The sequence below is a fragment of the Ischnura elegans genome, chromosome 8 (assembly GCF_921293095.1).
Source record: "Ischnura elegans chromosome 8, ioIscEleg1.1, whole genome shotgun sequence".
Taxonomy (NCBI): domain Eukaryota; kingdom Metazoa; phylum Arthropoda; class Insecta; order Odonata; family Coenagrionidae; genus Ischnura; species Ischnura elegans.
In genome coordinates, this window is record NC_060253.1 from 59,287,543 (window position 1) to 59,430,341 (window position 142,799).

General features: G+C 38.0%; 5 protein-coding genes across 11 annotated transcripts; 2 read left to right on the forward strand and 3 right to left on the reverse strand.

Moving 5' to 3' along the window:
* Nucleotides 1-19,839: 19,839 nt before the first annotated feature.
* Nucleotides 19,840-103,265, forward strand: LOC124164305 (multifunctional procollagen lysine hydroxylase and glycosyltransferase LH3). 4 transcript variants are annotated; one of them, XM_046541556.1, is made up of 17 exons: nt 19,840-19,957; nt 23,131-23,286; nt 42,060-42,148; nt 44,552-44,688; nt 52,150-52,316; nt 55,645-55,821; nt 56,386-56,585; nt 56,925-57,062; nt 57,162-57,283; nt 57,732-57,833; nt 58,693-58,818; nt 83,291-83,429; nt 87,135-87,317; nt 88,006-88,110; nt 92,466-92,609; nt 98,979-99,107; nt 102,130-103,265. In XM_046541556.1, the coding sequence occupies exons 1-17, from the start codon at nt 19,855-19,857 to the stop codon at nt 102,283-102,285; spliced, it is 2,373 nt and encodes a 790-aa protein (XP_046397512.1). In that variant the 5' UTR covers nt 19,840-19,854; the 3' UTR covers nt 102,286-103,265. The 4 variants fall into 4 exon arrangements, with proteins under 4 accessions (XP_046397512.1, XP_046397511.1, XP_046397513.1 ...); XM_046541555.1 differs by lacking the exon at nt 92,466-92,609 and adding an exon at nt 90,243-90,389 and having other exon boundaries at nt 19,847-19,957; XM_046541557.1 differs by lacking the exon at nt 92,466-92,609 and adding an exon at nt 90,243-90,389 and having other exon boundaries at nt 19,848-19,957; nt 44,552-44,685; nt 52,153-52,316.
* On the reverse strand, nt 61,163-66,297 carry LOC124164306 (immunoglobulin domain-containing protein oig-4-like). 2 transcript variants are annotated; one of them, XM_046541561.1, is made up of 4 exons: nt 65,876-66,297; nt 65,445-65,717; nt 64,484-64,633; nt 61,163-62,090 (listed from the first exon to the last, which is right to left on the reverse strand). In XM_046541561.1, the coding sequence occupies exons 2-4, from the start codon at nt 65,556-65,558 to the stop codon at nt 61,932-61,934; spliced, it is 423 nt and encodes a 140-aa protein (XP_046397517.1). In that variant the 5' UTR covers nt 65,559-65,717; nt 65,876-66,297; the 3' UTR covers nt 61,163-61,931. The 2 variants fall into 2 exon arrangements, with proteins under 2 accessions (XP_046397517.1, XP_046397516.1); XM_046541560.1 differs by lacking the exon at nt 65,876-66,297 and having other exon boundaries at nt 65,445-65,773.
* Nucleotides 76,018-98,804, reverse strand: LOC124164307 (immunoglobulin domain-containing protein oig-4-like). 2 transcript variants are annotated; one of them, XM_046541563.1, is made up of 4 exons: nt 98,216-98,804; nt 78,514-78,814; nt 77,330-77,479; nt 76,018-76,709 (listed from the first exon to the last, which is right to left on the reverse strand). In XM_046541563.1, exons 2-4 carry the CDS (start codon nt 78,796-78,798, stop codon nt 76,551-76,553), a joined length of 594 nt encoding a protein of 197 aa, XP_046397519.1. In that variant the 5' UTR covers nt 78,799-78,814; nt 98,216-98,804; the 3' UTR covers nt 76,018-76,550. The 2 variants fall into 2 exon arrangements, with proteins under 2 accessions (XP_046397519.1, XP_046397518.1); XM_046541562.1 differs by lacking the exon at nt 98,216-98,804 and adding an exon at nt 79,661-79,929.
* Nucleotides 103,266-108,162: 4,897 nt separating the features above from the next.
* On the forward strand, nt 108,163-118,302 carry LOC124163612 (dnaJ homolog subfamily C member 11). The gene is made up of 11 exons (XM_046540630.1): nt 108,163-108,269; nt 108,456-108,585; nt 108,675-108,807; nt 109,009-109,128; nt 109,460-109,794; nt 112,245-112,455; nt 113,099-113,215; nt 114,287-114,478; nt 114,928-115,243; nt 115,344-115,473; nt 118,031-118,302. The coding sequence occupies exons 1-11, from the start codon at nt 108,198-108,200 to the stop codon at nt 118,051-118,053; spliced, it is 1,779 nt and encodes a 592-aa protein (XP_046396586.1). The 5' UTR covers nt 108,163-108,197; the 3' UTR covers nt 118,054-118,302.
* A 1,936-nt stretch (nt 118,303-120,238) lies between these two features.
* LOC124164013 (uncharacterized protein C1orf50 homolog) lies at nt 120,239-123,825 on the reverse strand. Of its 2 annotated transcripts, none has more exons than XM_046541163.1 (4): nt 123,593-123,825; nt 123,388-123,528; nt 123,054-123,272; nt 120,239-120,830 (listed from the first exon to the last, which is right to left on the reverse strand). In XM_046541163.1, exons 1-4 carry the CDS (start codon nt 123,596-123,598, stop codon nt 120,654-120,656), a joined length of 543 nt encoding a protein of 180 aa, XP_046397119.1. In that variant the 5' UTR covers nt 123,599-123,825; the 3' UTR covers nt 120,239-120,653. The 2 variants fall into 2 exon arrangements, with proteins under 2 accessions (XP_046397119.1, XP_046397118.1); XM_046541162.1 differs by having other exon boundaries at nt 123,388-123,506; nt 123,593-123,823.
* Between the last annotated feature and the right edge of the window lie 18,974 nt (nt 123,826-142,799).

Consider the following 142,799-nt stretch of genomic DNA (forward strand, 5'->3'; position numbering starts at 1 on the left):
GTCCGAAATGCGGTGGGATCAGTGAAACAGTGTCTTCATAAACGACGCTTTTTATGTAGGATGGCGCTGCAATGCGTTCTCAAGATACCATAAGCGTCTTTTTACCATTTACTGAGTGCCCTAAGCTTTCCATTGCTCCTTTCCTTCTCTAGCAAGTCCATAAAAAGGAAGCTGGTTGTCATTATCCAATACCATTGTGAATTGGAGAAAGACTGTTTATCAATACTTAAATTCCCTTCAGGAGTAGACTGAAATATCAACACGTAGGCTGAATAGGGTTGCCACAATTTTGGAGATTAGGGTAACCAGGGAACACCCGTGGGAAAGGAACCCTCAAATAATTCAGGAAAAGCCTAGGGAAAATCTAAAAATGTTCTGTAAAATGTGATACATAAATGAGAGGTTGTCTCTGTTGCTACTTGAATGTTGAAATCTTTGAACTGAAGGTAAAGAAAGCAAAAATAGTCTGCGTTAAGACTGAGGAAAATATAGGTATTGATGGGGAGATAGCAGCATTCACAACTCGCTTGTGATTTCAATCAAGATTTAAAGATTTTACTTCTTTTATGCCCTCTTACTTTCGCTTCACTCATATAACCTGTGATTGATTTGTTTTGTTTCAGTCAAATTTTATTAGGTTGAATATATTTTTTTACTGTAAGATTCCTTTTGGAAATGCTGTCCTTTTTTGTTACTGCTTGAAATTTTTTTTTGCTTTGGAGTTGATCTATTTTTTGATAGAAATACTCCGAGTTTGTCTTTCGTTCATTTCATAACAACCAAAAATAGCGCAATTTATTTTGTGATTCCTCAGGGAAAAAAGTAAATTGTGGTCTGGAAATCGCGGAAAACTCCAGGGATTTTGGACTCAAAATTTGTGGCAACCCAGCCAATAAAATAGGCAATCCGGTTGAGGAAAAGCTCCACCTGTCCCCAAGTTTTCCGCTGTTTTTTATTTTGAAAGGTATATTGAATGATATTTTGACGTTTACATCTGCTCCAAGTTTCTCACTTTAAGAATAGGAACCAATTGACTGTCAACGGCCTTAGCCCTTCAACGAAGGATTTTTTTCCCTCCTATTTTGTTCCTCTTTTGAAAATTTGGTCCTCATAATATTTTTAACTTCAATCCCAAATATTATGCCATTACTTCAGCGGTATCGTAGAAATGACCTTTGTCCATAGGCAGTGCTGCAGTTGGGCCGATACGGCGTACCCCCTAAAATCTAAAAAACAAACAAACAAATAAGCGTACCGGCTAAAATGACACTCACACTACGGTCAGTTATTGGCAATTTTTGGTGAGTACCGCCTAATTCTTTCCCAACTACGCAGCACTGTCCATAGGACAACACTGGGCGGATACCGTAACTATAGCATTCACCGTCCGCGTAGTTTCATATCTTTGGATAGACGTAATATTTTCCTTGTCCCTCATTTAAAAGTTTCATTATAAGTAAATTGTAACATAAAAGACGTTTTCTAGAAGGTTTTGAGGTAAATATCCGTAGTATGCGAGTGCGTATATGATTGCACACGCGCGTGTGGTGAGTGAAAATCATAGTGTCTGTATTATCCGTTAAATATTATACTATTCGAGATTGTCGTCAGCTACGCTTTACAATTCCATTACCTACCACTATCGGCACGCTTTACTTCATCTCCAGGCAAGAATGGAGTGGCGTTCAATAATATTTACTTTTGGGAGAGTAGCAAGCATCAATCTTAATTTCGAGAGGGGAGGCGGGTCCTCTCGATCCACTTCTTTACTTTCATCCATGATAATTTATGTTTAAATTTCTAGAAATAATTTTATAAATGAAGAAATATCCTCAACCGATTCGGGCGTGGTATAATTGATGTTAGGCATATTAAAATGAAAGGAAGATGCACTATTCCTCAATTATTTCAACGCATCGCACGCATTAAAATAATAGTAGAAAAGTAAAACTATATTTTATTTCAGTATGAAGGACTGTCACTGCTCATCACGGCTACAACTTCGCGCGTGATTCATAAAAGACATTCGGACATATCTATTTTTTTTGTTTTCCCCATTTCTGGGTGGGGAGCCTGGTACCCCCATATATACGCCCATAGTGTAATGCTTGCGCTTACTTTGGGCTTTATGATAAAAAAAAACAAATTTATAAATTCTCATGACGGCACGGGCAATTTGGACGAGTCTTCGGGCTCTGAACATGGACTGGCAAAAGGGAGTTAGGATTGAGGATGCGGTGATGTGAGGTGGCGTGATAGGATTAGCCAGTGAGCGGTGTTTATTCAAATCATACGATATTACGCACATGACATGATCTTTGGTAATGCCAACACAAATTTTCACAGACATGAAATGAATGCGTAAGTCTGCCAAAACAATCCAATATCGTGCACATGCATATAATGAAAAATAAATATCTGCGTAATTCCACATGAATTTATTTAAGTACGACCTAGATTTCGACGAGGGCTGTCATCATCTGGGTTTTTACTTTTCATTACGCTAAATACTGGCGTGGCGAAGGAGGAGGTCCGGGAGGTCAGGGCCTACCCCAAAATATAAAAACACAATAGCTTGCGTAATAATAGAAAAAAATATTGAACAATTCTTGAACTTACAAAAGAAATCTTTAAAAAATGAAGTTTTTTTCTGATCATGAAAAGTGTTATAATTAGTTTAAAATCCTTTACTTAGTACCCTATTGTTTCAAAAATATTCCTCCCTGGATATCCCACTGACGTTGAGTCGATTCCATGAAGTAAACGCATTATATCGTACACCTGTTTTGGGATCACTATGAGTCTTGGAGAAAGAGCGCGGAGAGAGATGGACTATTGTAGTGGGTGGAACGAAAGCTGTATAGTATAGATTCCTCGGTGCATGGACGGGAAAAGTTGGGGCGAGGTCTGGCATGCAAGCAGTGAGAGGGTTAGGCAAGGTAACGGGGAGAGGGAGGACACCTAATCCAATTTCTTGCCGGCTAATACCTCTTTTGATTTGTCGCTTCAGGGTGTAGGACACGACGGCGCTCTGTGGTGTTTATTCAATTTTCTCCCTACGCGACCTCCTCCTCGTCACTCTCCCTCGTTCGAAAAACTCCGTCAAGTTTTTCAACCTGCTCCATCGTTACATTCTTCGCAAGGGGGCTGCATATAGGAGGCCCAATTCCATCCCAATGAAGGTTGATTTTTGTTGCCACTTCGGTCGTATTTTTTATCCGTTTTCAAAATGTCCGCGGAGCGCAGTGGCGCCGACTCCACGGGGCCTGAGGGGGCCCGAGTCCCCCCAAAAATTCGTTACAGATGTGAGGAAAAAATGTGTCAGGCTTGTCGATTTTCCCCGGAGTGTCCAGATATCGAGACTCGAGTGATCAGGGTTCTAATGTTGATCATATGGCTCTTCTAAAATGCTTAAAAAACTTAAAATTCACTACTTATAAAATTTACCGGGGCAAGGTCCCCGGTTTGGGCCCCCCCAATATTTTTTGTAAGTCGGCACCCCTGGCGGTGATGAGTGCAATGCGATCTACTCTTTTCCAATAATTTGCCGTAAAATGTTTGTAATTTCGAGGAACAATATTGAGTTCGATAGATCACATCATTACGTAAATAAATTAATACCCCTAATTATACCTCATTTCCCCTTAAAACTCGGATCAATTTATCCACCAGCGATGCGAGTGGCGACTTTTATAAACCTATTTAAATGCGGAGTGGGTCGACTTCAAGATCCTCTTTTGTAGTATTCGTGGCACATTTTTTCGCTCTTTATAGCGCCATTTCCCTTGAGTCTCTCCTCGTGTGCTTTTCCAGTGCTGTCAACCGTTCGGCTCGGGACGTTCGCGCGAGCCACGCTGGAAACACGTAGTAATTTTTTTCCCCTCCTCGTTCCGTCCACCTACGTGGGGCTTGGGGAAAGTTTTTGGCCGTTTCGCGTCAATAGGTCTTCTCTCTCTCCCAAACCGTCATTAATAGGTTCGCTCAGGGGAAAATTGAGAAAAAATTGTAGCATTTTCCCCAAATTTTCTTGCCTGTCATTACTCGCCTTAATCTGAACTACCTCCTAACTCTCGCTGTGCCTTGCTGTGGCTAGGTGTACGATCTAAAGGCCTGTTTACACGGTACATTAACACGTACGGGTTAATGTCTAAATGTATGAACGCGAGAATGAACGCCAAAATGCACCGTGTAACCACCCAACTTGTGTGAATGCATGCATAGAAAATAGAACCTGTTCTAATTTGGTTTATGCATTCGTACATGTTCCGTTCCGGTCCACAAAAATCATTCACGCAAACGTACATTAACTCGTACGTGTTAATGTATCGTGTAAACAGGACTTAAAGCTGTGTGAATTTTATAAAATTCCAGCTTTGATTGATGGTTCCCTACCAGTGGTGTTCCAGTGGTTTCCATCAACCTCATCGTAACTTCCTCTAATTAAATCATAAGAATTTTTCTTTTCCTCTTCTTCCTCAGCTGTTCAAGATCAACAAAAATTGAGAAAGACATCACACGTGAGGATAATGTTATTCTTGGTTTAAATAATGATGTAAAACATTCACTTATTTGCATTAGTCTGCCGTGGATTTATTAAGTATTTATATCGATCCGATTTGGCCCTGATTTGTGTTTAATTTTTCCTGGATAAAAATCCTAGAACCTTCTACGCTAGACGTTTGGTCGTAATAATTTTCTGTGTACAGTCGTCTCAGACCTTCTCATTGATTTTTACTGTCTCACTACCACGTGCGCGTCTCAAGCGATTCCATGTTAAGCTAAGCGTTCGCTAGCAGAATTCCTTTGGGAAAATACGGTGAATCTTACGTAACCCTGAACCCTGTATCGTGGGCATTTCCTTGAAACGCTGCATTTAGTATCATTAGCGACAAATTAAACGGTAGCGAACTTAAGCAAGGATTTGGGATTTATAGGTTTAAGTCTCTCTCATTCAATTTGATAAGGTTGTTAATTGATTGTTCGAGGCGTAACTTGGTGAAAGCGATTCATAATTAAATTAAAAAGAAGAACTTTGTGCTTTCACATTTATATATTTATGTGAAAGCACAAAGAAGAACTTAAAAGAAAAGAAGAAAATTTAGTATTAACAACCTTATTAAATTAATTTAATAAGGTTGTTAATACTAAAGATCGTGCCTCCATGGTTTGGTTGACCGTTTTGAAACGTAAAGCCATTTTTAATTGGCCGAAAGAACTATTTATGGGATGACCCACAGTAGTTTTATTTGGATTTGTTTAAAAATTATGAACAATAACAAAATTTTCTCTCGACAACTTGATCCATGAATGGTAGAGAGCAAAATTTGTTTTATTTCCCAACTTAATGGGTATCTATAAGGTTAAGGCCTCAACAATTCAGTGCATCAAGTATGCCAGCACCGCATTACAAGCCAAGTGGTAGTCTTTATTTCAGAAAACCATTTACCATTGTTAAAAAAGAGCCTACGGTGAGGTTACAAGCATAGTGCAAAAATGTGTGGAAATCAAAGTTTGCTATTTTTCCTAACTTAGTGGAATTCCACGAGGTTAATGCCTCAAAAATTCTGTGCATCGTTTAAACAAATAATGCATTTTATATTTAATTTACCTTTTAATTTATTTACCGATTCGTCTCCGTAATTACCCAGTAGTTGGCTGGATATAGCAAAAATGATTGATCGGAGAACGTTAAGGACATGTACTCCGGTGTCGCCCTCTATTTTTATCCCGTTTGATCCTCGTAATGGGATTAAATCGCCTTGAGCCTTCCTGGTGTTCTCCTCTCTCGCTCTCCTACGCAATTCTTATATTTTGACTAAACCAACAAACTAGCCTCTGAAGGTCTGTTTGCCAAGTGAAGGTTGATCCCATCGTGAACTAAGCCCCACGACGGGTAAAGAATGCATGCATGTATCATTATTTACTTTTTACATTGTACCGGAAATTCCATCCCATCGTGGTGTCCCTCGATCTCAGTTAATCGCTGTTGTTCATGGAACGAATGATTTTTTATTTAACGTGAAATAAACTTTTAAGTGCATTGATTTTTACTGAAAGAATGAAAATTTTTAGGAGATCGCACGTTCCTGGAAACGTGGCTAATCGACTAAACTTTTCGTATGCGAAAATTTCAAATATAATATGTTGTTGAAATAAATATTTTATAAGTTAATTGCGTCCCACCGTGTACTATGTGATCTAAACCTTTCTTATGCTAACTGCTTCGCCGCAACTTAAAATTTTAGTTTACAGTTTACACTATTGCCTTGATAACTTTATGTTATGTTCCCACTACCAAATAGACTGCTCAAACTATCGGGGATTTTGGTAATGGTACGTTAGGCTATGTAAATAAATTTTGAAGAAAATGAGAATTTGCCACTACCTCGTATTGACTTTATGTTTTTCTTGCCTTGTTTGTCGACGTTGTGCCTGCATGTCACTTCTGCATGTACAGTAGGGTGTTGCTTATTTTTTATTTTTTCTCGGATTTTTGATTTCTACCTCTTAAAATATGCTATGGGGTGCAGAATGGATATCCTAAAAATATCAGCTCAATTGTTTAACATTTAGAGGTCGCTCAAAGAGCATAAATGCAATAACATTATATTTTCCCGATTTTTTGAAGTAACATCATTATCAGGGGTAACGCACGATTTTGCGGCCCTTAAGGACCAAAATTCGCTCCATTTTAACGTCCGCTCAACAGTTTTCCAGGAATACAATACTTTTCCGCGAGCTTCAGCAGCGCGTCACACCCCTGACGGCGAGGTTGCTCGCAGGCCGCGTCACGGTCAAAGTCCTGCGCCCCTCACTGCCTTACGCCCCCCTCGCGCCTTCCCTTACGAGAGTCGGTGGAAGAAGGGAGGAGTTACCTGTATTGTTTTACATTGTTATAAATTCATGAGACTTTCGCTGAGATTAAGCAGAATAGATGGAACCATGGAGAATTATGTTTAGAGACAACTATGTGTATGTTTTCTTACCCGAGTTTGCGTGTTTCACACCCCCTTTAACCTCATCGCAGTTGGATTTTGAATGGCGTAGAGTAAATTTTCGGAGTCGAGACGCTATTGATACAAACAATGTCGTTTATTGCGCGCAAGTCTATTGAAGTATTCCTAATCGGCGTCCCAGCAGCTATAGCCGATTGTTTCGCGAAAAATAATATTTTTCGCGAAAAAAAGTATTTAGTTTTTAGGAAAAAAAGTATTTTATTCCTGGAAAACTGTTGAGCGGACGTTAAAATGGAGCGAATTTTGGCTCTTAGGGGCCGCAAAATCGTGCGTTACCCCTGAAAATGATGTTACTTCAAAAAATCGGGAAAATATAATGTTATTGCATTTATGCTCTTTGAGCGACCTCTAAATGTTAAACAATTGAGCTGAAATTTTTAGGATATCCATTCTGCACCCCATAGCATATTTTAAGAGGTAGAAATCAAAAATCCGAGAAAAAATAAAAAATAAGCAACACCCTAATGTACAGCATTCATAACACGAGTAGTTGACTCCGCTGGTTTTAATAAAAGATTGAAAATGTGGTAGAGAATATTGATAAAAACAGAATATGATCTGGCGTTAAGTCAAGATAGTAGAGGTTGAATGATTCATTAATTTCCATGGGTATAAAACTCCTTTTGACCGGGAAATGAACTATGTTCTTTCGGCTTCCCTTTTCAGATTTCCTAGGATTTCTTTCACTTAGAAAATTATGTGAATTTCACCTTTTTCACGCGGTAGATTAGGAATTAATCCGATATCGACTCAAGTTGTAGTAGACCGTCTTGCCATGTTTGCCAACGTTTTGTCTCTCTGCCACTTTTGCATATACAGCATTCATAATACGGGTAGTTGACTCCGCTAGTTTTACTGGGATTCAAGGATGAAAAGTAAATTTTATATATTATAAATATATAAGCGTGTTAATTTCACTCTCACGCTGCAATGTGAAATAGATGTCGTCCGTCGATTTTACGATCCCAAACGAAAGAACAATCAGAATGTATTGCGCTTTATTTGAAAAGAAAATCAAATAAGTAATTGATAGCCACAGTAAGTATAAATTTTGAAAAAAATATTTACGGTGGTCAGTTTAGGATTTGTATGCGTGTACTGCCAGCGCCGAACTTCATAATTTTCCGGCTTTGGCTGTAAGAGGGTAGATGGCGCTATCAATCATGGATTTTCTTTTGACAGTTTAATTTTGGTGTACTATGGTTGAAGTTGGCTAAGGATTATATGTTGCTTAAAGAATAATTGAGAAAATGCGTGACTTAACAGGTATTTAGTTTGAAAACATTTCTGGCAGCGTCAGTGCGAAACGTAGCAAGTTTATTATGGTTTTGTAACATTTTACCTCACTTTTCTTGCATCTGATTGCGGAAATGCATCTAAAAGCTAATGATGCTTGATCGTATAAACATAGATGTTTTATTTTCCAGGATTATTATTACTGTATACTTTTTTATTATATACGTTGCAGAAAGGGCGTACCAAGGATCAACACTAGGGGGGGGGGGGAGGCAAGCCATGGTTCAAGTTATAGGTAAGATGAAGCATGGAAAAGGTGAATGTAACCAATATTTTAAGGAAAGTGTAACTGCCCCTTCCTGCCCCTCGCTGGCTACCCATGCGTTGCAGAAAAATGTCAATTGAGCAGAAATCAGTCGAGCGTCTTTCGGTGATTCGCCTTTTCTTTGTGCCAACAAATTTATGACACCTATTCAGGACCGTTCAGGAAAGGATGAATGGCTCTATTTTACCATAGAAAAAAATTGGGGGATATTTGTAAAACGTATCATATAGGAGTGGGAGAAGGGAATGCGCCAACAACATTGAGAGGATACAGAAAAGTTTCTCGGGTTTTCCACCGGTTGATGTCGTCCATGTCTCCCGACGTTTCGATCCGCGACTTGCTGATCATCCTCAGGGGATCTTCTTCCGACATCAACGACATCAACCGGTGGAATACCCGAGAAACTTTTCTGCGACTGATACGCCGGGAAAACCTAAGATCATACATTGAGAGGATAGTTGCCCCTGTCCATGGTCTTCACATTCACTAAATGCATTCTAAGTAATGTTTTAAGTATTTTTTTTTTAATCTCTTTACTCCGATGAATTCTTCTCGTGTTTTCAACCAGATGAATTATGTCGTACAAACCGGCGTTTCGAGAGACGACTTGTCTCCCATCTTCAAGGCCGTGTTACTCTTTGAAAGTCCAATTTAGCACTAAACTTTCAAAGAGTAAGACGACCTTGAAGATGGGAGACAAGTTCGTCACTCGAAACGTCGGCTTATACGACAGAATTAACCTGGATGAAAACTCGAGAAGAATTCATCAATAGTATTCAACATGAGAAATTAAAATCATTTACTCTTTACTCCGATTCCAATTTTAAAACTAATTTAATTGCACTACTTTTTTGTGCCAACTTTCTGTCAGAAGTCGAAATTCAAGTGTGTGGAATTAAAATGGTCATGGATACTTGGAAAATACGTTAATGATGGGATGAATGGCTTATTATTTTGGGTGTGCTCATTGTTTGAAAAGCCGAAGTTTCTTCTTCCATTTCCGATTTTATGCATTTAGCGTGTTGAAACTTCATTTTTATGATTTGATTGTAGTGTAAATGAAACAACAAGCCATGCATTTATGCACTTGCACTCCAACGATGACTATTACCTCACCAAAATTACAAGTTTTTATTAATTTTATTTCACATCAGGATTTACAAATACACCGCCGATAAATTTTATTAGTGGCATAAATCAAACAATGCGAGGTTTGTAGCAGTGCGAAGTAACCCGAATGATTAACGTTTTGATGACGGAGATTTCAAACAGTTCAAGTCAGCGCCAGTCATTGAAACATAAGTTTCCAGTTTATTAAGGATGTTCAACCAAGAAATAGTAAATGTCATTTCTTTGAGAATCTCAGAATATGCCCTTCGTATTACAGTTCATCGGTCTTTGTAAAAGAGTAGGCTTTCCTCGGTATTTTTTTTTAAATGCCGTTAAGAAATCGAAATACAATGATCACGTACGGGCAATGCTTAAATGGACAGAAGAAAACTCGTTTACAATAGGGTGGTTTCCTATTATTTTTTTATTGCCTAAATCGAAAGATTATTACTCCTGGAGTACGTATTTCACGCTTTTAGATTTTTAAATGACGATACCTATTTTTCGCGATTAAATGAAAAGTGAAAATTTTCAAGCGCGCGAAAACGCGACACGTAAGTAGGAATGATGGGAAAAAGTCCGTGCGACGCATTTCTGGTTCCCCCTCCCGCCTTGTGAGGTGACCTTGATCGAGGCTCTGAGCGCTGATAGGACGTCGGATGCTAGCGGGTAGCTGAGTACCTTGCTGGCTGGTAGCGCTTGGCTTAAAAAAGGTTTATTAATACCTTATCAAACGAAGAAAACTTTCCGACCTTAGCCAGTGTTAATAGGTGATTATTAAGACATGTTTCCCTGAGCTCTGTGCCTCGTGCATGCAGTGGTAACCTCAGACGATGTAAAACTCCTATCTACTCGTGTAGAAACTAGGTCCCTGTGACGTCACGTGGAGTGGAATCGCATGGGCGCCAATCTGGCCTTTTTCAAATGAGGATAAAATTTGACCCTTGCCATTCGTCTAAACCGGTATTTCAAAAACCAAATAATTTGTGTTTTATGAACACACTAATGGTGGGTAACGAATCGCAATCAATGCCTTTCGTTTTCTTTGACGAAGGAAACTACCCTACTGCGATGTTAGTTTTGCGAAGTTCACGAAAACCCCATTGCTTTCTTGGCGTGCCAAATCGTCAGACTTCTCGCTCAGTTACTACTTGGAATCGCATCTTCTCAGGCTCCAAGTGTAAAATACTTGACTTGGCTCGGTCCTATGCGCGCTTTCTCGGCTCATTTATCGGCAGGAAGACATAATTCAACGGCGTAGATGGGGTGATGTTTTGCGTTGCACGCTGTTAATCAGAGCGAATCGGACACTATAGTGGACGGAAAGACGCGTGTTTTTGTGTGTCCCATTTCTCCGTTTAAGAGGGCTCTTCTCTGGCGGCAAGACTATTGAATAGGGTAGTTTCCTTCATCAAAGAAAACGAAAGGCATTGGTTGCGATTCGTTACCCAACATTAATGTAGTCATAATATAAAAATTATTTCGTTTTAGAAATCCCAGTTTAGACGAATGTTAATGGTCAATTTTAACCTCGTTTGAAAAAGGCCAAATAGGGTGGTTTCCTATTATTTTTTTATTGCTTTAATCGAAAGATTATTACTCCTGGAGTACGTATTTCACGGTTTTAGATTTTTAAACGACAACATCTATTTTTCGCGATTAAATGAAAAGTGAAAATTTTCAAGCGCGCGAAAACGCGACGCTTAAGTATGAATGTCGGGAAATATCCCCGTACGTCGTATTTCTGGTTCCCCCTCCCGCCCGGTGAGGTGACCTTGAGGCGAGGCTTAGCGCTGATACGTCGCAGGATGCTAGCGGATAGCTGAGTACCTTGCTGAAAGGTAGCGCTTGGCTTAAAAAAGGTTTATTAATACCTTATCAAACGAAGAAAACTTTCCGAACTTAGCCAGTTTTAATAGGTGATTATTAAGACACGTTTCCCTGAGCTCTGTGCCTCATGCATGCATTGGTATCCTCAGACGATGTATAACTCCTATCCTCTCGTGTAGAAACTAGGTCCCTGTGACGTCATGCGGAGTGGAATCGCATGGGCGCCAATCTGGCCTTTTTCAAATGAGGATAAAATTTGACCCTTGCCATTCGTCTAAACCGGTATTTCAAAAACCAAATAATTTGTGTATTATGAATACACTAATGGTGGGTAACGAATCGCAATCAATGCCTTTCGTTTTCTTTGATGAAGGAAACTACCCTATTGGCGCCCATGCGATGCCACTCCACGTGACGTCACAGGGACGTAGTTTCTATACGAGTAGATAGGAGTTTTACATCGTCTGAGATTACCAATGCATGCATGAGGCAAAGAGCACAGGGAAAAATGTCTTAATAATCACCTATTAAAACTGCCTAAGGTCGGAAAGTTTCCTTCGTTTGATAAGGTATTAATTATCCTTTTATAAGCCAAGCGCTATTAGCTAGCAGGATACTCAGCTACCTGCTAACATCCTGCGTCGTATCAGTGCTTAAAGCCTCGCCCCAAGGTCACCTCACTTGCGGCAGCGGGAACCAGAACGACGTCACACGGAGATTTCCCGGCATTCGTACTTAGCCGTCACGTTTTCGCGCTCTTGAAATTTTTCACATTTCATTTAATCGCGAAAAATAGATATCGTCATTTAAAAATCTAAAAGCGTGAAATACGTACTCCAGGAGTAATAATCTTTCGATTTAAGCAATAAAAAAATAATAGGAAACCACCCTATCCCGTCATACCTCGGTTCCTGCCTACAGAGTCTGTGCGTAAAAAGGTCCTGAGTCTGTGGTCTGTTTCAAAAATAGCCTACTGGCCAAAAAGCTTCCAGAATTTGAACATCCTCGATGGCTCTTACAACTACTTATTTTGTACTAATACTCTTCCGCCTTATCATTTGAATCCACTCTTCCTCTAAGTCATACCGAGTCTGTCATCTACATCTACACACTACCCCGCAAACCTCCTAAGAAGACGTGTGGCAGGGGATTTCAGGACACCAGCCGTTTACATACGAAAAGAAAATACTCAAACAAAATTACGACTAGCATTTATTAAATTCCTTTATGGCTTGGGGGAAAAACTAATTCCCATATCTATCCGTTCGGCAAAGTAAACGGAATGGGGAATCATGGGGAATATACTTTTATTCCTTCATAGCTTCTTTGCTTAGCGAGCGGACTATAGCAAGATTTATTACTCAAACGAAGAAGTGATAAATCTGAATTCCTGAAAATTTATTATGGATTTTATGTATTTAATAGGCTATTCAAGTGCTCACCAGGACTTGAACCCGGGACCTTTAGGCCTATACTCAGTTGCTAGTGTTCATCCCACCTGTATCATCCGCCGTTGTGCGAAAGTACCCATATCACGATTCACATACTCATTGCGTCGACGAATTTTACGATTGGGCCCGCCCCATAATCGGTGTTTGTTAATATTTATGTAAACAACATTTATGCTTAAATAGATAATCATTCATTTTTATTTTTGTGGTACATTGTTAAATAATAAAAATCACATTTTTGAAAATTCGATTTTTTTACCCCCAAATTCACCCAAAATGTGGAGCCTTTGGCAGCCCTGTAAAAGATCGATATTATAGTGTTACGACAGTTTTTGTTAGTGATTGATTCGATTTATTAGGGGTCAATTCTACGACTTTTTGTCGTATATCTTCTCGTTCACTCCAAACATTTGCATGGATCAGTCAGTCAGTGGTAGGAAGTGGATTTTACGCGCACAAAATACCACATGGTTCTGCCAACTCACCACTCTTGGATGTGCGAAATCGTTTGATGAGGAGGAAGGGAAACTGACCATCCCAATGTCACGCACTCTGAATTTTACACTGAACGTGCTCTCCCGAGCGTAGCGCTCTTCCCACCACACCGCTTCCTTTCTATGTTTTTCGACAGCTCTTATTCTAGGTCAGGAGGCCCATGGATAAGAGATTCGTGGGCGGCTCGCTGATAATTGTGGTTAATAGGGTTGAGAAAGCATGCTTTTGCCATTAGCAGCGTTTGAATCTCTGTATGGATCGTCCGTCCCTTCTTAAATGAGTGTCTCCCTATTCTTTCGTGCCTTCGATTATGACTATAATATTAGTCATTAACCCATTTTAACCCAATGTTGCTTCTAAATAACATCAAAAATTAAAGAATTTTCAGCTCTGTTCAGGTAAAATTTAAAGTGCGTTTTCTTTTGTGCTGTAAAGTTTAATTTTGAAATATGTAGCAGCCACAATAATTATGATTGAGTAGAAAATTTGCACTTTTTTAAAAAGAGAAGTCTTGAAATTTGGTTTCTCCCAGAAGCAGCTATGGGTTGGAAAGGGTAGAAGTATTATCCCGATTAAGGTTGGTTCTGGAGATAATGGAGCTCTTAAGAAATATTCTGGTTATCTCTCCTCCATTAATAGACTTCCCTGTTCAATTTATAATAAGGCCTACACCTTTTCATTCTATCTAAATATCTTATTCCCTTCCTTTCTTCCCTCTTTTATCCAAATTCTACCCTCTAACACGGTTTTCAGCGTTAGCGGCGCAGCCAGGATCAAAGCTAGGGGGGGGGGGAGGGGGGGGCAAGCCATGGTTGTTCAAGTTGTAGGTAGGATTTAAGCATGGAAAAGGTGAATAAAATCAACATTTTAAGGAAACTATAACAGCTCTTCATTAGTTTTTAAAATTATTTGCTTGAAAAATATTATTTTCCTTAAAGACATTGCGATTTTTGCTTTTGGGGGGAGGGGCTGCCCCCTCCTGCCCCCGCTAGGTACTCCCAAGGTTAGCGGGGTGGGTATGATTAGAAGAAATGCAAAAATAATATTTGCTTACTTTTTCTTTCATTAATTTATGCCGTAAATATTTAAAATAGCGTAGGACCGTACGATATTTTAGGAGTTTTTTTTATCAACAGGTTGAATTTCATGGAAAAATTGAAACTTGGGACGGGCAACCCGCCACACATGCGGTAACTAAGCTTGAACGTCACGCTTTACCACTGTAAATTGGAAATGTTGCAGATTAACTTGCAAAATTGTTGGAACATCTCGGCCGAGTCGCCTAAGACGGCAGCGCATAGGTTCTGGATTGGGACCTACCAAGGTCGGCGTCGCGCTCTGATTCTCCTCAGCAGAGAAATGCTGCTTTGCATAATGCTTCAAACTGACCGTAGCGATGCATGTCTGAACAGGTGACTTCCAGCCTTTGTTGTTTGTAAGATATATCAGATTATGGGCTGGAGGTCAAGGACCTCTCACGGAGAAACAAAGCATTTAAGGATTCCATGGCCGAAACAGTAGAAAGTAATGTTTCATTGATGACTATTTCTTCCGCCATCAATCATTCGGTTTTTCCATAATCCAGCTTTTGGAGTATCATTGCGAAATATTTTTGCTCTACATTGATTTTGAATGTTGACATTTATTATCTTTTACTAAAAGGTTATAGTAGAGAGAAAATTCATTTTTTTTAATATATTACTTTTTCCATTTGAAAATTTTTCATCCTCTTTAACGTCACTCTGTTACAATGAATTGAGAAATTGTTGGAAACGTGCGTATGTATGTGTAATGACTATCGTCCACGCATATCCACGACTACTTGGAATTTATTACTTTATTAAATGGCAATAATTTCCAATAATAAAAGCAAAGAAATCAGGCTCTTTAATGAAGGCCGCTGGCTATATTTTACCTCTATTACTCACCACACTCATTGTCAATATTTTTCTTGTTTGAACATCGATTTAAGTGTTTCCCCATAATTGTTTATTTAGTTCATTTTTACCTCTATTTAGAACATATAAAAATAGTATACTGCAAGCATTATTTAACCCTTTATAACACAATGTTGCTTCTAAGCAACATCAAAAAAGTTTAAACTTTCAGCTCTATTTAGGAGGTATCTAAACTAAATATTATGTTGTAGTGTAAAATTTAATGACGACATATTTAGCCGCCAGGATAATTATCATTGGGTGTAAAAATTTGATTGATTAATTGTTTTCAAAATGAAAAATCTTGAAATTTGATTTCTCCCAGAAACAGCTCTGGGTTAGAAAGGGTTAAATCCTCATTGTATCCTTACCTCAGACATATTTATTCACCGCTGAGCACATGCAAAAGGTTTTTATACCGTCAATAAAAATTGATGACTTATGTATCCTTTAACCTATGAGCAACGCGTCGGAACTAATTTTGCCATGAAACTTTGAAAATAGGAATAAATTTCAGTTTGTTTCCTTCTTTTATTGCTATTGGGTGACCCTGTCTTTGTCAGCGTCCTCGTTGTCCGAATGAGATTTGGAAATAACTTGAGGACAACGAACGAGATGAAGAATTTTGGGTTCATGAGTGAAAATAGTGTTCACTTCATAGGAGTTAGTTGACGAAGATATGTACCATATCTCTTTTAGGAAAGGTGAGACAGTAAATAATAGTAGCCATTGGCATGGGCGTACCCAGCGTAGGGCAGGAGGGGGCAGCACCCCCCCCCCCCCAGAAGCAAGAATCGCAAATGTCTTTGAGGACAATAATATTTATTCAAGCAAATAATTTTAAAAACTAATAAAGAGCTGAACGATTTAAGTTTTTCCTGGTGAATACTTCTGACAAATATTTCTCGGGTTTGCATCCAGGTTAAAGCTTTTATGCAAGCCTAAAAGTTTTAACCTGGATGCAAACCCGAGAAATATTTGTAATAAAGAGCTGTTTCATTTTCCTTAAAATGTTGATTTTTTAAATCTTATCTAGAACTTGAAAAACCATGGCTTGCCCCCCTTCCCCACCTAGTTTTGATCCTGGGTGCGCCCTTGGCCATTGGTCTTTTAAATGACATTTATTTATTTTTAGTTGCTTAAAATAGTATCTTCGCTTGCAAGAGTTAGTGACTTCTGTGCTTTTATGATTCAAATCAATTTATTATACATACAATAATTTTCAGATGGCGCTGTGACCTCATATCCAGCGGCAGGTTATGAGGGGGACACGGCAGGGGCGGATACAGAAAAAAACTCAAGGGGGGGGCGCAACATATCTTGAGTTGTCTTTACTTTTATCGTAATAAAAGGTGATCAAGTCACAGGCAAAGTATATGAAAATTTTATTTAAAGTGATTATAAACATGTAAAACACAATGCCATCTTATGATATAAAAAGTTAAAATTGTGGTTTTTCAATGTTCGGCAATACAGGCGGACCCGCAAGGGGGGGGCGCGCGCCCCCTGCGCCCCCCATCTGTATCCGCCACTGGGACACGGGAGGTACTCTCCGTAATTTCTGGAAAAAAAAATAGAAATATTGTAAGCTCTAAGATTTCCTTCAAATGAAAGTTTTTATGCCATCACTGTGACAAATGATGTTTTGTAGTTATTGATGATTTTCCGAGAGTCACTGGTGCAGCCATTACTGATCTCAGACGCATTATCGATGAGAGGTGTAGCATACCACCAAGGCGCCACGGAAAGTCACACAACCTCTTTGTTTGTAATTTATTTTATGGATTACATCGTAATAACCCAGATTAGTTTCATTTTCCTTTCATTAGCTGACGAAATTGAGTGTAAAGCATTTTAAAATGTGCGGTTGTTTGTGGTATTAAAAACTCTGAATGGAGATGGAAGATATATCCCCTCTAAACTGGGCAGTATGTTGATGGTTAATGAATCTAGATTCGCACGATATCTCATATGCTTATATGGTTTAAGGAAGTCGATATTTCTCCATCTTCAGCGTTTTTTCAGTCATTTAAAAAAAATGTCTTTTAATTACGTGCCCTCCGCAATATCATTTAATTTCCGAAAACTTTTGTCGAAACGTGAAGAAAAATCTAATAATCCTTGTGATTTTAGACCGCTGTAAGTACTAATACTGAATGGCACCATTTCATTTAAGAATAGACTGGCTGGTTTGATCGCATAACCGATCGCGGTTTTTATGTTGGCATGATTAATTTATAGAATTATTGTACATTTCGTTATTTTTCAGTCTTACCCTGAATCGCCGTAGTAATTTTTTCGGCTTGGTATTATCTATTAAAATTATTCTGTCTTTTAGGGGTCATTTCCAAATTTCCATATTTGTTTTGCATTAAGTGATCGCCCGATATGAATACTCGCCAGTTAAGTCATACGAAGCTGCGAGAAAGCCATTGTTTTCCATCGGATTCATCACGGCCCGTAACTCCCTTCCGGTTGTTGACTCGCTATATCTCGCCAATTTTTATGGCTGACTGCGTAACGCCTTATCATATATGGGTATTTGGAGGCTACTTCCCATAGTATTCTTGGAATCGCCATAACTTCCTGTTCGGGAATTCTTAAAGTATTCTTCCCCTCCCCCCCAAAATGTTTCGAGTTAAAATTCGCATAAAATTAGCTACGAACTGCAACTCTCGTAGCTATGTTTGAAGCTTTAGTTCTGTTTCTTTCTCTGCAATTAATTTCTTTTAAGTCTTCTTCGGTCTTTTTCCTGACGTGTAATCAACGCGGTATTTTACTCCATCGATTAATATCATTCCTTTTTTTAAGTAGTTACATTATGCCATTTTCGTGCGCCCCATCACATACTAATGGTGCGATCCTACTACGAAAACAACCCCCCCTTCCTCCTTGTTAGTATTCAGTACCCATTTAAAAAATACAATATTTTTCTATGGCACTACTTGCATCGTACGTTCTCTTTCTGGGCGACTTAGCGTACGCCTTTAAGCCTTTATCTTGCGGGATTTTAAATTATTTACACGTTTTAATTGCAGGAGCATAAATGTTTTCTTACGCATTGAGGTCTCTGGCGCGTGTTTAAATGTAAAATTCCTCTCAGGAAAAAGAGAATTTAGGGGAACCGTACGCATGCATTTTATATGAATATTAAAACTTTATCATTATAAGTTTCACTTTTTATTTTCCACCCCATCGTAATAATGCTCTTTATACCATTGAAAATTCATTGTTAATCACTAGATCGTTAAGTTTTGGATTGGGGGTACGCAATTTTTGTGTTAACCACCAATTGCTACCCTCGAGTTACGTCTTAAGGCCGTTTTACTCTGGGCACAACATTGTGCAATCTGACGTATGTACTGAGGCGCAATCAAAATAGCATCGCGTAAAGCGGTGAATTGCTGCAACACATGCGAAAATGCGTCGACGGGATACGGCAAAATAACCCCAGCCCTAATTCCAAGCTCGCATTCTCACAATGTCAACATATGTGCATGTTTTTAGTGCTTACCTGCTCAATGAAGTACGCCGTGTAAAAGGGCCTTTATGTTTAATCAGAGGTCAATTCCACGGCCCAGTTGAAGGCCGCTTGTTGAATGTAAAACGGCTGTGAACATGCTGAATATAGGAATGTAAACAGGCTGTTCGTAATCTTGGGCACCACTCTCAGCTGCCGATATCGCCGAAGCGAGGAGTAGTGGGGGAAGGATGCGATAGGAAATCTCTTGAATCCTGCTATTTCGACAAAGAGAAAGGATTTCCCGGGCCGGCGGCGAAGGAAAATGAAAACCTCGGGGCCGTCCGGTGCACCCGTGTGGCACCGCCTTTTTTCCTTCGATGAAATTCGCTTGTTTTCACTCAAGTGGATCTTTCGGAGGTAAAGTCGGAGAGAGAGTGAGAGTTCTACTATTTCTTTCGCTACCGGCTTGTTTCCGCAACGGCCGTCCCTGTTGGCGGTTGGCACCGTCACGCTCCTTATCAACGAACTCTTTGTGAGGACGTCGACGGTGCGTCTGGGTTTCTCTTTCGTCTTCACCTGCGGAAAATCCTCCGGTTCGCGTCCTCAAGACTCCTCTCAGTTCTTCCGCGGAGGGTTGGTTTGTTCTACCCCTCCCAGGAGACCATCCTGTGTCAGTTCGAATGGTTCTGCACGAGTCAGAAGAAAAAAACAGCATCGGGAGTTCATTTCACTCGAGGAAAGGTGGGACGTGAGGTTGCCCGCCCCTTGTCCAATAGTGCGACGGAGATATTTTTCTGAAAAGTTCGTCCCTCATGATCGTTCGAATTAGTCGGATTGAAAAGCTGTTGGTGGGAGGAAGGCGGGTCCTACCCAGGCGTTGACGTTCGTTCGTGTCTCACAATAGGGAATTCTGGCTCCTTGCACCCTTCTTTGAGGATCACCTCAACGTCCATTCAGCGGTGCGTGTTGCGTTTTAGGAGCGCTAGAAGAAATGAAATCATACATCCACATGGAAGGTATTGATGCTTGTGATGTTTTTCGCCGTTGCCTCGTGGGATTGCTTTGTTTTCTTGCAGTAGGAATTGCAACCATAGGTGAGTGGGAGTTTGATCGGCATTTCGTTCTGAACCTTAAGGTTATAATTATTTTTTACTGTTTATTATTTGAATTTTGGCCTCAGTTGCGTATTTGTGTGAATATGTGAATCTCTTGTACCTAGAGATAATTCCTGTTGTTTGAAAGTACAATTGTACATTGTAAATTATCCCTCGAAGGTCGTAAAAACAATCATGATGCTCAATTCTAATAATCGCATGCATGGAGGGTGGCCTGTACTCAGGGATTGCTTGAATGAAATCTTCTCGGGTTCAGGTACCTACTATTCCTGGTTAGGGTCTGCATGTTGTAGGCTGAAGTTTAGTTGGGAGTCTTTTCCAACATCTTCAGGGCTGATAGCAGTAGTTTTCTGGTATCTATACACCTCCTCCTTCGCCTAGGTAGTTCTTGGTTGGTTTGTATTGTTGTTGGCTATCCTGACTTTTTTATTCTTTGAATGAAAGTCAATAGTTCAATAATAAATTCTTTGAATAAAAAGGCAGGAAAGCCAACAACAATACCAATCAATCCGGGACTACCTGGGTGAAGGAGGAGGTGAATATGTACCAGAACATCACTGACTTTGGCATCATCAACCATGAAGATGTTGGGAAAGTTTCCCTATGAAGCGTTGGCCTACAATATGCAGACCCTAACCTGGTTGGAAATCGGAGAAAACTTCATTTAAGTTATTCACCGGGTAAAACTTAGATTCTTCATCAGGGCTTGCTTATTTCCTGAAATGTAAAATATGTACAACATGTGGTAGCAACATAAGAATCATGAGGTTCTGTATAAAATCAGTCCTAATGCACAAACTTTAGCGTAGAAAAAAATACTGTAGTGAATGTGATTTCGATATGTATATGATGCAGCCTTATCATCTTTGAATGTCTTGAACATTGCAAAAAGGGAAGGGAGAGAGACTCTCTCAAAGAATCCTGGTAACAATCATGTGTACATAAATTTATCAAGGAACAAGGTTCTGCTGAAGTGGGCATGTTAATCGCGCTCACTTCTTTTGTATCCTCTGGATGTGGGAACTTCAACTCAACCATGCTCCCTGTCTGGTTGGAGAAACTTGGCTGAGAGATGAGGCTAAACACAACATCATAATTTTATTCATTGATTGCCACCTACTGTGGAAAAATGTTAAGATTTGTTTAATTATCCTCGCCTCCTTTTGGTATAACCCTGAACTCCAGTTTCCCAAAGAGAGGAGTAAATTAGCTTTGATACATGTTTGAAGAAATGGCTTTACTGCTCATTGCAAAAATAAATTAAATTTGCTTATTACTTTTAACACTTTTATTTTTAAGTCGATATTAAAAATTATTTATAAGTAAATCTCAGTTTTTGAGAAGCAGAGTTTCTTCCATTATATTTTTGCTCAAAGGATCTTTCTTTTCTAATGATTGAACCTTTCAAATCTTCCATAACTTTCAATTTTTAAATCTTAATGAGTTATTATTTCTAGTGCAGATATATACTCATATCTTCTGGGTTTCATTACAATGAAATGAGGAAAGTGATCACAGTTTTGTTTGTTTTACAACCAAGTATCGTAACCAGATCAAGTGCCTGTTTGAGGTTTTTGCTCATCTATGGAGTGCATTATTAGGTGGAAGCTGTCATACAGAGTGTTTTGGTGCCTTCGATCTTTCTCAAGAAACCTCGTAAGCAAGTATGGGAAGGGTGTGGGGAGGACCGAAACCTTACCCTTATGGGTATCTCTCTCTGTTTGTGATATTTGTAATTGCAGTAAGTAACCCTCAGGCTGTAGGAGCTCACAATTTTAGAGGTCAGCCAGAGCAGAAGAGACCCCCTGTGCAGGAGGCACCCCCTGCCACAAGGGCGGGTCTAGTAGAGCTAAGCCCTTAGCGATCCTTATGGTGAGGGAAAGCACCCAAGTGCAAGATATCCAGGTAGCAATAAAATTTTGGGTTAATGTCACAGTCAGCATGCAAAATGTTTAAAAAATTTCCAGCATTCTAAGGGGAAAAAGTGCTTCTTTTACCAAAATAGGGCTGCATTTTCTCTTTTTACCAATGCTCAAATCTTTTTTAAGTCATTTTACCAGTATTTATGCTCGTATCCATGGGTGGAGTCCAGTGGCGGCTGGTGGTTATATATCCAGGGTGTGCATTAGAGAAGAAATATGGTGATGAAAAAGGGCATGAAGTTCAAATGAATGCTGCTAAATGGCAGTGACTGCGTTGATGGACTAGGATCCTAGGTGCAGGTAGTATAGGTGGCAGCTACACTGCCTGGAATTTACTCACCAAATATTTACGTGCACACTCGCATTATTTTGAGTCTGCTCCCAACACTCATATGAGCAGTGCAAGCTCCCCGCTTATCTCCTCCCGCCCGAGCAGCCTCAAGCAATTGCATGGGCGGAATATGCGGCCAGCGTAATTCCACAGGATCACACACTTGTAGAGTGGTGAATTTGCCAAGGAGATAGCAGTAGCGTTTGAAGCTTCATATCCCATCTCTGTGTGGACAGGATTTTTATCTTTCTCATTGCAAAGGAATACATATGTAGTTTTCTTTTATAATCCATTCATCTTTGGGTGTGCAGTTGCTAACATGCGTATATGCACGTCCCGCCACTGGTGGAGCCAGGACATTATATCCCCCAAGTGGAGTAGGTGTTAGGGCAGAAAACCCACCTGAAGTCATGACAAAGCCATATCCAGTACAATCAGACAAGGTAATGTACCAGCGACATACAGGGCATCCATGTCAAGGAAAGACAGCTGCTCTACCTTGATTTTTCCTATGGCCAATTATATATTCACTGGTATATTGGTTTTCCATTGGGAATTATAGGGTTATTTATCCTGAACTATGTTATATAAACATAATTTTTTTGCATTATATCCATATCAGGTTGAAGCAAGGTTTAGGGTAGAGCCACCATTTACATATTACTTACAGAGCACCTTTCTGCTTTTACTCTCTTAGTCATTCCCAGCAGCTCTGAAATGAAATGTGCCTAATTTTTATCATAGCTGCTTAGATGAATATCCCTTTCCAATTAGAATTCACCCATTCCTTAGCCATTAATAGAATTTCAATTATTTTTTTGATGAAATGCATACTAAGTAGTATTTTTTCTTCCTTCATATTTAATTAACAGTTATCATTTTATCTGTCATGAATCAAGGTGCTGATGGTGGATCTGAATCAGCTACAGAATGCATTTCAAAATCATCTGCTATAGTGTCCAGTAGCGGCATTTGCTCTGATGCTAAAGGTTCAAGAAGGGCTTATAAATATGAAATCCGCAGTGATGGTGAACATGGAACTATTACACCAATTGGTGAGTATTCTAACATTGTAATCAGCCTTTACAAGTAAAAGGATGGGGTGCCTTTGTCGATGTGAAGTTTTGCTTCAATTTTTTCTGCTATACAACTCAGGTATATATTTTCATAAGCTAAAATACGTCAATGTGCATTTGAATCAGTATTTGAAACTTTTTTAATGTCATTTGAATGGTTGGTCTTCATTATTATTATTAAGGCATAAATAATATTTTTTCAAGAAAATAATTTTAATACTAATAAATAGCTGTTACAGTTTCCTTAAAATGTTGATTTCATTCACCTTTTCCATGCTTAAATCTTACCCACAACTTGAAAAACCATGGCTTGCCCCCCCCCTTAGTTTTGATCTTGGGTGTGCCCTTGCTTAGCGTTAAATATCATATTTGATACTTGGATAATTTACTTTATTGAAAATGGAGTGAATTTAAGTGGCCTTTAAAATTATTTGTTGACACTTCATTACGCTCTCTCTGAAGACCTGTGTTTGCTATGACTTGGAAAAGACTTTTTAATGAATGAGCAAATAAGAATTTGTTAAAGATTGACATATAATCAGCTTTTACCTGATATCCATAAGGTCAGAGAAATGGAGCCTCTGATGCAGGCTATGAAGGGAAATGGCTACAGTATGTTGTTCACAATAAAAGGTGATGATGGAAGGATAAGAACATCCAAAAGGCCACTTTTTAAGGTCTCCACCCCACCAAGTCTTCGCCATTTTTGATGATGAATCAATGGATTCAGAGATGGAGCACTTGGTCACAGCTTTACATAAGAATGGTTAAAAGCAAAGAATGATCTATCAAATGATGGCTACGGTGGAGAAGACGCACTCTTGCCTATCCACAGAATGCCATTCTAATGAGGATAATGATTCGACCACATCAGCATCATGCGTGGAGATCATATTCATTGTGGAGACATTAGAAAGTATGGACAGAATTCTGAAGAAACATGGCTTGGTCACTTGATTTCAGTCACCAAGATTCACAACTTTGTGCCTGTACCGAACAGCTGCATATCACAGGAGTGCAAAAGCATTTATGGAGTTCCATGCTCCTGTGGAAAGTCTTATGTAGCAAAAACATGACAAGGAATGAACTAAAGAATTTAAAAGCATGCAAGGGTGTCAGGATAACACTTATTTTGCGCAATTGAGCAAAATAAAGTGTTATCCTGGCTGGCGTGACCCAGCTGTATTGGTCTGACACTGCCCTTAGCTTGGTGCTGAATGGATTTGGGAGCTCTTGGTCAACAACTAGTGGAGTTGAAAATTGAAAAATCCATAATTTAGTTTTCATTTCTAGTATATTTTGGAATGTATTAATTCTCTTGGGCAGAAATTTAATTTGTTTAGACATTCCTGTGATCTTTACACCACAAATTGACCATTTTGTGAGGATGGGTGGATATCAGTTGGTAACCATGACATAGCATTTGTAGCAAATGATGTATTCACATTTCCCTATTTGGATTCACCAATAATTTCTTCTATTTGAGGAATATCTAAGTTTTCAGCATTAGCATTTAAAGCAGGAAACCCAAAAAATCATGTCATCTACCATACCAATTTCCATTGAGTTAGTAAGTGGATTCACATTGCAGATTTCTGTACAGTACATATACAGGAATATGGCATATCGTGACATATGAATTTGAAAACAAAATTAGGGACTAATGTTAAATATTGATTGAGATAGATTTTAGCTTTATTTATCAAAATGAAAAACTGCTGCAAGTGCAGAAAAAGTGGGAGGAGAGGATGCAGGGTTCCTCCTTTGGTTTAGTGGATGGAAATAATACAGAATAAAGGGGATAGAGTAGTGGCATAGCTAGAGGAGAGGTCCAGGGGTCCGGACCCCCCCCAAAATGCAATTACATACTTTGCTTCAGAAAATGTAACAAAGTTTTGAAAAATCATGAATTTACAAAAGATTTATTTGATGAAAGAACTTTTTTCGATTATGAAAAGCGTTAAAATCAGTTTAAAACCCTATATGTACTTAGTACCCTGTCTTTCAAAAATGTTACCCCCTAGTTTTGGACCCTCCTGAATAAAATTCTTGGTTACCCCACATTATACGGGCACAGAGAAAGTTTTCTTGAGATATTTTTGCCTTTTTGGCTTCTAAGAAAAGTAGTTCTATGAGTGTTAGCACTAGAAATGTGGATATTTACTCTTTTCTTCAATATTCAGAAAAATCCAACCAGACACATAAGTGAAAAAGAATTGCAGCATTTTTTAAATTTCCAACCACTGCATAAGTCAATAAAACATTTTATTTAAGCCTTTTGGATACGCAACACACATTACAATCTTCATATTTTTATATTTTTTCATTATTCTATTGCTTTTTCGGAGCTCTACAAATGGCCATCGGTATTCTGATGAACTGCATTAACCTTTTGCAGAGCCAAATAAACGAAATTTTCATTTTCCTTACTTCTTCCTTTCATGTGTTGGTGTGTCTGTGGAAAAAGTAGACATTTTTTCTTAAAAATTCTGAAACAGGGGTTAAACAAGGGCCTAACATACTTCCTTGTCATATTACTTGGGACTCACATCATGTCCAAGGTCATTGCACATGGAGTGATTGGATGCGATTTGTTTAGTAAAAAGGTGATCTCCAAATCGAATATTTACTTAACCGTGACGATTGTAGGAAGAGTATAAGAAAAATCTTTTTTTTATCAGAAAAATTACCGACTCAATGCAGTGAGTTGGTAGGCACACTTCATGAACAAGGAAGAAAAATACCTAAAATTCTTTCACAAAAATTGTTAGAAAATTTTATCTTCAAAAGCACAAAATTCGAAATATGATATATTTGTTTTTTGCACTCTACTGACGATATGAAACGAAAGAATTTATTCGGGAAAATAATTGCGAAAGAATTATTGGAAACCAAAATAATATACCGGACTATAGGCAGCATGGAGAAATTCTCATTTGAGCTGGAATAACCCCATATTGTAAGTCATTTCAACAAGGATAAATAATTTGAATGTAGCTGCCATAGCTCATAGTATGTATGAGCCATCATTCTAATCTAAAATGTAATTGAGAATCACATCATATTAATTATGCTGTCTACCAGAGTCTACTCAAAATTACCAGCTTAGAATGCGTTAACTTGTGGAAGTGGAAGATGCATTTATTTTTTGTGAACTAGGCTTACATAGACTAGGAGTATACTTACGTATTTATTTTTGTGTATAATATTTTCCATTACCTTATTTTTTGTGAACTAGGCTTACATAGACTAGGAGTATACTTACGTATTTATTTTTGTGTATAATATTTTCCATTACCTTATTTTTTGTGAACTAGGCTTACATAGACTAGGAGTATACTTACGTATTTATTTTTGTGTATAATATTTTCCATTACCTTTATATTAATTTTAAATTCATTTTAGAACGCATGAGTGTCAAATATGCACTGTTTTTACGTGTTGCGGCATTGAAATTAGTATTTCAAATTTTGATTACCGCCCTTTCGTTTGCTAGGTGTTCAAACTGTTGAACACAAGGTGGCAGCAGTAGGCATCCAAATCGTCTCAAAATGAGGTTCATCCGGTTGTAGTTCTGATTTTGGCCACTAGGAGGTTTAAATATTTTACGAGAAAAATCATTTGCAAATAAGGACTGGTGCAGTGTAAATGGTTGTGTGCGTCTTGTCTTCGATGAGATGATGTGGTTGCGGGTAGCGTTAATGTTATTTCTTCTTTATTTTGCCACTTTATTCAATGGGGCATCCTTGAAGGATAGGAAAAATAAAAAAGGTAAGTGATACTCGTACGCTTCGATGCTTCACATCTACAAACATGATTAGGGATGCTGCAAGCATCACTCATATGCACTGTGGGACACTTTGCATTGTTTTTAATAATGCATGTTAAGCTGGATGATTAATTGTTCATAAATTCTGATGAAAGATCTTTTTATTATCGCTACGTATTTGAATATAGTTTACCGCGGTAAATTACTTGCGCCTAGTTCAGAGGATAAATGATAAACATGAACTATATTTGTATGTCAATAGACCCTTATTGTAATTTTTGGGTCAAAAGAGGGAGAATGGAGGGACACCAATCGCGCCTTGATCGCAACCTAAGCAGCAACATTTTAAATTTGGTATCCATATCTCGTAATTATTCTGGATTTTAGTGTAATTCAGGATGTAAACTTTATCGTGCGTAACTTGTAGGTTTTCAGTCACACTGTGGCCCTCACTTCATCCAAGCAATCGAGGAATAGTGTCGATGCACTATACTGTGACATTCTTAAATGCAGAGATGACGTCAGTTTCGTTTAGGAGGGCTTTTCTGTTATTCCATGCTCAGTTTTTTCATCCCATCGCTTGAAGAGATGTAAGAAGTCGAGCATTTGTTTTCCGCCTACGCGCAGATGTCCTCATGTTTAGCCCGTGAAAGGAGGAGTATTATTTAATATCCCGAACTGTAAGCTTTCATTCATCGTCTCTTACTTTAAATTCGAATGGTAGGCTGGAACCATTTCAAATCGGAAAAATCATTGGCGCTGGCCGAGGGATATCCGAACGACCCTGAATGCTAGAAAGAATATTGGCGACCCCCGGCGCAAGGAGGTCGCGTCAACGACCGGCTGCATGTGCGTGTAGATTAACGATTTCATTCCCGGGCCCGTACTGTCTCTTTCTTTGGGGACGGGATTGAAGATAGCCTGGTTTTTCTAGTTATGATTCTCCGTTTCTTTTTTTTTACCATTTGAAATTCGGGAATGGGAAGTGCTGAGAAGGCGTGGGAGTCGTCATCCTCTGGTCATGTGATGTAATTTTGTTTCATTTTTTCTCTCTCTGGCGAAAGATGATAACCTTCTTGCAGGCAACGCCAACATGAACCCTCAAAGGAAGAATGCGTGGAGGATTTTTCGAGAAAGTGCCGCTCGTTAGTTGATTCCTTTGTTCCTCCTTCGAATACGTAACTTCTCTCGATTCAGCGGAAGAAATCTCGATCCATTGTTGTAGCTTTTTGGCAGTACCCCTTTTAGTCGTTGAAAGTCTCTCAACAATGCGAATGAAATTTTTATCCCATTTATTCAGGAGTCTTTTACCTTTTTTAATTTTTATTTTTCCCCCATGGAGACGATTATATATATTTTTATATTATCCCTGTTTTTGTTTAAATTATTGCTAATATGTTCACTAATGAAAAAAGAGCTGTGAAAATAATTTATGGTGTAACTTTTCTCTATTTAAGCTCCTTTGGCACCATCGCACTTCTCGCTTAGAGGTAATGATATTTTATTGATTGAGTTGCTGTTTTTATAGTATTCCCCGGTAATAATAATAATATAATCTTCTAGAAATGGAGGCTCCCTTTTCTTCTCACCGTATAGGAAAGCACATGTTATGCAAGTTGAAATAATATGAGGGAAGGTTTTCTTTATCGTCGTCTCATTTTGCATTCGCTTCTTAGTTCCAGTGGCTCAAAAGCTGTATTTGAACTTCTTTGACATCTTTGAAATGATATTAATTTTCATACATCATGTTGAGCTCTGTTTCCGTAATTTTTTAGGAGCATGGTCAAGAATTGTGTGATAGTTCTCAATTCATTCGTATTAATGGAACGATCACGTTATTATCGGTTGCCTGTACTCGGGAACTTTTAACTTATTGATTGTTCCAGTAATGTTTAAATTAATTTTAACGCATTTTGTGATTCCTAGGAAAAATACAATTCGCGAGACCACTGCGATAATTGTGCGTGACATGTGTCGGGTATGCGTGCTACGGATTTCTCAGAAACGGGTAAAGAACGCTGCCGACGGATGAAGACATTCATCCGCCAACGCGTCCAGCACGTGTGAAACAGAGAGCGGCCTCGCCTTCAGAAGCATTCAGAATGGGAGTCTTTCTTTGAGAGGGGTCCATAAGATAGAGATGAACTTTTCCTCCCGAGATCATTGGATTGCTCCTCCCGCATTCGGCGCAGTCTTTTTGTATTCTTTTTTTTTTATGTCATCTATCAGTACGGATGTGGGCGTAGGAGGCAATGGACTCGTATCATGCTCTTGACCATGATACGATTCGGTATGGCACAGCGCGGCTGGAATGCCTTGAGGATCACTTTCTTCCGAGGCGTGAAGGACGCGGTATGGTCGGAGCGTCACGTAACCACGGCGACCGAAGCTGTTTACATCGCCCCGTCTCTCCCCTCCCCCTCTTTCTTCTCCTCTCTCGCTTCCTCCCGCCGGTTTTTTTCACTTCCTCTCTATCTCTCGCTCTTTCTCGCAGACGCCTTTCGCCCGCGGCTCCGATCCCAGCATCTTCACCACAGCGAGTTGAATGCAGTGTTTGCTTTTCCTCAGGCAGCTCCGTGTATTTTTTTTTTCATTTACTCTTCCGTGGGTGGTTTCTTTTCACCCACACACACAATATCCCATATCCTTTCCCGGGGCTCGTCCGGACAGTAGTTCGTGCTTTATGTGAGCGAGGAAGTGGTTATCTTGCAAAAGATGCGCCGCGCCGGCTGATGATAGCTCACACAAGTGTTCTCAAGAGAATTCTTTCGCAGATCCTCGCGCTGCGAGGTTCCTTTCTTGGTATTTCCTCGCTCGTCTTGCTTCCAAGGTTTTTCATTTTGCTCGAATGTGTCGACCTATATTTAGTGTCGTTTATAGAAAGCTATGAGTTATACATCAGTTGACGGTTCTATCCGAGACTTATTTGGTTTGAATTTTTTTCGCTTTGGTGCATGCTTCGTAAAAAAAACACGTGAGCTTCAGTAGCGTAGCCCGGAATTTCGTTCGGGGGGGGGGGGGGTCCAAAATCAGGGGGGAAAGTTTTTGAAAAACAGGGTTCTAAGAAGAGGGTTTTAAACTAATTTTAATGCTCTTCATAATCGAAAAAAAAACTTCATTAAAAATATTTTGTAAATTCATGATTTTTTCAATATTTTGTTTTCTACTACGATGAAAAATTATTGTGTTTTTATATTTCCGGGGGGGTGGGGAGGAGGGTCTGGACCCCCCCCCCCTGGCTACGCCACTCGTGAGCTTGTAAGAAAAGTTAGCGTATCTTCTGCCATAAAACGTGGTGCTTTGGTTTGAAGATCAAACATTGTTGGATGAAATTCGTTTGCGACTGGATTTGAAATTTTGGATGATTTTTTGTGTACACCGCCTTACTGTTTCGTTTTATTTATGTTATCAATTTTAATGGGAGCATATTTAAAACTTCATTTTCATTGTCTAGAGTTCTATGTAAAGCCGTCGCGTCGGTATTAATGGTAGCTACACTTGAGTATCTATCTCTTGAGTGTTTTCTTTGCCAATTTCCCCTCTGCATATTTGGCATCTTGTCTGAACCGACGAAACAACTACAATTTTTCATTTTATTCTTTAAGAGGACGCATCACACCCACTTAGCCTGTCGTATTTTATATTTTTCTTGTCGATTTTCTTGTTTAAAACTCCGTGGAAAGTGTCAGGGTATATGTAGTTGACCATTATCAAAATTTGGCTGTTTCTCATGTTGGAAAACTAAAACCTCATTATTTTCTGCGATGTAAAATTTTAATTTTAATAAATAAAATATCGTAGCACGTTTCCACAAGGATCTTGTGGAAAAGTGCTTCGACCTTTTATTTATTTAAATATGTCTAACTTCCTCCAATTGAAGCCTGAATCTGTTGAACTTAAAATTTTAATATTTGAGAATTAGGCAAATGTTGACAGAAGTCTGTTTTATTTCCACTAAAGATTCCGGTATGATGACTTAAACAAGCAATTCGTCACGGAGAGCATGCAAAATAGGAAATACTGAGCTGATGTCATGCGTACCCAAGCACGGAAAAGTTTTTGGGCAATTTTTGGTGGAGGGGGTGCATTTCAATTGCGCGGGGCAGTCATAAGGAGAGGGGGCTCTCTCAAGACCGTTCCTCTCAAAGATTTCGGGGGGTTGCAACCTTTGACCCCTATGACCCACTCAATCCGGCCTTGAATCTACTGGCATCGGTTCTCATAATTTTAAAATCATTCCGAATGTCCGTTTTATTTCTATCCCAAACAAGTCGTCAGCTTCGTACTCCTTGGCTTTAGGCTTCAGAAAATCAAGCCCGTAGTCATTATAAACCATTCATTTAGAGTTCTCAGTGAAATATCCCGGGGTGGTGAAATGAAAGCAGCTGTTCTTTATTTTTCCCATTTCATTATTCATGATATTTGGAATGGGTTCAAAATAATTCTCACGTCGCAGCCTCTCCCCCTTTTGGTGAAACAGAATTCTTAGGAATATTTGTCTGCCAAAATTTCAATTAATCCTTATTTGCATAGCACTGTTTTCAATTACTCACAATCAGTGTTTCTCATTGCATTTAACTCTCTTGGTTACTATTCCATTTGGTATCGATTTTTTTCGTCTAGGATGGTTTCTCTATTCCGGATAAGTTATTCTGACTTGTTAAATATTTGAATATGTTTGTGATTGCAGTGGCTTATCGTAAACTCTTTGCTAATTATTTAAAGATATCTATCGTCTCTTTAAATATCTACTATTCGAGAGCTTTGATTTTCATGGTTCCGTACGTTTTAATGAAGTTCTTTGTTTTACGTACACTCAAAGTCTCTCTTTGCGAAGTTTGTGGGTTGCGTCAAATTGAGACGAATATTTCGCCTTTGCATTAAATTTCGGGCCTACTTCTATCTAGTAGTTAGGTACTCCCTATGAAATATGGGAGGAAGTTCGTTTGCTTGAAATGGAGAAAGTGGATTTCCAAAGATCCCCACGAAACTACCGAAAAGGGTAGGGAAAGTAAGTTTTTACTACCACTCAAGACATTTCTTATTTTTTCAAGTCATGAAGTATTTATGTTTCTTAGAATTTCCATTTTTCTGTTCGTATTTTATTTCATCCCCACCTCTAAGATGATATCGTACTTAGAGGGTAAGGGGAAAGAATAACTGGCGGGTCTATTTAGAGAAGTATATGAGTTGAGACAATATTGATTTTAATGAAATGTGTTTTTGGTTGGCACTTTAACCCATAGTAAACAAATCGGCAAGTTTTTCGACGTTTGCTGAATATTGAAGCCTACCCATATTTTTTATCTCTGATTTTTAGGAATGATCTAAAGGTTATTTCCTAAAATTGAGGTACATAACTGTTTATATTCCCCGCTTGAGGATCAGAATTTCCATACGTTAAGTACCTACGTACGTACATTTCTTTACTTAATCCGCCCCGATATTTCCATGCACGTTGCCATGACAGAAACTTTTAGGCTAATCGACCGCGTATTTAAATGGAATTAGCCATCATGCTTTGATATTTTCCTAAATTTGATAGCTCATATCCTCGAAATCATTATATTTGCTGTGAATTTTTGTCATGGAAATGTTTCATTCTTTGTTATTCAATATAGCTAAGGCCATGTTATCTTTTGAACTCTTAATGAAAGAGCTTACTGAGCGCTTCTGCAATGCTTGTATTACTTTCCCCTAACCTCTGGTTCACGAATAGATTGAAATAGTATACTCTGTCATCGCTTCCTGTGGGAAATGTTTTCATCACCTTTCGTTTCGTAAATATTTAGCGTGGGATTTTTTGGGGCTCCGGGCGGGAAGCCATTTCTTTGGAACCTCACGATTTTTTTTGGACCATACCTCCGGGGCTTGGGCCAAATGGCGTACATAGGAGTATACAAAAGTGTAATGGATAAGGTGGATGGAAGCAGATTATTTTGGAAGTCCATTTTTGTATTATTCGTTATGTAGTCTTGGAGGTTATTTGCAACCCGTTTTTTAAGTCGAAGCAAGAGAAGATTTATTCAGGAAGCATCCGTTCTTCTGGTTTCGCCCGGTAAACAATTATGGAGAGGGATTCGCTTTTCCCCTACTTCGGACCACGGAAGGGAGATGTGCTGTTGTAGGTCCCTAAATCTTTGCTTTTTATATTTATATTGTTTCTCGTCATCATCATCAGTAGTAATCAGTCCTGGGATTTGATGACGCCGCTATCCCCTCCAGGGGCGCAGCTAGGAATTAAGGCTGGGGGGGGGGGGGGGGAGTTTAGGTGCAACTAATACCGGGGTGTGTGGGGCTATGGAATACCCACCAGGATAAGCGATAGGTGCGAGATTAATAAATTGCGGAATTTTAAGATAAATGGTTCAAAATGGCGAGTTTTACGGCTTTCTGAGGGATATTTTATTAATCCTTACACTATTCCATTAGTAATATCAATCCAATTAAGTAAAAATGATCAAATTAATAATTTCTATGAGCTCTGGGGGGGTTTTGATCCCCCAAAATCCCCCCCTCGCTGCGCCACTGTTCCCCTCAATTTTTGTATCAGCTAATCTCTCTGCACTAACTTATTATTTTGCTTCATCACATGATCATTTTATCTCATACGAGGCCTTCCTACATTTTTCTTCCGTATTACTTATCCTTCCACGACTATCTTTGTCACACCATCATGTCTCTTAATGTAACCGATTGAGTTTTCCCGCTTTCTTAAGTTTTGCGGGGTACTCAGTACACTTCCACTCTTCTCACACCATGTAACCGTTTCTAATGCGTCATCATTCTGTTCCACCTCAGTTGAGAATATTTAATTGAACAGAAATGAATTAAAACACTCGACTGCATCAGTTTTACTTCAAAATAAACGCCTAAATTAATGACTTATCGGTGAATTTTTCTCTGCCTTCCGACGGGGTTACGTCCTCCATGAATTATCCGAGAAAAAGTCTCTAACCTTATTCGCCGGAAGAGGATAATTCTTTCAAAATTAAATGAATTTCTGCGTTACGTTTTAAACTCGCGCATGAGCGAGAAAACGATAAGCTGGCTCTCCTAGTTGAATTTGTCGGGGTCCATATGTTGTCAATTAATAACATTTTTGGGTTAGCACTCGTATTGTGGCGGAAAAGTCAACGTCTCTTCCGTTAGAGAAGACATTAGTCCTGAAGAGGTCCCTGGCAGAGGGGAAGAAACGTTGACTTTTAAGCCTCAAGACGCGGATTGACCCAGAAGTTTTATTAATTGGGTCTCCCAGCAGTGGCGGATCAATGGGAGGGGGGAATCAATATCAGTGGCGGATTATTCAATCCAATTTACACTGGATAGAATGGTATTTTTTCCGACCTCCACTACTGCTGGAATGTTAACCCCCTTTTGTCCCTCCACCCTTTGTCCCTATCCTGGATCCGCCACTGTCTCCTGGTACTTGCCTATGTACCAACATGTTTCCTGCAAAGGCATTTTGTTTCTGGCATGAGGGGCAAATTCGTTTCTGAAACAACCGTTTACAGCATCAAACAAACGCATACAGATTTCCTTGAAAATTTTAACAGACATCCTGTCGTAAATTTTATCTCTTGGGTTCATTTAAGGCTTGCTCCTGGTACAAAAAACAGACCTCGGCACGATGACCCTGGGAAGCCCGACTATTAAGCATTCGTTTGTGCAAGGTTCTTGTGAATCCATTTCCCAGCAAATCCTGTTCCTGGTCACATCATGATTTCCCATGTATTCAGATGGCGAATCTCGTATCCAGCGGTTTTAATTAAAAGCTTGCATGATCGCCCGAAACTTGTTGGCAAAAAATAGTGACGGTGTGTCTTGAAGAGTATTAGTTTCATTCGCTGAAATGAGCTATGTATTTCTTATCTGTAGGGTATTTAACATTAGATTTTGCCCGTAGTGCAAATGATTTTTTAAATTTAACTCTCCAAAGAAAAAAATTATGGAAGGGAAGAAATGTTAAGGATTTTTTCTGAGCATGTTTGTCATTCTAACATAAAAATCGAGTGGCGAGTAACTCCAACCTTTCAGGGTATTTCGAAAGTTTATCTTCTTATACTCGCTCTAGTTAAAATGTATGTTCTTGTCTTCCCCCCACCACTCCGGCTCCACCCTATCGTCCTCGAAACTATGATTTTTTTCCTTTTCTATTAATGCTCTTCTCTATTCTTAACCCGACGCACTTGTGTCGTAATGAATATACATCTTTAAAAACGGCGGGTTTTCGCCGGCGGAATTGTAATCTGCATCTACTGTCGACCTCATGAGCCACCTTATATAGGACGACAGGCCATCGTATTGTGAAGACGTTAATGACGTTGTGTGTGCCTTGTTTCTACGAAGTTTTCCATATAATATTTTAAGCTTAATAAAAATAAAATTCATTCGTTGGTGTTAACCTAGCCATTAAGCCTTGAATATCCTAAAAGTTGAACTGGTAATAAAAATAAATTTACTCTCAATCACGGCCTAGCGTTAAAAATTGCCAATGTTCAACATATTTTGCGTTTGGCATGTGTAATAAATGCACTTTTTAATTGAAGTGTAACGGGACTAGTCAAGGTGAAAACTTTACTGAGTCGCCCGGGATTCGAACTCGGATCTTCCACAGTAGCTTAAAACTGCCGAAACAACCGGAAATCGGGAGATCCGGGATCGAGTCCCGATAAAGGCGAATGATTTTTTTCTGTGGAATTTTCGCGCACTTTTCAATTCCTTTTATAGGCATAATTGTACCTAGCTTTCTATTAAGTTACTTGCCCTCGAATATTTCTATTATGACTCTATCATTCGAGCTGTCGAATGACCCTTAATCTTGTTTCTCCGATAAGTTTTGAGAAAAGAGGTGGGGGAGAGAATAACGATAATTTTGGTTTAGCTTAAATTTTTTCGATAATATTACTGCTGGCGGAAAAATAATTCACGTCGGTACTGTTATCTTTTCAGCCATTTTTCGTCTATATACTCGTGCATTGGTGCTTTCGGTAGAACTAAGAAGTGTTGATTTCGTTCCGAAATAGTTGTCGATCCGACTCACTGAAGAACGTGTGCTGTTAATTGCAGTGGTATCTTAGCCAAGCGTGACGCCACTCGGGTCTCTAGTGGCTCACTCCGTCATCTCTCTAAAAGCTACGAGACTCCCTGTTGTCTCTTCCCTCGTTGTTTTTTTTCGATTCTCGCATCTTTCTTTTACATTTACTCATTCCTTTCATTAGTTGTTTCAGTGTTGGGCCCTCAAAAGGTTGTAGCGCTTCGAGGTTCGGGTCTTGTTTAGTTAAAGGTTTTTAATTCAAAATTGTGTAGTTACTATTTTTTCATTAATTCTCTTTATCGTAATTTAGATTGGAAATGTATATGCTCTCATGCAGTGGCGTAACTATGAATATGCTTAGGAGGGATGGGATGGCCTGGGGTGGCGACCTCCCCCTAGGTAATGGGGGGCCCGGAAAAAATTTGACATATTACATGCCTGGAAATACATTTTACATCATTTTGGCGCTAAAAATTTAACTATAAGGATACCGTAATTATTCGTCGAAACTAGGCAACAGTTTTTAATAATTCTTTTATTTCTCTGAGTCTTTGTGGGGATCTATCACGATCTATCCCCTCATCCCCCAGCCCATTGTTACGCCACTGCTCCCATGGATCTGCAACGACCGTAATGTACAAAGTATTTCTAATAAATTTAACGATGCAGTCTCCTCATGATCTCTCAATGAGTCCTATTTTGACTATTCCAGTGGCATAGTTAATCGTAGATAGGTCTGAGAGACATATCGATGTATCATGAATTATCGCGATGTTGAAATTGTGTGAACTTCCACTGTTAGTTAGCATTGACGTATAATGGTTTAGCCCAATGAGGGTGTAATCAATAAGGACTACTTAAGGAAAGTTTACGGTGATTCCGATTTCTTCCTCTTATTTGTCTTTTGAGTCGCTAACTCAAAAAACCAGAATAATCGAGATGCATATACATCTAACAATAAGCATTACCCCGCTAGCCACCTCAATAGGCGTGTGGCGGGGGTGTTAGGACCAAGAACCCTACATGGTACACATATCCTAACCAAGAACCCTACACTGGCCGTTTACGTAGAAAAAGAAGATTCTCTAGCGAAAATACGCCTAGCATTAATTGAAATCCTCCATCGTCCTGAGGAAAAACCAATTCCCTTAATTCGAAGGGGATAGTGATAAAGGCTATGATTAGCTGCTACGGAGTAGAAATTATGGTGGAGGCGGTCAAATTTCTCTAGTCCCAACCCGCCTCGGAGTCTTTTGTCATGGAAAGGTCGAGTGAAGGCATTATAAGAATCGGGTGAGCCGACCAGCCGACGGGGGTTACTTCCCGTAACCATCACCGACCAGAAAAACTAATCGAAGGAATCTAAAGGCAGAAAATTATTCTTACGAGAGATTATACATAATCTTCTCTGGTTACAGCACAAAATGGAAACTTCCTCGAAATTAATCTTGCGATTCAACGATCTAGTAAATTTTCCGTCGGATAAAATCGGAACCTCATAATGTGCGTATATTGTCGTATAGGAAAGATCGTTTTCATCTACAATCTTCTCACCTTGTTAGCATTATAATATATCGCAATTAGTGTTAGTTATTTAATGGAGTGTTCGTCTTATATGTAATTTTCTAAAAACCCAATCCAAAACAACTAATTATATGAACAGCGTGTGCAACGCGAGAACGGTAGCGAGTTATTCGAGACGATTTGTGCATTGAATAAGTGCTCATGTTTCCCAGATGTTGCCCCTTGCAATTTTCGAGCATTAACCTTCAGATATTTTGACCCGTCAGCGAGACCTTTTCTAGCAAATGCGTAGTTTGGTGTGAGAACGCTATGAATTGGCGCATTAAGACTAGGGGTGAGGGTGGAGCGTTGTACAATCGCTGCCGCTGACAAATGCCCTCATTGTCAGTCTAGGCCGAAGCATAGGCGGATTTGGGGGGGGGGGGGGGGGGCCGGAGGCACGTGCCACCCCCCCCCCCCCCAGGCGCTTAAAATATGGACAAGAGTTTTAATTCAGTTATCATTACGTTCGTTTTTTTGTGTATCACAGAGACTCAATCATGTAAGCGTTGAGCCCAATTCAATTAGACAGATTTGCCGGTCATTGGTACGTCGTTCGCTAGTCAGCGCTCGGAAATGAAGCATTGCCTAAGTTGGATAGAGGAAATGTTGTTATTGTATGTGTAACTTACAAGTAGTTATATTTTTAAATTCAAATAAAAGAGAATATTTCGTTCAGTAATAATTGTGTATTGTTTTTAACCTTAAATACGAGAAGACCGTTTCTCTGTCAGACCCTAATATATGTTCCCAGGAAAAAATCCTGGATCCGCCCTTGGGCCGAAGTGGTTTATTTTTTATTTTTGTCCAGAACTGTTCATAAAATTCTCTACAAATTTCATCTAGGTTTTTTCTCTGTTTGAACCAAGTAGCGTTTTTTGCCCATTTTCCCAAAGAATCAAGTTTCTCCCTTACTGCCTAATCAAACAAGCGAACGATTACTGTATATATATTTTTGATAATTGATCCCAATGACTTAATGTGATGGGACATAAATTTTGACTTTTAGATATAAGCTTTATGATTCACATTTTAAATTTATGTTAGGAAAGAAAGCTTCCGCAAACATGGCTTAGTTGATTTCAGTGGAATATGATTCATTGATTGACCCTTTTCAACGCTGAATCCAAAAATAGCCTTCATTTACTTTCATCTCTACAAATATTGTGCCTATTGCATTTTAAAAATTTTCAGAAAGTAAGAAACTGATAAATTTTGCGACTTCAAAGTTGTGTGTAAAACGTATTTTCTTTTGATAACTTCAGGTTGTATTTCATGCTTGCCTTCTTATCACTAAATAGTTGAAAAGTCTGGAGACAGTTGGGGGGGGTGGGGTGTGACTCATTGAACCTTTACTTTAAAGTAAATCACGGAAAATGAGCAGAGATTTCTACTTTATGGCACATTTCAATTTATTCATTTCTACACATCTAATTAATTGTTTTAATAAAAATTATGATTCCACTGTTAACCAATCTCATAGCTGAATATCACATGTGGCAAAAGTGGTACTGAGGATTTTGAGGAGACGAATGTTGGCGAGGGAAAATGATAATTTGGGGGTCAATCAGTTCGGTTTCAAAAGGGGAAACTCAACCTTACGTGGTAGCGGTAATGTGGACCCTGGTGGAGAGGAACCTCTGCCAATTTTCCACCAAAGTTATCTTGATATTTTGTTTCCCACCATAATCTATTATTTGTTTCTCCACACATATTCTTCTTTCTATGCCCATGTTCTTCCATTTCCTTCTCTCCTCCGTTATTCATTAAGTCCATGATTCATGGTTTCTTAATCCTTCTGCTGTCTACACATCCAATCTACTTATCTGCCACCTTCAGTATTCAAGTTTTTATCCCAGCCCACCCTTCTACTCTCTGCGTATCTCCCAGAAACTATTCTACACCAGTTTCTGGTATTGCCATCTGTTTGACCTCTTCAAACTTCTACGTTCCATTTCTTTACCTTCCTGATTTTCCTCAGTCTTCTGAATCTTACTTTGCATCTAGTAAGCACTAGGTTTTGGTCTAAAATCCACATCTCTTGCTGGACAAGTTTTTCACTCTTGAGTGAACTCTTGATAGTACCTAGTCATCGGATCTAAAAAATTGGCACGTCCTAATATTGCATTACACAGTGTTAAAAGTTTTTAATGGATCTCTAAAATATTTACTTAGTTTTTTCACTGTCATTTGTCTTTATGGAATCATTTTAAGCATTGTTGGGTGTTTTCTGTGCGAGTATCCTTTAGTAAAATGAAACATGAAATTTAAAAACCCATAATCAGGTAAAAATAATATATCAATGCAGAAGTGGTCTATTCCTTTTCAAAAATAAGATAGCACCACAGAGATGTAAAGTTTTTAGTCCAGAGTTGATGCTGAGTCCTGGTTTGAAATTTAAAATATAATCCTATTTTTGTAGCTTCTTATTTTCAAATATGCTGTGCATTTAGCTTAGGCTTTTGCTTGGGAACGACAATTTCACTTAGTGTTAGCGAAACTTCATGTTTTCCTACTTTGTAAAATCAAGAGTTAACTTTATTCTTAAACCTCTTTTTTACGATGATGCAGTCGATCTGATATCTCCCCAAACCTCCTGGACTCTTCCAAGTATACGTCTGACCTTTATGGTGACCAAACCATGTGTTTGTGATGAATAAAATTTTCCCTCTTCAAAATTTTTCTGCAATCTCCCCCAGGTCGTTTCTAATTACTAATCTGAATTCTTTTCTCTTTTATTGCATCCCTGTTTTCCCCAAGTGAAGCGTTCCAGTTCCCCATTTACTTCCTTCTCTCTATGGTTACTAGTGGGTATTAACACTTGAGCAACCACCACATTGACGAGTCTAACCTCAACTTTTACTTCCTACATTCTATTGCTTACCTGCTCTATGCCTACTATTATTTTTCCCAGCTTCCCTTTAATAACTAAGCATCCGTGCTGTCTTTCCTCCCCATCACTATAAATGATCCTGTATTATCTCCAGTAGTCCCCATTATCTTCCCATCTCACTTCGCACATTCCCAAAATCCTATTCTCCCCTTATCCATCCCTATTTTAATATTTTCTACTTTACCCACCCTCATCATTGTCCTAACATTCATTGCACCCTCCTTCTCCATCTTCTTGGTCTTCTCTTTTTCTTTCTTGGGTGCTGCTGCTGATGATCAGCCTTTGCAAGGGTTTCACGTGCTGATGACCTCAAGGACCTAGCCAACCTCAATTCTGTGTAAGAGCACCTGTCCTTTAGTGTCAGGTCCCGTTCGATGAGTTTCCAAGGCTTATTTGATTGTACTGTAATGTTTTCAGGAAAAATATAGTTGGTAGGATTTCCCATGTCCACTCCAGCAGTGGTTTTTATGTGGCACCATCACGTAAACTACCCTTCGTCTGGCTCCTGCTCGTCAATGTGTCTGGAATTGATAATTTCGAATTCCTCCCGGCATAGCAGCTTTAGGGATTATTGGAACGTGACAAAAGTTTAGCCCAAGGGAAATAAGAATCAGCCTTGATGAAATAAAATGTAATTCATGTATGCTTCTTACTTTTCAATTACCTGATCATGATATCTAATAAGAAATGTAAAGTAGATCAGAGGAAGAGAAGAAAATTTGATGTCTCAGAGAACCAAGAAAAGTTTTTTACTTGTTCAGGCAGGTAAAATTTAACCATGTGTGTTTACAAAAATTTAAATTATTTTTGTAGAGTATTGTTTCAGTTGTGATTAACAGTGTGAATGGGTTGTTCAAGTTAAATTATGTAAAATGTTGTGCATGTGGACATTTTAAATTTGTAATGCTTTCAATAGGCTTTATTGATGTAAGGCCTGGTTTTTCTCAGTGAATAATGGCAGTGAAAATTGCTCGGATTTCACACCGGGTAAGGTCCTCACAACAAAGGTGCAACTCGCCCAAGGGTGCCGACTTAGCAAAAATATTGGGGGGGCCCAAACCAGGGATCTTGCCCCCGGGAAATTTTATAAGTATGGAGTTTTAAGTTTTTTAAGCATTTTAGAAGAGTCATATGATCAACATTAGAACCCTGATAACTTTAATCTTGATATCTGGACACTCCGGGGAAAATCGACAAGCCTGACACATTTTTTTCTTACACCCATCACAAATTTTTGAGGGGGCTCGGGCCCCCTCAGGCCCCATGGAGTCGGCGCCACTAAACTCGCCCATCTACCACAGGGATTTGATTCCTGAATCCCCGAGGACAATGGGCAAGTTGCACTTAAAAAAATTGGAAGGAGATATGGAGGACCTTGACCAGTGTGAAACCAGACAAATCTTCACAGGCTATATTGATATCCCACTGTGGGTGTTTTATTATTACTCATAGATTATTATTTAGACTGATTGTTTTTTCTTAATTTTCAGATTTTCTTCTTGTAACTGTTGCATCAAATAGGACTGAAGGCTATAGAAGGTTCATCAGGTCTGCAAAGTATTACAATGTGCCAGTTAAGGTATGTTCTAAAGTCACATTTTATGTAATATCTCATTTTTTATGCTTTAATTTCACTGGGGGATCAGGTCGGTGTAGTAGCTTGAGTGTTGGCTTCCCGCCCTGTGGGCTCGGGTTCGAAACCCGGCGGTGGTAGAGAATTTTCAGAGATTGCTCGATCCCTGCTTGAATGTTGTGTGTAAGAACATTTAAAGCGCAACACTCCATCTGTTGGATGGGACGTTAAGCTGTGGTCCCTTTGGCGCCTTTCTTTAAGAGCAGGCTAATGCCGACACTGGGTTTCTCTCCAACCTTCCTTACCTACCATTCCCTTATGGAGCAAATGATCTAAGCTGTCAGTCTTGTCCTCCAAATATCGTACCATCTACTTTCACTATGGGGAATTAAAATCACGAAACTTCTTATGCACTTTTATCTTCTCAAATCATTCTGTAGAATTAGATAATTCAGCTTCCTATCAAGCATATGCAGTGAGAGGAGTTTTCAATTTCTATTTTGAATATTAGAGTATTTGTTAAGAGTAGCATTTTTAATTCATTTTCTCCAGGATGACTACTGTCGATGTTCAGTGAAATACCAATGCACAGTTTTTGCCATCCATTCATAATAAGTAAAAGGAAGTTGCCATAGAATGCCAATTGCCCTAGCCCCAGTGAGAAATGGGTGGTGGAATCCACGTGGAACCCACGTGGAGATGTAACGTGGATACCACGTGTTTTTGGTCGTGGAATCAACGTGGAACCCACGTGGAAATTTGGTGGAAAAATTAAAACAGCAGTAGGTGCTGTCCTAAAACCATTAAAACCTCAACCACTCTATATCTAAACCTTCTATATATGTAGGTGTCTACGATTTTTCATGTGCTCTCATGGCTGCCTTTCCACGAATTACATATATAAAAATAGAATGTGTGATACATTTTCACATAACTAGCGTGGTTTCAGGATGATAAATGATGCAATGTCACCAGAGAGTTAAGTTCCACAAATTAGAAATTCTGTTTAACATTTTATGCTAATCACCACAAATCCACTTGAAATCAACGTGGATTCCACGTGGGTCCAACCACTCAATATCCACCACCACCATATATCCACGAGTCAACGTGGATTCCACGTGGGTCCCACGTGGATTCCACCACCCATTTCTCACTGAGCGCCCTGTTGCGGATATAGAAAAAACTGAAGGGGGGTGTAAAAAATTTCTTTTCAAAGTTTAAGAAAGTTTTATTTAAACTGATTATACACATACACAATACAGTGCCATCTTATGATATAAAAAAGTTACAATCATGGTTCTGCAATGTGAGGCAATGCAGGCGGCCCCGCAAGGGGGGTGTTCACCCCCTCATATGTATCCACAACAGTGCCTAAGCCTATGTGTACTGGCCTGTTATAGGTATCAAAATGTAGTGCACCAAAGACCTTGATATAATGCACCCAATTCTATCTCAGTAGTTCTAAAAAGGAGCAAATTGAGGTATAATTCAGAGTCTAAACCCTATTTAGTTGTTTTGAGTCTGAACAGTTTAGCTGTGGCCTTCAGACTGAAGTGTTTGGAGAATTTTTTTAAAATTATTTTTTATTTATCTCAACTACCCAACAGCACAATGCAACCTTTACATCGGGAGTTTAAACAATCAACAACAGACGATCACACACACCCATGTCCTGGAAGGGGAAACATATCCAGGTGGGATTCGAACCCTTGACCTTCTGGTTGGTAGGCGAGGACTTATCCTTGCTGCCACCGAAGCCGACAGTCGAATTTTACCTCAATTTTTTCCTTTTTTTAACATTTCTCTCATGATTGTCCATAAACATGGAATTTCTCTCATCAAAGCGTGTCTGTCTTGGAATTTATAGGTCTTGTTAGCTTCCCCATAACAAAAATGCCTGACCCTTTAATATTGACTTGTTGTTTACCTAAGCTAAAAAAATGCTTACATATTATTGTATATTGTTCACTTTAATGATCATTCCAATAATAATAAAAATATTCCTTGTTATTATGGGAGAGAATACCGTAATGATGTAGTTTGAAGTATGTATTTACTTTTAGGGCAAGCTTAAAAACAGATAAATAGATTCTGGCAAAGACTTTGGAAAGACTGTCGGACTCTGACTCCTCTAAAATTTCTAATGTGAGATGAGAGTGCAATTCATTTTATGTGTGCAGACTCTTTGCAATTCTTTGCAGACTCAAATTTTCTTGCTCTGTGTTGATATTTATAATTCATAGAAGTTTAACCAGATGTTCTAATTCGTTTTTCTTTTGTGTGAATGTGGTCCTTGACATTTATTATGATATGAGTAAACGAATGATATGAAATGATTTTTAGAAGTATTCATCTTAGATTCTGATCAATGTCTCTAATCAAATTGTTTTCCAAACTTCGGTTCAGGTTCTTGGAATGGGAGAAAAATGGCTTGGCGGTAACATGAATTCCGTGGGAGGTGGTTACAAGGTGAACCTCTTTCTGAAAGAACTAAAAAAATACAAGGACAATAAGGAGAAGATTGTTATGTTTACAGACAGGTAGGGGTCAATTTTTCAGCTCTAAATTCCTTGTATTAGGTCATATGCTCATACTTAATTTTCACCTCTCTGTAATACATTTCAATTGTTCATTCATATTTCCAGCTTTTTATTTGCATCCAGATTCTAAATGGTGTTGTGAACAGTTTACAGGGGTCGTAGTTGTATCATGTTGAGGGACCCAGTGCGAAAAGGTTTCTTTGGGATGTATTATCCTCTGCTATCGGTTTGCATACCCTGGAAGGTGCATTAAAAAAGCATGAAATTGAAACCTGTAACTATATTTGTCCCTTAAAGGTCTGGAGTATAATGACAATCAGTCCAAAAATGCATGTTTGCTGGTGCACAATTCTGTGTTTAGTGAAGGGCAGTTAAGGAGCTTAAAGAGTTACGGACCCCAGCATTGTTCTTTGAACTCAGAAATTTGGCATCAACTCACTTGAGATAATATGGTTAACTCAACTGTCAGGGGGAGTGTTTAGGTCTAGCTGGTCTTACCTGCCCCTCTGGATAATGGCTGCAAAGGGTAGGGTGGGGTGGAGATGTAATTTTTGTGGCCCATTTCAGATAGTAAAACCTGAATAGACAGCTCAACTGTCCAAGCCATGAGCTTGGACCCTATGAACCCCTTTCATCAACATCATTAGTAAACAATTCTAAGATTGGTTTGATGCAGATCTCCATTCCTCTCTCCTATCAGCTAGCCTTAACATGTTAGTGACGTAGGTATTTCTTCTCTTTTACATCCTTTACAACATGAATGTCCTATGTAACTCATTCGAGGATGTCCCATGCCCTTCTTCCTTCCACCTGCCCTTCTACCATTGTTTTCTTCCGGCCATCATGCCTCATAATGTGGCCAACTAAGTTGTCCCGTCTTCTCCTTTAAATTTTTACAAGAGTTCTCTTTTCTTCCCAGTTCTTTCTTCTCAGCACTTCCTAATTATGAATCCCTTTACTTTCTTGGAAATATTATAGATGCTGCTATAGTAAATTTGGACTTTTTTACAAATAAATTTTAAGTCCACCAGATTTCATTGCCTTTGCATAGTTTTTTTGGGTTCAATCAGCACATTAACCCCACCCCTTTTGTTTGCCACCTGGAAATACTTTTAAATCCTGGAAATCCTCTGTCCTGGGAAAAATTTGCTTTTAAATTGTGAATGTCTTTCTGTTTTCATCCATATCTCAATTAGTGCTCTTAATTCTGGGGAATGGATTCATTTTTCCTTCCCAGGGCTTTTCTTGCTGCACGCAATTCAAATGTGTAATTTGAAAAGAAAGTGTGGAATGTTAGTTATTTGAAGTTTTAATACATAATCCGGAAAAGACTGGAAATGTTTTTGGTAGGACCTAGAAAAACAACAATTTCATTTTTATAATTAGTGGGTGGACAACATAACAATCAATTCCCATTTGGAGAACTAGGAGAGAGGGAAAGTTGAGCATTGGCAGTGTGTTTCCCAAATAATAAATGATTGGTGTTTACCTATGCATGCCCTAACTTTCATATGTAATTCCATGATTATTTTCAGTGAGTTTAGAAGGATATCTGATAATAAACATAAGGCCTCTGAGTTAATGTTTTTCATTGGTACTAATCAGTGGCGGTTCTAGAAATTTTTCTGGCTGCCCCCCTCAAAAACAACCTGAGATGTAGTAGGATAAGTACTGAACATTGGACTGAGCTCATAGGTGCCCCATTTTGCTTGGTTTCCTATGTGGCCGCGTACTTTGCTTACTGCTTAAACCGGTCCTGGTGCTAATGAGTATGGCGGAAAATTACTTCTAATGTGAATGCATGACAAACATTGTCCTAATGAATTGGACCAAGTCCAACTACATAACATAATTTGCATAGTTGACTGCTCATAGCCAACTTACCCACACAGCACAAAGTGAATAATATGCACATAATATTCAAATATTATGCGAATATTATGCCACCACAATGGTATAAAACGCGCATATTATGTACATAATATGTGCATATAAATGGTATAATGTCCTCATAAATTGCGGTATTATGCGCATAATATGCGGAATATATGCAGTGATGGAATGGCATAATATTCAAATATTATGCGAATATTATGCCACCACAATGGTATAAAACGCGCATATTATGTACATAATATGTGCATATAAATGGTATAATGTCCTCATAAATTGCGGTATTATGTGCATAATATGCGGAATATATGCAGTGATGGAATGGCATAATATTTGCATATATACGGAATATATGCACCTTTTATGTACATGCACGATTTATACCATTATGTACATAAAAGGTGCATATAAATGGTATAATGTCCTCATATATTCCGTATATATGCAAACATTATGCCATTCCATCAGTGCATATATTCCGCATATTATGCACATAATATCGCAATTTATGAGGACATTATGCCATTTATATGCACATATTATGTACATAATATGCACAAGTTATACCATTGATGTGGCTATATATATGCACATATTATACCCATATATGCCATTTATATGCACCTTTTATGTACATATTATGCACAATTTATACCATGGATGTGGCCTAAAATATATGCGCATATTATGCCCATATATATGCTCCTTTTATGTACATATTATGCACGATTTATACCATTGATGTGGCTATATATATGCACATATTATACCCATATATATATGCACCTTTTATGTACATATTATGCACAATTTATACCATGGATGTGGCCTAAAAAATATATGCGCATATTATACCATTTATATGCTCCTTTTAGGCACGATTTATACCATTGATGTGGCTAAATATACGCACATATTATACCCATATATACCATTAGTATGCACCTTTAGGTACATGTTATGCACATTTTATACCATATCTACGAACCTTTTATGCATATTTTATACCGTTGATGCGTGATAACATGCAGTTGCATAATATTCGAAAATTACATGAATAAAAATTGATTTCTGGAAACGAGGAGAAATTTAATGAATCATTCATGTAGACACAGCATAGGTACATTGCACTAAAACAAGGCACAATCCTTCATCGTTGTATCACAAATATACAAATATTCAGTTAGGAGTCCTATATCATCGCAAATTTGGTTTAAATATCATGTGAATGACATCTAATGACAAACATTCGCCCTTCCATAATCGTTACTCATGAAATTGCGATTAGAAAGTACAAAGTATGTCACACGAATTCACAATCACAACACTCGCGATGATTCCTTCCATGACATCCGCATGGTTGAACATCTACGGTCTTTTCTTAGCGAATGTATTAAAAATGGTCCAAAATGTGATTCCAAGCCACAAAGAGGTCTTCTAATCGTATAATTATCTCTGTGTTAGTCATAGAGTTGTGGCGAGCAATCACGCAAACGATGTAAGCAAGCCGTTCTTGAAAATGCACTCCGAAACAATAAAGATAATATTGTCATTAATAATCACAAACTAAAATAATTATATGCATATATGATCAAGTACGTGATATCTTCAGGGCGAAAGTGCAGCTCACAACCTGGTTCAGTACTTAAGTGCCAAAACTTCGTCTTTCCTTGGAATAGCCTCCCTTCACTTTTCAAGCTGGGACTCTGACTGAAAAAGTACCGTCATAAGATATACATTTAGGTAATTAAAAAAATTAATTAAAGTACTGGGAATAACACTCAAAATTAGGAGCTGATAATTTCAGATTTGCTTTCTACCCTATGACAAACGACAACGACTCACGTACGTGTACTTACTTTGATTTTAAATAAAGTCCTGTTCTTCATACCATGAAGCTTATTATTCCTTATCGTATATGCGTTACCAGAATAGTACTGTGACATAAATTAGTTCCGTAAACCCATCTTTTCCTCTTTAATATTAGATTTTTCAATAGACGTTCAATTCTCCCAACTACGGCAATATGGCTACGGCAACAACTAACAACAATGAACAACAACACAACGGCCATGGACAACGGCAATATGGCTACCATGAACATGCATACATGCATGTTCATGATGGCTACCAAGCTGCGTACCTCGCCAGACCGGAATATGCCGGTGTGTAAAATAAAAAAATAATAATAATTGTGGAGTATTCTGCGAACGATACGAAATTGTTAGTGATATATTAAAACATAAGTTTTCACATTTTTTGATACAGAGGATGTATGATCATCGATTTTTACGGATACAATCACAGTTTACGGCGGCATAATATTTAACCCTTTCACTGCTGTGGACGTACCTAGTACGTCCGCACGACAGACTGCGGTGGACGTACTTTTTCTTCCTCCCTGCCATTAGGTCAGCACTTCCATGAAGCACTTCGAAGGGACCCACTAATCCAGGACCCTCTCCTCGACGAACTCACCCACGCAAGACCGTCTCATCGGCCCTACCAGCGGGGGCCCTACCTCCGGAAAAGTGACCGCTCTGACTGCAATTTGAAAATCAATCAATCAATCCGATCATCACAATATGATTGTTTTCATCGCACTCCTGCCAATCAAGCAATAAAGTACGTCTTTGAACCGTGTTTCTGCGATGAAAAATAATGATTTTGTTAACTTTGATATAATGGCCAATTTCCGGTGGTCCGCAGCCACGTTTTGTTGCAAAGTTAACAAAATCGTTATTTTTTATCGCAGAGACACGGTTCAAAGACGTACTTGATTGCTTGATTGGCAGGAGTGCGATGAAAACTATCATATTTCGATGATCGGATTGATTGATTGATTTTCAAATTGCAGTCAGAGCGGTCACTTTTCCGGAGGTAGGGCCCCCGCTGGTAGGGCCGATGAGACGGTCCTGCGAGGGTGAGTTCGTCGAGGATAGGGTCGGGGATTAGTGACCCTTCGGAGGGTGTACCACACCCATCCTGGAAGTACCTGATCCATGGGCCCAGGAGACGCATTTTAACATTTTCGCCGCATGTGAGGAGAAGGTTTCCGGAGATTGAACAGCAGTGAAAGGGTTAAATATAATGTGCATATTATTCGCATATTATGTGCATAATCGACGGAATATTATTTGCATATTATGCCTATCCATTTATGCAACTTTTATACTGAATAGGATTTTTGAGTTTGCTGGGTGGCCGTTAATTAATGATTCTTATAAGAATCATAATTAATGATAAAATGTTACTAACAACGAAATAATATACATACAATGTCAATATTATTAATAGTTTACGGCGGCATAATATTTAAATATAATGTGCATATTATTCGCATATTATGTGCATAATCGACGGAATATTATTTGCATATTATGCCTATCCATTTATGCAACTTTTATACTGAATAGGATTTTTGAGTTTGCTGGGTGGCCGTTGATTTATGATTCTTATATGAATCATAATTAATGATAAAATGTTACTAACAACGAAATAATATACATACAATGTCAATATTATTAATAGTTTACGGCGGCATAATATTTAAATATAATGTGCATATTATTCGCATATTATGTGCATAATCGACGGAATATTATTTGCATATTATGCCTATCCATTTATGCAACTTTTATACTGAATAGGATTTTTGAGTTTGCTGAGTGGCTGTTGATTTATGATTCTTATATGAATCATAATTAACGATGGGATGTTACTAACAATGTAATAATATACATATTATGTCAATATTATAGTAATAGTTTACGGCGGCATAATATTTAAATATTATGTGCATATTATTCGCATAATATGTGCATAATCGACGGAATATTATTTGCATATTATACCTATCCATTTATGCAACTTTTATACGGTATAAATTTTGAGTGTGCTGTGTGGGTAGTTACGTTCTCAATCTTCCATCTTAATATTCTCTTTTTATTTGAAATATCTTTGTCTTGAATTGTCTCTTGACATTTCTATCCAAAGAGTTCTTTCCATTGTAAACTTGAAGTGAAATATATATAGCTAAATAATTTTAGTGCGATACTATATAGAGAATGTAACAGGATATGTCATGGAAAATAAGTTAGTCAAAAATAATAATCGTATCTAATTGCTATTTTAAATTTAAGAGCATCTTTTTTTTATTTTTCTGTTGATTTGGTTCAAATTTATTGTGGTATTTTACTCTTTATGCTAAAATTTGTGGTGGCAAAAAATTTAAATTAAGAAATATCTCAGAGCTAATTCTTATTATGAATACTATGTATGATATACATTACAAATTATTTAAAATATATTATACAATTCAACTTATTCTCTGTCATTTTGGTCAGTTGAAATGCTACTTTTCAACTATATTTTTACATGCTTTACGTTAATATTTAATTTGTCAGTAAAAGAGCCAACTTTTTTGTTAAGTATACCTCTAATATATCATTCTAGCATTTTACATGATGTATGCAACTGCTCGTGAAAGCCTCTGATACAAATGTATCTCAATACAGAAACCTCAATTTCAAGGCTTTCTTTATTATCCTTTGCGTAACTATTCTTATTGACTAATGCCCTTTGATGTAATCCTTTGACTGTTCACTGAGGGTACACTAACCAAAACCTCAGACCAAAAAAAATGGAAGTGGCTGTGCCATATTAATGCTACGAAATAATTCCTTCAAAATCAATGAATTGCAGAATAAACTTGACAAAATTTGTTTTATTTGTTCAGGTAACAATTAAAGGTCTTAAGTTTGAATTGCAAATTGAAAACAATCAAAATTTAAAGGAAGATAGTATGCTTGAAGGAAGATAGTATGCATAGCAAACAATAACGTGCTCCTCACTGTAATTTATACTGTGATGGTGATTTTCTGGTTGTCCAAGCCACTTATGCTGATATATTTCCACGCTAACATCCCAGTGTTTTTGGGAGAAAATAGAAGCCATATGCAGAAAAACATAAAATCATCACTATTCAATTGTTTGGTTAGGGCTCTGTCCTTGGAAATTATACTTCCCTTTCTCTCACATGTTAGTCATTTGTACTCTGTGTGTTAATTTTGTATCTTGCATAATTTATCTTTACCAATCCATACTATTTTTTTTCTTTCTTATCATGGAATTCATCAAGGTACAGGTAAGTGAATCTCCATTCATAATCATTCTGTTGCTGGGTCATTCTTTGGGGACTGTTTTCCATCCGGGGGTTTTTCATTTCCACTCTTCTGACCTAGGCCATAGCATGCAGGGATAGTTCAAGGGGTTCAAACCCTAACCCCCAAATTTCCAGAAGTTACAGCATAATGTGTACTAATGAATTGTCCCCCCAAAACTGACCCTCACTCTCCAAATGAATCCCTACCAAAAAATTTGTGGCTATGGCCGTCCTTTTGGCGTAAAAGGTGGCTTTTTCTAGGCTCTTCAGAAATTAATTCTCCTTTCTTGGTGTTATAAAATGGTGATTTGCTATCCATAACTTTCCTGCTGTTTGGCTTTAATTGTAGCTTTTGAACTTACAATCATGTTTTTATGCCATTATTTATCATTTGTTTTTTTTTCTTGCAGCTATGATGTGGTTTTGACTGCTGGACCTGATAGAATAATTGAACAATTTGAAAATTTTGGTGCTCGTGTGTTATTTTCTGCAGAGCGTAGTTGTTGGCCTGATGAATCTCTTGCTAGTCAGTATCCCACTGTTTCAAGAGGGAAACGTTTTCTCAACTCTGGAGGTAATTTTACTATTTTATATAAATTTCGTCCTTATCATCAGGTATCTATTCAGTGGATTATGGTATTTGAATTAACCAAAAGAAATATTTAAGGCTTTGATGAGAAATTTTTTCTGGAAGTAGCCTCCAATTTTATACCTGGATCATTCCTAACACATTTAACAAGAAAATTGATCTTTTAGATAACTGATTTCGACTAGATTCGGCAATTTTTTTTCAATAGATTAAAAAACAATAACCTCAAAGTCTGTTTGTAATGCATGCTACAGCTTACATGATATCATACAGTTTACATGAAACTGAAGTTTTACGAAAGTGTCTCTGCATTAGACGTCATATCTCCTAACCTTCAGTAGCCAGCTCTCCAGATCTCATCAATGTGTTTCCTTTTCTTTCTTTTCACTGGTTTTAACCATGAAATGACCCTATGATTCCCTTTGTTCATGTCTTTCGTCATTTGCTTCTCTGTGTATGGACAACTACTTAAGAATTCAGGACTGACTACTATGTACACGCATAACAGTGGGCTATGGCCCCATCAGCAGCCATGCCTGAGGAATGGGTGACACATCTCATCATTCTAGACCTCTATTGTACTTTCCTTTTCTTCACTAATCCCATTTTTCTCAAATACCCTTTTTCTTCTTCTGAGAAATGTTTTTTTTTCGGAAAAGCCCCTCTGGCCGTCATTCACCCCCTCACACATTAATTCATTTTCCCCGAATGAAAAATAAGGAAATGAAGAGACCCACTCAATGTAAAATTTGTTTCTTTTATCAAATGATTGACTATCTTCACTTAGTGTTATATGATATATGTTCAGTTATTGTCACCCTATGCCCTCTTACAAGTCATTTTCAACAGCATATGCTTCCTTACTCCAATGCATGACAAATATTTCTTCATGTGGGTATGAGCAAATGTGTATCTGCTGAATTTTCTGAAATACAAGCTTATGTTTGGCATGAGAGTAAGATTTTTCAAATCAAAATTTCTTTTTCTTCTAAAAAATATTATAAATACATTAATTTGTCAAGTAATACCATATTCAAATCACATTTGGCATCCCCACATTCATTGGTGCTGATTTTCCCTGGGGATCAAATTCCATTCAAATAGAAATTGAAAAATAATTTAGGATAAAGTATTGAGTTGTATTCATCTCGTTGGATTGTTTTTCTTGAAGTATTTGTTGTAAATAATAGGAAAGCAATTGCAATCATAAGATCTACTTAAATGGTTGGAAACGCAAGTTTTCTTGATTTTTTCCTGATGGCATATTGCTGGCTGGCATATTATGGAGAGTGCTGCATGTCTAAAATACAAATAATTAATTTATATGCGAAATTAATTCTGTCCTAGTGATTGCGAACGCAAAATTTACTCATACCCTTAATTAGCCTTGAAATACCCCTGGAGTCTCCTCCACACACACAAATCAGCACCATAAAAGTTGAAAGTAATGCCTTTGGATCATTGAGAAAGAATTTTTACACATAAGTCTCTCCTAGATTGTGGATGAATTTATATGAAATGGATGGATATCTCTTTCAGCAGATGCCTCTCAGAATCCACTCACAAGTCTCCTCTTGTCTCTGTTCACATACTAAATCGCTACATCCTCAAAGTCCAACCATTTTACATTTCATTTTATCCACTTGTACAGCTTCTCAGAAACCTGAATGTGATCAGGAAAAGGAAGCAAGTTGATGAGATCTGCAGAGCTTTTTTTGAGAGAGAGAGGTTTGGCACGAGAGCCAGGTGCCGGCACATTGTGAGGCCAGTGTCAAGAGTTCACTCTAAAGAATTTTTTCTGTTGTAAGTGAAATACACTACACTCCCGATTATCTGGGCTAATGATGGGGAGAGACGGCACGAATAATCGGAAAACACGGATAATCCAAACTTTCACTTAAACGTCTTGTAATGCTCATAATTTACGTAAAACAAACAATATATACAGTGAAACCTCAATTTTACATTCCCCCATTATACATTTTCCCTGATTTTACACAGTTTTTATCAGGTCCCAAACAATATCGCCTTTAGAAAATGATACTCTATTTTACAATATCCTCAATTTTGCACTTTTCGCATGTGGTCCATTCAAAAGTGTAAAATAGAGGTTTCACTGTATTATTATTTATGCAGCACAAAGGTTAAGAAAAAGACTTCGCTGTTCCACAAAATAAAATACATTTTTGTGACCGGTTTCGATACAGCGTATCATCATCTGGCAATTACAAGTATCAGTACATAGAATTTATACCCTTGAAGGCGTTAGAGGGGCAGTGGAGTGGAGGGGCAGTGGAATGGAGGGGCGGTGGAGTGGAGGTGGGGAAAGGGGGGGGGGAATGGGGTAAGGGAAGGGAAGGTAGGTTTGGGAAGTACGTCGCTGATGGGTCACTGCACGGGGTAGCCGAGGGTTGGTGTACCCCGTGCAGTGACCCATCAATTGCCAGATGACGATACGCTGTACCGAAACCGGCCGCAAAAATATATTTTATTTAGTGGAACAGCGAAGTCTTTTTCTTAACCTTTGTGCATCATGAAGGAGTTCCACCATGTTACGCCAACCACCATCGCATTTATTATTTATGCAGTTATTCTGTTAATGCAGAGTGCTTCCTGGGCTCATTGAGAGCTTTCTTTGCCAGTTCGCGATCTTTTAAGTGGTGATAACATTGTTGTACTCGTATTATTAATGCTCCACGTAAGGCCTGGTTTCGAAAACCACACATTCGTGGTTGTGTGATCATGGATATAGAGAAGTAGTTTGCATGAATGCTTCAAAACCACTGCTTGAGGTCGAAAACTACACTGTCAGGCAACACGCCAAGTATTCACGTCTTGCACAAGTTGCCCGTGTTGCAACTGCTGCGTGATCAAGGAACTCTGTCGCGCACTGTGAGGCTTAGAAAACAGGAACACAGTGCTCCCGTGAATGCAGCTAGCACGTGATCGCTTCTGTTTTACTAAGGGGGTTCTAAAGGAAATATTAAGCCTGGTGTATCCTAGCATTAATGTCGTAATTCCAATGATTTTGCGTCTGATTTTATTTATTTTTTTATAAAGATCAGGGAAAAATTGAGCAAGAGTGAAAATCATGCACAGATAATCCGCAACCCAGATAAACCGCAGCCGGATAATTGGGATTCTGCTGTATTAACCCTACCCAATCTTATGACAAGCATCACGACTCTTAATGTTACCATTTCTTGTGGTGCTAGGGATACTACCTACCTCTTGATATTGTTAGCTCTAAGAAGAATATCTTCAAGAAAATATTTGCTTCAGAAATTTAATCATCTTTTTTTTTCAAATTTAGGTTTGATTGGATATGCCAACGATCTGTATGCTGTTGTATCATCCTCACAACTCAAGGATTCAGATGATGATCAACTTTTTTACACCAAAGTGTATTTGAATACAGAGTTGAGGGAAAAGCATAAAATTCAGCTGGATCACAAATCTGAAATATTCCAAAATCTTAACGGTGCTATATGTGAGTATTTATTATTATGTCACTTTCTTAATTGGTTTAGGGTCTATATAGATGGCTGGTTCTGTTAGTATGAATGAAGTGAAAAATTTAATTGCCATTTTTAGAAAAATGGGTAGCAAATGCATCGCTTCCGGTTAGGTTTCATTAATCTACCGCAATGATGCCTTTTCCTTGGTGAAATGCATCTGAAATGGGCTAACTACCATCCTGTAGTCAAATTTCAGTGGGGGACTTATTACAGCGTTAGAACTATCATGAGCACTTATTATAAGCGAATGAATTCCCTATGCTTTTCTATATGAGCCAAATAAGACTGAAAAATCACTTTAGTGCTATACTCACTATAGGCTGTTATTTTTATGATGAACTTCTAGTCTATACACAGCGGTGTTCTGAGCTAGAAACTCGATTGTATATGGTCATGGTTAAAAGCTTTATTAGAATTGGTACTGATTTTTTATCCTGAGAAATACTTGATTCTTATTAAGATTCTATGCTGAAAATTAGAGAATCAGGAAATCAATTAATTAATTTGGTCCATCACCTTCTATTTATTTCATTCAGTGGAGGTTGAGCTGAGGTTTAGAGGAAAAGAGGCGTATCTCCAAAATACAGCATATGGAACAGTACCATCAGTAATCCATGGAAATGGACCAAGCAAGTTAATTTTCAACACCCTTGGAAATTATCTAGCAAATGCTTGGAACCCTCAAGATGGTTGTGTTGCATGTTTGGAAGATACTCTTCATTTATCTGACTCAAATGTAAGTTTTAATGAGATATGGTTTTTTTATGGCCTCATCAATCTTTATCATTTCAGTAATTTTCATAATGAAGACAACCTTGAGCATGGTCTGTACAATACATACCTTAGAGCCATGCTAAACTAGCAATGTAAGGCTTCTATTATTAGAGTAATTTTCTATAATGGGCATGTATAATATATAAGAATGTTGTCATTTATTTTAATTTCCTATCTGTTATTTTTATGGATTGTTTATGATCTTTAAATTACTTTTTAAATTTCAAAGATATAGGGGTAAATGGCTGTACTACAAAGCCGTTTGGTTGTGTATTGTAATGTAATGAATCCATTTTTACAGCTGAAAGAAGGAAACTACCCAACAGTATTATTTGCCATTTTCATTGAGCAAGCTACCCCATTTTTGGAAGAATTTTTTCACAAGTTGGAAAGACAAGAATATCCAAAGAAGAGAATACATATATTTATTCACAATTCTGTAAGTATTTCTATTGTTTCCATAGCCATACTGATCTGTTTCATTACTCGCTGTCTTTCGATGCATCGTTTATTTAATTTGTTGAAATTTTATTCACAGGAAGAGTACCATGCCAAAGATGTTAAAAAATTTGTTGATGAAGTTGAGGATGAATATGCTAGTATCAAGCAAATCATTCCAGATGACAACATAAAGGAATGGCATGCACGAAATTTAGCGATGTAAGCATTATAAAAGTCACATTTTCTCAGTTTTAAAATAAATTTATTAAAGGTTTGAAAATACCTTGCTTAAAAATCATGTTCATGATGCATTTATTGTACATGCAATGCTCATGAAATTGGGTAAAGAACTCGGTCTCCAATATCTATGTGCAGTTTCGTGTGTTGATTCCTTGATTCCTTTAATTTTAATTCAGGTATACTTTTATGGTGGTTTCTTATTTTTAAATATGATTCTTAATTGTATTATCATTTAATATACAAAAAGAAGTAAAATAAAATTTTCAAGTATGTATTTATTGGGTCTTCAGGAATCCAGGTCATTATTCCGATTTTGAAAGATATAATTATGACACATAGCTTAAATTTAGAAAAAAAGACTTCCTTCAAATGTTTGTTCATAATTTTTCTGATTTTGATAATTCAATAAATGTTTTTTTTATTACAGAAACCATTGTAGCACTATAAACTGTGATTATTTCTTCAATGTGGATGCTGTTGCTCATGTGGATAATCCATCCACATTAATAAATCTCATTGAACAGAACAGGTAAGCATTTTTATCCTGTGATGTTAACTTTTATTGACAAATTTTATTCAATTTATGTTAATTTAAATTATCCACATTTTAAAAGGAATGTGAAAGGTTGCATAGATGGAAATGTTGATTAAAATATGAAAGATTAAGCCCAAGTATTGAAACAAAGATATGACTTTCTCAAAAAATGTTATTGCAATATACCTATAGTGTAATTATTGATGTAATTTTGCCATTCTTAATTCTTCAATTGAACTGAAATTGGCTCTGTGACTGGAGCTTTAGGTTATTTTGTTTTTGCAATGTTTGACAGTGTGTGCGTGCATATTTGTATGAGCTTCTGCTTGAGAAACCATGTTATATTATTGTTATCCTCTAATTGCTTCATAAAATCCTCAAAGTCTGGTTACACAGTACATTAACCCGTACATGTTAATGTTTAAATGTATGAGCTCGTGAATGAACGCAAAAATTCATTGTGTTACCACCCAACTTGTGCGAATGCACATACTGAAAATAGATCCTGTTCAACTTAAGTTCGTGCAATCATAAATTTTCTGTTCCTGTCCACCAAAACTGTTTATGCACTTAGACATTAACTTGTATAGGGTTAATACATTGTGTAACCAGATCTTAAAAAATCATTAGCATTGCCAGAAGTTAAGAATTATTCCAAGCAATTTTAGGTTAATGCTACTAGTTTTCAAAATTTTATGTTGGTTTGGAAATTAACTTTTAACCTTTTTTTATCCTATTTCATTATTTGGGTCGATGGGAATCAATTTTTTGCTATTTAAATCATTGAATTACATTCTGAGTAATTTTCTTGATGGAAAATTATTAATATTTTTATTATTTTCTTTTAATATAGGAGTGTTGTTGGTCCAATGCTCACAAGACCTCAGAAGGCATGGTCTAATTTTTGGGGTGCTCTAACTGCCGATGGATTTTATGCTCGGTCTATGGACTACATGGAGATAGTCCAAAATGAACGAAGGTGAGTCTGATATTTTTTGTAATTTTTATCATTCTTTTTGTTTCTGCATACTTTTTGGGATCAGTAGCAGTGTTTTCTGTAGCCAACTATAAGGTAAGAGCTGTAGGTTATCATCTCACAGAAATATCTCAGATCTTCTTGATATTTAATGCCTTAAATCAGTATGTGTTCTCCAAACCTAGGAAGCTTAATTGTTGGTCTTTCTTTTTCACAATGTTCCATAAACTTCCTTATATTCCCCTATGTGTTCTTTAATTTTTCTATGTATTAGGGATATCTCTCTTTGTTCTTTAGTCCTTGCTTCCAGAGTTTCTGGTAGTTAGAATTAGAGCCAATACCAAAAATATATGGTACTTGTATTGGTGCAATAACCACTTCGAACCCTGTTCCCTCCCTGAAAGTGGAGGCCTGCATTAAAACCCAAAATTAACATTCTTATGCACATATAAGATCTAACTAGTGGATCAAATCACTCAAAAAAAGGGCTATAACATGTAGGCTACAGCTAAATTATGGAAGATGACTTTGTTATTTCTTGCTTTCTGATTGATGGTCATGAGATGATCTCGCCGATGTGAGGAAGTGAGCTTCTACAACATTTTCTGGATATACTTGTTGTAAGGAAATGCATGAAAAATACAAATTCCAGTCATTTGCAAAACATCAATAAATTGAATGAATTGAGGATGCGTGAGCTTTCAATTGGCGCGTGTTGGAAGAGCTAGAAAATTAGGAAGTTAATTCTTAAGAAATGGACAAAATCCTAATTAATTCATATATGAAGATTAGAATTGTTCATGACATGCTGTTTTTCCTATTGTAATTTTAGTTAAAGAATCTGTTTTACCTATGCCAAGCAGTGGCGCAGCGAGGGGAGTTTCGGGGGATAAACCTCCCCCTCCAGAACTGAGAGAAATATTTAAGTTTAATCCATTTTACTTAATTGGATTAATATTACTTATAGAAAAGTTTAACGATGAATGAAATATCCCTCAGAAGCCATAAAACTCACGATTTTGAACCATTTATCTTAAAAATTTAGGGCCCCCATACCTCCTGCTTACCCTGGCAGGTATTCCATACCCCCCTGACCCCTACTATTAGTTGAGCCCAAATCTCCCCACCCAGCCTTAATTCCTGGCTGCACCCCTGATGCCAAGAGAACAAAATTTTGGGCTTAATGGTTTGTTTATTTGTTGTCTCTAAACAATTGATGGTGTATAATTTTTAGCACTTGGTTAATTCCAAGCATGTGAATCAAAACATCAAATTTCCTAGCCCGTATTCAGTTTCAGTCATTGAAGTAGCCAAAGAAAAATGAGCAAAAGGAGTTATATTCGTGAAAAGTCGAGTTTGTATATTTCTCCTGAATTTTTGGATGGTAAGAAAAGTTGTGACCTTGTCAATAGTCAATCTAGCGAAAGAGAAGTGCATACATACGTACTTGCCAAGTGAAATTTTTGCTCTTTCTTGCCAGATGAAACATTGTATCTTAATTGTGCCCTACCTAATTACCATTGGCTCTGAATTGTAGTAGCACACCCATAATAGGAGCAATGCAGACCTGTCCCTGTTTTCATCCATGTGGGAGGTATTATCATCATTCTCCTCAAAGTGATGGATAATTTGGCTGAGAATGCTTTGTTGATAGGTCTCTTTTAGCCAAAGTGATTAAGTAAAAACTAAAAATCATATTTGTATTACAAACTCGAAGTACAAAGAGAAAGGAAGTTTTTGCTCTGCTAAGGTTGGAGGTATTGAAATTATTCAGGAAGTTTCCTCAAAACATTTGTAGCATCAAACAATTTTATGGTTCTCCTTGAAACTGCAAATTAAGAGGTGTCTCATAAAACCTGTAGTTACCATTAACCCTCTTGGTGTGTGAAAGGTGAAGAATTAATCTGGAATATTTATGTTCATATCCTCAGTCTGTTTGAAAACAGAAACTTTTGAATATCAGTTTTCCTGTTTATTGCTGGAAAATTCCTTTTAACTTTGAGGCTTGATTATTCAAGGTCATACTTGGCTCTGAGTGGCATATCAAGGTCTTAGAGGGACAGGATGTACATCATTAGCAAATTAAAGCATGATAGTTAGTCTCTGAGTGGGGTTAATCTTTTACTTTATTCCTGCATTTTTTTTCTTTCTATATCATTTCATAATCAGTGTAAATGTTCAGGTTATTTTTAACGTGGTACTCTGGGCTCTTGATTACCCTGGAAATGGGAATAGTTTCATTGCTGATCCGCTGGTGAAGTTGTGATTTTTTAATATTATTAATCAGTATTGAAGTTAACTGTAGTTTATATTATGTCAAATTTGAGGGATTAAAGTGTTTTACTAATAATATTCTTATTTCTGTATTTGAACCCATTGTCCAGCGAAAGATATTACAAAATTTTTGTTTTTTACAGTATGAATAAAATATTAATTTATTAAAGTATGCATTACAAGTAACAGAAACATTTTTCTCATATTTTCTTCTCTTTTTAAGTTATAGTCGAATACTGCTGTGAACATAATTATTATTTGTGTTAGCATATTCCCAAATATTAGTTATGGGTTTTACTTCTTTTTCTAAGGACTGGTTCTATTCGTTACTCAAAATTAATAATTTATGAAAAATGAAGGAATTAGGTTTAAATTATTTTAAACTACTCAGTTAATTTTATCTGTACAAAATCCAAGTCAAGAATGTTACTCAAAAAAGTTAACAGTGGCACTTACATAAACACATTGGATTTGAAGTATTGATGCATCAGCTGAAATTCATGAAATGGTGTGAATACTGGCATGTTTGCTCCATTATAATACTGAAGAGTCGAGTAACATAATTTTTTTTCTTCACTTTTATGGAAAGAAATTCGAAAGCTGAATTTTTTTATATTAAGGTTTAGTCTAATCAAATGTAGGATTTTTAATCGAAAATTTTACTTATTTTGTTTTTCACGGGCAAAAGCTTCAACTGTCATGGTTTCTCCATTTGAGGAAACAAAGTGAATGAGCAAAGAGAAATCACAGTTTATTTTGATTTTTTCATATCTTCCTTCCGATATTCTGTCATTACTTTTTTCTTAATTTTGTGCCTGAATTTCCACCATTTGAAAAATAGATCAGTCAAAATTGATGCTGAAGTCAGTCTTGAAGCTTCTGCGGTCAATTGAATACATGTTATCTGCGTAGCACTCATAAACACCAGCATCCATTTGCGTAGCTGGATCGATTTCTAACTTGGATTTGAGGCGATCTTTCCCCATCCTCCATTCGTGGACCTGTGGGTAAATTGGAAAATTGTTTTATTAGATAATTGCATTGCTGTTAATTTTTTTGCTTTTTTTCATTCAGCTTGCAGATTTGACTCACTTTTATGAACAAAAAGGTATTGTATAATCAATAGATTGAACTCAAACAGTGTATATGTTATATCATGATATGAGTGTATGAGTGATATAAGCAGTTACTCAAATCAATTCATTTTTTTTGAGATGAGGGACCATTAATATTGGACTTCATCAAATATATTATCATGTAGGGACTTGTATTATGTTAGGTTCTGTAAATTAGCATGAGAATAATTCTAATGAGTATGATTCACATCCAACTTAGTCACATCATCTCATTCCTAGTCCAAATTCTGTGCTATTTCCTGGACAAAATCAATTGCATTTAGGGCAAATGAGGATATTGTTGTTTTTATACATGATTCACCAACCTTGATAAAGCAGGTAGCACTTGATACCTTTAATCCTAGTTTGCAATTTTTACTGTGAAATGAGTTTAACAAATATTTATTTTTGTGATGGGAGAACGTGCAGTACCGAGTGTAGTAGGCCAAAGAATCCCAATGTTTAAATTCCTGGTGAAGTTTTTGGGCACCCCAGCAATAATTCTTGCTGAGTAAGGAGGTTCTGGGAAAGTAACTACTCCCCTTACTCTGTCTGTGAGAAATTCATATGGCTGTGGCTTGGTATGGGATGAGCTCTATCCTCACCAATAAAAACCTACAAGGTTGCTTAATGGAGAGAATTTTTTGTAACTTCTGAAATTCTATAAATTTACTCACTCAATGTTTTAATCCAGATGCTAGTTTGAATAAGTGGGGGTTGGGATCACCTGAAACTAAACCACAATTGTGTTAATTTCATGCATTGAGGGTATGGGGGTCATTTCTTCTCCCTGGACCTCCTCTCATATTGAGATTTTTTGTTTTGAAATGTCTGACGGCTTCAATCACGACTTTGAACCTGGGTCCTCTTGACCAATGACGTCAGTAACCTAATGCTGTCCTAGTAGGTCACCCAACCCTCCCTCAAGAATGCTTAAGTGGTAAAGGAAAAGCCGGGAATGTAAGACGATTTTTAACTATTTGGATTTGAATGCAAGTTGAGTATCTTATACAAAAATATTGTTATCAATGATAACCGTAAATTTATTAATGATCCTTTTCTACTTTGATGTATAAAAAAGTACCTGCCAGTTTTCATGATTTTCTGTTTATTATAAGCTTTAAAGGTGAGGTAGTATAGTTTTGTTAAACCCTTAGCACAGGCTAAATTGTAGATAGTTTATTCTCCATGAATGATTATTTTTGTTTGTAACAAGGATTTTTGGTTTTATTTTGATCAATTTAGTCTGAAACTGACATAAAATTAAAGGGTCAAATAAGTGAAGCTCAAATAATATCCTTTACCTTCACTGTAGTTACACTATTTGATGAGGATCCCGAAGAAAATATTTGGTTTAAGTCGTAGTTATTGAAAACTTCATGAACCTTTTGATTTTTGACAAAGTGGCTTTAAAATGGTGTTATTTGAAGTATGTATCGTCCAAATGTTTTTGCAGCAATTTTGCAGTATAATAAACCAGTGGAGAATGTATTTTCGGAAAATGGTAGAAACCCCTTTCCTTCCATTTTTGACTTAACTCATGAAAATCTGAGAAATGGACATTTGAAGGAATGGTGTGTTTCCCATTTTCCCCTAATGGATTCTCGACAGGTTTATTATCATGCAAAATTGCTGAGAGAACATTTAACCAATGCTTCAAATCACATGATTCTAATGCAACTATGTTAAAAATCAAAAGGTTCATGAAATTTACAATTACCATGGCTTAAACCAAATATTTTCTACAGGGAACTCATCTAATGGGTATTACTAAAGTGAAGGTTAAGGAGATCTTTTGAGCTTCACTACCTTAAATTCTATATATGATTACACATTTGCGTTAAGGTGGAAATTCTGTTCAGTAGTCAAATCCAGTTAGAAGTGCTAAGCTAAATTGACAACCATTAGTTCTTGTGCTCATATTTCAGGTGTGAAGGAGGTTAATGAATATTGTGAAATTTTCATTATATATCATCAGTTTTGAAGTGATTTTGGATTCTAGAGTAGAATGCTAAATGATAAATTGATGTTACATGTTCTATTACGTCTAATTATGTAGGTATACTTAATATGAATATGAAGTGCAATATCTTCTCGAGCATATATATTTTGCCACTTTGGGCTTTGCTTGTAGTACATATATCAATAATCTTTCGTGAAATCTCAGGAAAAATATTCACCATCATGTGATACCATTGTTTTCCCATTTCAGTTGTAGTATCTATCCTTAACTTTTACGTTAAATCAAATCAAATGAAGAAATAACTTATTTCACTTACATGTAGATAGGAGTGTGCATACAGTTCTGTGCCATCCTTGAACCAAGTGATGTGTGGTCGAGGAGAGCCTCTTGCCACACATAAGAAGGCAATCTTGTGTCCCAGTACGTACTCATAATCAAAATGTGATGCTAGGATTATCTTTGCTCCCTGGGTGAAGAATATTGAAAAAAGAATTATTAACATGCATCAGTCATCATTTATAGATATAGGCAAAACATTTCTGCCTCATGGTGAACAGTTAGTTGAAAGTCATTACATCCAATTTTTATCTTATTTTTTTAAGGTGCAATTTAACTGTTGCTTAACAAAGTCTTGCTTTCAGTCATTTCACCCCATTTTACTTATAGAAAGTCATGCGAAAACAATCCTTTGATCAAAACTCTGTTACCTAGAACTCACATGCGAAAGGAATTCTTTTAGTCAAAATTCTGTAACATAGAACCTTATGCCATAGTTGATTGGGAATTGTGGAAATAAAACATGCACATGCAGCTGTATTGAAAAAACTAACAGCTTCAGTAGTTTATCTCCCAAAGTATGAGGTCTTTATTTTCTTTGCATAGTATTAAAGGTATTTTAATGCATTCTGTTCAAATGATATTGCTGTCAGTTGTAATACTTTATATGGTTCATATTTAGTAGCTGTCTTTAGTTTTTGAAAGCATCAAATACTGATTTTGAGAAACATTTTGAGCCTTAATTTTGAGGTAAAATTGAGAATCAACTATTATGGCAGTTTTTGGAAATGCAGCTGTGCCATGAAGCTCATGCATATCCTATTAGGCATAATATTTAATTGGATCCTCCTTTCAAAATGAAGTTATTCATTGGTAACGAGATAGTATACTGTAGTTTTGTTTTTAATTTCTCAACACTCCTATCATTGTGATCAAATTAACTGGCATGGCAACAGTATTTACAGGAGATTGAATGAATATGAGGAAATACTTCAACTCACATTGTTGTTGTTGTAGTACTGGTCTGATTCTGGGTCTCGATACTTTCCTGTGATGGGCAAGCCAATTTGCACTCTGCTCTTGGACCTGCTGCGGCCCCTCCCTCTCCTGGCCATTACGCCCGGGGGCCATCCGATCCCAGTGTCGGGCCCTGAATTCACTATCAGGTAGACCGCTATTGAGATCAGCAGGAGTAGCAGCTGGAGTCTGCCGAGGGTCAGGATTCCATTCCGTCCACTTCCTCTCCTTCCCCCTCCACTTTTGATCGACGCACCCTGAGTGAGGACAAGGGGAGCGTCTGTCATGCTGGCCGTCAAAGTTCTGAACCCCCCTCTCCCTCCCCCAATAGTGCCCCTCCCACCCCTCCACTCTCAAATCCTTTCAACAACACCCCCACCTTCTCCTCCCTCCTTCCCTTGATTCAAAAACTCACTGCGTCACTGAATCGAAGGAACCTTCTCGGCCCAAGTTGGGGGAGAGTCTCTTTCCCTTTGTTTTTCACTTACTGGATCGGCTTATTGTCCCCCCTTCTCTTTCCTTGCCCGGGGCCCCCCCTTGCTTTGTTTTCAAGGAGGCCACAAGCTTGAGGCACGCGCACTTGTATCACCTCAACTCCTCCTTCGTGAAAGGAATACACTCAAGAATGACAGTCGGTGATGTCGACCCGAAAACACTCCCAGCTCGGCTGTGGTTCACGTAAAATGGCTTCCTTTGCCTGCCCGGGCAAGCCGCACAATCCTTCTGTGGGGTCACTGGAGATCCATCTCCTATTTCCTCCCCGTGGTGACTGCTGGATATGGCCTATCCTATAACTCCCTCTCTCAAGTCTCCCCTGTTGAGAGAGTCCTCTGAGGTTTATTGAAGGGGCAGAGAGGCAATTGAGAGGGAGGGAAGGAGGGAGAGGTAGTGGGGAGGTGGGGGTTGAGTGGGGGGCCTGATATCTGTTGGTGAGGAGGGTCACAGCAGGAGGTGATGGCAGCACTTGTGTGTGGGGAGTGTTTTTGCTATCATGAGGTCTCGTTGTCTGCTCCCCCTGCCACCAGTCCCACTCATACGTCCCTTACTCATCCTCCAGCCCTCCACTGATTTCTGCTCATTCATTTCCTTTCCCAACTGCTTCCTGCCCTCTCCCTCATTCATCCTTCCAACTCACTCCCCCTATGCCCCCCTCCCTTGTCCCATCTACTTTACCAGCTTTCCCTTCCATATGGTTTTTCCTCTCCACACCTACCCCACCTTCCAATAACCTTCCTCTCCTCCAGTCCCTACTGCCTCCCACCTCCATGGATGTATCCACTGCTGTGCCACATGATGCTTGCCCATGCCATCCCAACTCTTCTGCTTTGAATAACTTCCCCTCCATCCTTCATTCTTTTTTTTGTCCTCCTTGTAGTACCCAGTGCCCTCTTCATTCCCCATCCACAGTTACTGATTTTTTGGTGTTTCTCCTTCATTCTCATCATTCCTAGTGATATGCTCAATTACTTTTGTTTTTATCGTTTGTACTTTAGTGTTTTCCAATTGACTGGAATCGCAATTTTAATTGTGTTTGATGCATAGCAAAATGGTTCATACCTGCCTTCATCGTGGTCATTCATTAAGTATTTATCAGAAGGTGTTCATTTTCTTTTCATTAGTACATAGTGGATGAGAGTCAAAGTTGTGACCTTTCATGTACCTAATTTTGATAATCTATGATAATTGAGATGGGTAACACATAAGCTATAGATAATTTTATGGCTCTTAGTAGCAGTCCTCGTATCAAATTTACTCATATCTCTATTTTTCTCTGTTGAAAAGAGTAGCCTTAAATAACCTCCTGGTACTCAAAATTCAGATGCCTATTAAAGACTTTTATTTTGCAATTGTCCAACTTGTCCTTTTCCGATGTTGTCATTACACCATAACTTTGCTTTGTTTTCCTGTTCTCCGTTTTATCCTGCTTTCCCCTCTCCTCTGTCTTCTCTTTGCATCATACGTTTCAATAACTTCATCCTGAATGCCCTCAAAAAGGTATCCCCCATCATCCGCAGCACTCACCTCCAGCTCCCCCCCACCTCTGTAGTTCCTCCCATATCCTTGCAAATTATCCTCCCTCCCCCTCCCTGTATCCCGCTGCTCTCCTTTTCACCATCCCTTCTCTCCGACACCTCCCCTGCGGCTATATTGTGAGCTCTACCTCTATCTGCTCCTCTCTCCCTTGGGCAAACTGATTGCTGTAATTAAGCATTTATTCTGGATCAGTGGTTGTTTCTATTCTGGGTCTGTTGTCAATTGATTTTTTTGCGTATCCAGCTGTGTGCGAGATGGCTTGCTTGTTGATGTTGGAAAGTGACTTTGACTGATGCCTTGTTTCGAAAGAGTTGATTGATTGGCATTTCAATTGACATGACTTCAAGGTTATGCTGTAGTGAAAGATGTGCTGTCACTCATCACTACTAACATCTTCATGTTTTATATGAATCTTACGATTACAGGAATATAAAACTAAGTTCTTACAGTAATATGCTCTATTTAAATGGCTACTTGCTTACACTTGAGAGTTAGTAAGAGATGTGTTGCAACTCCGTGCTTATGCTTACCTTTTTTGCCTGAATCTTGTGATAACAGGACATGAATCATGGTTCAAGCATCTCTATCTTACTGGGTTTTGTTTATTTAATATGCATTTTGGTTTATACCAATATTTACTCTGTGCTTCTCTTATTGAATCAGACGGTTTGCTGCAGGCAAATCAATCAGCAGGAATAGATCCATAACGATTGTAGAAATGTAGCTTAGTGAAAATGCTAACTTATAGATGACATGATTGGAGGTCTGCATCAAATGAATATGAGGATCATTAACTGATGATTTGCCCAATACAATGTCAGCATTTAAGATACAGGTTAAAACCAATGGGCAATATAGCAGTCCCCTTAGTGTCATCCACAAAACATCGCAAATAGACATTGATACATTAGGAAGTATACTCGTAGTTTTTTGCTGTGACTCAGCATAATTTTTTCTTGGTGAAAATTCTTTATGCAAACTCTTGAGATCTGTGCTCATAAGGATTTATTGTAGTTCATTTAGCTCTGCTAGGGTGATGCTAATGCTTTCAAAACCATTATCTGAAATAAACAGAATTCATAGCAGTATATTCCTAGTGAAATCATTCGTGTTTGGGTGCTTTGGAAAGTACTTGATCAAATTTGTATCATATGTCTATGTGACAATCTGAATGTGTGTACAGTCATTCAAAAGTGGAGAATTTTCAGTTAGTGTAAGAAATGGAATTTTCACAGCGGACCTTTTGATTTTTTTACAAAGTGTATCCTCTATGAACAAGAAATTTGTTAAGTTACCATAAATCTCGTTGAACATAGCTTTCACTTGAAGCATGATTTATTGATGTGGCCCAAGTCTTAAGGCCGTTTTACACTGGGCACGTAATTGCACAGGTTAGAGCTGCATTAATTTCTAAAATGGTGTGGAATTGCACGAATGCATGAACGAAATTAGAACAGGGACTATTTTGCCGTCTCGCATCCACGCATTCTTGCATGTGTTCTAGCAATTCGCTGGTTTACACAACGCAATTTTGATTGCGGCTTCGCACATACATCAGATTGTGCAATTCCGTGTGCCGTGTAAAGCGGCCTTTAGGAAGTTAGTTATGATATTAAACATTTTAATGTTATGATATAGCAGCACTTGACACTTGCACTACGATGTTTTCATGGGCAGCACACTTTAACATAAAAAAGTGAATTTTAGTTTTTTTTTGTTTTCGGCTGTTTTTTGTTTTGCAAAATTTAAACGAAAAATGACTGCAGTACCAAAATACATATTTGAATATTTTTCCACAAATGAGAAGTTTCTGTAACCTTGATGGTTGAGGAACTTAACCATCCTTATCCTTGCATACCATTTTTGAGCTACAAATACACCCCGAAATAGGGTAAGAGTTTTAAGTTTTAAGGGGTGGCAGGTCTAGGAGTTAATTTACTCCTTCCTATGTAGATACCTAAAGAAAAGAGTTACCGTAGTCAAGAAAGTGGGGTTTGAGATGAGGTATGTACTTGACGTTAGGGATTTTAGTTCATGACTGGTGACTAATGATGATGGAGTGACGCCAGATAATTATACAATACTTCGCTTAAAGCAGCTTCATCATTGAAATACTTTTGGTGTCTGGTATCTATATCAACCACTGAAGAACCATATTTTTCACTGGTGTTGATTTTTTTTCTCTGAGATTTTGATGACTTAAAATACAATTAGTACAGCCAATTTGTAAAAACCACACCCTTGCAATGATATTTTGTCGATGAAAACTTATCTAGGGTCTAATATTTTTAATACAATTGAGGTCTGTTCATAGAATGCTTTTATTCATTCCATATGGCGAGGTGACTGAGGGAAGCCCTGAAATCATATCATATAAGGGACAAACAAAGTTTAAATCATTCAATGAGAATAATTTTCAGTTACATTAATGCATATCAGTTTTTTATCAACACAAATGTCTATCCATGAGGCTCATAAGTATTCAAGTGAATCTAGCATGATTAATTTCATTCAAATATTTACTTAAAATGAAATTCAAATATTAATTATCATGTTATTGAAATATTGAAAATTTTAATGATTAAATGATTGTAATTTTCACTCATCTCAATGTCTTTTACGTGGCATCACCAATGACCCTCTTCAATGTTTACTTTTACCTGCATTAACGGAAGAAGTATTGTCTTGTTTCAGTTCATGTCTTCATTTCCTTCTTAGTGAATTCAGCATTTCTTTTTTTTCTTCGTCAAAAGGCGAACTATTTCCTTTAAAGAGTCATTTGTTGGTCCAAAGCAATGGTCGACCTAGTTAGCTCACCGCTAACCCACTTGCATTTTTTTCATCGATAACAGAGGTCTTCTACCTTTTCAATTCTATTGATCACATTTCAATTGGCATGGCTATGTGGAATAAAAATCCTTTTATTTTCACGAGGTTTTTTTTCTAGATAAAAAGTGCACAAAACTTAAGCTATGCTCTCTCTCATAGTGCTTTCTCATTGTCTAAATAGGCTAGTTTCCTTCATCAAAGAAAACAAAAGGCATTGATTGCAATTCGTTACCCACCATTAGTGTATTCATAATATACAAATTATTTTGTTTTAGAAATACCGCTTTAGACGAATGGCAATGGTCAATTTTATCCTCATTTGAAAAAGACCAGATTGGCACCCATGCGATGCCACCGTGACGTTACAGGGACCTAGTTTCTATATGAGTAGATAGGAGTTTTACTTCGTCTGAGATTACCAATGCATGCATGAGGCGTAGAGCTCAGGGAAACATCTCTTAATAATCACCTATTAAAACTGGCTAAGGTTGGAAAGTTTTCTTTATTTGATAAGGTATTAATAATCCTTATTTAAGCCAAGCGCTACCATCTAGCTGGGTACTCTGCTACCTGCAAGCATCCTGCGTCGTATCAACACTCAAAGCCTCGCCCCAAGGTCACCTCACTTGAGGCAGCGGGAACCAGAACGACGTCACACGGAGTTTTCCCAGCATTCATACTTAGCCGTCGCGCACTTAGTTTTTGCGCGCTTGAAAATTTTCACTTTTCATTTAATCGCGAAAAATAGATGTGGTCATTTAAAATACGTACTTACTCCAGGAGTAATAATCTTTCGATTTAGGCAATAAAAAAATAATAGGAGACCACCCCATTACTAAAATTATTGTTATCCATTAGTTGTGCAGCCTGTGTGTTGGCAGTGGGCTGTCAATCTTTAGCATGGAGAATCCATTTTGTCCTTATCTCTTTATCTTTCTTCAATCCTTGTTTCATGTTATGTACACCATTTTCCTACATATTTTTATTCTTTTACGAAAGCCAGATTTTCAAGAATTTATTTTTTGACTGACCTAAGCTTCTCTAATGGATTTGTTTTTATGACCCAGAGAAAAGCAGAAGTTGTACCTTTTTTCAGAAATGAAAAATAACGCAGAAATAAGTAATTGAAAGTGACAAAAAATCATAACATTTTCTGGGGAATCACTTGTCATTCTTCCAGTTCATTCAGCCACTAAATTATGGGCAGCATGGAGTGAAACAAAGGTGCTGAGGTGTTCAGGTATTGGTCGCCTAAAATTGAGTGCTTTGTTGTGGAAACATTTGTAAAACGAATATGTATTGCCTGAAAATCTATAAATAACTATTACACTTCTGTAGAGTAATCTAATAGCTTTGGAGGAAGTCAATAGCTTTGAATTTTTCTGTCTGTTAAAATCTTCAAAAGAAGTTATATTTCCTCAAGGTGTAGATTAAGTTAGTTGGGAGAACCCTGCCTTATGTTATCCAACCCACTTTCATATTATACAACTTATTCCAACATAATTAAACCTACTCCACTGTAAAAGAACATTCTATACATAAGCCAATTCACTCCAGTATAGTCCTGTGCTACTGAAAACTTACCTATCACCCACACCATTATCCAAGCCATTATAGTACCACAGAGTAGGATATTGTAGCAGAGAGTTAGCTAGCAAGCAAAGGGAAAGGAGTAACCAAGCCAGATGATCAACTCTCCTTTCACTCTGCCACCTGGGGAGGACGAAATAAACTGGAAATTGTTGATACATAAATTAAAGGCTTAAAGAACTTCTTCTCTTCATTAGTACAAAAATTGAATGAAAATAGAATTGAAATAATGAATACTTTCAAAATAATGATGAAGGCAAACAAACCCACAGCCTCAATCTCAGAGTAAAATTAAATGAGTTATTTTCAGCTTCTGTATATGTGGCAAAGATTGAAATGGAGAAGTTGGAGATCATGCGATCCCCCACTACTATCCCTTCATTCTTTCTTTGCCTTGGGAGATCTATGCTTGCCTGATTCCATCAATAGCATTGTTTGACCTGTTGTGATGATTTTGTTTACTTATTGATCATTTCTGTTGAAAATTTTATTACCATTAAATTTAATTACCGGGAAGATGGAGAGGTGTCAAGATTTTAATGAAAACTATTTTTTAAGTTTTTCCTTTAATAACCTTTCCATGATAATATTGAAGTTACAACACCAAATTCATAGTCGCAGTACATTCGTAAAGAGAAATCATCATGGTTTGAGGTGACCCAAGGGAAGGAATTGCAAGGAAACCCTGCATGAAAGTGCGTAGTCCCCACAACACACCTTTAGCAACACCCATATGAATTTATATTTGTGGCTGATCAGGTTTGGCTAAAGCAAATATGGGTGAGCAGAGTGAAAGTTTCTTGGCTCGTGACTTTCCCTTTGCCAATCAGATGAGAGCAGGTGTGGTCTTGCACTTTAGAAATTCTGTTGCTCTCAGACCTCTGTTGTGTTTACATCGTAGATCATCCAGCAGGGTTTTCTGGTAGCAGACCATTTCCTGGGTGACGGCTTTGACTTGCCGATTAATGGAAGTTTTTGGGGGAAATTTTGGGTGTATCATAAAAAGAAACTAAATCCATTGATGGTGACTTACTATGAATTTATTTGAGGAAACCAACACACAACGTCATCTATTGCTATGCATAGATAATTTAACAAATGATACACGATACTTGATGCCACCAACATTCTTTATATTTTTATCTCAATGCATTCACGCTAACACTGGGCCTCTGTGAAGGGATTATCTTCAATCCCTATGGAAATAGTAGGTTTATTGTCTCGGCACTGGGCTGAAAATTCATGTGGCCACCCATGACTCACGAATTTTCTTTTACAAGCATGGGTGCCTATGTACATTTAGTAACGTTAAGTTCGTTCCGGCACGTGTCTCTCAGCTCTCCCCTCTCCCATCAGCAAAGCCCACTTACTGTCTGGGATCTCATGAAAGGCAATCTCCCCCACTTGCTTTTGCCAGAACCACTTAGCCACAAATATAAATTAAACTGGTTATAGGTATAGGTGAATACTACACCACACTTGCAATTGAACCTCTGAGTTAGTGGTTCCTTCGAAAATTGTGAAAAAAATCATGGGGAGAAAGTGACTGAGACTCTTGTTAGATGTTATAGATATGTAGGGTTTCTTCATTTTATACCCTTTACTTTCAATTTGACTCATAACTTTATCTATTTTCAAAATACAGAATTACATATTTTTTTTCCAAAACAGTAGGGAATCCTTAATTTTGTCAGGTGATACGTGTATATTTCCCAATATTTGTGCCATAATTGTTCTGAAATTTTAGAGGAAATGAAAAAGTTATAGTTTTTATGGGTTATTATGGTGAGATATAGATATGTAGCCATTTCGTTAACCGACAAGAGGAGCAAGTTGTTGGTTCCTGTGCTTTGTTAGTTATTTGCATTAAGTATTCTACTGGTGATGTTAACTTTACTTTGAGAATTTGTTAATCACCCTTCCCTTTCATACTCATATCTCAATTGCCTACAGTCTATTCTTGTCCTCTTTTCTCAGTGACTGCAATTCTGCTCCATAGCAGACTCTTCACTAGCCTTTTCATTACATTCTTACTCAAATGATCCTCTAATCAGCTATTTCTTGTACTCAAGTGCCTCTTTTGTTAAAAGTGTTTTCTTCATAATACATATACCGATGTATATGTACTGCTGTGCCTGTTTTCGTCTAATGTGCAGCCTAAATAGTTAAATTATCCCACCTGATTAAGTTTGTGACCATCTACTTTCAATGTTTTGCCTCAAATTCTTTGCTGTTGATCCTGTTTGAAACCAAATGACTTTGGTCTTCACAAATGATATTTGCCATTTCAAGATGATTGGTATAACAGTTTATTAATTACCAGGTTAAAAACCAGTGAACTTATGTATGTACATGTAGAAACTTCAGCTTGGAGGAAATGATATCTTTCTCTCAAATGTTTTCACGATCAACCTGCTCTTTCTAAAGAGTCTTTAAAGGTTCAAGAGTGGCAAGTGTATGATTTTTTTCTGAAATCATTAGAAAAAAAGTATTGTTAGCGAAGATATGGTTGAGCATTTATGAGTTGTGTTTTGTTGATTCACCTTCGTAATGAGAAATTCATGTTGACCTTATTTAGGTTTCACACTGTTTAGCCCATTTTTTTACCCTTTCCTGCTGGCGCCTACAATAGGGAAACATTTTCCATGCTAGGAGTAGCATAAGAATATTTGTAACCTCTCTCTGCTTAGCTCTTTTTTGGGGTGGAGTTACCCTGGTATGTTCATCCCTCGGCTTTGGGACCCAACTCAACTGGGCGTCCATCCTTTGCCCCGACCACTGGCCTAGATCCTCTAAACCTATCCTAGAGTGAATCCACAGTCAACTTAATGTGTTAACAGTGTTTTCTTTCAACCAAATATTGCATTTGATTTTCAATAATTTACTTCTATAAAAGAATTACTAACATTTTTTTTAGCATTGTGGAATTTTAAACAGATTTCTAGTGTAAATAACAACAATGTTAGTGTTAATTGATGTTAGTGTCAATTGTTAGTGTTAGTGTTAATGATGAAAACAAGGCACTAAGACTGTAAGCCCAGAAGTCCGTTACTTTTAACACAATAATTTCGTTTAAAATTTGCTTATAAGCAGAAAAAACGAAGAAATCATTTCAAAGTATAAAAAAGTTGTAGTACGCAACAAAATATATCATTTCAAAAGCCATTGATAATACAGCCCCTTCACAACGTATTCCTGCATTAAAAATTATCATAAATGAGGGAGTGGATTGGGCTAAATTTCCAAGGAGAGACCCTAAGGTCTAACTAAGCAAGGCCAGACCTGAATGCATCCGACAATTGCTACCTCAGCGGTCACCTCCCTTCCCTTGCGTCGGCCAGAGCACAATGACCAGTCTGCTACAGCTGACGTCCGGTTGTTTGTGTTGAAAAATCCACAACATATATACCCGACGTTAGGTCTCCTGGGTATGAAAATGCCCGTCGGCTCCACCCGATGTTCGGTGCAAAATGGTTAAAAGCAGTGAATTAAATATTTCTAGGAAGGTGGTGGCGTAAAAATTATGATGCATTAGAGAGGTGGTCTTTGATGCATTTCCATTATAAGAAATTGGTTTTGTTGTCTGTCAATTTTTTTGCTTCCCCTTGATGAATATATAGAATTGAAATGCCTCCTGTTTACTGTGCAGGAGTCAAAATTTGTGTGATGTTCCTTTGGTTAGGGTCAATAATATTCTTTTTATTTTAGTTAAATGTTTAATGCAATATTTTTCATAAGTTTTACATTATAACTTTTTCAATTACGTGATTATTATTAAGTGTTTAGAAGTTTTCTTTCATTTCATTCTAGTTGTATTTTGATTTATACCCTTAGTTGTCAGTTTCTTGTTTGCAAGTTGAGCTGTATTTACAGGATAGTTGAGTAAATGAACTTACTAAGCCTAATGGAAAATATCTCTGTTGATTTATTTTAGTTAGAATAGTGTACATATCTTAGATACATTATCTAAACTTGTAATGAGTCACTGCAGTACTCAGTCATTCACTGCATGATTGTTAGTTTGATTTATGACTGACAACTTTTAGCTTTTTGTCTCATCAGGGACATTAGTGTTGTGAAAAAAGGAAATTCAGAGGGCATACATAATTGCAAATTATTTAAAAAATATTTAATATCAGAATTGTACAAAATGATATTGCTAAATCTAATCATATGTAGCAATGCTTGATAAAGAAATATGTGCCTTAATTTTTTGAAATTGTTATCGTTATTTTAATTGGCATTACCCAATTGATGCTTCTGGTAGTAAATGCTTTCTCTCTCTTAGGAGCAGATAAAATATCAGCCTTGAAATTATTTTGGCCATATTAATGCACTAAAATTTACACATTTTCTGCATGATTATGTGAATGAATTAATGAACTCTGAGACCATTTTTCTCCATTATTTTCACCAATTGGAGTACTGTGGCAGAATATACTCAATCCTATTTCAATTATTTTGATAGAACGCAATTGAATCTGTGTTGTCAAAATATTGTTTATTTTTACAGTGGTCCCTTTTTTTTGAAGTCTACAACATAACTCTGCTATACTTATTTTAGTGATGTTGATGTAATCTTCATTTTGATGTGGGAAGAACTTGGTTTCAACAAATTTATTATCATTATCAAATTTTTAATAAGTAGTCATTACATAGTCAGTCCTGAAACCACGCCTGTCAATCGAATATTGGTTATCTGCCTGGCATTCATAATAGCCTGCATCTTTTTGAGTTGTTGGATCTATTTCCATTTTTGATTTGATTGTGTCTTCTCCTATGGTCCATTCATGAACCTACAGCAGAGAGGAAAAAAAAGCAATTAGTTTTTGGGGAACTTGAAAATATTTGCAAATTGTTCCCTGAAAGAAACAATTTTTATGTCGAAGAGAGGGAGGAATAATAGAAAATGTGATTCCAAGCCTTTTATCTAATGTGATTTAATTTCATTGCAATGACCTGAAGGGAGTTACTAGTCATTTTAGATTTTTATTGCATTTAGTACATCTGTTTGTTGATTTAGTGAGCCTCTTCGTATGACACTTTGTCTTATTTAGATTTTGCATCAATGGTTGATCTGAATTGTATATACATTACAAGGGATATTGAAGCTTCATGTATATTGGGGCTCCAGGAACAAAAATATTAAAATATAGAAAGGAATTTATCATGTAAATGTCTGGTGAGGTATAACTATTGTGTGATTTCATAAAGAGTACAATAGTCTTTTCAGGGATAGTTTTCAGAGTGAGTATTGTTTATAAGCTATCTTGAATGTGAATTCTAATATTGAAATAAATATGATCATGGTAGGTCGTGCGAATTTCTCGTCATCTGTTTCATCATGCTAGCATAGTTTTCCTATGGCGAAAATGTTTGCGGTATTATCAAATGAAGCTTTGAGTAGAAGTCTTACCTGGAAGAATTTGTGTGCATACAGCTCAATTCCATCCTTAAACCAGGTAATATGTGGCCTTGGCAGCCCTTTAGCCATGCAGAAGAAAGTGATCTTTCTTCCCAGCATGTAATCCAGCTCAAAATGTGACGATTTTACAATTTGTGCCCCCTAAAAAAAGTAGAGAAAGATGTACATAAAATATGAATTATTGAATGAATTGCTACTTAAAAACTCTTTGTAGTGAATTGTAGGGGATGGCAATGATCTTGAAATTTTAGCTGTTTGAATTTCAATCTTTGTTTCACCTCTCATTCCTTTGTTACACCTTGTTGGTTGTATCAATTACATGTCGCTATCAATTGATGAGACCATATTATGAAAGTAAATTTTTTAAAATATTAGAATCTTTGCGTACTTATCTTCCTTAGAAATCAGTACTTTCCTTTCACAAAAATACCGTAATATTTATAAGGAATCCTTTTAGGGTGACTTCTTGGAAATTAAATTTTCTATTTTTAATTTAATATTTACCTGTTTTGAATTGTGCTGTTAGAATTTATTTTTAGTATTTTGATGCCATAATTACTTTATTAAATTTTCAGTGTTTAATTTTAGAGACTTTTGACTGACTAGCACCTCTACTGACATGGTCATGGCCTCATCCCGAAGTAAGAGCATATCAGTTGACATTCTCTCTCACTTTCAATATAACTGTTGTAATGCAATTATTAAGTGGAATAACTGATTGCAAATCAAAATCATGTGATACTATTTTTTCCCCTTACGTGCCATTGAAATCATTTGAAAAGAAATTCCTAATTTTTGTAAAAATCAAGTGTAGGAGTTGCTAGTAAATTACTTTTCATCCCCAAGAAGTTCCTCACTCGCTGCATTAGAATTACTGGAAACTATTCAGCAAAGGCAGTATTAATGAAATATGCAAAGTCGTTTTAGAATGGTGGTTGCTTTTTTAATTAAAGATTATGTTGAATTAGTTTCATTGTGTTCCATTGCGAATCCAGGATTGAGACAAGGGGGGGCTAAGTATGGGGTAAACTCCAAGCATTAGTGGGGTCCGAAAAAAATTGCCATTCTATCTAGTGTAAATTGGATATCCATAGCACCCTTAGGGGCCCCCCTCCCATAGATCTGCCACAGATTGTGTTTGTCAAATAAAGTCAAATTTTAACTTTTGTACTTACATCTGGGTGGTTATAGTAACTGGCACTCGCTGGATTTCTGAAATTGATGATAACAGGGACTCCGGAAGAGGAATAATGCGTCTTTCGCCCTCCACCCCTCCCCACTCCTCTGGTGCCTCCACTCTTTCCACCGGCAGTTGCTCCAGCCCGGGCACCACCTCCAGCTCTTGCGCTTTCCACCCCCTCAGAGTTTAGTAGGATGACTACCACGACTAGGAGGAATGAAGTTTTGAAGCAAAGTCTCCGTTTTCCCTTGGAGCTAATCAGTCTGCACACCATTGACATTTCAGTGTCTATATGTCTGCAATAAAAAAGACAATATTTTTTCACATATATGATGCTTGCCACTGTCCGTATATATAGATTATGTACACATATATTTTATAAAATTATGGGTCACTCTTTCATTTTGATGTGGGTAAGTTTTTTCTAGCATCTGTGAGGTTTTCACTCTGCACAAATCAATGAAGAATGAAGCGTGACGAGATTTTTTCCTGGAGTTTCTCAATAAATTCTTAGCTGATTTTCAAATGCAATATTCTATTGCTGAATAATTTTAATTTGTTATGGATTAGTTTTTAAATTATTTATTTAAAAATTAACAGTAATGTTTGCTGTGTCTTCCTCCTCCATTGCTGAGATGGCCTGTTGAACGCTCTTGAATGCTCATAGAATAATTGCCCTAATTATCAAGGCAACAGAAATTTGTGATGGTTCTTATGAAGTCTTTAGGGTGTAAAGATATTATTTGACCTGGAGAAATTGTTAAGTTGGTAATTCTATTAATTAGATAAGACTGCACTGTTTGTAAAATGTTTTCACTTTTCTTACACTGCTTTATTGGGTGAGGAAGTCTAATTTATTTGTAGCATGCTATTCATACTATCCTGTTTTTATATGGTGATGCACTTCTCTAGCGTAAAAATGTTTGTTGAAACAGGTCAGGAAGACAACCTTTCCTATCCACGGGAGTAAGACCACACTGTTGGAATTTAATTGAGTGAATGAACGAACCACTTTCAATTCAGCACTAGAACAAAAAATTTCTTGTCACTCACTCTAACTCTTGTCACTTAAATTTCCTCACTTAATAAAAGCTTGAAGTGCACACACGTACGGTTAACCGGGCTGCTTGGACGTTTCATACCTCCTTTTATCAGTGTTGCAATGTTGTAATGGATTTCTTGTTTTTCCACTTTTTCTTTTCAACTTCTCTTCTCTTCCTTTGACCTTGTGACTTTTCCTTGAAGACTTGTTCAAGTCATTGCCCCGCCCCAAAACACGGTGGCAAAAATCCCTTTGTGATGTGAGCCACCATAAGAGGACACAACTTTTGGGACGGCAGCTTGCTGTTTTCCCTGGTCCGAAGAAGAGCAGACTGACTATGTGACAGACATTAATTCACACCCATCATTCCAGTGGAGTTGAGTGCTAAGAGGGGAAACGATTTGGTGTGGGGGAGGAGGAGGGTGGTATGCCTAAGGGTCTCTCCCCCTTCTCTCTCTCTCATCCACGACCCCCCACCTTTCCTTCTCTCCCCTCCCCTTGTCAGAAATGGGAAATGATACCCTTGTCGGTTTTGGCGGTCTCTGTGAGTGAATTTGTTTTGATGCCTCAATTGGTTGGGGAGAAGATTGAGGGGAAGTGGTGAACGAGGGATGGGGGTCTAGATGGATATGAGGTGATTTTTTTTTTTGGGGGGGACTGCTAAGGTTGGGGAACATTGTGGTGGGGAGATTTGGAGTTGAATGGCTCTAGAAGAGGCCAAATGTTTTTTTTTTTGTTATCCCAATTTCAATCAATTGAGGAAAAAATTTCATTCTTTCCATGAGATGGAATGAACTTCCATTTAGGTTTTACCTCTGTGCTTTCAATCATAATGATTTATTATGCTCATTTTATTGCATGAAAATATTTATTCTACAACCATCTCCACATTTTGTAATAATTGAAAACCATACTGAGGTATAAAAAAATTATTAATAATAGCATTGTTATTGATTTTTAATCAATAATTTGTTTGTTATCCATTCATTTCTTGATGTTCATTATTTTTTAGTTACATATGTATCGTTTTTTTCCCATTGAAACATTTCTGATTTAAGTATATATATTATCATCTATTAATATTTACCATTCAATTGAATATACTTAGGTTTAGCGGGTGTTGAAATAGAAGCTTTTGATACGCAGGCAGGAGAAAAAAAAGTCATGTGTCGATACTTACATCATATGGGAACATCACGTTATCTGAGGATGCTAAAACTGCTATTACTGGAACGAAGTCGGTGATGCGGCAAACTTGAAAGGCTTTCAGAATTAGGGTCCTTTTTATGCATGAGGAGTTTTTTATTGGGATCATGGGTGAAGAGAGTTGGTTGGGACGGAGTGAGGCAGGGAGAGAGGGATGTGGAAGGACTGGGCCCGTTGCCGCCAATTGAGTAATTACCACCTCTATCAGTCCCATCTGTTGGGGCCTCCTGAGGGATTGGAACAAGGGTGAAAACTTGGGGAACGGTGAGGAGAGAGAGGCATCAGTGATTCGGAAGCCTCTTTCTTTTCATTTTTTGCTAGCTCAGTGTGTAAAAATGCCTCTGTGCTATACTTAGACTATGGCTCTTCACTTGTACCCAGAGCCAGTTTAAGCTGTAAGCAAAGTATGCAGCAGCGTAGGGCGTCACGCAAAAGGGGGTGTCTAAACACTGGTTTTTAAGCCCTACAGATATCGCATTCAATATATAAGAGCAAGCACAAATGGTGCAAAAATTCCACAGGGAAAAAACATTCACCTTGACGGGGATTCAAACCGAGATCCCCCAATAAAATTAAGAATGTGTTAGAGCAGTTGACTGGAAACCCGGAATTGGGGTTTGAATCCCGGACAAGGCCAATGATTTTTTTCCCTTTACAATGCTATATTTACATGACTACTATTGTAATCTCACCTTCTCTTTTTAGCACAATTTGTGCATTGCGGGTGACTCCGTTGAAGCCATCACTGTGGCTAGTTACAGTAAACTTAAAACAGCAAGCACATTATTAGTTCACGCCGACATTTAAGTCTTGACCCATGTTCTTTAAGTATCTGTATTTATTTTATAATGTTTCCTTGCTAGAAAAATCTACTTGCACCTTCATATTTGCTTACCTTAGTGGTGACTTCAGAACCTTTTTTTGATTTGTCCCCAGCTTTATGTGTTACACACATATAGATGTTTGGTACAACTCTTTTAGTGCCAGCTCATTTTGTCTGGTTTACTGAAGAATGCCTGGATTTTTTTTGGCAAATTTGTAGGTTTGCATTAAAATATTTATCTAAAGCCTAATATGTATTTTCTAAAGCCATTTTTTCATGTGCTCTTAATACTTAGGGTATGTTAAACCATGAATGATACCAAAATGGGATTCCTTGTTTATTTCTTTTTTATCGATAAATTGCTAAAAATTAGTGTTTCTTAATCCAAAAACCTTACTTTCTCAAGAATTACGACACAACAGCTGGTTTGGTGTAGGACAGGTTGTTGCTCTACATGATAGTTTTATATGTTTTTTGTTTATTTTTTTACATTGCTATGTTAATATGACAGCTATTGTACTTTCACCTTCACAAAAGGGTAATTGAATAAATAATTCCATAAAAGGACATTTTAAGTTCTTGAGTGTGATGACAGAATCAAATGTATAGGTATTTTCCTTTCCTCTCATTTGAAATTGTGTATTTAACATGTTAATTGCAAGTCTTGTACCTAAAAGACAAATCCAATCAATGCAGCATGTGTTTTGCAAGAAAGGCAAAATTTATGGAATGTCAGTGCGTGCTTGATAATATTGTTGAAATAGAAAAGAGAACACAAAACTAAGTTCTCATCCTCATTCACTGAACTTAATTGATAATACATTTTTTGCCGATGTAAGATAGCTTGAATTTTAACAAATTGCATTGTGCAGCTGTTATCCAATACTTCCGACAACATTGCATTCTAATTTTTAACTGTCTTCGCACATTCCTTAAGGATTGATTTTCCAAGTGTGTTATCTATGCTAATTTTTATTCCTGTGTCTAATTTGCTTTTCTCCGTGGTGATTTATCCTGCTTGCTAAAAGGGCTAAAACATTTTGTAATTCGGTAAAATGATTGAAAATTATCAGAGGAGAAAGACGTTCTTGCTGGTTTCTCCATTTAAGGTCTCTGCTTGCTTTCCCACTGCCTATTTTTTAAAATATTCCATTTCAATGTGCTATATATACAATGCAATACAAAACTGCATACATGCAATGGTTACTCCACCTTTTGTAACTGTTTGTGATAAATTTGTGTTGAATGTAAAATCAGCAGTCAAGTCTCCAGAGTCAGTATGTACTGTTGTTCTTCTCTGTTTCCTCCATTTTTTTTAAAGTATTCATTTATTCCCTCTTATTGGTAATCGGTATTATTATTTAGTTTATTGCATATGCTAATGAATCTTTTAAATTTATTTGGTGATCATTACCAATGCCTTTAAACTCTTGCCACTTATCTTTTTTCATTTAATTGCATGATTTGAGTAAATATTTTCTTGTGGACATTCATATGAATTTTGTGGGTGTTAGCGTTCATTTGAAATTTTCATGTCAGTTCTTTTTTTTTCATTGTTACTGCATTTTTGCCAGCAAAAGGTTAAAATTAGGCTTCTGATTTGATAATACTTAAAATACTTAATGATAATAAAACTATTGAGCAAAATACTATGTAGTTATCATATATACATATGTATTAACTTTGTTTTTTCTTTTTCAGAGGACTTTGGAATATACCTTATATATCTGCCTGTTATCTCATTAATGGAACAGTAATTAAGAATGAGGAGACAAAACCATCATATATCAGAAACCTCATGGACGCTGACATGGCATTCTGCCAAAATATGAGAGAAAAGGTGAGTTATGGTATCAAAGGAATGACTAATAAACCAAGTACATATAATGCATAAGTACTTTTTACTTCATATTCCTTTGCAAAAACTAAGGCTGTGGGAGTCAGTTACTAAATGGTGTCCATTATATCATTGTAAAATTTCTAAGTAAGTTATAATGATTAGATATGTGCGAATAGTATCTGCGAATACTCGAATACCTCGACTACAAGAAAGAATTCGATATTCGAGACCTCGAATAATTATGCTAAAGGTACAACCTCGAATACTTTGAATTTTGCGTCATACACTGTTGCACGCACGTTGTTGTTAGTTGACTCGGAAAAATGTAGAGAACTCTAGTCGTTTAGTACATGCAGCGCCGTTTTAAGCAAGTTGATGAACTACATCAAATTCGAGCGGATTAGAGCGGTGAAAAGAGATAGAGGTGGGGAACCGAAAATAATCGGGTGAAAAAAATCCGAAAATCCCCGGTTTCCCACACCAGGAGAACCTCTGTGCCGTGGGATAGTAACTAAGTAGCACAATTCCCAAAATCCGCTACCTTCTCCATCCATCAGTCCTCGGCCCCTCCTCCTGCGACGCTTTCCTCCTCTCTGAATTCAAACAAAAGGCCCCAGCTCACGCAGGGTTCATATTACGGAGACCATAAATGAAAAGCATCAAAAGAAAATATCAAGTTACAGGAGAATAATAGAATCGTGTTTCACCCTTCCCTCTTTCTCCCCCTCTGACCTTTTTCTGCCTACCTGCCTCAAAGTTCCCCATTTGTGGAGGTCAACTGCTGCATGAGTCATCTATTAGCCCAAAAGTTGTCTAACAATGACTTTTGGCAATTGATATTACACCTTTATTGGATTGAAATATCAGTAATTTGTGGGTATTTTAAAAAAGATTAAGACCAAATACGACGTATTTCTGACTTTATTTAAGCATTTTACGCAAGTAAATAAATGTCAAAATACGACGGAGACTTAGCATTCTGGCAAAACTCTATATCCTTGCAGCTGAGCTTCTCGGAAGTTGATGCTGTATTTTTTTCCGAAAACACATATCAAGTTACAATTTATGAGTTATGCTATAAATCTCCATTGTCACAGTCACAGAGGAAGGGATATTTTCTCAGGATATTTGGTTTCTCCCTGCTAGCAATTCGAATTCATCTGCTTATCTCGTGAGAACTTGATGGACTGAAAATAATTGAAGTAGAAGAAAATCCGGTGGAGAAGCACTAATATTTAGCAAAACACCTCGGATTGCCTGCTAGCACTTGACAGTAGGAGTGGGGGTAAAGCGAGCTACCTGTTGAAAACAAGATGTTGGGTGAAGCCGAGTATCAGATGGGCGTGCCGCTGAAATGGTGTTTGGTAGATAAGAATGTATACATCAGACAGAAATCCATTGTAGCAGTGTAAATGCTGAGACTGCATGCAATCATTTTTTCGCGAGGTGGTGTGTCCCCTTAGGATATTTGAAAGCGATGTTAAATGAACTATATGCCCAAATTGTTTCAATAAAATTAAAATATTCCATTAATCAGCTAAATTCCTGTTCAATCCTGTAAAGGAAATCACAATTGCACGCCAAAATCTTGGGTTTCCTGCTGCATAGGCAACCTAGTCAAACATTCCCACATTCATCGTTTTTTTTCGTCCATCCCCTTGAAAAACTATAGATCGAGGTTCCACTGTGTACCTTTTTATTTATACATTCATCAAGTGAAATAGAGGAAGAAGCGAACGTTTAATAGGCTTTGCGCAATTCTAATATTCGAGGTATGTATTCGAAATTCGAGGTATTCGAGTATTCGAGAAATTAATTAATATTCGAATTCGATATTCGAGTTCGAGAAATCTGCTATTCGACACATCTCTAATAATGATCCATTTTTTTCTGAGAACTATTTTATGAATCACATTGGACATGGATTACTGGATATTTAAATACAATTCAAATTAACAATAAATCATTTGTGGCGCCAAAGATTGTTTTTGGAACCCAAAACTGGAGATTGGTTCAATTCACCGCAAGCTTGGATATGTCACTCCCATAAGTTTTTCAAATGATTGCATATAGTAATAAGTCTTTCGTCAGTTTATGAAGCTCTATCCATTGTTATTGATCTCCTTATCAACTGTGTGAAATAGCCAGAATATGGGAGCAATTTAGGCACTAATGTACTTGTGAAGATTCTGGTAATTTTTTATGCTCCTTCCAGAAAAAAGCAGTGAACTGTACCTTTAGGTGGCTATTTGTTTCAGATGGCTATGCTTCAAATCTGATTGTATGCTTTCCAAAAGCCATCAAAAGAGGAAAAATCTATTTCCTTCCATTGCACATTACTCATTTGTCTTTTGCTATTTTTCTGATAACAATAGCTATTTGTATTTGACAATACATATAGCCTGATTTTAATCAGAATTTGGAGTCCAATTTCATGCAAACTGGGGCTTATTTTTCAGGCTTATGGCCCCCTTTTGTAATATGGAATGAGGTGATAAAAAGAAGAACACAATGGTAATTTCCTTTCCCAAAAAAAACCCACCATGGTTTCAACACATAAGTGTCATTATCCTTGATATTATAAAGTCTAAAAGTGTGGAAATTACCATTGTGTTCTTCTTTTTATCATGGATATAAAGAACTTCCACAAAATCGAGCCGGATACGATTTTATATGGAATGAGGTCTTTTTGCTTTTGGAGGTGCGTTTGTAAGATAGAATGAGGTCTCCTTTGTGGATAGATATGAGTAAATATTTCAGGAGGGAAGGGTAATATAATAATTCAGGGTAATATATTTCTGGGTAATTCATTAATTTTCATGGTACTCGATGGGCATTCAGTACCTACTTGCATTTGAAAACCACAAGGATTATGGCAATAGGCTATTTTTGAAATTTTTCAGTGATTCTTTAATTCTGTTTACTGCACGTTAATAATGAACACAGTGATGTCGTTTGAAAATAATCCGAATATCCAAAATCCCCCTTCTATTTCCTAACCTTACCATTATTTTGCTTTTCTATAAGTTCAAGGCAGTGTTGACTTTTCCATTCAGCCCACTTCCATCCCCTCGTTCTGTTACAACCCCTCTGTTCCATGTTTTGCTACTATCCTGTTCTGTGTTTCACTCCCCTCTAGTTGTACCTTGTGCCTTCTTCTCTTCCTTTCCTTCTCAAAATAGCCAAAGTAAAGCTTACTGACGTGAATTACTGATGGCTAGTTAAAATTCGATTCATGGTTTATATTATCTTCATGCAGAAATCTAACCTTAGCACCTGAATTCCTCTTCTGAAACAAAACTCGCGAACTCCCACCCCTGTCATGTGCTGAGCAAATCTCATGCGAAATACACCAGGCATTCCCTACCCCAAAAACTAAAGAAGTTGTAAACGATCATTGATCCCTGTGTTGCACGTACCGTTTTGCACGGCTATAGTGCAGGTTTTTGGCTCTCGGCCAGTTGTGGCTTCTTGGAAGTCCTTTCTCCCTCGCGTTGCATCTAGCACCATGAGCCTCGGTACCAATTAAATTTAAAAATTTAACTAAAAAAAATAAATTTTCAGCCCCCTCAACTTTATTATGTATGGGCTCCACTGTATATGATCTTGTATAGAGATAAAGATTTTGTGGTGGGGTTAACTTACTTGCATAAATGTTTGAATGAAATACTTTTCAATGAAACCTTATTAATTTCTTTGTTACAGAATATATTCATGTATGTCAGCAATCGTCTTGACTATGGACATCTAATTAATGCGGACAATTTTGATACATCTCATTTACACAATGACCTGTATCAAATATTTGATAATAGATGGGACTGGGAACAACGCTACATCCATGAAAATTACACAGAAAATTTCAACCCAAACAAGACCATTGCACAGGTTTGTATTTTATTAAATCTTTTTGTCTCTGTAGAGAATCTTGAATTAAAGTTTGCACAGTGAGTTGAATGAGTTAATCTGTGTCCAGAGGCTGAAGAATTAGCTTATAATGTATTTCTTGAACTCATCGAAATAAATGAAGCAGATGAATTTTTTAAATGATTCTAAAGCATATTTAGTATTGACACTTTATTGTAATAGATATTATTTATTTTAGATCATGGCAGATCTAGCCAGTGATAATAAAATGACATTGATAAAAAAATGCTGAATATCCTAATAATTATTCATGTATCACTAAACCAGGGGTCTCCAATTTACTAGGCCACGAGGGCCACATTCCAAGTTCCGATTCGCCCCGCGGGCCGGATAGCAAATTTGCCGATGACTGAAGTATTCGATACCAACGTCTATTGAAGAATCCGGTGGTGTATTTCTTATTTACGAACAGTTGAAGGCGACTTTGACGTGCAGTACATCGCTGCAATGCTCCTAGCGGCATCTCACAGAGTTAAATGAGCGAGAATCGCGCGCTACTTGAAACGAGTGCACGGGCCGGATGAAAGCCCTCCGCAGGCCATATTTTGGAGACCCCTGCATTAAACTATGGTGTAATTGTGAAGTTTGAAAATTTTATGCATAAGGAAAGTTTCACATTATTTATTTGATGTATGTAATTTTAATTCAGCCCTGTCCAGATGTTTATTGGTTTCCTGTTATTACTCCTCGATTTTGTCGAGAGCTAATAGAAGAAATGGAACATTTTGGGAAATGGTCGGATGGATCTAATCAGGTAAAACTTTCTTAAAGTTTTTTGTTTGCATACATTGCCTTTTAATTGAGAGTTTTTCAATGTAAAAAAATACAAATTGTTCCGAGTATGCATAGGCGGATCTAGGAGGGGGGCATGGGGGCACGTGCCCCCTTCAGACCCTTAAAAAATATGTAAGATTTTTAATACGGTCCCATTATCATTTTCCATTAGTGTTCATTTTGTATTACGTGGTATCCTTGTGTCCCCCCCCCCCCCAGAACAAAATCCTGGATATGGCCTTGCTTGTGCCCCTCCCCAGAAAGAAATCCTGGATCCGCCCCTGCGAGTATGCATTATTAGTGGTTCTCTGCATTTGCTATGGGACCCTTGTGACTGTGGTGTAAGTATTCTTTGGCCACTCAGACATAATGGGAATTTGAGATGGCACAGAAAGCCCAAGTATTGTGCTACGGCATACTTGCTGATAGGTAGCCACATTTTCAGGTTCAAAATCCTAGGTTCAAAATTACATTGCATTGACAAAGGGCGTAAAATGGACTTCGTAGAACAGCTTGAGATTGTGAATTGCCCCACTAAACTTTGTAATGACAATATGTTCCCCTCCCAGTCACCATTTCTTAATGTCATTCTACCATTCCCCCACGTCCCTCAACCTTACTTTCCTTATGTCTTTTAAACCTTTTATGAGAACCCCCCTCCCCCTTTCCTTTGTCGTTTTGCCTATGCAAGCCATCCCAAGGCCTTCCCCCCCCTTCCTTCATAAAACAGCCTTACCGTTCTACAAAGTAATGCTGGAGACCGTGTCTTACATTAAAATAGGAATGAGTCGATGGAAGGGAATAATGGGGGGTTAGGTGCTTTCAATGTAATTTAACTCACATATACACTGAGTATTCGGCACCAAATGCAAGTTAACCATATGCCATTCCACGCTAGACTCTCCCGCGCTGCATCCAGCACTTGCATTACCCAGTGACCCCCTTGAAGGCTTTCTAATGGCCAGCAATGGCTGCACGCTTTTACCTTGCTCCTGCAGCTTCCCACAAAATGAGATTGTATGAGTGAGGTTCTGTGGTGTTAAAGGAGAGTCATACCAAAATGTGACTCCTCATGCGGCGATTTATATTTTTACCATTTATAGTAGCTTCAAGTGTCATATTCTGTGGTAGTTTAAGTTATTAACTTGATTGTTGCTGTCAAAACATTTGAGACTTACTTGGTGCATATGACAAGGTTTTCCTGATGGTGAAGGGACCCATTTTCCTGGCTCTAGCATCAAGGATAGTATGTATACATTTGAAGCAGTGGGCAATGAAGTGGGGGGTTTGAGGGATTAACCCACCCCCCCTGAAGCTCAGAGAACTTTTTTGTAAAAATATTTTAATGTGATAAAGTTTGTAACTAATATTAGTGGGACAGATGACTCACAAACAAAATGTATCCAACTATTCACACGGGCATTAAAACTCACCATTTTGAACCATTTATATCATTAAAAATGTTCTATGGGAGGACCCCCACACCTTTTGCTTACCTTGGTAGGTTTTCTATACCCCCCAGACCTGCCATTATTAGTTGCACCGAAACCTCCCCCCCCCCTAGCCTTAATTCCTAGCTGCACCCCTGATTTGAACTTAGGGTCTATTACCCTAAAATTATTCTTTATTATTGTGGCCATATATGAATGAACCACAGATGTTAGGGTCCCATCATCAACTTTTGATGAGTAGTACTTGTGCAAAATGGCGTAATAAAATGGTTGATCATAACTCTAATTTGTATCATCAAAACTTCCAATTTTGTTTTGAGAGTTTTTTTAAAATTATTTCTCTTTTTGTCTGTGTATATAAAAAAGATGTTATGTTCATTGATATCTGTTTTGTTCATCTCTTGATGACTTTTTTTCCAGTAATTTTGGTGCTTGTAAGATGGCTGTAACTCCTAAAAACATTTTATTTTTCCTCTAGCATGTACATATTTTCTTAGCAAATAATTGAAACTATGAAGAGCTTTCATAAACTTCACTAGAAGTTACCTGAGAAGATATAATGATGCCAGTACTTGATGTTCCACACTGTGAGTTTAGTCTTAGTTATCACTTTGAATAAACTAATATGTGTTTAATTAATATGCCATGATGGAACCTTTAGGATAATCGGCTAGATGGTGGCTATGAGAATGTGCCGACAAGAGATATTCACATGAAGCAGATAGGAATGGAGCAGCATTGGCTGGAATTCCTCCGAGTAATAGTACGACCACTTCAAGAGCTTGTCTTCACAGGATATTATCATGATGTATGTGTGCAGAATAATGATATTTTTTTTAACCTGTGGCATAAACATGTTAGAACGAAAATGAAAATTAACATTAGTTTTAAGTTTTAACTAGGGAGCCTACTTATTTTCTTCTTGGAATTTCATTTGTGTGTGGGAATGTTGGAATGTACTTATCCATGCATATTTTCCAACTTGAACTTCTTTCATTAGTATTACATTTTTTTCACTCCTGAGTAAATTTCCTGGGAGTATATGCTCCTATATTGAAAGTCAAATCAATAACCTTTTGCTTGATGAGTCAATTGGTAAATATCTCTGTGTTGTGTGAGAGGTTCCTTTCTCCTGCATGTGTTTCTGCTGAATTCTTCTCAGGTGGGGTACTGAATCAACTCATCATATTTGCCAACAATTTGTAGTACCGATTCTTTCTTAGATACTGATGATGATTTCCAGAGATTTATCTCACTTAGATATTGACAAATGAGGTTCCAATTGAAACATTGACAAATATTGATGAGTTGAACCACTGCCTCAGAAAAGAGTCCATCTGAATTTGCTGTGTTTCTATATCTTCCCTGTTGCCAAAGCAGTTTTATCAGTGTTCAAGGGAACTGTATGTTAAGCTCTTAACCCAATGCTGAGACTTCAGTTAAAAGCAGAAATTTTCAATTTATGCTAACTCCACCATTCTTAGCTGCAGCTAAAGTATTTCAAATTTTGCAAATTCTGTGAAGAGTATTTGCAATTTGACATTCCTGTGTACAGCTCACTTTTAGATCCACTTTTCTTGATGTCTAATTACTTGGATCCTAGAGTAATATTTTGTAATGTGCTCTTCGTTTCACAGCGTTTATGCTGTTCTTAATAGGATTTTACAATGCATATTGATAAAAATGACTCTGACAGTGAGTGTGTGTGAAGGTAATATAGTTACTATTTAGTTCATCACAGTTCTTTGTTAACCTCAAGACAAGGGGTTGTGGGATTCATTACTTGGAAAATATCAAGATATATAATGTACTAATTGTGCACAATGCTCATATAAAGGATACACATTTCTCAATGAAATTTGTTGCGTATATAGGTCTTTTAAAATGTGTCATTTATCATAAAAATATAAGTAGTGGTATACGTAGCTGGGTGGCATTCATGCCAAAAACCATGAGTTTTCATGATGGACTTGAAAGTCATGCTGCGTAAAGGGTATGGGAGGTAAGGATGGGCCCAAAGTGGTCCAAACAATTCGCCCTGGTCACCTTCAGATGAAGCTGGTGCTTTTGGAAGATCTCTTACAAAGCCAGTGAGGCTTATTAGTAGTCCATCTCCCCAGGGGTTGGATCCCCAGCCCAAATATTTCCACCCTATCTAAGGTAGTCACCTTTGCTAGGCTCCCAAGTGACAAAGTCTACGCAGATAAATAACCAGCTGTTTAGCTTGCTTGTGTTATGTCCAGTCATTAACAATACATATTTATATAATATCTGCCCTTTTTAACTGAATTTATTCCTAATGCTGAAATATTTTTCTTTCATTTTCTGTTTTCAGGCTTATAATTATTTTAATGATCGATTTATGTTTGTGGCTGATGCTCCTGTTATAACTACTTGGTGCTTTTCGTTTAACTAACCATGTTTACGTCATCTGTTTACTGCAGCAACCACTGTGTCTACTAATGTAATCAAGTGACATTTTCCTTTGTTTGTGCCGTGTTCTGCTTGCATAGTTGAGTTGTCCATATTAATGATACTAATTTTTATCAACCTCCCCCACTGCAAGGATATGCTTCACTAAAATGTACTTACGTCTTCTTTTTCTCATTTCTCTTTTCTTCCTGTCTTTGAAACACCTTTCTTTACATTCCAAATTCAAACTTATGATCATTTAAAAAAAAATTACACCACTTCAATCATGGGCTCAAAATTTTTCTAAACCCTGAAAATTTTTCCATTTTGATCGGATGTGTTCAAATTTCTATATATCTGCTTTGCCCATTCCTCATTAACTTCCTACTTCAATCCACATTTCTGAATGCTTTCACTCATACCGGAACACAATATTTCATGCCGCCCTGTGCGTGCATGGAAAAACATGTAGGATGAACGAATTGAAGGTGGATACGAGCAAGTGCCTACCAGAGATATCCATATGAATCAGATTGGGATGGAAAAGCAGTGGGACCATTTTCTCATGGAAATAGTGAGACCTCTTCAAAGGAGGGTGTATGATGGCTACACACAAGTAAGACTGACATTTCCAACTGCATCAGTCATCTCAGTATTGCTGTTATGAAGCTCGAACAGTTTAGATGGTCGAGGACTTATCTTTTAAAGCGCACTTTTTCTCTTGGGGGTGGTGATCATATTTTGCCGGCACAACTGTTGAATAACTGGTTCGGGGTTTGGCCATATGTACTGCTTAACTCTATTTTATAATGATATAAATCGTTAATTTTGGTGTTTTCCCAGCCAAGTCCTATTTTGTTTCTGCCATCATCACTTCAAGTTCATGTATACTTGTGTAGGGAATGTACTTTTTAAAGTACCTACCTTCTTTACATGATTTATTATTTCCCGGAATGGTATTTTTTTGACATACCTGACCTATTATGCTCCTTCTCTTGACTTATCCAAACTATGTTTGAAGATCCAGTCTAAAATTTGTCCCTACTCATAGCCTTTCGTCAGTGCATCAGGGTTTAATAATGTGAGTGTGGTCATGAAATCCAATTTAGATGTGATACTGTGTAGGGGATGTACTTTTTAAAGTACCCTCCTTCTTTACATGATTTATTATTTCCTGGAATGGTATTTTTTTTACATACTTGACCTATTATGCTCCTTATCTTGGCTTATCCAAACTATGTTTGAAGATCCAGTCTAAAATTTGTCCCCACTCATAGCCTTTCGTCAGTGCATTAGGGTTTATTAATGTGAGTGTGGTCATGAAATCGAATTTAGATGTAATACTGTGAATCAGTTGCTTTTATATCTTGTCACTTATTTCTGTTCCCTTACTTCCTCAAAATTAGTTATGAAATAATGAGACGTATAAGGATTCAGTAAAATCTTGATAATATGAATTCACTGGGGCCAACAAAATTGGCACTGGGTTATGTCAAATGTCTTAAGGAATTGCCACTAAGGAATTGTTTTCAGCGGTAGGGTCCAGCATTTTTCGAGTTCAGAACAAAAATAGGATTGCAAATTTTGTCCGGCCATGAATGTCTTTACATACTGGGGAAACTTGTATATTTTGTTCCTATTCTTCATTTTTTGTTTCCCCTATCTCTTGTTGACCACTATAAGTAATCAGGCATCCTTTACCCCAGTAGGGCAATCAACTATGTACTTGTGCTTCATAATGTCACACTCTGGAACACCTGAAAATTGCACCCCATGTGACCACACGGCAAATTTCATCAATGTAGTCGGGGCAAAAAAAAAAAGAGAATTTAATGAGCTCAAATCCATTCTGCCATGTTCATTCTTGGTCCACCACCAATTGTTCCTTGTCATTTACATCTTCCAGTCTTTCCATCCAATGCAAGATACAGTTAAAGGTGCACAAGTGAAACCAACCACCATTATGAAGGCGTAGTTAATAACAGTTTTTTTGCTGAGTTTTTCTCCCTTGCTTGCAAAAACAATTACCGTATTCCTCCGAATATAGTCCCCCTCTGAATACCCTGGTGAAAATGAACTGTTCGCTTAACTGTTCATAAGCTGTGCACGTACTGTGCAAACAGTTCGCAAATTTTCTGGGCCGTTCATGAAGTGTTTGGGAATTGTTCGCACGCTTATATATTCGTTCGTTGTTATATATAGTCCCCCCCCCCCCTAATTTTGAGGCTTCAGTTTTGGGAAAAGTTATAAAAATGCGTTTGAATATAGTCCCCCCTTCACTTTTGCCACAGGCATTTTTGGAAAAAAAGGGGGAACTATATTCAGACATATGCGGTATTAAGTACTTTTTCCCAGGGACTGAGGTGGAGGTTTGCAATTGTAAAAAATTTTATGTTTTCGAAATTTTGTCTTTTCAAATGCATTGTGCATTTTACATATGCTTTCTGTCAGTACCGAAAGTTTGCTTCCTTTTATAGAAACTTCCTCTCATTTTGCTTTGTAAAATCAGAGTTGGATTTTCTGTATTCTGTGAGCATTACATTCGTTCATTATGGTTTTTTCAATGCATTATGCATTTGATGGTGAAAATTCAAGAGACTTATTTACATTTTGTCCTAATGATTTTTTTTAACTCGATAGAAACTGAATTGCAATTCCCTTGAGCCTAAATATGACAAGATGAAGTTTTTTTGTCTAAGTATGATGCATTATAGTGAGGGAATTAATGAGAGTTCAACCATTTGCAAAACAAGTTATAGTGCTAGGTTTCGTTGAAAAATCTACTCCTGAGTTTTCATTTTATTTGCCAAGTAAAAAATGTGGTTATCATGAAATATGGGAGTGTTTGGGATTGATTAATTTCTGAGTGAGACTTAATAAAGAAGTGATGCTAAAAATCGATGTACTTTTGAAATTGCCGTCTTCTACTTGTGTGCTACACAAGTGCTGCAGAGCATGGCATCAAAATTTATAATGGGGATAATTTTACTTATTACAGCATACTCCCGATTATCCGGGCTAATGATGGGGAGAGGCAACACGAATAATTGGAAAACATGAATAATCCAAACATTCACTCTTATTTCTTGTAATTTTCATAATTTACGTTGATCAAACAATCTATTAATTATGAAACATTAAATTGATGATGCGCATGGTCTGTTATTAGCTATCCGGAATAATTTAGAGCTTTCTTTTCCCGACCGCGATCTTTGTTCATCATTGTACTCGTATTCTTACTGCTCTATATAATACATGGTTTCCGAAAAATGCAAACCCATGTGGCATCATGGATTCAGAAAATTGGTTTGTACGAATGCTTCAAAACCGCTGCGCGAAGTCGGAAACTATACTGTCAGTCACCACGCTACATAGTCGCATCTCGCGTAAGTTGCCTGGTATGCAACTGCTGTGGGACGCGGTTCTGTGATCACTGAACACAATCACGTGCCATGACGTTTATACAAGATGAACACGGAGCTTCCGTAAACATAATGGGCGTGCGATCACCCCATCGCCCAGCAGCGTTTATAGGAAACCTGGACTTTTGGCAACTCGTCTACACAGGCGAGTGCCTGGCTGTGACTTATGCTATCTCTACTTCACTTCTACTATCCCTTCCTCTCCAGTTTGACCTTGACTAGTCACGGCGTAATTATGTCCGAGTGCGATGTAATCTCCTGTTCCTTTGGGCCGTATTCAACCGAATGCGAGGCCACATTAATAATTGTGCATTTGCAATGTGAAATATGCAATTATAGACCATGGACAACATATCTCTCAATTTGCAATTGGTTAACCAATGAAGAATCTTCTTAATTAATCAAGAGCTTTTTTCCTGCCGCTGATCGTCATTTGCATGCTGCAGCAGATTTCCAAGTAAACTTGAAACATTCCTTGTCGAAAAGTAAATAAAATAATTCCAGTTTATGAAGAGGATTCTAACGGAAATAATAAGCCCAGTGTAGCCTTGCATTAAAATACAAATATCCTGGTGCTTTTGCGTCCGATTAATTTTTTATAAAGGTCGCGGAAAACATCGATAAAGTGTAAAACTAATGCACGGATAAACCACAAAATGGATAAACTGCAGTCGGATAATCGGGAATCTGCTGTATTCATATCAATAATTTTATTGAAATCAGAGTACATATATGTTCTAATAGTTGTATAAACTTCTGTCAGAGAGTTTTGATGTCTTCATCATCTGCTGCTTAATTGATCACGCACCCTCCAAGGAGAAGTTCAAATCTTTGATGCCGCTCTTTTGGAAAATTACGCATATTGAGGAATGAAAATTAGAGAATCTTTTTGCTTATATATTCAGTGACCTTAGATGTTACTTTTCCAATGCATATCTGCCTGTTTGTAAACTCTTTGGAAATATTATTTTTGCATGCTGTTGTGTTCTTAATACAGTTGTAATGTTGGTAATTTTTCTACATGACATTCTGAATTCGAATCGAATTCGAATAGCATAGCAGATGATTTACATTTATGAATTATTTGGCCTTATTGTCCTTCGCAATATGCAGAAACTGATCCTAGGAAAACATGTTTTGTTATTTAGCCAGGAAAAGGTGTCATGAAATGGAATTTAGTTTCATGCTATGAGACATTTACTTACTTAGCAAAGAAAAATGAGATTGAATTAGTAATTGCTTGTGTCAGTGCAGTTAAGATGATGATTTCATTGAGCCATTTGTATGAATTTCAACATAACATTTTCAAAAGGCCGTAAATTAGAGGTGGTTTCTGGTCTAAATTTGAGGGTGGTGTAGAGAAACAGGACTGGTTTAAGCAGTAAACAAAGTACGTGGTTGCATTGGACACTAAGCAAAAGGAGGCACCTAAGTGCTCAGTCCAATGTTCAGTGCCAATCACACAAGGAGGTTTGAGGGTTTCATTTGAGGGGAGGGCAGAATATTGATCGCTTACACTAGAAAAATGTCTAGAACCAGCCCTGAGCAGAGGTGATATGCAATAGCTAGAATTAGATGGTAAATGGTGAGATATTATCCCTGATTTTATCTGACTTGGAAAAGTATAAATTTTGTGGTTTATTTATAGATAGCCACAGGGTCATGGCATTTAAGCATTACCAACAAATTTATTTTGAAGCTCTTTGACAGATTCAAAGTGCTCAGATCTTTTATGATTTTTGTTACTGTTTTCAAAATTGGTAAATTGGAAATGTATCGTTTTAAGTGTGTAATACAGATTTTATGTTATTTATGGGTGATTCTTGTGATTTGCACAGAGTAGCTCAACTTTGGAAAAATATCCATTTGAATGCCACAGGCTTTGCTACCCTTAACTCATACATTTGGAAGCAATAAAATGATCGTAACAATAGATAACATTACATCATCCTACATTTTGTCTGCTGTACTAGTTTCCTTCTGTATTATTCGTTGTGACTGCTGATTAATTATAATGAAAAAGTTTCCCTGTGACATGCACTTATTGTTCCCCGATTTTGAGACAGAGTTTGCATAATAAATTCATGTTTTCATTGCTCATGATTGACCTCTTTTTGTGCTTCATTATCATCATCATGTTGTAAATACCAGCTGCAGTTATGAATGGTGGTGTTTTATTTGAAAATTTTGCTTTACATCTTTAAAAGGAGTGGTGCATGGAATACTTAAGTGAATGACTAAATTTAGTTGACTGTTTATCTACTGCTTGAAGGGATCATTGATTGTCACTCAAGATCTTGTACATGCTAGTACCACTATCCTCATGGACTTAATATAGTTTATCTTTAACATATTATAAATCATCACCTCTGTTCCAGTCTTTAAAAATTTATCTGCTTTCAATAATTTGCTTAAAATTAACATAATATGTTATGCAGTTCCTAAAAAGCATGCCTCTATTTTATACAAGTACATACAAATTTAAGCCTGTCAATACCAATTATTTTCTCCTTTTTAATACAAATGTGCATGAGTTTGATAGTGTTCAATAATCACTTCAACATTTTAAACTTTAGGTGAGGTCAATAAACATTAACTTTTTCTGTGTATTATTTTCCCCTGAAGACTTATTTTGGAGATACTGTGGTTTAAAATAATTTAGATAGAGTTATTGCCATAGTAAGCACTTAACTAGGTTGCACTATTGATTTTGGCCTTTTATGTAAATATACAAAGCAATATAAAATCTTAACAGTTAATGGCATGAATTAAAACCATAGCAGTACAAAAGGGAACTCACCTTTTGTTGACTGTGAAATTCTCTTATTCCTGAGTATCCTTCTGCACCTCCATTAACTCACTGTCTTTTCTCTGCTCCCAACCTTCTTTTTCCTTGCATGAAGCCTTATTAGTACCTGTTATAACACCCTGTCCTTGTTTATCCTCTTTCAAAAGACTCCAGTCTCAAGGATAGATTTTTTCATTTTCGGTTTAATCTGATTAATAGTGGTTATGTTGTGATTAGTTTGTTTTTAATAGTGATATTTTGATATTTTTGATGGCATAATCAATATTCATTTGAAAAAAATTTCAATTTTTTTGTGTTCATTTTGATGAACAATGATGGAACAGGACCCAAATCATAACTCTTTTTTGAGGTTTTTCGTGCCTACATTATCATTATTTATGCTTTTTAAATTTTTAGGATTTTAAACTTCTTTGATGTGGGTCCTGTAGTAATTTTTGGGTAAGGCATTTCATTGGCTTAAACAGTTGGGTTGCAATGATGATTCATGCATATTTGAAAAATTTCTCTCTTCAAATCTTCAGTATTCATCGATTTTCTTTTGCTAAATTTGGCCTTAATATTGACTTTAAATTTCAAAACGTAAAAATGATTATGAATAAAATTGTGTATGTATATATTTCAAATTTTATAAATGTTTTGTCTCAGCTATTACTTAATTTTAATGGAAAGCTCAATTTTATTACTAATTTAAAGCTAAACGTGCTTGAATTATGTTGATTATTAATGAGATTATTTACATGTAACTTTTTTTCAGCCTCCTAGATCACTCATGAATTTTGTGGTTAGATATAAACCAGATGAGCAGCCATTCTTACGGCCACATCATGACTCATCAACATATACCATAAACATTGCCCTAAACACAGCAAAGGTGGATTATGAGGTGAGCTCTTTGATAATTAAATTTCACATTGCATTTTTATGCCCCACTGTGATGTTGAATTACCGTATTTCTCTGAATATGGTCCCCCCCCCCTAATTTTGAGGCCCCTGCGCTTCAGGAAAGAATTTAAAAAATGGGTTTGAATATACTAGTCCCCCCTTTACTTTTACCACGGGAATTTTTGGAAAAGAAGGGGGGACTATATTCAGACAAATACATATTATGGTTGCAAGTTTGCTGCTATCCCATCCCTGATTATAATATTTCTCTTTTTGGCTTCTGTTTGCTACATGATATAATTATGCTATAGATAAATAATATATTAATAAATTAGGCTTTTAGAACGGTAATTATATTTGGGAAAACAATTAAACTTGGCTAATTTGATGAGAAATGCCCACATTGATTCATATGACAAGTTTCATTACTTCAAAGCCAATTCTACTCATTTTTCTTCTGAGAGTGACTGGGTCTGCAGTTTCTAATATATATTTCAAATATCTTTGCGACTGAGGGGGAGGTCAAGTTTTTTGGGGAATGAGGGTTGAGGGCTCTCCATTTTCTTTATAGTGTAGCAGTGTATAAGGTCCTCCTAGCATTGTATTCGTTCGGTCACTCAAAAATGGCATGAAGTGCTGAAGTCGGGAAATAAAAATGTCTGGAAAATTACGAAGTGTGACTCTTTCCCTTAACCCTTTCGAGACGGCAGAGTTTTCGTCTTAGCATGACGGCTGTACTGAGCCCCAAGAGACTTCTTTCTCGTGGTACGGAGTATTTTTGGAGGACATTCGTTAAGAAGGGTCTCGCTGAACCATTTTCGACCCCTCCACGCAGGGACTTCGCATTATCTCGGACTCCGAGAGTAGTTGTGCTCCCTCCTTTCCGGGTTTACGACCATACCTGCGGCATTGGTTCGCGGTCAACTTATGTATTGCTTATATGTATTTAGCGAATGGATTATTGTTGCTTGCACGTATATTACAGCCTTTGAATTGAATTCCTCATTTTTATCTGAGCATTGTCAAATTTTAAACGAAGTTCTAAGGCCATTATTAACGCATTTAACACAGCATCAATTTCCATGTTGATGTTTATACATAACTCGAGATATAAGTTAATATTTGTCGTAGAATTTAGTTTAAAAATTGTAATCGCTGCTGAAAAGACAAATAATTCAATTCTTAGTGTATATTTCTTGAGAAGTGAACGAATATTTATTTCGAAAATTGACTGTATAAATAATTGAATGACTGCTATCCCGTACCGCTGAGAGGGGTTCTAAAAGATGAAGGGTCCGGGTACCTGCTCCCGGATCCCGAGGGTTAATCCTAAACCCCGAAACGTTGGGTCCCGAGACAAAGACGTCGTAAACCCACGACCATCCTAAAAGGGGGGGAGCTAGAAAACGTATACATACGGCTTTCGATCGCCTGGCCGGGAAAATCTCACACGTATATGTACGCCCGTCGTCTCCCGGGTCAGTAAACGTCCACACGTATATATGTATACGTGTACAGTAGGGAAAAGGTTAACATCTGGCAAAATTCTGACGTTTTCAACTGCCTATTTTGGAGACACCGATCAGTGTAGCACTCAACCAATGCTCTCCTATTGCCTGTTGAAATTAATATTCTTGAGCACGTGAATTTATTTAACACATTCGATGCGGGCCAGATTTTCATGAACGTCATAAGAATCGGCCGATAAAATAAGAAAGAAAAATAGAGGGAGGTTTTCGTGCCATAACTTCTGATCAAGTACTGCTATTTACAAACGGCGCACACAGGTCGAAAGAGGGAAGCTTGCTAACGGCCATTCACATGATCAGAAGACTCGGAAGTGGATATCAATCACGTACGGAGGTGGAGAAAGGCCCCCATCCGACCAAACAATATACTTCAAACAATATCATATGTTTTTATGAGAGTCTTCAAGGTATTCAGTAGTGACTCTGTAATAGCACCTTTTGAATTGGATATTTTTAATCTTCAATTTAAACAAAGCAGGTGAAGAGATGGCTTTAATTTCATCTGGAATATTATTAAAAATTGCAGAGTTGTTTGAATTGCAGAGTTGAGAGAATTAATTGTATCTTTTTTGCTGTTTACTAAGGTCTCGTTCATCAAGTTTTTTACTTTCAACTGTGGTAGAATTACTTAATTATAACAGTGGTAGGGGCCTTTCAGGCTGAGAGTACTTGAGTATTGCTGAGTGTGTATATTATTTCTGGAGTATTTGTAGAGTATGAATGGGAAGGGGATAATCCCTTTGCACGAGAAGGTAGCCGGGGTTCCCACCCTTCCTAATGAGTCACGTGGTGGCTGGTGGTAAGATGGTTTTTGAGACATTCTTTCCTTTCCATTCACTGACAAAGTCGTTCGAGAAAACCAGGCAGCGCCCACCTCTCTCTCTCCCCATCCCATATCCCGAATGTCGTAGGTCCCACCTCCTGCCGGAATTTCTAACACGAATCTCTTATTTTTCTTTTTGGAATTCCTGTTTTTATTTTGGCTGCATTTTCATAGTGACTGATTGCTTTCATTTATTAATTGTATCTTTTTTGCTGTTTACAATGGTCTCGTTCGTCAAGTTTTTTACTTTCAACTGTGGTAGAATTTATAAAATAAAGACCCATGTTTATTTTCTCAATCCATTGCCTGTGTTTTGAGCTATTCATGCTGTAAAATCAATGGACTTATTCATACACTATGGGCAAAAATTCTGCCATAATTTTGCAAAATCTATCGGTAATGAATATAACATTATAGATTCATTTTAGATTTTCAACCCTCATCACCATAAAAGGCCATGTCCTAAGGATCCAAGGTTGACCCAGAGGTCTCAAATTTTGTGGACCTTATTTTGAGTTAGTCCCTCAATTTTTTTAATGAGGAAATTTTCCCTTCGATTTTTTAAATCTGCCCCATCATCCAAGAAATCCAATGCCATTTCTGATTTTTATGGTAGACAACCAACTTAATTGGTCGCAAATGTAATAAGATTTTTTAATCATTTTTTACAGGGAGGAGGTTGTAATTTCCTACGGTATAACTGTTCTGTTGTTGATACTAAACTTGGATGGATGCTGATGCATCCTGGACGATTAACACACTACCATGAAGGGCTTCCTGTCACTAAAGGAACTAGGTATATCATGATATCATTTGTGGATCCATAAGTGATATTAACTGCTTGTGCTGGATTACTTAATTATGACTTAGAATTTGATAAATTTATTAAAATTTGAAAGTCACTCAGAGTATTTGAAACTATGCTGATACAGGTCAATAAGTTGTATTATTTGGCTTGGTAATTTGGAAAGGGGATGATCCTGAATAGCAATAGTAAGTGATATCAAAGTTTTCAATCTCCTCTATTCTATAAAACCAGTGAGAAATATTAAGCATTGGCATGCCTGATCAAGTGGTAAGACTGGTTGTTTAATATTTTGTAAGATTTTGTATGAAGCCCACTGTGTTCAAATGCAATATGATATATTTTTGCACCTGCAAAAATGTATTTCAAGGTTGTACTTTTTATGCATAGAATGAGCATTCATTCTAGGAAAAGCATTTATGCTCTGTATTTAGTCAGCTCTTCTAATCCCTGCTAACATAGATAATCAGATCTACTACAGACAAGGGGAAAGAGCGATTAAAATCTAGTAATAATGCATGTAAGAAACTTCTCAAATTACACAGTCCATAGCTCTTTCCAATAATCATCATGATGAGCTTGCCCTCCTCGGTAGGATGTGTCAAAAATTGAACTGTCTTGCCTTAAATATCTTCCAAATTTTTTATTATTCTTATTTTTTTGTTTTTTTGCTGCTTTAAAAGAGTACCATTAACATAGTCGTTTAAAAGCCATTTTCACATTATAAGAACTCTACATTGAAGAATATGCTCTTTGTTATAGCTTCAGTTGATGTAACTTAGTGATTACCTCACGTCTCTATGATGTATGTGATTGCACTACCTAAACTCATGTCTGTATGTGCTTCTTCTCCTGTTTTTGATAGCTTTGAAAGTACTTATTGTATCCATATATCAAGACATTCTCTGTATAGTGCAATATGGTAATGATGTGAAATATTTAATATGTCACTAAATTAGTTTTCTTAAATATAGCCTGACAATAAAGCTATTCATTTTTTTTAAAATGGCCTTAAACATATTAATTATTCTAATTCGGGATGGTCGTATTGGATACCTTGGATGCAAATATCTACAAATATTACCCTTCACCGCATACCTACTTCGGATCCAAATTTGCCGAAGGCATTGGATCTGGATCCAAAATTTAAATTAATTCAATTAATTTAAATTAAGAGACTGCAACATTTTAGGCAAAATACGGCATGCATGTAGTGTGACTCTTTCCAAGGCATTGAACAACCATCAAGAGAATCTCAACGCCATAGGATAATAACCACGTCAAAAGTGACTACATCACAGATTTTAAAAAAACACCCTCGGCCTTACATCATTCCATGCCTCTGATATTTTTTTCATTTCTGAGACCACACAGTCCATAAATCACTATCTTCTAAGGAAAATATCATGTTGCATGAGAACAATGGAAACGCGTTTCATCCCTAGCCTATCTTGCCCACTGACTTTTTTCATCCTACCTGCTTCAATTCTCCGTTTCTGGAGAACAAATGCTAGGTGAGTAACTTACTGAACCCGAAGATGTCTTGATAGCTTTCGGCTATTGGACGAGAGACAACGGATGATGAGATTAAAAAAATAATGAGACCAAACCTGTCTCATTTCTAACATCATTAATGTTTTAGATCACGTGACTTATATTGATATTCGAGCACTTTTAATTAGCATTTAATGATGCTTGTGGAATGCTAGGAGAGTTTTGGCATATATGTTTGGACTCGTGAGAAAATTGTCTATGCAGTGAGACTTAACTATAGTATGATGAACAAATTTCATGCATGTTCCCCATTTTGTTGCCACAAAATTTCTTATGTATAGGTACATTCGTAACCAAAACAAAAAAAATATGAATAAAATGTAAATAAAAACTTGTAATAAAAAACACACACAGAGTAATATTTCTCTTATAAAAAAAGTTGAGGAAAGTGCGTTCTGGCACTGCTAATGTTGATGTCACTGGTCTGGACTGTCTTTCACTCTGCTGCTGCTAGGGAGAGAAAAATAGTTGGAATGCTTTTTTAATAATGGAGTGGTTTAAATGAAGCTGGGTATGGTTGAACTCCTTCATGTCTCCACGAATAGATAGTGTATGTAGAATACTGAAATGTGGTAAGTAGTGCACCTCATTCATGGACAGTATCAGCTCTGGAAAAAAAGTAGCTGTGACCTGTACTGGAGTAGAAATTGATTAAATTTAAGCAGGTCATTGTCAAATGTCATTGCAGGTCAATTTAAAAGCCTTGATGAGGGTCATGTAACTACAATGATCAGAGATGGGCTATATCAAAAATAAATGTTTTTCATACTTTTGCACGTACATCGGAAATACAAATTCTGATATTATTTTCCAACCTAGATATGTATTTGTAAAAATTATTTTGTAATTTAAAGGTACTCTTGTAAAAATGAAATAAATTTGTGGTTAAGGCCATTGTCGGCTACAATGCTGTTGCTGCCCCTGAGTGTAGGCAAAGACGAATTCATAAATTAGGGGCCCATAAATTCACTGTGGCCACCCTAGCTCAGTAAGCCTTGCTAAAAATTGGGTCGGTTGATGGTTACTTGTGATAGGTAAGAATTTTTGCATATCACATTTTAACCCTAATACGGGCAAGGTGAGTCTCTTGGACTCATCTCATCACATTTTTGAGAATTTTATTATGTATTGAAATGTCAGCATGTTGTAAATTTTTTACTTCTTCTAATTGTATATTTCCTATAAATTAGAGTAAACTTCTTTCGGAATTAAAGTAACTTAGAAATATATTTTTCCCCTGAATTCCTACAAATCCGGGCAAGGTGAGTCTGTTTGCACGAAATGTAAAAAGTAATATGCATTTTACAAATATTTGGTTTGAATTGTCAAAATAATGTAAAATTATCACTACGTACATGTAACGATAAATATTTGGTGTTTTATGTAGTGAAAACAGAAAGAATTAGTCAAAAGGGTACACTGTACTCGCTGTTTGACTATGTATGAAATTAATAAGTATTGAAAAACTTTTATTGAACAAAAAATAATCAATTTTATGTTAAATGATTCTATAATGCACAATATGTACAAATTGATGTGAAAAGTAATATTTTTCACTGCTTAAGAGTTTAAATTAAAAGTATAAGTTAAAAGAGTCCATTGGACTCACCTTGCCCAATTACGTCAGAAAAATATGTTGCCCGTATTAGGGTTAAAGGAGAAAAATTTCAATAGATTTTAATGTGGAGGCTTAAAATTTTGAACTTCACTGTCCTAAGGTAGATACTTATTGGTATTTTAGGAAAGGAATTTTTAAACAAAATTCTATTTTGTGTATAAACAAGGATTTTATTTGGTAATTTGTATTTTGAGTATGAACAAAATTGAAGAGTGATAAGTATTTTGTGTTGGAAACACAGTTAAAAGATATTTTGCCCACATCTTCATGTGGTCATTCTTAAATAAGTAGGATGACTCCTAAAAAAAAGTGGATTTTATGATGTAAACAGCTCTCAGGTTCCCATCCTGGATCCTTCATCTCCATCCTTGCCGACGTTTCAATGAATGACTTATTTATCGTCATCGGCTGTTGATGCCGGTTCTCGAGTGGCCAGGTATATTATATAGCATGTCTCTCAGGTGAGGTCAGTTCCTATTGGTGGATGCATTTTTACTTTTTCGTGCCATATTTAGGATAGGGTTCTAGGTCTTACTCAAGTGGAATCCTTATCTTGATTGCCTCCTTTGCAAGTCGGTCCGAATCCTTTGGAATGGCCCAAAAGTTCTGTTTCCTTCTATTAAATGGCATGGTTGAGGTTGATGGAATCCTGAGTAACAGCTAGGCTGACATAGTCGGAGGTGCTGCTGATGCTCCGTAACACATTCAATGCAGACCCGATTTTCATGAAAATCATTAGAAACGGCCGATAAAATGAGAAAGAAAAATAGAGGTTTTCGCACCATAACTTCTGTTCAAATACTGCTATTTACAAACGGTGCACACGGGTCGAAAGAGGGAAGCTTGCTGAAGGCCATGCACATAATCAGAAGACTCGAAGTGGATATGTATTAGTCACGTGAGGAGGTGGAGAAAGGGCTCCCGGCCCAACCAGCAGAGCACGTTAATTGGCGTGCTCCGTATCTTGGCTTGGATGGGACCACGTCAATTGATGTGCTCGGCGCTGAATGTGTTAATCCTTGTTTCGATTGTGGATTTTACACTTGCAAAATTTACGTATTTAATCTTAAGGTTGATATTTACAATATCAGCAAACCATGCTCCCTCCCCAGAGTGCAGTAAAAACAAGGACCAAAAAAAAATACCCTCTGCTGATGATAAGGGTCTGAAGATGGGATGTCATGTTCCTTCAAAGCAAGTCAAGTTCTCGCCTGCCAAACAAGAGGACGTGGGTTAGAGTTCCACCTGGTTAGGTTCCCCCTATCCAGCACATGATTTTTCGTGCATGTGTAAATATTATCTTGTTGGAAATCTCAATAAAAAAGGCCATTGTGAGGTGTTTTTGGTGGCATGGGAATAAATAAAAAAGTCTCTAAGATTATCTGTAATCAATGGTAATTTTACAGCCTGCCTAAGTTTACTCTGAATCAATCACAGCCATTATATCCATTGGGATTGTGTTAAAATCCTGTACTGCGAGACAAAGGTGAGGGAGAGATCATTGCAAAGGAATTCATCGAGAACCAGCTTGAAGAAAACAACTTCTAGGGATGTGGGATATACATATATATAATAGGTGAGTATACACAATATATGCCCTCAGCAACACTTGGAAGCCAAGGATCCAAATGGCTTGCCATGGGCACTAACTGGCAATTCAGAGAAGACTTTACGATACGGAGTGAATAAAATATATGATCGCATGGACCTGACATCAGCCCTTAAAATGGAAACCTATGATCGGTTTCTGAAATGTTGGTAGCCATGTCAGCAATTGCCTGGTGGGAAACCTTCCCAGATGTTGTACTGCGGGAAATTAACTGATATTAGCTAAAAATTTAAGCTTTACATCAAATTGACTTTAACAGTAAATAATATTCTTACATAAAAATATGATAACTTACTTTTTTAATGGTCAGGAGTTAAGAAAAATGAATAGAGTACGTGTCTCTCCCCTCAACAAATATGTGTTGTAGAAATAATGCATTACAGCTGATTCAATTTTTGGATCTCATATTTCCCATGAGATTCATATTGGCTACCAAATATTTTCCCTTTTCAGTCTTTTGAATATTCTCCCACAACAGAGATTTTATATTTATGCATTTCAAGTCATGATATTATTTATACAATAAGTATGTAAGTACAGTTCTCTTCATTGAAACACTGAAGTTTTTTTTGCTTTGAAGGATCTTCATTTTATCTTAGCCTATTTCTGAGTTGACTTCAAAAGGCGGTATAATTGTAAGTACACGCACCATGTAGTGCAGAGGCATGTTATTACTCACCTCTAAGAAGTGTAGGAGAGACGATGCATAGTTACAAATTTCATTGAAATCCATCACTTTCTGTGCGCTGCAACTGACCATTGTACGTATGTTTTTGCTAATTTTAATTTCTCGATATCTTTTTTATCATTTCCCGCACTATGTGATTAAAATCCGTCTCTAAATTAAGTTAACAAAATTACAGAATTAGCAATTTATAAGGATGACAGTGGCCACCAAACCTTGAATTCTCTGTCAAAAGAATATATTTAGCATATAAGCAGCAATACTCAAAACCGTTCAGAAAAAAGATAAATAACACGGATGGGCAAAAATATTCGATTATTGGTGTTGTAAGCCAATGTAATGGAATGTTTGTCTCGTTGATTAATTCAGAAACCCCGCTGTGAGAACGATTTTCACGTATCAGCTGTTTTCTAACGGTAGTGTCATCTGTCAACAAGTTGGGCAAATAATCTGGTTGCGCTGAGGAGCATGGAGGATGAGAGAGAAGAACCAAGGCTCATAGAAGAAAACTATTACGCTTTCCTGAATGTGCCGAGAAATGTAACAGTCTTTCATTTTACTTAAAATATTTCGAGGCGAATCAGCCATTGATTACTTTGAATTTTCCATGGTGCCCCTATTTCCAATCGAAGTTTCCACCATAATAGTTTTTCGGCAATTGTCTTTGTCCAATTTTGCTGTCGTTTTCTTGTTAGGTGGATAACTAATTTGTTGAATTTTATTTAGGCAACAAATGAAGAAATTACCGTTGCATATAGACGGCTCAGCCGGGTGTATCATCCGGATAAGCACCTTGACCCTTCTCAGAAGAAAGAGGCGGAAATATTGTTTAACAAGACCAAGAGGGCATATGAAGGTACGTTTGAAACCAAATTGCTTTATTTTGGTTGAATAGCCATGATTAGAGGTAGATGATCAGTTGTAATATTTGTTATTCCATTCTAGTTTTGAGTGACCCTCATCAAAGAGCTATATATGATAGCGTTGGAGTTAAAGGATTACAGACTGAAGGATGGGAAATTGTACAAAGAACCAAAACTCCTCAGGAGATAAGGGAAGAATTCGAGCGGCTTGCCAGGTATTAAGGAAATGCAATGGTAGCTTAACTGCAATGCCATGAAGTTGTGTTGCATCAGTGCAACTCTGCTGTAATGTACCTTTTTATTAAGTCCTATCCTTTTCTTTCTTAACCTTCGCCTGCCCGTTTAGTTTTGTAAATTGGCAAACTGTTAGTTACTTCTCGTGAAATGAATGATTCTAATGTGTGATGCAATCGCAGGGAACAAGAAGAAAGGCGTTTGCAGATGCGGACGAATCCGAAAGGGACCTTATCGGTGAATATTAATGCCACTGAAATTTTTAGCAGCTATGAAGATGAGTATGACTATGATGAGCTAGGGTAAGTTACAGTTATCATCTTAGTAAATTTTACTGTTATAAAGTAGCTGAAAGCATTTTTCTGTTGTAAATGCCAATAAATATCCGATGCAGGCGATAATTTTACTATTTTGTTTATTATCCACATTTATCGTTGTACGTTTGACATTTGAAGTGTAGGCCATAATTAGGATCATGTCCTACTTAATACGGCGTGGTAAAAAAACACTGATCCTTAGTTTGGTTGTGCCTCATGGTTTAAGTTAGTGGCGTTGTTTTGTTAGTTAAGTTTGTCTGTTAACTATGTATTAAAACTGTGACTTTTATGTTGGTATTCTTTTATGTTTCAATAGTGGTGATCCTGTTGGAGATACAGGTTTCTCTTTACCAACTGTTGAAGTGAGTGGAATGACATTATCCCAGTCTATTGAAGCTCCTCTCACAGTTCGAGATACCCTTTGTCTTTCTGGACAGCTGTCTACGCACAATGGGGTTGGTGGTGGGTCAGTGACAGCCTCTGTGCGTCGACTTCTTCCGAACAGGGGTTGGGTCGAGGGTGAAGTGAGTGCTGGAAATGGTCCATTAATTGGAGTGCGAACATCCCGTGTTCTTACCAAGCACACATTTCTTAATGTTAATGGCAGTCTTCAAATGGGAAGAAGAGGCATTCGACCTGCATTTATGACTTGTAAGTTTGTTTTGTTCTCTAAAATTTTGCTTTTGTTTTTTTTTTTTGAGATCTTGTCATTTTACTGTACGCTGTCCTGCAAATAATATTTGCAAACTCACTATCTTAGGATAATACAATTATTTAAAACAAGAAAAGGTCCTAAAGTTTACCATGATCAGGATGTGTTTTATTCAGTGATCACCAAGTAAAATTGCTATTGAAATTAGCTGTGTCTTAAGGGTCATTAGCCCAATTCATGTGGAGTTCTTGTCCCTGAGAGTATTGGACAGCCCATAGGATTGGAATAATCTTTGGCATTGCAGCTAATGTACCAGTGATAATGGCGATAAAATGTTTGTAATATTTACCTGCTAAGTAAGGATTGGAATTGTAGGTGCATTGGAATCTCAGTTGAATCTCCTACTGTTGAGCCATGAAAGGAGGCTTGCACAATGTAAATACATGGATTTTCATGCAAAGTCACTCTCAGTTGTATGATCTTTACTTGTAAGACTTTGTTGACCTAGTTGTACCATGCAAAAAGCATAACCATGGTCATGGTCATATAAATACCATATCGATACTCTTTTATATGTTAATGTATGTTAATTGTACGATGCTACTAATTCTGCTGACAGACATGCAATACGTCCCCGGGAGTTGGCCAATGTTAAAATGTCTCATTTCAAGCTAGTAGTCTTTAGTTGAGGAATATTCTAAATGGCTTAGCTGCTTCCATAGGTTTTATTTTAAATTTATTTGAATCCAATAATTTTATTTTATTATGCTCAACATTCACGGATTTAGGGTAGACGGTACATACAAGATACATTTTTTGCGTTTATGCCAAAATATTGCAAAAACTGTTCCTTTTATTTCATTAGTGTGTTTAAGAGAGAATGTTTATTAAGACTACTAAATAGGTTGTGTGGTTGAATGCTGGAAATTAAAAAAAATAGATTTTAGTTTTTATTATGTGGATTTATTTCCTCTGTATAATGAGATCATATCATTTATCATTTGAGTTAGTCTCGAATTAATGGTAAATAATCTCCGATAGCAAGACTTATCCTGTGTGCGGTACTCTGATATAAATGATATTATTTCTTTGAACCTGGTGCATTGAAAACCGAGGTTCTGCTGTGTATTAAGTCTGTTTTCAAGGTAAGCTCCTTTGCATTGTCCGGGATAAAGGTAGTTCATGGGTGGTTACAGGAATTGTAGACCACTGCAGGAAATTTTACGATTCTACTAGATAGAAAAGTAGATCATTATACTAGGAACTTTGACTCTGATGGGGGATGGAAAGATAAGGAGGGGAATTAGTTACAAGCAGAAATAAATAATGCTCGGTAAACATAGACGGAACTTTGGTGACGGATAGCACTCTGAGAGGGGAGTTGATCGTGGTGGACTAAACGGTATAATGGCTTCAATTAATTCAAAAATTATACTTGAAAGATCTTTCCTTTTTAAAGTTTTTTGTGGAGATAGTGTGTCTTCAGCCCCAAAAAACTCAATTTTGGATTCTTATTTTAAAGAAAAATTTTCATTTATTTAAAAGTAACATTTTAGCATGTGAAAACATAAACTTCATTTTGGTCCTTTTAAAAAGTATCTTTTCCAATTTGTGATAAACTAGGGCTGGCCTGATGTACAGCCTTGCCTCTCCCCTGCACCAAGCACTGTTAAAATGAACTAACAGGGTGGTCAACCAACCGGGAAAATTGGGAATTTTTAGTGAATTTTTAAAGTACATATCTGGAATTATTCATGAATTTTCGCTCCAACATGGAATTTCAAAATATTTTATTTCGAATTAATTTCATGTCAAAATTTGCCCATTCAACTCCTATTTTGTGGCCTTAAATATCTTTGACATAATTTTGAGTGCAGTAGCTGGGTTGAATTTATACAGCCGCATCGAAACGTTGAATGTCAGACAAGACAACAGAATCGAAATGCCTAGCACTCTTGACTCGAGTAAGATTCAAAAACACGAAGAATATAATGGCAGGTGACATTAACATCTATTTATGAGGTCGAAGCAGCTTCTTGGCTTGCATTGAATAAATTTAAATTTTACATGCAATATGCTCTAACTAACCTATTCCTTGTCCTTGTAAATACCTAAATATAATATTATTTAGAAGTATTGAAGTAATTTTGGGTTTTTTAAAATTCTTATCAATCACAGTAATCACGTAAGATCAACTGAATTGAAGAAAAACTGGAATTATGCATGAATTTTCCTGCTTGGATTGGCTGGATACCCGAAGTCCTCTCCTTATTACTTTGGTTTAAGTTTTGTGAATTTGTGGCAACTCTTATTTAACATTGGAAATAATTAATGGTACTCAAAATCTATCTTCCATGGGATACTTCCCTGACAAAGTTTTATTAAGTTTGTGATGGGTCACTTGAAAGTTATCTTTTTTTAATAATCTTATTGCTTTGCATGGGAGCAGCGCTTGGGACTCAACTGGACCAACAGACAATGGGGTACATGACATGGAGAATTGGACAGCAAAGCTCACTGGCTACTACAGTTGTTAGGCAAACCAAAGAGTCACACCTGACTTTCTCAATCCAGTTTGGAATTCCACATTCATATGCATCCTTATCATATTCTCACAAAATCTCAGTGCCTCAAGAAATAAAAGTCAGAGGTGCAGTGCGGTACGTCAGTACACTTTATTGCCTTTTTTACGTGTGAAGTATTTAGGATTACTTGCTGCTTTTGATTTTTAACTGTGCATGGCTCATCAGGCTTATTTCTTCACAGTGCTTTATTAATGCATGTTGTCTATTTCTTAGGATTACCTATCTTGTGAATGATTGTGCTTTCGAAAAAAATAAATATTTTGCTGTTTTTTTTAAATGTTGGTTTGTGGCTTCCGTAATTTTTAATTGAACTGTTATGTACTTCTAATTGATAACTATACTATCAAAGTTGATTAAGTTGGATTTTCTATAGATTAATAATTTCACTGGTGTTCTGGAAGGAATGATGAAATTTCGTACATTTGTTTCATATATTCATAATGTATGTTCAGATTCTCCCTCAAAGATCTCTCAGATGAAGTAAATGAATGTACATGAGTATTTCATTAGTCTGAGAGTTCCTGGATTAAAATTTAAATCTTTTTAAACACTCTTATTTGGTGTGTAACTTCAAATATCTTATAAAAAGCTATAACTGCAGGATGTGTTGAGGAGATCTTCATATGATAGAGGGGTATTTATTTAAACAATTTGAAGTAATTCCGGAATATAGTTATAAAGTGTGTATTTTAATTTCAACTGTGAATTCCATCTTTAGGGCTGGAACTTTTGGTGCTGTCCTTGAATATGGTGTGGAGAAAAAGGTTTCGAAGCATAGTTCTCTATCTGCTGCTGTTTCCTTTGGTGTTCCCAATGGAGTGACATTAAAGATCAAGTAAGTTTTAGAATCAAATTGTCTTTGAGGTCTTACAGTGGCATTATATGCATTGTGGCACCAGCCATGCAAATCCAAAATTTGACTCCTTGAAGGTCTGTAGTAATATGCTCAAAACATGGTGCAGTGGAACAGCATTAGTGTGATTATGGCCTAATATGGTGTGATAATGGTGTATGGCCTGACTCCTGCCAAAACAAGAGATTACTGGGGCATTGATTATCAGGGGCAGAGGGTCATGTTATGAATTGCATGTAAAAAATGTGGTTATACAATACCCTTTTGGAGTAGGCTCTGACGTTGGGAGAGATTCAATCTTTGTAAAACCTTCTTTGCCAGTGCATCTATCTCTGTAGTCACTAGCGATCAGTTAGGAATGATATTAATAGGGATTGCTAAGTATGCATTGCACTGTGATAACTGCAGTCCAATTGTTGTACCAATTTATGGGTAAAATATTGCAGCATTATAAGTTGGGAATATTCGATCTTCTTTTGTTCCCCGAACGATCGAGAGTACATTCTTACCTAAGTGAGTTATTAATGTAAGAGATATAATTTATCTTCCTCTTCACTTCTTACTATTTAAAAAAAACAAACTATAGACAGAGTATTATTTGGTGTGAGAGGGCAAACCATTACAGCAAAAGCACTTCATGAATGCGGAGCACAAAGTGCTAGAGGCTGCTTTGTTCAAGTGGTTTTGCCATCTTTGATCTGTGGGAACTCTGGTGGGTGAGCGGATGGTAAAGGCTAATGTGGAATATTTTAGTGATAAGTAGTATATTAAAAACTTCAAGTGCTCCAAAGGCTGGGTGTGCCGATTTAATGCTTGGAAGGGCACCTTGCATCATAAAATTTCTGGCATAAAGCGTGCAATTGCTGTGGATGACCCCATTCCCATTCTAGTCCCCCATCGCTCAGTCTACAGTAAGATTCCAGTGATTGTCTATTGTTGTCAGCCTTTATGGAGTGTTAAAATCTGTCTTACATCATTTGGTAACAGTGTGACATAAAATTTGCTCGTATAATAATTATTAATTTTCATTTTCAAATTCATTATTATTTTTAGGTTAACTCGTGCCAGCCAAACTTATAGTTTCCCTATACACCTGAGTGAGGATGTAGCTGCCAGTCCTGTATTCTATGCCACTGTGGCTCCAGTTGTAGTGTGGCTGGTCATCAAACGTCTTGTGGTGGATCCATATGTAATGGAACAGCAAGCTCAGGAGAAGGAGAAGCAACGACAAGTTAACAGAGCAAGGTAAATTCTACGTTATTAAGTATTATTCATCCAGTGATACCGATTTTCGGTGGTAAGATGTTACATACAGTTTGTCTTGTGCTATTCTATGATCCTTAATGCGTATGCTGAAATAAATTTCATCATCTAGTCTAAATCCATTTAAGTAATGCCATAACACTCATCCCTTGCTGCTCTACAGATTTACATCTTTATCAGGAAATTAACCTTTAGGTTTAACCTTGTTTAAAAACTTCTTGTTTCATGGAATTTTATGTTTGTATATCGTTGTACATATTTTTTTATGTTCATTAAGAGCCTTAATTTTCTAAGTAAAATTTTTATAAAATGGAGTGTGAGGAAATTTATGTAAACTATCATTAAATATCTTCTACAATTCTATGGTAAATATTTATTGAATTCAAAAGCTTGAGTAAATAATTGTAAAATTGTATATCTTTTAATTTTAGAATCCTCGAAAAACAGCGTGAAGCTCGAGCTGCTGTTGAGTTGATGCGAGCAACATTCTCAAGAATTCGTTCGGAAGAAGAGTCTCGTAAAGGATTGGTTATTGTTCGTGCTCTGTATGGAGTACTCCTCTCCACAGGACCATGGGGAAGGAATAGGACAGCTCGGCGAGGACCTCGGCCAAGTTCAGGTTCTTCAGCTATATCAGAAGAGCAAGAGGCCGGTGAGGCAGAAGAGGAACAGGAAGTTATTGATGTTACTGTTCCATTGCAGTGCCTAGTCCGTGAATCTAAGCTAATACTCTATGAATCAACTAAGGTAGGATATTTGGTATACACGTGTGTTTACTAAGAAAGGTAGTTACGAATTGTCTCGTGCTATTAAGTTTTACTCTAATTTTGGTTTATTTATTTTACAGAGTCAGTTGCCGGGATTTTATGATCCATGTGTTGGTGAAGAGAAGAGTCTATCTGTTCAGTATCTATTTCATGGGCACCTGCATGAATGTGTTGTCCAGGATAATGATCCTTTGCGGATACCGAAGCAGTGTAAGTATTTAGTATTGTAAATTTTTCAGACTCTCAGTTCTGAATGAAATTTCCATTTAGTGGAACCCATTTATAACAAGGTCCCATTTTTATCACTATGGGAGTTTTACCTTACCTATGGTGCTAGGGGTCATTTAACCCCAACTTTTTTATCTAATCAAAAGCCATTTTACTTTTTAGACACTATTTTGTCATGTAATGGTCATTTGAAAGGAAATTAATTCCCCAAGGCCGTACTCTTTGATGGGCAGATGGGAGTGAGAAGTAATAATGCTGACACGGGGAGTGATGGACAAGATAAGACACTAACTGAAAATATAAACTTGAAACTAACACACGCACAAGCACTCACTCACTCAGGTTTGTGAAAAACACGCTACCGACAGTGACCCACTCACACAAAAGAAAGGGCAAATGATAAAATAAATAAAACACGCTCTCACTCACGCACCTCGCGGGTTTGCTCCAAGGAACAAAAGGCCGCGTAGGACACACGCACTCACTCACTCAGGTTTGTGAAGCTCTCGCTTACGACAGTGACCCACTCAAGAGTACGGCCTTGGGGAATTAATTTTCTTTCAACTGTTTAACGGCCGTAGTTCGTTCAATCCCTTATATGTAATGGTCATGTTCATTCTTTATAAGCACAGCTTTGAATTTAGTACATACAGTCAAACCTCTTTATAACTAACCCCAGTCAAGTTTTTGTTGAGGTAAGGGATGGTGATCAACTGCATCCTCTAAGGCCTGTATTACAGTTGTCTTGGGATATTTTATGGTGTATGCTATACATATCTTAATGAAATTTCCACCATTATAAAAAAGCTGGAGTTTTAGATGTATTTTCCAGCTAGCCGTGGTGATGGCCATATGCCGACGAGAGGCCAATGATGAAATAAATGGTACGATAAATGATCCATAACCAAACAAAATCGAATTCATACTCTCCAATGCTTCAGTTAACATGCGATATTATAGTAAACGATTATAATATTCACAGATGTAATATTTTCCATGGTTTTGTCAAAAACAGCAGAGATAATTTATTTTTGTATGAGACCATAGCACAACTGTTCCAAGCAAAAGTGATCTAAAGAGATGCTTTGGTAGTTTTAGATAGGCAACTGATCACTTTACCTTGTTAATTCTCTAAGAAATGTGTTCGGTTGGTGGTCAAGGGATGATATCTGGAGTAGGTGGTGGGCAACACATTGTGAGGGATCTCAAGGCGTTTTGGAATGAGTTAGCAGTTATGGTGGACACCTTTCCAAGTATTTCATCAGTATGGATTTTGGTAATCCATCCCATTTTGAACTTGGGTGTTTTATTTAGAAAACTCTTAACTGTATGGTTAACCAAGTGACCAAATATCATATATTACTCCACGTCCTATGCTGTGATAATTTTTTCATTTCCAGTATTCCATTGTTGTATTTTTGGGCATCATTTTTGTCTTCTCCCATCTTTCTTGGTGGCTTCGATTATATGGGGGACATATTCAGTGTCAACTTCATTTTGTCCCAAAAGGTAGATCATGATCCCTTCTCTCTCATTGAGGCAATACATATATGCTCCACCATAATATATGGTAAATTTTTGCTTTTATCACAAGAATAATTGCCGGTTCCAATATGCGATCACAGTGAATGCAAGTGCACACTGCATTGTGCTGTTTCTTAGATGGAAACGTTCAATATTTTTCTTTTGTTGGACTATGCTTGAGGGCTCAAAAAAAAGAATTAGCTATTTTAGTCTTTCAAAAAGGGATATTTACGTGATGCTGATAATACTTTATGCCCTTTCAACCTATGTGACCGATTGGCATGTATGTGTTACCAAGTGCATGATATGTTTGGTTCCCTTTCCTAGTTCATGATTATTTCAGAATACAAGAATTGCTAATGGCTCTTCTCTGCTGTAATCTTTTATAGGAAGCGTAGCCTGTTTCCAATTTGTATTGAGGAAGTTAAAAAATAAGGGAAATAAAAATTAGATTTCAGAATGACTGTGCATATCTATCTCCCGTTTTTATTACAGCGGTAGAAATTTCATAGAGACATACATCTACTATACTTCAATAAATATAAGAAGACAACTTAACATAGGCCTTGAGCATCGCCATCCTTTTTGTCAGCAGATACTTGACCCGTCACCTAGGCCCAGCCTGCCCACTGGCATTGCCCCCGGTGCCTTGCCCCCTTGCTAAAAATATGATGTGGACGCAGAGCTTTGGAAGTTAATTACATTTCTTGAAGGCCGCAAGGCCAGAGGAAATTTTGCACTTGTTCATTCGATGTGGTATGGTACTATACCACTAAATTTCAACAAAATTAGAGAGGGACACTTCATGAATGTTCCTTGTAAGATTGCATGTGGGAATAGATTTAATCTGAGCATTAAATTTGTTTCTCTGCATTAATTAAGCTAATATTTGGGTTTGGTGATGGAATAGTACATATGTTAATGTGGACCTATTCCTTTTTTCAAATGGTTAGTTCATAAAAATACATTTTAAGCTAGCAAGTGTATGACGTACATTTTTTTAATTTTTTTTCAGCTCATAGGGTGAATATGACTTGATGCTACCTGTAAAAGTGAGAACAGTAAGGAAATGTAGTAAGTGTGAATGTGTGTACCTGAAATTGCGTGATTGAAAGGATGAAATAGAAGGTCTCAACCAGTCCTACCTAGCCAGTAGTGAGTGAAAGTACCAAAGCTGGTATCTGAGGAAACCTTTATCTAGGAGAGAGATTTACATTCTCTGCTCTGAGAATATTTTGTAAGCAGAATTTGCTAGATTATGCTGAAAATAAATAAAAATATTGTACACCTTGGTGGGTAGTCAATGCCCAAGCTTTCCTTTTCCTATGTGTTGGAACTTAGCTTTTTGTTCGGAAGAAGTGGGGAAATCTAGTCTTGCTGCTTGTATTTTAGATAACTTTCGTCTCTATATATATATGTATTTTAATATTCCTTTACACATTGCTATTTTTAATGTTGGTCAGTGAAACCTTTTCAATTTGCACAAGAAGAATTGTGGGCATGGGATTATGCATTGTAACTTATCAAATAAATTACATTCATATTTTAAAAATTATGGATCAAATTATAGTTTCAAATAAGTCTTTCATCATATCAGGTTGTGAAATTATTACCTAAATTATTTAAAATTAAGGAAATCACAATGTTGAATTTCACCCACCATTTGACATGTATATGTGCATATATAAACTAAGCGATACATTGGGGTTCAATGATGTGAGCAATATATTTATAGTAGGTATTCTTTATTTTATTTAAGGGAAGGGAAAAATATACTATGATAAAAATGATGGCACTTTTTATGTGTATTATATATTTCATGTAAGGAAATAGGAAAATAGTAATGGAAGTTAGTGAGCCGAAATTATACTAATAGGTTATCATTAAAAACAGAAGTTCCCCACTGTTCTTGAGTGGTTTAGTAACCAGTGACCCAAATTAGAGACAAATATTTGTCCTAAAAACTTGGAAAGTACTTAGAGAAAATTCCAATGGATCATTTAAGTTGCAACACTGGTCGACTCAGTTATGATTCAGCACAGTATTTTATACCAAACCTACTGAAATTTACTTATCTCAAAAAGGCTGCTGTAGCTCATCACGTTGTTGTATTCTCCATTAGGATTATGAGACACCAATCACACAGTGGTAATAAACCAAAACATTGAAAATTTTAAATATATATTACATTGCACTGAGAGGTGATTGGATGCAGGATCCGAGCTGTCACATATTGCAGTTTGAAGCAAACTGCTCTCATAATGCACGACGCTGGAACATTTTGGGACTACTGCTGCATCAAACAATTGAACATTCTCATATCTCCATAAACGTTAATGTCTTTGTTTCACAAATAGTTGCCAATGGTTTCTGAATTTGGAATGAAACTTATTGGATGATACACGACTTCTGTTAACCTACTATTGTGTAACTTAGAGATGAAGTACGGCAAATATGCCGAGGACAAGAAATATATCTACTAATGAACTACAGCTACCATAGAATTCATTGTGATCAGTGCAGGAGGCACCCCCTGCTGCAAGGGCTGGTTTGGTAGAGTTAAGCCCCTTAGCGATCCTTATGGTAAGGGAAAATGCCCTGGTGGAAGATATCCAGGTAGCAATAAAAAATTTGGGTAAATGCAGCAGTCAGTTTACAAAATGTATAAAAACATTCCCACTCTAAGGGTTAGTTAATGCATTGAAAGCAAGTGCCTCCAGAAAATGTTCTAAGGAGTCACACTTGAATGAAGTTTTGATGCTTCATCAACTGTTTCTGTTTGTGAAAAATGCCAAATTTAGCATTGTGTTATCGAGTCTGGGTACTGGGCATGTGTGAATATGTTTTTCGATCCAAACAATTTTTCTTTTCATATGACTAAAAAATTCAGTGTCCTTTCACGCCATTTTTCCTCCATTTAAAGCATTCATTCTGTGAAGAAGTTTGGCATCCAGTGGTACTTGGAGATGGTAACATGATGATGTATGCGAGGATGAAGAGTGGTTCAAATTTCTCACCTTGAAAAAGTATCACCTTCATTTTTGAGGTTAAAGCATGAACTTTTGCAGGATACTATTTCAACTTGTGTGCATATTTCATATTGAGTCCTGCAGATCAAAACTGGCAAGATCCATTACTTCATAGGTGTAACATACACAACAGAAGTGTGACATACAGAAATGCTGCTATCTTATGAAGTTCCACTTGCAAATGAAACTGATTCTCACTATTAAACAAATATTTTTATTGTTTTTTGTACATGACAGTTTAGATTATACCAATAGTGGAGATAGAAAGTGGAAGGGATACATCTACGTATTTTCTGGCATAAATACATTCCTTCATAGTGCACGTAAATGTACAGGAAAAAATCCTCTTGGAGAGCAAAAACATAATTTGCATCATAAATGTATCCAATGATTATCTATTCTACTTACTTCAATGAAACACTTCAATGTTGAGTGTCTTGAAAGAGAAATTATTGTTGCATTTCACTGAGATAGATTTAAAAAAATACTTATTCCATGAATATTCAAGACAAGATTCTCTTTAATATGGAACATTAATATAATTTAAAACCTGAGGCCAATGAGTATGCTTCACATTAAAGGCAATTCATTGATTTTATACTACATATTTCATACATTTCCTATATTGTACGAAATTGCCACATTTTGCCCAGAACTCAAAACTTTATCGAGGAGGGCAAATTCATCTGAACGCTCCTGCAGCTTCTCTTCAGGAGTCCAGGACATATCATGCTCAAGCCGAAAGGTTCCGAGAAACCGATGTGGGCACTTGCCCTCACCCCATTCCTGTAGACAATGAAGAGAAGTCAGAAATAATTACTGAAAAATACCTTAAGTCTGCTTAATTTATTTGCTGTGGATATATTTATAAATGCCACCCAAAGGCTTATGTAATATGAGACACCATTTTTTACAACAGCAAGATTAATTGCAGTTGGTTTTAATTAATTCAATCTAACAATCCTCTCTCCCATTACACACTCATGTTTAGTGTTCTCAGAGCCACTCGAAGAGAAAATACATTATTACGAAACTAGAATAAATTTTTCCGTAATAACATACAATTCATGAAGGAAGTGTCCATGATTATGCTACATCTTTGTATTTAATGGAAAAGATATTTTCATCTTTTGTGAATTAAAAAAAATTTCCCTTGTAAATGGAAGTAAGACAAGAATGAACTAAGGAAGATAATGCAGTCTGAATGGAAGAAGGTCTTATCATGAATTTGCACTTGGATCTAAGGACACAAGCTTTACTAGCAGAAAGGGAATAACCCAAGTAGAGATAGGAGGGGGCACAGATATGGCTGCCAATTATTTACATTACTTTCCAATTGGCATGCAAACCCGATTGGTAGGAGAGGTATGGAAGTCATAGCATAAGTAAAATGATGAAGGCAGATCTGATGGCCAAACTCTTGCGAGTGATTGAAAGCTCTAGCTTACAAGATGAATCTTCAACTCCCTTCCCACATTATGAAGTTAATTTACTCACCCAGTGACCAAAGTGGGGGGGAATGGGTATCCAGTGGTCGAGTCCTCAATAACTTAAAGCCAGGGATGGCTGGTGAAACGAAATTAAAATGTTTCGTTTCGACTCGGAGGGAAACGAAAATATGAGGCCTAGGTTTGGTTTTGTTCCCGCACAAAATTAAAATCACCAAGGAGTTTAGAGTCAACCCAGAACGAAACAAAATTAATCAAAACTCCGCTGCTGATAGTTAAGTTTCAATCCCAGAATTTGAGTGGAGGGGAATAAGCGGGAATAGTTTTGACCCATTACGTTTGACATAGGTTAAGAGAGGTTAAAACATAGGGCTTAAAAATCGAATGGCCAATTTATGTTCACCATTCTCCTGTAAGTGGTAAAAATATGAGTGCCCCATGCATTTAACCTGAGGTAACCAGAGGTAGGCTGAACCTCTACTTCATTCAACCTTACTTCGTACTCGGTGTGTGGGTTGAAACTAAATTGTTCAAAGGTGAGGCACATGGTCCCTCCGCTGCGGAACATTATCTACATTTTGTTTCGCCCCACAGTTTTAATTAAATTTCACCCCGAAGCAGTTTTGGCTCCGATTTTGTTTCAACCCTGAGTTTAGCTCCACAGGTTTAAATCCGTTTCGTTTCTACATTTCGCTCTCGGGAACGAAACTATTGAAATTCTACTGGTTTTGATTTTTGTTAAGTTTCTATTGCCATCCCTGCTTAAAGCACATTTCTCCAGAGAAATAGTTTCTCCCGCAGAATTCTCCCATCAGAAGTCTGTAACTCAGAAAAGAAACTACACCAGCAGAAAAACTGGCTCTCGGTATCAACTGATAGCAATTTCGGTAGATATCAATCTGGAGTGGACTCAGGCAAGTTATAACCATGGTGCATTGGTATGAACATTTTAATTAATTAAAATGTTCATACCAATGCACTAAATGTGCTAACAACAAACAATATACTAACTCTACCACTATGCTTGCTGAAATAACAGGTGGGGTGAAAAGGAAAAGAAAAAAGGAAAGTGACATTGAAGATTAAAATCAGAAGGTGCAAAGTTGAGCAGATTGAATACTTTTCAAAATTTAATAAGGATGGAAGGAAAAGGCCAAGCTGATGTCAGGATGACGCCCAGCCTTGAAGTTATTTTTGGCAAGTCTAATGGGTGATACTGCATTAGGAGCTTGAATTATAGATGGCATATACAGAATTAAGGTCATTTTCACCAGAGCAAATACAAGGTTTGGGGCTTATAATTGTGCTTCTCTTTCAATCTCCTTTGTTCCCAGTAAAACGTCGCAACATATTTTCTTGCACAGGTTATCAGAACTTTCAATTCAACGGCTATCTGTTTTAAAGAGTTATGCACAAGTTTTACAAAATGAGTCTACATATTCTGGATGCTCGATGAATGGTTATTTATGACATTACAGAGTCCATCATTGTAGCAGGAAACGAAATAAACGAAAATGGCGTACTATCTAGGTACATTAGTAGGATAATACTACAATATTACCTGAGGTGAAAGCATCGAAAAATACGTCTGCCCGGATGGTCTCTCATACAGGTGATAAACTTTTCCTGGTTGTTTTAGGAAGTTACAAGCGGCATGGTGAAGATTGGAGTTTGCTCTCGCATCTTCCAAAACTTTTTGTGCCTGAGATTGCAAAAATCTGACTTGCTCTGCTATGACCTGCAGCTTACCGCAAGCAGTAGCTTTAACAAAACTGTCAGCCTGAAAGAACAACAGTGATTATTTACATCAAGTTAATAATAAACTTATAAAAGGATTTAAGAGAACATTCTTACATTTAGTAAGGCATGCCTTAAAAATAAGCAAAACCACTTACCGTCTGTATCTCTCGAGCAAGTTCCACTAAATCTGTGGGAGCTCGTCTGGCTATTGCCTTTTCGTTTACTAAAGTCACCCCGCATGGCTCCGGATTTCGTTCTACAAGCGATACAGTACCTACGAAGAATAATTCAATACGCTAAGCTTATTAGTAACGAACCCAATCCCTTTCTATAACAATTAATCATTGAAAATACACTTACCAACATCCACCCTAATACGGGAAGGCAAATCCATGGCAGGCAGACGACGTTTCATACAGATATAAGGATATTTTAGCCTTTACAGCGTCGAGCGCGAAATAGGACAAAAGCCGAGTGCGTCACAAGTTTACGTAATTTCGAGGTACAAGGCAAGGGATCAAAGTCTAAGGAAATTTTATTTATTATTATTCAAATAAATCGGATGCGCTTTTATACGCCATTCGCTTTCAGCGTAAACAAAGCAAGAACGAAATATGCAGGCTCCAATTACGCTCCAATTCAAACATTCGAACCAAGAATCTCACAATGGAGCCTTACTTATAGGGTTCTAGATTCGAGCAGTATCATCAATCAATCAATTCTCAATTTTAGACCGGAATAAATAAGAACCCCGGTAAAGTACTAGCTGCCGGAGAGTTTTTATACCACCTCTTCAGCGTGATTTAGCATGTGTAAAATGTCACTCAGGGGACAAATGGTACGACAAGTGTTAAGAGACCAGTGTTTTTTCCAGTGTTAGTGAAGGAGAACGAGAAAGACAGGCTGCTAGTGAGCGCGTTCAATGCACACTAAAAGTGGATAGTTTCACGGTGGAAAGATATCTTTGCTTGCAGAGAAATAGCCTGACAAAATGCTGTAGATAAAGGTGTGCGACTCCAACACGTTAGTTTTAATTTCATAGGAAGGTTAATTGAAGTTTCATTTCAAATTTATGCCATTTAGCTTTCGATATTGCAATATTTTGTTCTCACCGCTCAAGTATTACCCAGAGGTTTTACAATAGTATAATATAGTCTTCTATACTTTCTACCTACTGAGGTCTTACATTTTGTAAGGTATAAAGTGTGACATAAAGTTGGTTGAAATTGATATTTCAGTAAGAATACCCCTAATTTTTCTTCCTGAGTTTTATTTGAGAGAAGAATGTGTTTCACTCACCGCACCTGTATCAAATGCAATTATAGTGTGGAAAGAGGGAGGTGCCGATTGTCAATGATGAGTGCCAATAGGTGACCTACTAAAGGTGAAGGTGATTTGATGTACTGTGTGATGTGACAAAATTCATACATTAGGGTGAATAACTCCGCGGCACATACTTTCCTTTTCATATTGGTAGAGCCCACATTTAGAGAGTTACAAGGATGTATTGAAAAGTTAAGTCTCCAATGACACCATTTCCGAATGCGAGTTGCAAGGCAAAATTTGATAAGACCATTGCATTCCTAGGTTCCTATGGCAAAGTGTAGAACCACCCATGTGGCCATAGCCCGCTCAGTCGCTGCATAGCAGTAGTTTAGGATGGAGCTCCTATATACTTATAGCTTGCCCACCAGGTACGAACTATGCTCAGCCATTCGATTTTTGAATGCAAAAAAAGATTTTTCCCATTGAAATTCATCATCAGTTAGTGGAAGTGTATGGTGAGAAGTTTATGGACATCAAAAACGAGCAGGAGTTGTCCCAGGAGTTTTTTGATGGACGCTAAAATGGTCCATGATGAGCAGCGGTCGGTTAGGCCGAGTTTCCCGGAATGAACGGTGGCTCAAATTGACGAGATGGTGTGCGATAACAAGAGTATCACTCTTCATGAGATAAAGGAAGATCTTAATGAAGGCTGTGGCTACCTCTACGTGTAAAATATTGGGTCAGAAGTCCTCTGTTACAAGAAATTGTCCACCAGGCAGGACCCAAAGGAGTGTGTTTGCATCATGACAGTGAACGTCCGCATGAGACCCATCAAATGACCCATCTATTCAGGATTGCTTAGGATATCATAGATCATTCTACTTTCAGCCCGGACGTCACCCCAGCAACAACCACTTGTTTCCCGCTCTCAAAAAAGACCTTGGGGGATAGAAATTCAAGTCAGATGATTCAGTTTAAGAGGCAGTTTTCAATTGGCTTCGTGACACAGCAGGAGAGTGGTATGGCACCGGTATTAAAAAGCTGGTTACAAGGATGCAAAAAGTAATCAATCATCAATGCCAGTGGAGCAGCGAGGGGGGGTTTTGGGGGATAAAACCCCCCCAGAGCTCAGAAATTTTATTAAGTCTAATCCATTTCACTTAATTGAATTAATATCACTTACAGAATAGTGTAAATATGTATTAATAAAATATCCCTCCGAAAGCCGTAAAACTCACCATTTTGAAGCATTTATCTTGAAAATTTTCTGAAGGAGTGCCCCCGCATCTCCCGCTTACCCTGGCGGGTATTCCACACCCCCAGACACCCCAGTATTAGTTGCGCCTAAAACCCCCCATAGCCTTAATTCCTAGCTGCACCCCTAATCAATGCAACTACATATTTTCAAAAATAGCTAAGTGTTCAACCTTTCCAATGATGTACGCAAAGTTGAGAATAGGGTGGTTTCCTATTATTTTCTTATTGCCTAAATCGAAAGATTATTACTCCTGGAGTACGTATTTCACGATTTTAGATTTAGATTTAGATTATTTAAATGACGATATCTATTTTTCGCGATTAAATGAAAAGTGAAAATTTTCTAGCGCGCGAAAACGTGACGCGTAAGTATGAATGTCGGGAAATCTCTCCATGTGGCATATTTCTGGTTCCTGCTGCCGCCTTGTGAGGTGACCTTGAGGCGAGTTGAGCGCTGATACGACGCAGGCTGCTAGCGGGTAGCTGAGTACCCTGCTGGCTGGTAGCGCTTGGCTTAAATAAGGATTATTAATACCTTATCAAATGAAGAAAACTTTCCGACCTTAGCCAGTTTTAATAAGTGATTATTAAGACATGTTTCACTGAGCTCTGCGCCTCATGCATGCATTGATAACCTCAGACGACGTATAACTCCTATCTTCTCGTATAGAAACTTGGTCCCTGTGACGTCACGTGGAGTGGCATCACATGGGCGCCAATCTGGCCCTTTTCAAATGAGGATAAAAATGGACCATTGCCATTCGTCTAAACCGTGTCGCGGCTCCAGCGACACTCTCGGTTGCGAGGGAGACCTGGGATCGTGGCGTGGCGGGTGATCATGGCGTTTAGTAAAGGAAAGGCCGGGATAGGAATTTTAAAACACCCGGAGGTGCGTTTATTAGTATCAGAAAGTTACAGGGGGGGGGGTCTGTAAGGACAAGCGAGGTCCGCGGCTGCTGCTTCCGCGTGGCTGGGTCCGGCTCTGTCCGGAACTGCCTCTCTGGGAATCTCCGTGGATCCGCGACAGCTCTGGCGGAGTTCCGGCGTTGGCGGCGGGTCCAGGCGCTACGGCGGGGTCATGGGCCTCGTCCTCCGTCTGCTTCCGCGGGTGATGACCTCAGGCGGGCGGCGGTGTCCGGGGAGAGGACCCTCTGGGACAGCGTGCGCGCTCCTCGCGGAGTGTGCGAGTGCGGCGCCGGTCCACCCGCAGTTTACGGGGCATCCGGCAGAGTGCGGCGCCGGTCCACCCGCAGTTTACGGGGCATCCGGCAGAGTGCGGCGCCGGTCCACCCGCAGTTTACGGGGCATCCGGCCGATTGAGGGCCTGTGGTAGGAACTATGAGGATATGCTCGCTCTTAGTCCTAGCTTCGGCCTCCTCAACCCCGACTGCCTTCCGCGAGCTGATTCATTTGTTGTTTCTTCATTCCGCCCATCCGGGCACTTTGAAGATGGTGCAAGTTTACTGTCCTGCCTTCCAGGACTGGGAATATTTAATTCCTGGTTTGGGGTAGGTGTTCAGTGTCTCCTGTAGACGACACTGGTCGACGGTAGCAGTCCCAAGAGTTGAGATTTGCTACCGCCATGGATGCGATGTTATTTATTTGTGATGTTCGCGTCTTCTCGAAGAAACGCTTCGCCTCCTCCTGCATGCGTTGATCCACAGTTGTTTCCCCCGTTGCTAGGTAAAGCGCCTCGTTGCCAGTCCATCTCGGCATTCTTGTTATTAGGCGCAGGATGTTCCTGATGGTCTTGTCTAATGTAGTTTTTGGACCTTTCAATGCCAGTCCAGACCAAATTGGGGAGGCATATGTTACTATGGGCATCAGAATAGCTTTGAAGATTCTCAGTTTTAGGTGCTGAGGAATGGCGTTGGAGTTCAGTAATGGTCTGAGGTTTGCGGCGTTTCTTCTGAGTTTTTGAAGAAGTCCCAGGAGGTGTTCCTTGAATTGTAGCTTTTTATCCAGCTTGATACCGAGGTAAGTGGCGGAGGAGCTCCACTCTATTGTTTGGCCTCTTAGGGATGTTGCTGCCGCAGGTTGGTGAGCCTTCCTCTTCCTGCGTTCAAACATGACCGCCGTTGTTTTGGTAGGGTTTAAATCAATTCTCCATTTGGCGTACCAGTTGGAAGTTCGGTTGAGGGCAGATTGTAGGTACATTGCAGCGAATTTAGGCCGCGTTGATCGGCAGAGGAGTGCCGCGTCGTCTGCAAACAGGCTAGCTGTGGTATTCCAGCCGAAATCCTGTGGGAAGTCAGCTGTGTATATGGAGTATAGTTGGGGTCCAAGGACTGATCCTTGTGGGACGCCTGCAAGGATGAGTCGGTCGGTTGAGGATGCGCCATCCCAGGTGACGTTGAAGGATCTTCCTTGTAGGTAATTCGCTATTATGCCGGTGATCCACGTCGGGTAACGGAATGAACGCAGTTTCCAAATTAGGCCTTGATGCCAGACCCGATCAAATGCTTTACTCACGTCTAAGAAGGCGGCGGCACAGCAGCTTTTGTTATTGAAGGATCCGGTAATAAAGTTGGTAACTTTTAAGAGAGCATGAGAAGTTGAGTGGTGGCGGCGGAATCCGAATTGAAAGGATGGTAGAATTTTTTCTGTTTCAGTGTGCTGCTGTAAGTGGACTTGAATAATTCTTTCCAACATCTTGCCAAGTCCGTCGAGAAGGGAAATTGGTCTGTAGCTGGATATTTTTGAAGGTGATTTTCCCTGCTTTTGGAGTCCAATAACCTTCGCCTTTTTCCAGGTGGTAGGAAAATACTGCAGTTTAAGGCAGGCCGTGAAGATGAGGGCAATTAAAATTCCAGCAGCTCTCGGCAATTGCCGCAGAATTTCATTCCGGATTCCGTCCGGTCCCGGAGCTTTTCTTAATGGAAGTCGTTTTAATCCCTCAGCGATCATATCTAGAGTGACTTGCGGAGGTTCCATATCAGCGGGAGGTAGAGGTGGCTCTTCCTTTTCTAACTGATCGATGTCAGCTGCTAGTGGGTTTGGCGCGTTTGGTTGAAAGCATTCTTCCAAGTAGTCAGCGAAGCAAGTAGCCTTTTCCTCGTTACTGCATGCTGTCGCCGTTGGCGTGCGAATGGGTGGTATCTTGACGAATGGTGATCGCATAAGTCTTGCCATCCGCCAGATGCTGCCGTCATCCGTATTCAGGGAGGAGAGTTTTTTCTCCCAGGAGCTGCGTCGGAAGTCGACAACCGCTTCGTGTGCCTTCCTTTTTAGAGCCTGGTATTTGCGTTTGTCGCTGGGAGTGTGCGTGCGCTGGAAAGTATTTCTTGCCTTATTGTTTCTTCGCAGTAGGTCCTTGATCCCTGCTGGGAGATCTAGGTAATCCGGAGGACTACGTGCTGCTACCGGGATTGCCGATTCGGCAGCTTCCTTCATCTGCTTTGTCAGATTCGAGACAAGATCGTCGATTTGCTCTGGGGTTTCGACAGTCGCTGCTTCCGGGAGCTTGGATGCCAGCGTACTTCGGAAGAGTTGCCAATCAGCCTTGGCGAGATTGTGATGGGTCGGTTGTGGTAAGCGAGTAGGTTTAATCCCTGCGTAGCAGAGGACCGGGTAGTGGTCACTCTCGAGAGCCTGTATGGTGCGGCAGAAGACAGATAGTTGCAGTTTCGCCATCAAGAAGATGTCCAGGACATCGCTCGATCCATTAAAGTGGTAATGGGTAGGTTGGTCTGGTCCCAGTGCTCTTATGGCGGTGTCATTCAGCCAATTTCGGAGTTTATTCCCTCTGGAATTAGGCGTTGTGGAGTGCCAGGAAGGGTCTTTGGCATTTAAGTCACCGCCAAGTATAGTCGGCGGTCCTCTCTGTAATAATGCTGCGTAGTCTTCAGCGCAGAAGTCACGGCCTGGTTTCTGATATGCTGCGACTAAGGTTAGGTCGCCTGAATCAGTGATTAATTGAAGTGAAGTAGATTCAACGGACGAGTTTGGAGGGTCAGGCAGTTGGAAGCCGCGTAAGCCCTCTCGGAGGAGAATTGCTGTTCCGCCGCTTGGAGTTGGACCAGCTCTATCGGTGCGGAAGACTGTGTATCCAGGAACAGTCCATTTAGTTGTGGGGAGCAGTTTTGTTTCGCTGATTAAAGCAGCGTCAACCTTGTATTCACCAAGGAAGGAGAGCAGTTCAGGGGTCTTCCAAAATAGACCTCCATTTGCATTCCACGTTGCAATTATGAGGCGAGGTGGTAGCTTGACGTATCTAGGGAACGCTTATGTTGAGAGCGGCGAGTACCCTAGACATTAGTGTCTGTTGCTGCATTAATTGTGTTTGGATTGCCGAGGTTACTGCAACCAAGGATTGTATAGCTGCTGCCAGGTCTGGCGTATCAGCAGCGGTTGCGTTGGTGGTAGTAGTGGGTGTTCGCGCGGGACGTTGAGAGTCTGGAAAGGCAGGAAATTCAGCATCCAGGCGCAGGCGTGGAGCAGATGAAGGCTTCTGAGACGGTGCAGGGAGTCCAGTTCCCCAGGGGTTTTGTCGCCCTAGAGTTGGAATAGGCTTGGGTGCAGCAGGTTCCTGTGGCTTCTTTTGCGAAGCTCTCAGCTTCTCAAGGTGTTTCTTATACACCGGACATTTCCTCGACATAGCGGGATGTTCTCCCTCACAATTACAGCATGTTGCTGGTGTGGTTTTAGGTACCGGACATTGTGAGCCATGGTGCGCACCTGCACAGGACCAGCAGCGTGGTGAGGCAGTGCAGTGCACACTTGAGTGGCCGAATCTATTACACCGGTAGCACATTTGAGGCCGATCATATTTAAATGGAGTGAGCCGAAGATGGACTGGCCCAACTTTCCGTAGCGCTCCTATCTGCTTCAGTGTCCACTCGGCGGTGGGCCGTACAGTGAGGTGATGCAGATCCTTCTTTTCTTTATCCCTGTTGAGGAGGGGCCGTACGGAGACTACAGGAATGCCTTCTCCTTCAAATAACTCCGTGAGATATTGCAGATCAAAATCAGCATCTAGACCTCTCACAAGGAATGAAGCAGTACGTTCAGTTGGCAAGGCGTAAGATGAGGCCTGTGCCTGCTCTTTTGCCAGCAGTTCTTTGAGTGCTTTATGGTCTTCAATGGTGTCGAGGTGGACCCTCGTGAAGTCACGCCGTATATCTAGGTGAAATTCCCCTTTTACTACTGATTTTATTAGCTCGATGGACTTCCTATAATCAGAGATTCCGTAAATCATGAACGGAGGCGGGCGTTGGCGCCGTGGAGGACGCTTCGGAGCAGTGGGTGCCGGGGCCAGAATGGCTGAGTCCGGAGTTTGTTCGGTTGGTGCTTGTTTTGCGTTGGAAACCGAGTCTTCCAAGTTGGAGAGGGCATTGAACTTATTTGACATCACAATTTGCTGTTTAGCAGGTTGCAGCGTTGGCGGCGAGGCGGGGCCTCTCTTCCTCTTGTTGGTTTTCACCGGTATAAAAGCACCGGATGGAACGTAAGCATCGGAAGGAAAGATGGCATCGGAAATTTCCATGTGGTCCTGAGCATGACCATTTTGGCCCTCTTGAGGGCCTCCGGAGGCAGCGGATTGATGCTGCGTGGACGCAGTAGGGCTATTGGTGGCATAATTGACGTCCTGGACAGAGGAACATGAAGCTGAGGCCCTAAAGGGGGCCGATGGTGAGGCCCTTAAGGGGGCCGTTGAGGATTCTTCCGAATAGTCGGAGCATGGTGAGTCCGGGGATTCCGGCAATGGTGGCAACTGGTTGACGTGGTCTTGGCGCAGGTTCGTGGATGCCATTCGACAGCTATAGAGAGTCGGATGGCCGGAAAACGGTGCCTCAGTACCACAGTCCGTGGACCGAGATGCTGCTGTTGGTGCGCCGGTGGATGCAGTGGCCGCCATGGAATTCATGGCGGCCAGATGATTCGTTGGGGAGGGCAGGGAGGGCTGTTTGGGGCCTATCACCCTAGCGAGGGGACCCGGCCGTGTCCCTCAGGCGTGCAATGAGTTCGACTCTAGTGCCTGAGGTAACGGCCGAGACAACCTGGGAGTGTCGCTTTGGGCAAAGGCACCACCCGGAGGTGATAACCGCAGTGACCGGGTTCGAAAGGTAGGTACGAGCCCAGTCAGCTGCGGCCCCCCGGGCGCCCCTTTAGCGACGGGAATCAGACGTGTTGTCTCTGCTCCCGATGGAAGCGGAGTGCTGTGGCGTGTAGTCCAAAAATCGTGTCCAAGAAGGCAAGGTCAAGCAGGTGGCGAAGGTCCAGACGGGCAGAGTCGTTATCGGTGGCGTAAACGCTAGAGAGCTGCGGCAGAGGTCGGATTAAGCTATCGGTCTCTAAACCGGCAGTGACTGCCTTCCATGGTCCGGGCAGCGTCTTTTATATCCAACCCTGGCCTCCCTCCGTCCAATGAGGGTGCTCCGCTTGGTCACGAGGTGACGCGTTCGCTGTGCAGGTGTGCGGTCGGGGTGTGAGGGCAGGTGCGCAATTAAAAGCGGGAGTGGGGAAAATCACGTGGTGTGAGGGGAAGGCAGCCGGCTGGAGTGGGGAAGGTGAGGAGATGAGGAGAGCGTTCCGGTGGAGTGGGGAGGGTCACGTGGTGACGCGTTCTTCACCGGGGGCGCGTGTTTCAAGTGGGTTTTGCCCATGTTCCAATGCAGCACAACAACCGATATTTCTAAAACGAAATAATTTGTATATTATGAATACAGTAATGGTGGGTAATGAATCGCAATCAATGACTTTCGTTTTCTTTGATGAAGGAAACTACCCTATAAATTGATTTTCCAAGAATAAAAAATAGGAGACCTTACTTTTCAATACACCCTCGTACTTCCAAGTCTGTCCAGTCAAAGATTGTCAGTCATGTAAGATCTCTTTGTGAAGTGGGACTTCTGACTTAAGATTAGAGGGTGCTGGTAGGCATTTGGATTGGAATGGGTTAGTTATTAGTCGTAATTCCCAGATCTTTCACATCTAGTTTACCTTACAAGAATTCCTTTATCTGGTATACAACCATGGTTTGCCTCAATTAAGAGGAAATCATTCACAACTTCAGAGATGGAAGGGGAGAAGAAGGGTTGTAACTATGCACTCTGTGAGAGGGAAGGCGGACCCTGTAAATTGAGTTGTGCTCTTTCGGCCAAGGAAAGGGTTTCAACTACTATACAATTACACCTACCTTTGAGTGGACAAATGGGTCTTGAACACATTTGGAAATACAATACATACTCAGTTAATAGATTGTCTAAGTGATGATTCCTATTTCTCCTGGCTTGGTTTAACCCATACACCCTTTTCTTCAATTCACACATAAATAGATCGGGATATTTTCTTGGAATACCTGGTGCTTGTTCCTTAAAATTGAAACATTTAAAACACTATTCAACCCTTTCGAGAGGTGGAGTTCTCTTCTTAGCACGACTGCTGTTCTGAGCCCCAAGAGACTCCTCTTTCTCGTGGTACGGAGCATTTTTGGAGGGCATTTGTTAAGAAGGGTCTCGCTGAACCATTTTCGATCCCTCCACGCAGGGACTTCGCATTATCTCGGACTCCAAGAGTAGTTGTGCTCCCTCCTTTCCGGGTTTACGATCATACCTGCGGCATTGGTTCGCGGTCAACTTATGTATTGCTTATATGTATTTAGCAAATGGATAATTGTTGCTTGCACGTAAATTACAGCCTTTGAATTGAATTCCTCATTTTTATCTGAGCATTGTCAAATTTTAAACAAAGTTCTAAGGCCATTATTAACGCATTTAATGCAGCATTAATTTCCATGTTGATGTTTATACATTACTCGAGATATAAGTTAATATTTGTCGAAGAATTTCGTTTAAAAATAGTAAATGCTGCTGAAAAGACAAATAATTCAATTCTTAGTGTATATTTCTTGAGAAATGAACAAATATTCATTTCGAAAATTGACTGTATAAACAATTGAATGACCGCTGTCCCGTACCGCTGAGAGGGGTTCTAAAAGATGAAAGCCGTGTCCCAACTCCAGCCCCCCGGAACTATGGCTTTAGGCATGTTCCTATTTTGAAGCCAGTTCAGGGCTGTGGCCAGTAGAGGCGCCACTAGTCGAAGAGCCCATCGGGAGCATTACGTTGCATTGCGAAGCACTGGATTTTGTTGGCAATAGATACTGAATTTAAGGTGAAAACCGTGTATATAATACGTTATTTGTAATGCAAATAACATCCAAATTAAATGCTCGGCATAAGGTGTACCTTAAGGGATGTAATTATTTAACCAAGCAGAGAAAAGGGATAGCTGTTAGGGCGATGAAACCGGGAACGAAATTATTATATTCGCTTCAGCACTGTGGTGAATTAGGAGTCAAAATAAATTAAGAAAAGAAAGGAAAACGGACCATCTTTAGCTGTGGACGAAATGGGACAATTGCTCCGTTAACCAATAAAATTATACCAGGTACAGGCACTTCTTAAAATTTTAATTAAGGAAATAAGCAACCATGAATCATGGGCGTAACCAGAAGGGAGCAGCAGCCCCTCCCCCCCCCCCAGGAACAAAAATAGCAAATTTTTTAAAAGGAAAATCAGGACTGAATTGAAACGAAAGTTTTGAACAAATTTTCTTTTATCATACGACAATTAATATTAGAGTAAGACATGCCACTAAAATAAAAATAATTTATTTTCATGCAAATAATTTTAAAAACTAATGAACCGCTATTATAATTTTCTTAAAATATTGGTTTCATTCACTCTATCCGTGCATCTCATGGATGGATGGGTGGATATGGATAGGAGCGCCCCCCCCCCTTTGCGGGGCCACCCGTATTGTCAGACATTGCAAAACCACAATTCTAACCTTTTTTTATATCATAAGATGGCATTGTCTTGAATATGTGTATAATAACTTAAATTAAAAATTTCTGAAGCTTTGCATGTGACTTCATTATTTTTTATTTCGATAAAAGTAAAGGTAACTCGACAAGATATCTTTTGTGCCCCCCCTTTGTGTTTTCTGTGATGAAAACTCAAGGGGGGGCGCGTAAGATTGGTTTCCTCTCTTCCCCAAATGCACCAGTATAGCGTATACATCGGTATCCGCTACTGGTGCATCTTGAACGATCATTGATTGCCACCACCCCCTAGTTTTGAATTTGGGTAAGCCCTTGCCATGAATTCAGTTAATATTACCATCTAGTTGCAAATTATTAGCCCAAATCGATTGGTAATAAGAAGCTATTGTCAATTACTAAATCGGGCCTTAGGAATAGTGGTAAGGAGGTGGAAAAATGTGAAAATTTTAAGAAGTGATACAACGCAGACTCGTTTAAAAGGAATGAGCCAAAAGGAAAGTCCTAGTATAAAAATCACAGCAAGGAATCAAAAGATATCATCCATCTAGTCAATAGGAAAGCAAACAAAATCCTAGGAGCATAGAAAAGAAAATACAATGCAGTTACAATGGCAGAGCAAGACTGTACCCAAGACAATTAAAGATACATTTAAAGAAAATTAAGATCCTTTAAAGAAGGCTTTTACACAGTAGGGGTGAAGGACAAGTATGAAATTGTTATCAGTGAACCAGCCCAAGTTTTGAAAACTTGGAAAGAAAACTTAACTGAGCTCTTAAACTGCGAAGAAAGTATGAATAGAGAAGAAAATAAAAAGGAGAGGATATAAATGTTTAAGGGATGATACATGGGCGTGCCCAGGATCATAACTAGGGGGGCAAGCCATGGTCTAGCGAGGGAGGGGGGGGCAAGCCAACTTGTGACATTTTAGCATTATATTATTTTAGCATTCTAGATTATTTCCTTGAAAAATAGTTTTATTTTAGTTACATGCCTTATACTATTACATATCATTATTCGTGGGTTTAAAGAAAATTTGTCTAAAACTTTCGTTTCAATGCAGTACTGATTTAAATCAGTAAATTAAAGACTTCTGCGATTTTTGCTTCTGGGGGGGAACCCATGGAAGAAAGTTACCCACGCTCTGAGCCAACAAAGATGAAATAAAATCCGTATTACAGATTTCTGTTTCAAAAGCGGCAAAGCTGTTGGCAAAGATGCCATGATGCTTTTTTAATAAAAATTATCACAAGAGTATGGCCAAAAGACAGAACGGGAGGAATATAGAGGGATACTTTATCAAAAGAGGAGAAAAAAGTCGGTTTAAAAGTCAATGAAGACAGAAAAATCACCTGAATATTATCAGAAATGAACACGAAGACAATTCTATACCAGCGTTACATCATTAATTTAATCAAAACACCAATTTAAATATCCAGCAGAACCACCGTCGTGAATTAGACTGTAGAGAGCAGTTGGAAATTATGTAAATTATTGAAAACCAAGACAGCACTCTGATAAACGAACATCTTTTATCCATCTTTTTCCCCTGTTCTTGCGTTCGACGGCACTTCAAATATACAATATTCCGTCTTCGAACTGCCATAGCCGGTGGAACAATTCGGCACAACATAAGACCACGGCATCCCTCCGAAAGAGATTAATAATAGGAATTTTTACGAAATAAAAACGATTTTTATGTTCAATAGAACAAACGAATCATACTACAGCGGTAAATAACCTCAGTAGCTCGCTCAATCTTCAAATAAGAGTCTTAAACCTATGTCCTCTCAAGAGAAATTCAGGCTGAATCATATGCTCAGGGCTCTTAAGCTTGGGCTTTTCTACAGGTGGCGCCACTCCCAAACCAAAGCGGAGAACGCAGGAACTGGCTTCAAAAAAGGAACATGGATTCCAATGGGCAGGGATAGGGAGTTCTAGGGGGCTGCCCAACTCGTTAGCCATTAGGCATCATGTATTTAGCCAGCCAGATTCTGGGCAGCCAACCACAAGGGAGCATGAATTGGGACATCCTTACGGAGGTGCTGCCATCTACTGGGCACTAGGCCAATGCAAAACAAGAGAAAATCGGAATGATTTGAACAAATGATGAACAAAACCCACCCTAAATTGTTAAAATGTGATTTTGAGTATTAGATGTCGGAGAAGAGTATTTAATCATAATTTTAGTATCTTAGACAACCTTTTTGTAATAGTAAAGTAGGGGTATACTTTCAAATTCGTACTTTTAGTTCCGTATGGTTTTGTTAAAGAGGTTTTAGCTAAGTTTGTGGCGAAATGTTAACGTATATCCCTTTTAATTGGTTTGTAATATTTAAATCGTCTCTCAACTAAGTAATTTTTTGAATTCCTTATATTTTAGCAATTTAATTTTTAGTTTTGTATTATTAGAACAGGTCTATTTAGTCTATTCAAACGGTTACCGTCTGATTTGGGATTTATTTTCAAAATTTATTTAAAGTATGGCTTACGTACATAAATCAGGTTTCGGTATCATCTTTTAATCACCATACATTTTAATTTTTGTTACTTATTCCGATTCTAATTTCGGGACTTTGTCCAATAACATATAATAATAATTGTTTATTCTTACGGGTGTTAACCTAATGTACAAAAAGTGTTAAATAAGAATTTAGATATAGTGTTACCTAATTAAGAATATATTAGAAGCATATAAACATCAATAAGCATTATTTAACACGTTAGAAAAGTAAACGGTAGCAAAAGATAACATGTGATCGGTATAAAAAGTTATAAAATAACATATACATACACAAGAAGCACATAAACATTAATTAGCATTAAAATTAACGCCGCCTTCTCTTTAACTAATTTCTCCGTAATTCTTACACTTCCATTAACGCAATTTCATTATTATAAACAAAATAAAAATTAATAATTATTCGAACAAGTCTCAAAATATCAACACTACTTGCAAACAAGTACTATCCCTTGTTGACAGCCATGATGCCCTTTCTCCTGAAGACGCTTTGCATCATGGGAAAAGTGGGGCGAAGGATGCACTCCTCGATGCCTAAATCTGGCGGCCGCGTTAGCTGCCTAAATTCCCTCCCTTATGCTGGCTAACGAGTTGGGACATCCTTCCAAGATGGCGTCATGGCTAAATCCTGGAATTGGCATAGCCAAATGGCCAATTGGGACACGGCTGAAGGGTCCGGGTACCTGCTCCTGGATTCCGAGGGTTAATCCTTGTACTATCTCTATGTTGGTAGCACTGCAAATAAGTGAGTAGTACGGTGCGCAATGTAAGATGTAAGAGTGTAAAGTAACATTGGTTAATAAACAGTTATTAAGTACCATGTGACCATGTCTGAACACAACAGTGGCGACGAGGATGGGATGCACAACGATTCATTAACTGTAATGGCTAATCAAAAGTTTTCCATCAACATTAAGCCTTTTAATGAATCTGAAGTGTCATGGTCAACTTATGTTACGGTACTAAAACATCAGTTTCGCGCGCAAAATGTTCCTCCAGAGAAGCAAGTGGATTTATTCCTTGGACATGTAGGATTTAACACTGTGGAGTCGCTGATAAATATTTTACATCCAGTAGAACCAGGTACGAGAACATTTGACGAGTTATGTCGTGGAGTTGGGGCGCAGATTGGAACCCGAACCATCTTCAATTCGCTCTCGAACGGTGTTTGGTCAGAGGATGCAGCAACAGGGGGAAACAGTAATGGAATACATAAGCGCTTTAAAAGTGTTGACTAAGCATTGTAAGTTCAATGAAACTTTAGAAGATCGCCTCAGAGATCAGTTGGTGGTAGGTTTGAAGTCAGAACGTATCAGGCAGAGATTGTTTGAAGAAGGTGATAATTTGAGCTGGGCCAGGGCTTCTGAGATAGCACTTTCCGTGGAAGCAGCAGTGAGATATGCTTCTGAAGTGAATCAGAACCAAAGTGTGAATAAAGTTCAATTTAAACCTAAGTCAGCCGCTCGACGGCAAGATGGAGTGGTACGTGAGAAGGCTGCAACTATGATCAATCAACTGACGTGTTATTGTTGTGGTGAAAAGGGGCATACCAGACCTAGATGTCCCAAGAGGAAATCTACCTGTGAAAAGTGTGGGAAAAAAGGTCACATTTCTAAGGTGTGCTATGATCGCAACGATACCCGGAACAATAAGGCGATAGTGAACTCCCTGGAGGAACAAGGAAGTTCGGATTCAGAAGAAGATGACAAGGACAGCTTATTTTGTGATTATGTGGTGGTAACTAGTTCTGGTAATAAGAAAACCACTTCAAAAGGAAACCACGTGAAAGGTATTTCTAATTGCTGTAAAGCTTCCAAGGTTGGTCTTGTTTCTGAAAGTAAGGTAAATCCAAACATTCGAAATCGATATAAACGGAAAATTAAACAAAAGGATGCGTGGTATCTAACCATAATTGTTGAGGGAAAGCATGTTCCATTTGAAATTGATACTGGTTCCGCAGTTACCCTAATGTCAAACTCTCAGTTTTATGAAACATTTCCTGACAAACTCTTGAAACACAGTAATGTGCATCTGAAAACCTACACAGGAGAAAGAATAATTCTTGTGGGGGAATGTCTGGTAGATGTTAGAGTTAAAAATATCAAGAAAACCCTAATGCTATATGTTGTAGAAAATGATTGTAAACCCATTGTGGGTAGAGATTGGTTAAAAGAAATTCCTGTGGAATGGGAAATAGTGCAAGGAAAGGTAAAGAAAATTGAGAGGGTTGGAAACAATCTGGCTTCATTGCTGGAAGAGTATGAAACATTGTTTGACATCAAACCAGGGGTTTTAAAAGGTATTGAGGGGAAACTCTGGCTAAAAGAGGATGCCAAACCAAAAGCAATGAAGTTCAGACATCCACCCTATGCGTACAAACCCCTCATTGAAAAAGAAATAGATCTAATGGTAAAACAGAACATCTTAGTGAAAGTAGATAACAGTGAATGGGCTACCCCAATTGTTCCAAGACCTAAGGGAGTGGATAGAGTAAGAATATGTGGGGATTTTAAGGTAACTGTTAACCCAAATTTAGTGGTTCCCCAATATCCATTACCAAGAATAGAGGACATTTTCAGTCATCTTGAGGGTGGGAAGAAGTTTACCAAGTTAGATCTAAACTCAGCATATCATCATCTAAAGATGAACAAGGATTCACAAGAAATTCTAACAATCGCAACCCACAAAGGACTGTATCAGTATACAAGGCTAGCGTTTGGTATTGCTTCTGCTCCTGCCATATGGCAACAATGTATGGATCAGATACTTACAGGGATACCGAATTGTTTCTGTTTTCAAGATGATATATTAATAACTGGTAGTTCCGATTCTGAGCACTTGAAAAATTTAGAGTTACTCTTTGAAAGACTACTAGAAAAGGGATTGACCATAAACAGAAACAAATGTATTTTTATGGCTGAGTCTGTAGAATACTGTGGACACATTATCGATGCCAAGGGGATACACAAAACAAATAAAAGAATCAAATCAGTAACAGATTGTCCTCGACCACAGAATGTATCAGAGGTAAAAGCATTTTGTGGTTTTGTTAACTACTACAATAGATTTCTGCCTAAAATTGCAGAGGTTTTGACTCCCATGTATAAACTCTTAAAAAAAGGAACCAAATGGCATTGGTCTCATGAATGTGATAAGGCTTTTAAGAAGGCAAAACAATTGGTGGCATCTGACAAAGTTTTAGTACACTACAACCCAAATTTAAATGTAGAATTAGCATGTGATGCCTCAAGTTATGGCATTTCAGGGACATTATCGCATGTATTTGAATCAGGGGACGATAAACCCATCTCTTTTGCATCAAGGTTACTAAGTGACAGTGAAAAAAAATATGCCCACATTCATAAGGAGGCTTTGGCCATCATATGGGCGATAAAAAAATATGATCGCTACCTCAGAGGTAGGCACTTTACAATTGTAACAGATAGCAAACCGCTTGCTTCTATGTTTAATCCTGCTAAAGCTGCTTCTACCATTGCGGCAGACAGGCTGCAGAGGTGGGCATTGTTTCTAGCCAACTATGATTACAGTGTGAAATACAAACCAACACACAAACACGCCAATGCAGATGGGCCATCAAGGTTACCAGCAATGGATGAGGAGGATGATATTAATTGTGATGTTGAGGACATGTGTAAAGTAAATCTGTTGGAAATGGATTTAAGTCCTGTAACCTGTGAGGAAATTAATAGGGAAACTAAGAAAGACAGGGTATTGTCCAAAATATTCCATTATGTTATTTCGGGATGGCCTGAGACCATTTCAGAGGAAACTAAACCTTATGCCAGGAATAAGCATAATTACTCAATAATAGATGGTTGTATTACAATGCATGGAAAAACTGTAATTCCAAAAGTATTACAGGGCAAAATTTTGAATGAATTACATGAGGGGCATATGGGGGTAGTGAAAATGAAAGCGGTAGCAAGAGATTTTGTATGGTGGCCTGAGCTTAGAAAAGACTTAGAGAATATTACAAAAACATGCACAGGTTGTCAAATCACGCAAAATTCTCCGAGTTACTCAAAAAAACATCACTGGGAATGGCCAGAATATCCTGGAATAAGATGGCATTTGGATTTTGCAGGTCCTTTCCAGGGTAGTATGTATTTAATTGTCATTGATGCGCATTCCAAGTGGCCTGAAGTGTTTAAGATGAAAAATATAACAACAGATAGCACAATAGATGTACTGCACACACTCATTGCTAGGTGGGGCATTCCAAAAACTATTGTCACTGATAATGGGCCTCAGCTAACTTCCAGTGAATTTAAGAAATTTTGTCATGAAAATGGTATTCGTCATTTATTTACAGCACCTTATAATCCATCCTCCAATGGATTGGCTGAAAGAGGGGTGCAAACTTTCAAAAAGGCTCTCACTGCAGCAACTAATGATAAAGGGTCAAATAATCAGAAGCTGCAGAGATGGCTTCTCAAGTATCGTTCTACCCCACACTGTTTCACTGGGAAACCACCTGCAGAATTGCAAGTGGGGAGACAACTTCGAACAAAATTAACTATGTTGAAACAAAGTTTCTCTGAGGTATTGAGTAATAAGAAACACACAGATGTATGTACTTATAAAGTATATCATCCTGGTGATTTAGTGAACATCTTAAACTATGGAAAAGGGGACAAATGGATAAATGGAGTGGTTGTGAAACCCATTGGTAATAAGATGTATGTAATATGTACTAGTGAAGATGTATATTGTGTTAGGAATTTAAAACAGATCCTCTCCAGAGAGGAAGGTGACGGTAGAACCCCTATGAAGAACTTAATAGACTCAAAGACTGCTCATACTAGTGAAAGTCAGGTTTCAGATCGTGAGAACTATCTAAAAGGGGATGGAGTTATAGATTTAGGTTGTGAACATCTACTCAAATCGGCTGTGAGTCCACAGCCATCAGCTGGTGATAGTGGTTTCAAGGAATGCATGGATACATCAATAACACAGGCTGATTCATGTATGGATTCTGAATGTAAGAGCTCCCAAAGTGATCTAGTGACCCCTAAAACTCCTGAAGGTGGGACTACCCAAATTTCACTCAGACGTAGTCAAAGAGTGAAGAAACCCAAGATAGTGTTTGATTTGTGGCTTTAATTTTTGTTTATGCTTGTATTTGTAACCAAATTTTGTTTGAAGGTATGACATTAAGGTTTTTCTTTTTTTTTTGCAAGGAGGGAGGTGTACTATCTCTATGTTGGTAGCACTGCAAATAAGTGAGTAGTACGGTGCGCAATGTAAGATGTAAGAGTGTAAAGTAACATTGGTTAATAAACAGTTATTAAGTACCATGTGACCATGTCTGAACACAACAATCCTAAACCCCGAAGCGTTGGGTCTCGAGACAAAGACGTCATAAACCCACGACCATCCTAATAGGGGGGGGGGGAGCTAGAAAACGTATATATACGGCTTTCGATCGTCTGGCCGGGAAAATCTAACATGTATATATACGCCCGTTGTCTCCTGGGTCAGGAAACGTCCACACGTATATATATGTGTACAGTAGGGAAAAGGTTAAGGAAGGTCTCGCCGATAATCACACACTCTCAGCTCCAACCTTTGTCCACTCTTCCTAGCAGGGACTCTGCCATTATCTTGGACTCCGAGGGTAGTTGGGCTCCCTCGTTTCTGGGTTTATAACCCTAATAGCGGCATTGGTTCATGGTCAATTTATGATTTGATTATATGAGTTAGCTACATGGATAATT

Coding starts and splice junctions, on each gene's coding strand:
- LOC124164305 (XM_046541555.1), top strand. CDS start 19,855: ATGAAATCATACATCCACATGGAAGGTATTGATGCTTGTGATGTTTTT. Junction 19,958..23,130: donor AGTAGGAATTGCAACCATAG/GTGAGTGGGAGT, acceptor TCATGAATCAAG/GTGCTGATGGTGGATCTGAA. Junction 57,063..57,161: donor ATATATTTATTCACAATTCT/GTAAGTATTTCT, acceptor TTTTATTCACAG/GAAGAGTACCATGCCAAAGA.
- LOC124164306 (XM_046541560.1), bottom strand. CDS start 65,747: ATGACAGACGCTCCCCTTGTCCTCACTCAGGGTGCGTCGATCAAAAGT. Junction 64,634..65,444: donor AGTACTACAACAACAACAAT/GTGAGTTGAAGT, acceptor TTCTTCACCCAG/GGAGCAAAGATAATCCTAGC. Junction 62,091..64,483: donor ATGCACACTCCTATCTACAT/GTAAGTGAAATA, acceptor ATTTACCCACAG/GTCCACGAATGGAGGATGGG.
- LOC124164307 (XM_046541563.1), bottom strand. CDS start 78,798: ATGTCAATGGTGTGCAGACTGATTAGCTCCAAGGGAAAACGGAGACTT. Junction 77,480..78,513: donor GTTACTATAACCACCCAGAT/GTAAGTACAAAA, acceptor TACTTTTTTTAG/GGGGCACAAATTGTAAAATC. Junction 76,710..77,329: donor ATGCACACAAATTCTTCCAG/GTAAGACTTCTA, acceptor TCTCTGCTGTAG/GTTCATGAATGGACCATAGG.
- LOC124163612 (XM_046540630.1), top strand. CDS start 108,198: ATGGAGGATGAGAGAGAAGAACCAAGGCTCATAGAAGAAAACTATTAC. Junction 108,586..108,674: donor GACCAAGAGGGCATATGAAG/GTACGTTTGAAA, acceptor ATTCCATTCTAG/TTTTGAGTGACCCTCATCAA. Junction 109,129..109,459: donor TATGACTATGATGAGCTAGG/GTAAGTTACAGT, acceptor ATGTTTCAATAG/TGGTGATCCTGTTGGAGATA.
- LOC124164013 (XM_046541162.1), bottom strand. CDS start 123,647: ATGAAACGTCGTCTGCCTGCCATGGATTTGCCTTCCCGTATTAGGGTG. Junction 123,507..123,592: donor CCGTATTAGGGTGGATGTTG/GTAAGTGTATTT, acceptor TATTCTTCGTAG/GTACTGTATCGCTTGTAGAA. Junction 123,273..123,387: donor TTGCTCGAGAGATACAGACG/GTAAGTGGTTTT, acceptor TTGTTCTTTCAG/GCTGACAGTTTTGTTAAAGC.